General features: G+C 37.3%; 1 protein-coding gene across 1 annotated transcript; it reads left to right on the top strand.

Annotated features, from left to right (window-relative positions):
- The first annotated feature begins 45,151 nt into the window (after positions 1-45,151).
- Col5a2 (collagen type V alpha 2 chain) lies at positions 45,152-133,107 on the top strand. Its single transcript, XM_085832132.1, has 54 exons — positions 45,152-45,209; positions 62,585-62,806; positions 68,705-68,718; positions 70,099-70,131; positions 71,250-71,282; positions 72,662-72,715; positions 77,737-77,847; positions 80,148-80,225; positions 83,431-83,475; positions 84,660-84,713; positions 85,106-85,159; positions 85,828-85,881; positions 88,810-88,863; positions 89,772-89,825; positions 90,437-90,481; positions 92,606-92,659; positions 93,898-93,942; positions 96,811-96,864; positions 100,401-100,499; positions 100,853-100,897; positions 101,010-101,108; positions 101,526-101,579; positions 101,778-101,885; positions 102,833-102,886; positions 103,287-103,385; positions 103,870-103,923; positions 104,604-104,702; positions 104,810-104,863; positions 104,954-105,007; positions 105,993-106,046; positions 107,174-107,227; positions 111,414-111,458; positions 111,748-111,846; positions 112,807-112,914; positions 113,198-113,251; positions 114,785-114,838; positions 115,023-115,076; positions 115,537-115,590; positions 115,962-116,069; positions 116,179-116,232; positions 116,759-116,812; positions 117,696-117,857; positions 118,412-118,519; positions 119,545-119,652; positions 120,983-121,036; positions 122,794-122,901; positions 123,419-123,472; positions 124,185-124,292; positions 124,663-124,716; positions 125,660-125,767; positions 127,595-127,886; positions 129,402-129,589; positions 130,860-131,099; positions 131,520-133,107. The coding sequence occupies exons 1-54, from the start codon at positions 45,152-45,154 to the stop codon at positions 131,664-131,666; spliced, it is 4,458 nt and encodes a 1,485-aa protein (XP_085688258.1). The 3' UTR covers positions 131,667-133,107.
- Positions 133,108-144,179: the final 11,072 nt, after the last annotated feature.

Here is a 144,179-nt window from a genome sequence, read left to right as displayed (position 1 = left end):
TGTAAGTATTATATTTATAGGCTTCACTTCATTCAGTGAGTAGAAAATACTTAACAACAGTGACAGGAATGTAATGCAGTGAAGTAGTCAGAGGACGGCCATGTGAGATGGAACTGCCTGACCTGTAGGCCTTGACAATGGGGAGGAACTGTCAATCAGAGAATATATTTGAAGCTTCTAGAAGCTGGAAGATGCAAGAAAAAGAATGGTTTCCTCATTCTTTCTGAAGAAATGCCAACTTCTTGATTTGCAATTGATACCTATTTGGAATTTCTGATTCCACAAACTGACTTGCTTAACCTACTGTTTGTGGTAGAATATTATTGCAATCATCAGAGATAACTATAGACATATAGATAGCAAATAAAGAAAATATACATGTATATTATTTTAAAAGAACATTTTCACTTAACAAATATCATAAAGGATAAAAAACTGGGTGTCTGGAATCATGGTGTCTTATATAATCTACTGACAGACTGACATCATTTAAATTTTATAAAAATTAATTACAGTCTCAATTATAGCATAACTAGAGGGTCGTGTGCTAGTATAGAGAGTAGAACATTCACATCATGATAATAATGATAAAAATGGTCTTGGCCAGTGTTGTTTTGAATGAGGCACAATTTTACTTAGGGTGGCTCTATTTTAAAGGGCAGTATAAAGAAGGTATCAGGCATGAGAAAGGCTGAGTAGGCATTCAAGGTACAGGAGGAAAACGTGAAGTTAAAAAATAGATAAAAGAGATATATTACAAACCTGGAGAGATGACTCAGGTACTAAGAGCATTGTTTGCTCTTTGAAAGAACTGGAACTCAATTCCCAGCACCCGCATGGCATGTCACAACAGTCTATAACTCCAGTTTCAAGGGATCTGATACCCTCGTACCAATATACATACAATACAGTTAAAGAAATTATTTTTTTAAAGGAGAGACATATGACAAAGCACATCCTAAACTCCTCAGAATATTCTAGTAATATGGTTACTGTTTTGTTATAAGTAGTGGCAACTGTTCATTCTTTCATTAACTAAGCATTTACTGACAAGCGTGTTTTGTGTAATGAGATTTTTTTTCCTGGTAAATACATACACAAGGTTCATGAGACTCACAATAAGGTACAACTATTCTCTTCTAAAAATAATAGTTGTTTAGGATGTTTTCAGAGGCCACTGGTTAGATAGGGAGAGAGCTGAGATACAATTCTATATTCTTTTTGGTATAATGAGAGAAGGAAACTAGAAAAATTCTGCGATAGAGGCCTGCCACTTGGGGAGCTCCAAGATATCTCTCTAGTCACTTTATGGCCATGTTCAGCTCCAGCAACTGCACAGGGTATCAGTAGAAGTAGGTCAAGTGGGAGTCCTCAAAAGCCCTGGCAAATGAGTACTGTGCCATTAAACTATAAGTTCTGTTGCCTGAGACTTGGTGGAGACTTGGTCTTGAGAGTGTATTGTTCCTGCTATACTTTCATTCTTATTGCAATTTGCAGTTAATGACAATAACATTTATCTATTAATATTAGAGAGTACAAAGAATAGCATTTAGATGTAGTTTTCTTCCCTAAGGAAGATTGAAGGTCTCTCTGTCTCTGTCTCTGTCTCTGTCTCTGTCTCTGTCTCTGTCTCTGTCTCTGTCTCTCTCTGTCTGTCTCTCTCTCTCTCTCTGTGTGTGAACTGGTTTGTTCATCACTTGCCTTAGTTTTTCCTTTTAAGATATGACTTGGTTATACTTAAAACTCACTTATAAAATATTATTAATTTTATAGAAAGTGCCAGAGGGTGCAGTGAATAACAACTTTTCATAACCAGCGAATAGTGGAAAGTTGTTACTCAAAGGTCCTGTGGAATCTCAGAGGATCTATATGGGAACTATGTTTTAAGGCAAATGCATCTTACTGGTGAAAATGATGGAGGATGATTTCCAGATGTTCAATTGCTTGTTTTGGCAACTGATACAGAAAACTAAAACATGTTGCCAGAACAACTGAAAGTGATATGAGGTAGAGATCTAAGAGGAATTGGGCATACACAAAGGAAAGTGTGCAGAATCCAGAAGAAGGAGACACAGGGGATGCATCTGAGTGAAGAGAACAGCAATCAGACCTCCAGTAATTACATGGAGTAAAAGCAGGGAGACATATAGGTAAGCACGAAGCCAAGCTCACTACTGCTATGTACCCAGATTACTTCCCTATACAGTCTCATTATCTTTCCCATAACCATTGCTGTTACTATGGTACCCAGAGAAATAATACCTTGTCAGTTTTAAGTTATAAGGCAGTGAAATATACTTTATAGTAGAACCACAAAGTCTTTAAGCTCTTTATCCTTTATTTACTACCAAAGTATACTTGATTAAATGACTATCTCTTTATGCTTGTTTCTTCTTGGTGTTAGGTATGGTACCACTATTGAAGGGCTGTTAAAGGAGGAATGAGAAAAAGAGGGGTGTTTTCACAGATGAGTCTCATCCTTGATCTGGCTCTTTTCAATCAACATCTAGAGTAAATTATATTTTAATCAAGTAGTAAAAGGAGATACATTTTCTCGAGGTCCCTGGAAATGGAAGATAATGTTAGCTGAGTCAAATGCTTTATCTTTACTCAGATTGACTTTCCTGGAGATTTTAGAAGAGCCCCATTTCAACTAAGTACGCCATTGGGTGTATTTTTGTGATTATTTTCTAAAAGGTGAGAAGCTAAAATAAAAATCCATCTTTGATTAAATACTTACGTTGACTACAGTGCTTCTTTATCTCCAACATTTTGAGTGTGAGTGTGGATTTTCAAATGGAGACAAGAAATTGCTACCCCAAGGTAGTCAACCTGTGCCAACCTACTCTAGGGAAATGAGAACTTACCTAACTCTATGACTTTTGTGAACGTTTCTTCTTTATTTCTAAATTGTTTTGATTATCCCTTTCCTTTCTACAATGTTCTCCACTTTAATTCTTTCATAAAATAGAGACTTCTTGGCAATCTTTGTGGTAACTCTGGTCCTGGGCCAGAAAATGCCAGACTCCTCCAAAGAGTCAGCCTTTAAAGAGGTTGGAACATAAAATACCAATTCCTTTACTATTTTTACAAGAGTTGAGCAATAAGGCCAGGATAACAGGCAAGATCCCTATAGAGAGCTAGTTCAGGCTATGACTGGATAAGCGAGTATGTTCTACTGCGCATCTTCTTAGAAGCTTTTCTCAAGTGTTCATGCTGAGTACTTATTCATCGTGTATTGACTTTTCTGTAAGTTTAATTAACTACGTTGGGTGTCCATATTCTTTGATCTTTTAATTCCTCTGAAGATACATCAGAAGTACAAGACAGAAGATTTTGGGATCTTGATTTGTTGTCTAGAAATCATAGAATGTTGACCTTTCCTATCTCAAACTTCGAGTTAGAAACTCCAGCTTAAATTTTAACTCCGTCAAGCATCACATTATATATATATATATAATATATATATACACACATATATATATAATGTATATATATATACACATGATATATATATATATATATATACACATGGTATATATTCAATGATACACATAGATCTCAGGTTATAGGTCACAAAATGTAAATAGTAATAATATGGCCTTGGATTATGTTGTAGTTTGCCAGAAGTGGAATTATGTGTGTTGGAGGAATGTAAATCGTCACTCTTCTTAGTTATACACTAAGCATGAAAATTCTATTCAGGCTGTAACTATTTGATTCTTTTTACTGATTCAGGAATAAAAATTAGTTCTTTTTATTTTAAAGCTCTTAAGTAAGAAAAAAAGTGCTACAGTTCCCTCTGTGATGTCACTAACAGACTCTTAGAACCAGAAATGAAGTTTGACCTAAACTCTATGATTATGTAAAATTTGGGGGAAGGGGAAACAAAGAGGCTTTTAAGTACTATAAACCATGTGTAATTAGTGGAAGAATCTCCGTTAAAGTTAAATTTTAAATAACTATGAACACTAAAATTAGAGGCTGCCTTAGTGGTGTTTGTAGTTAAAATATAAAGAAAAGAGTTATGAAATAGCGCCCGTGGTTTTGTTTTTTGCTTCCCCTGGCAGTTTGAGGATGAGCACAGAGCCGTAGATATGCTGCTATGTAAGTGGTGCATCACGGAGGTACAGCTTCTGCCCTTCTTGCTTAGATGGTAATGCAAGCAGATTTTGGTTATTCCTTTTGGAAGGTGGCTAACTGATACAGGATCTGAGAAAGGGGCCAGTCTGCAGATGATCTTCATTTTCACTTCTCCTTAAGCACTCTGTGTTTCTAGTCATGAATACCAAAACAACAACAACAACAAAAAACCAACCAACCAACAAACAAACAAACAAAAAACTTCAACCAAAGCCCAACAGTTTCACTATTACCTTATTATTATTATTTTTTTTTTGGTGAAATCTGTAATATAGACCAGATTGTTTCTTCACAATAAAGAACAGTTCCCTTAGCATTAAAAGTACTAAGCCATTTGTAAACTACCTTAACACTCTTCACCAAAGAAAGATTATTTTAATTAAAAGAAGGTGTATTTTCAAAGTATATACAGGAAAGAATTTTTGGAAATCCACTGTAACAGAAAGGGTGAAGTTATTGTGTCCATATCACAGGAAATAAAAATAAAGTGGGAGGGGTTATTAGTCTATCTTAAAATGTTTGGAAGTATGGATGAATAAAATAAGGAATAAGTGGTGCTTTTCTCTAAAGCCCAGTAAATCACTAGCACCGTGGGGTTTAGAAAGAATGGGTAAGTCAGTGCCTTCCGTGATAATCTAGTGCATACCGTATAAACCACGTGATATGAAGCTCCATGTTTATACGCTTTAATGACCCATGTGGCATTCTCTAGGAAAGATATTTTTAGTACTTTAACCTGGCAACATAGAGAAGAATCCCTCTGGGATAAAATATTCATTTTTGAAAGTAACCCGCTGGTCAGTTTATCCCTATGGATGCTGTAGAAGGAATTTTTAAGAATTTAGATTAGGTAGCTTCCTGTTCTCCTCTGAAGTCTTGTGTATTTGAATTTAGTGGCCTAGTAACTGCTGATAAAATCCCTTATTTCATTCTAGGAGAGAGGCCTGAGTAAAATAGATCTTTCAGCAAGAAGAATAGGGGAACATTTATTATACACACACAAAAAAAATCAGTTTTCAAAGATCATTTTTAAAACAAGAGTAAAGAAATCAAAACCTGATTGAAATTGACTTGTATGTTAAAAACTAACCACTACCCCTGGGGTCCCTGTTATTTTAAGGTAACTTTTCAATCTTTGAAACTTTAAGAAGTCTGTAACATTTATATCTTTAAAATATTTTTTCCAGAAAGAATATTAATTTAAGAGTAAATTCAACAAAGGAAACATTTTCAAATTCACTACGTCACAAGGATTCATAGAAGTATGGTGTGCTTATGGTCTGATATGGGACAATTAGCAAGAGAACCATTTGCCTCCTGTACCCAGTCACTTGTTGCTACAGCATATTCTGATACAGTTTATTGCCTGTTAAACCATCTCCATAGTGCAGTTGTAATGCAGGGAGGAAAACAATCACTACTGTTTAGTGGACTGTTGGCAGCTTTCCTATGAACATGAGGACTGGGGGCTCCTTAGTTTGACTCCTGAAGATATACACATTGTTTAGAAATGTTTATCAGTTATGAGTGATGGCTAATTTTCCATGTTAACCTCATACATAATTACATACATTAACGCAAACCACAACAACTGAGGCTACACATAAAATTTTACAACCTTTGCATTGCACTAAGTTGGAAATTACATGCCATACAGCACATATATCATTTTTGCAAATACGTGTTTAAGCCCCTTCTAAGAAGAGTAAATAACAGTAAATGTTACTGTGGAGTTTTATTTTTGAAAAATCTGGTTAGTGAGATGGCTTATTGGGTAAAAGTGTTTGCTCACAAGCCTGACAACTGAACTGAGTTACATTCCTGGGACATTAGAGAGCATAACTAACTATGCAGTCCCACAGATGATTTTTCCCCCTGGTTCTTAAGAACTGTATTCTTTTTTTTTTTTTTTTGGATGTGGTTTTCTTTTTTTTTTTTCCATTTTTTTTTTAAAGATTTATTTATTGATTATATGTAAGTACACTGTAGCTGTCTTCAGACACACCAGAAGAAGGAGTCAGATCTCGTTACAGATGGTTGTGAGCCACCATGTGGTTGCTGGGATTTGATCTCTGGACCTTTGGAAGAGCAGTCGGGTGCTCTTACCCACTGAGCCATCTCACCAGCCCCTCCATTTTTTTTTGATTAGGTATTTTCTTCATTTCCAGTGCTACCCCAAAAGTCCCCCAACCCCTTCCCCCTACTCCCACTTCTTGGCCCTGGCATTCCCCTGTACTGAGGCATATAAAGTTTGCAAGACCAATGGGCCTCTCTTTCCACTGATGGCCGATTAGGTCATCTTCTGATACATATGCAGCTAGAGACACGAACTCCAGGGGGTACTGGTTAGTTCATATTGTTGTTCCACCTTTAGGGTTGCAGACACCTTTAGCTCCTTGGGTAGTTTCTCTAGCTCCTCCACTGGGGGCCCTGTGATCCATCCAATTGCTGACTGTGAGCATCCACTTCTGTGTTTGCTAGGCCCCGGCATAGCCTCGCAAGAGACTATATATCAGGGTCCTTTCAGCAAAATCTTGCTAGTGTGTGCAATGGTGTCAGTGTTTGGAGGATCGTCATCCTTTCATCTCAGCTCCAATATTTGTCTCTGTAACTCCTTCCATAGGTGTTTTGTTCCCAGTTCTAAGAAGGAGCAAACTGTCCACACTTTCGTCTTCGTTCTTCTTAAGTTTCACGTGCTTTGCAAATTGTATCTTGTATCTTGGGTATTCTAAGTTTCTGGGCTAATATCCACTTATCAGTGAGTACATTTCATGTGAGTTCTTTTGTGATTGGGTTAACTCACTCAGGATGATGCCCTTCAGGTCCATCCATTTGCCTAGGAATTTCATAAATTCATTCTTTTTAATAGCTGAGTAGAACTCCATTGTGTAAATGTACCACATTTTCTGTATCCATTCCTCTGTTGAGGGACAACTGGGTTCTTTCCAGCTTCTGGCTATTGCAAATAAGGCTGCTATGAACATAGTGGAGCATGTGTCCTTCTTACCGGTTAGAACATCCGGATATATGCCCAGGAGAGGTATTGCGGGATCCTCCGGTCCCATTTTCAGAGGAACTGCCAGACTGATTTCCAGAGTGGTTGTAGAAGCTTGCAATTCCACCAACAATGGAAAAAATGTCTTTGGGCTCACACAGAGAGAAAAGGCAGGTATCAGAAGAAATGAAAGTTGGAGAACTCACTTCTGACTACATTATTAAAGAGAGTCACAGTCCAATTGGAGCCAGAGTTGGAAGTTACAACAGCTAGTACTGGTGTGTTGGCCTCTGAAATTTCATGGCTGGCAGTTTGTTTTACCATGGGTGTTCTTTTTATATTCCCAGTGTTACTAAATAAAACAGAGATGTCCTGAAATAAAAAAAAGAAGATTGTTTGTGTGTGAATCAATGAATATATTATTGAAAACATTGTCCTATCTGTGCTTCTCACTGTCATATGATCAGGTGAGTTTTTGGAGTTTAGAAAAATAAATGCCATTCCTGAGACATACATGGAAAAAATATCCACAAGCTATCTTCTGACTTCTACATGTGTGCTCCTGTGAACACACACACACACACACACAAACACACACACACACTAAAAAAAAACAAAACAAAACAAAAAAAAAACTGAGTAAAAGTATGTTCATAGCAGCCTTATTTATAATAGCCAGAAGCTGGAAAAAACTCAGATGTCTTTCAACAGAGGAATGGATACAGAAAATGTGGTACATTTACACAATGGAATACTACTCAGCTATTAAAAACAATGATTTCATGAAATTCACAGGCAAATGGATGGAACTTGAAAATATCACCCTGAGTGAGGTAACAGTCGCAAAAGAACACACATGGTATATACTCATTAATAAGTGGATATTAGCCCCCCCCCAAAAAAAAACTCAGAATACCGATACAACTCATGGACCATATGAAAATCAAGAAAAAAGAAGATCACACCAAAGTATGGATGCTACAGTCCTACTCATTAGGGGGAAGAGAATAATCTCTGGGAAGTATAGGGAGAGAGGAATCTGGGAGGGAGAGAGGAGGGGGAAGGAAAAAGGGTGCCAGTTCAGATATAGGATAAGATGGAGGAGAAGTACAGAGGGCCAGGAATTTGAAAGTAGGTGTTTGGTTTTTGGTGAACTCATCTATTTCTTTCTTTTTTTTTTTTTTTTTTTTTTTTAGAGGTATACATATGCTTATTTATATATTTATTTAGAAAAGAAAGTTCTATTTATTTATTTATTTATTTATTTATTTTTAATATTTTTATTACATATTTTCCTCAATTACGTTTCCAATGCTATCCCAAAAGTCCCCCATAGCGCCCCCCCCACTTCCCTATCCACCCATTCCCATTCTTTTGGCCCTGGCATTCCCCTATATTGGGGCATATAAAGTTTGCAAGTCCAATGGGCCTCTCTTTCCATTGATGGCTGACTAGGCCATCTTTCGATACATATGCAGCTAGAGACAAGAGCTCCGGGGTTCTAGTTAGTACATCATGTTGTTCCAACAATAGGGTTGCAGATCCCTTTAGTTCCTTGGGTACTTACTCTAGCTTCTCCATTGGGAGCCCTGTGATACATCCAATAGCTGACTGTGAACATCCACTCCTGTGTTTGCTAGGCCCCAGCATCGTCTCACAAGAGACAGCTATATTTGGGTCCTTTCAGCAAAATCTTGCTAGTGTATGCAATGGTGTCAGCGTTTAGAAGTTGATTATGGGATGGATCCCTGGGTACGGCAGTCTCTAAATGGTCCATCCTTTCATCACAGCTACGAACTTTGTCTCTGTAACTCCTTCCCTGGGTGTTTTGTTCCCAATTCTGAGAAGGTGCACAGTGTCCACACTTTGGTCTTCATTCTTCTTGAGTTTCATGCGTTTAGCAAATTGTATCTTAAATCTTGGGTATCCTAAGTTTTGGGCTAATATCCACTTATCAGTGAATACATATTGTGTGAGTTCTTTTGTGATTGTGTTACTTCACTCAAGATGATGCCCTCCAGGTCCATCCATTTGGCTAGGAATTTCATAAATTCATTCTTTTTAATAGCTGAGTAGTACTCCATTGTGTAAATGTACCATAATTTCTGTATCCATTCCTCTGTTGAGGGACATCTGGGTTCTTTCCAGCTTCTGGCTATTATAAATAGGGCTGCTATGAACATAGTGGAGCATGTGTCCTTTTTACCGGTTGGGACATCTTCTGGATATATGCCCAGGAGAGGTATTGCTGGATCCTCCGGTAGTACTATGTCCAATTTTCTGAGGAACCGCCAGACTGATTTCCAGAGTGGTTGTACAAGCTTGCAATCCCACCAACAATGGAGGAGTGTTCCTCTTTCTCCACATCCTCGCCAGCAACTGCTGTCACCTGAATTTTTGATCTTAGCCATTCTGACTGGTGTGAGGTGGAATCTCAGGGTTGTTTTGATTTGCATTTCCCTGATGATTAAGGATGTTGAACACTTTTTCAGGTGTTTCTCTGCCATTCGGTATTCCTCAGGCGAGAATTCTTTGTTCAGTTCTGAGCCCCATTTTTTAATGGGATTATTTGACTTTCTGGAGTCCACCTTCTTGAGTTCTTTATATATATTGGATATTAGTCCCTTATCTGATTTAGGATAGATGAAGATCCTTTCCCAATCTGTTGGTGGTTTTTTTGTCTTATTGATGGTGTCTTTAGCCTTGCAGAAGCTTTGTAGTTTCATGAGGTCCCACTTGTCAATTCTCGATCTTACAGCACAAGCCATTACTGTTCTATTCAGGAATTTTTCCCCTGTGCCCATATCTTCAAGGCTTTTCCCCACTTTCTCCTCTATAAGTTTCAGTGTCTCTGGTTTTATGTGAAGTTCCTTGATCCACTTAGACTTGACCTTAGTACAAGGAGATAGGAATGGATCGATTCGCATTCTTCTACATGTTAACAACCAGTTGTGCCAGCACCATTTGTTGAAAATGCTGTCTTTCTTCCACTGGATGTTTTTAGCTCCCTTGTCGAAGATCAAGTGACCGTAGGTGTGTGGGTTCATTTCTGGGTCTTCAATTCTATTCCATTGGTCTATTTGTCTGTCACTATACCAGTACCATGCAGTTTTTATCACAATTGCTCTGTAGTAGAGCTTTAGGTCCGGCATGGTGATTCCACCAGAGGTTCTTTTATCCTTGAGAAGAGTTTTTGCTATCCTAGGTTTTTTGCATCTATTTCTTTATATCTTTATTTAAATGTAGAAACCTAACCTACACCTCTCCATTTGCCTATGCTCTTATTGTTACATATATGTATGCATAATATGTATATGTGTTTCTGCATGTGTAATCTTCACTATAACATTTGTATTAAAACTAGCATCTTCCTTGACTATCTTCAAGAATGACTATAAAATTCTGAGATAATTTCTCTGGGTCTTTGCAATCATAATGAGCTTGTTAAATATATGGGAATTTCTCCTACTTATAGAAGTATATTCTCTATGAGGGCAAATAAATTGTCTATAAGGAAGTTCATTAGTCCTTCTTCTCCCTATTAAGGATCATCTATGATATTCATCACTTCTAACTTTATTTTTATTCCCCAGAGGAGTTTTAGGACTGCATGGCCAAGTGTTGAATCCCTCATGACCAGTTCATCTAATAGATGTGTGGAGAGTATAGAGAAGGGAGAATTCTGCTTTTTGACCCTGTCTTCCTTCTCCTTTTTCTTCTTCTCTGTCCTTTTATTCTTAATCTTATCCACAAAATTTTACTGAGATATCCCAGAGAACTAAGAAAGGCATTTAGCTGTATTTCAATATAAAACTCCAAAATATCACTTTGATATTATCTGTGATTATCTGGGTAGTGTTGTGTCTAGAGCAGTAATAGCATTCAAAATCTTGTAAACCTCCATATTTGGGCTTCTCTACCTGAAGAAACACTTTTTTTGGAGATTTATTTGTGTCTTGACTTAAGCCAGCTTCCTATTAATGACAAGACATCTTCTAAATCCTGTAGTGAGTGAGTATTTAAGCAGCTTTGGTCTTATCCTTGTTGTATATACTCTTTGAAAATACAAATAAAACTCTTTGAATATACAAATAAACTATATCTATCAGGTCTTTTAAAATGTCTATTTAAGTTAATAATTCTAAGAGATTAATTACTCTTTTCCTTTCCAGGCCCCTGATTGCCTCTGAGGGGTTTGTTATATCAAGTAAATATGATGTTTGTATATCTTCTATGTAGAAGTTCCCATCTAATTGAATGAATGCACTTTAATTTTAGATTATCAGAACATCCAAATGATTCTTTTTACAAGTGGAATAATATTGACAATTCATGTATTTTTAATTTTGATTAATTTGTTTCTGAGAGGTTATATGTCCAGCTCATTGTTCAATATCTCACCCTTATGTTCACTAATAATTTTGTGTATAAACTATAGTTTCTCAAGTATTTGTCTGTATCAAGTTTTATAATGAATAAATGATGTGGCTTTGGTAGTTTATGTAGTATTTCTTAAATGTATACTAAAACTACATTTTAAGTACTTAAGTTATCAAATAAATAAATTAAGACTGAAAAAACAACTAATGATCCTTTGAATAATCTCCAAACTTATTTATTTGTTTATTTTTAATTAATTAATTAATTTATTTATAAACTCCAGATTTTATTCTCCTCCTGGTCCTCCCTCCGACTGTTCCACATCCCATACCTCCTCCCTGTTCCCCAAACCCCTGTGTCTCCATGAAGTTGTCCCCACCTCCCACCCCACCAGACCTCTAAACTCCGCGGGGCCTCCAGTCTCTTGAGGTTTAGGTGCACCTTCAGGATGCCTTTGGATCCTTTGGTTGGATCCCTTTCCTCTGACAGTTTTAAGGATCTTCTTGCTGACTTTGAAATGTGTTGTAACATAATTTCACAAATATTTTTCTGGTCTGTCTAATATCTCCTTGTTTCTGACGAGTCACACTCTGGACTTTCTTTCCCCTTCATTTGTAAGCTTCCTGTTTCATTCTTATTTCTCTTCATAGTCAGCTTTTCTTACAAACATTTTATCTGAAATTAGTTTTATTTATTTATTTTTGCATCTGTCTTGTAAAAAGGACTTTTTCTCATCTCAGTCACATCCACAGTCTCCTCTCATTTTCACATATTAGTTTTCTTTTATGGTCTAAGGATCTGTGCAAAGTGTATACTTTCCATTAAAATAGCAAATTTACATAGTAGAAATACTACTGAAGAAATTCTTCTACTCACTACTTACTACTGTTACTACTACTAATTGTTAAACTTTCTGTGCTACACAATAGATACAGATTTTTTATAAGAAATAAGTAAGAGATAAGGTTTTAAGATGCTTGAACTCATGAGGTCTCTGATTCAGTGTGTGATCAAAATAATATGTAGTAGTCAATTATTTGATTTGGAACTCCAATTATATAGTAGTAATAATGTGGATTTTTATTGTACACCTTCCATGGGCAGATAAAATAAACATTTTAAATATTTTTTCATAGTTGCTTCTATCCTGACACATAATCATGAATTATTTTAATTTGTTATTTCTAAGTTCTTGTTCTCAATTTACATGCGCTTGAATACTTTTATTGTGTGTGTGTGTGGAGTTAAACATAACATCCACATATTGGTTATTCAACTGTGGTGGATATTTAACAAATATTTAAGGGTTATGTGAATGAATATATAGTTTCACTACTACACTGAACTCTATTATACCTATATTTCTATATTTAACACTGCTTTGAAAACATGTAAAAACAGAGAAGAAAGGTATATAAGGGATAAATTATTATTAATTCTTAATCTAAGTAATTTCTTACTTATTTTACTTATCTCTTGAATTGATTTACATTGATAGTTGCCAGATGTTTGTACGAATGCAAATATTCTCACATCCTATCTCATTTCATTTATCCAGAGCCGAATTATTAAGTTTGTATATAAGCATGGACGCACTCATCACTTTCATCTTTCCATACATGTAGGGATTGAGAAAGTAGCTTGGGATCTTGGAAGATAATTCTGGTTGTAGAATAGGGAAATTCACGTTTCTATGAGGTTCCAAACTCAAAGAAGCACCAATTCAGCTTGGATTATTGTAATAATATAGAATTGTGTGCTAATGCACCACAGGAGCTGGTAAAATCCCTTATCTTATTAATTTGGCAGGACTGAGGTCCTCTTCTGTAGAATGCAATTTCCTCTCGAAAGGATGTGAGGCATCTGTTCCTACTCAGAACCAAATAGAGAACGCTTCATCTGCATTCGTTATGCCACTTAGTGCTCATACTCTGCTTGAAGCTCTGGATACTTTACTACATGGACTACTTAGTGAATCTTGAATCTCATGTTATAACTCCAAAGTATCATATAGCACATATATAGAACATAAATGCATCATACTATATGTGCACATAAATTTTTATTTGACTTTATTCTGAGTACAATATGACTACAAAGAACATATTGTAGCTACTATTTCTTTATGAAGGTAAATGATACCAAGGTTACGAAGTCTAGTTTTCTAATTCAAAATTTAGAACAAAAAGTCTTATTTGGCTTCCCTTTCCTTTAAAAATACATTTGCTTTCCTGACTAGGTAAAACTAATCAATTTACCACCCATTTGTTTAATAAACCAAGGTTCTTAGTAGAGGGAGTTTATTTTTTCCCTTTTATCTGTGTGTTTGACTTTTGAATTGCTAAGAAAACTCTCAAGAGCTTTCATACTCTCTTTTTAGAGGCCAGCGTTTGTGTCACAGCAGTGGGGATTCTGCATGGGGAGAATGCCTTTGAGTGCCCACGCCCTGTTCTACAACCATCTGCTTTGCAGATGATTTAGACAAGCATTGATTTTTTTCCTCCTTCAAGATTTGGAAAACAGATTAGAGTCAAAAATCTACCCCAGTTATGCTTAGCAAATTAATCATCACAATTGCATCAAGTTGTTTAGGAATTTCATCCTTTAGTGCTTTGTTTATTTCAAGAATAGACACATCACACCTATCAATATCGTCTGCAGAAAATTCTCTTGCTGCTGTAATGTCATTCTTTGCTGTAGCCTGGTTATCTCTCATTCCTTTTTCCAAATTAGGTTTAAATGCTGATCTTCTGTGAAGGGTCTTCTGGATCTTGTTCATTACCCAGATCACTGGATTTACACCACATCAACATTTACATTGGCCCAAATGCCTTGTCTTTGTGTTTGCTTCTCTAATTAGACTGTGATTTTGGCTTGATATCAGGATTCTTTTTATTTTGTTGTGCTGTCCCAATACAAGGTACACAATGGGCATTCAGAGCCTACCTGCTGAATTGATACTAAGTCAATGCCATTTAAGAAGCTTAATTATAATGGAGAACATGGGTGCCTTTAAGCTTTTAAAAAATCTGCAGTCAGAAATTTTGGAAGTAGTGTCATTTTCTCTTATTCTAGACAACTGGGCAGACAGGAACACCAAAAAGAAAAAAAAAGAAAAAAAATCTCACACAAACAATAAGCAAGCCAGAACTGCATCCACTAGTGGGTACAGCTTCTAGCTAGGCCTTAGTAGAAGATGGGAAAGAAACTCTGGAGCACTTGTCAGCTCTCAGTAGCCCTTGTGAACCTCTGTGAGTTTACAAATTTCCACATATCACATACCCTGTGCATGATGAAGTTAGAGGCCAGACATCTGAGGGTTTTATGTGTCACACTGGGAGAAAGATGTGAGTAGTTCTTCATGATGTGGATATATGTTTTTGAATTGACACAAGAAAATAATCTTAATGAAAATGGATAGTCTAGAGAGTAGAGGGTAATCAAGGCAGGAGAATAACAGATAGAGCCTATAAGGTATGAATATCCAGAGACAAGGAAATGACACAGATCTCAAGGTGAGAATGAATTAGTTATTAAGGTAGAATGTGTTTCAGAACAATTACTGAGGCTTGGAGAAGGCGAAATGATTGACATGCCATTTAAGAAGACAATTTTAATGGCTACATTTAAGATAGATTGCAGGATAGTTATAGTAAAATAATATCTGTATGTCAGTGGCATTAATCACTGAAAAAATGGAAGAGCAATTAAGGCAAAATACATGCAACATACTGTTGACTTATGTATGCTTGCAATCTGGGCAAGAGTGCTTAAGAAATTAAAGAAATGAAATAAGTAATGATAGCTATTACATTTCATGGATTTTTAAAAATAATACTTATCATTTTAAGATTACCATTTCTTAAGACACTAATGAGTAGACTGAGTTATTAAGCTTATATGCAGTGCATTCTTTTTTTTATTTATTAGGTATTTATTCATTTACATTTCCAATGCTATCCCAAAAGTTCCCCACCCAATCCCCCACCTACTCCCCCACCCACCCACATCCACTTCTTGGCCCTGGCGTTCCCCTAAACTGAGGCAGATAAAGTTTGCATGAACAATGGGCCTCTCTTTCCACTGATGGCCGACTAGGCCATCATTTGATACATATGCAGCTAGAGACAGGAGCTCTGGGGGGGCGGTGGAAGGGGTACTGGGTAGTTCATAATGTTGTTCCACCTATAGGGTTGCAGATCTCTTTAGCTCCTTGGTTACTTTCTCTAGCTCCTCCATTGAGGGCCCTGTGATCCATCCAATAGCTGACTGTGAGCATCCACTTCTGTGTTTGCTAGGCCCCGGCATAGTCTCACAAGAGACAGCTATATCTGGGTCCTTTCAGCAAAATCTTGCTAGTGTGTGCAATGGTGTCAGCGTTTGGAGGCTGATTATGGGATGGATCACTGGATATGGCAGTCTCTAGATGGTCCATCCTTTCGTCTCAGCTCCAAACTGTGTCTCTATAACTCCTTCCATGGGTGTTTTGTTCCCAATTCTAAGAAGGGGCAAAGTGTCCACACTTTGGTCTTCATTCTTCTTGAGTTTCATGTATTTAGCAAATTGCATCTTATATCTTGGGTATTCTAAGTTTCTGGGCTAATATCCACTTATCAGTGAGTACATATTGTATAAGTTCTTTTGTGACTGGGTTAACTCACTCAGGATGATGCCCTCCAGGTCCATCCATTTGCCTAGGAATTTCATAAATGTATTCTTTTTAATAGCTGAGAAGTACTCCATTGTGTAAATGTACCACATCTTCTGTATCCATTCCTCTGTTGAGGGGCATCTGGGTTCTTTCCAGCTCCTGGCTATTATAAATATGAACATAGTGGAGCATGTGGTCTTCTTACCAGTTGGAACATCTTCTGGATATATGCCCAGGAGAGGTACTGCAGGATCCTCCGGTAGTACTATGTCCAATTTTCTGAGGAACTGCCAGACTGATTTCCAGAGTGGTTGTACAAGCTTGCAATCCCACCAACAATGGAGGAGTGTTCCTCTTTCTCCACATCCTCGCCAGCATCTGCTGTCACCTGAATTTTTGATCTTAGCCATTCTGACTGGTGTGAGGTGGAATCTCAGGGTTGTTTTGAGTTGCATTTCCCAATGATTAAGGATGTTGAACATTTTTTCAGGTGCTTTTCTGCCATTCGGTATTCCTCAGGTCAGAATTCTTTGTTTAGCTCTGAGCCCCAGTTTTTAATGGGGTTATTTGATTTTCTGGAGTCCACCTTCTTGAGTTCTTTATATATATTGGATATTAGTCCCCTATCTGATTTAGGTTAGGTAAACATCCTTTCCCAATCTGTTGGTGGCATTTTTGTCTTATTGACGGTGTCTTTTGCCTTGCAGGAGATTTGCAATTTTATGAGGTCCCATTTGTCAATTCTCAATTTTACAGCATAAGCCATTGCTGTTCTATTCAGGAATTTTTCCCCTGTACCCATATCTTCGAGGATTTTCCCTACTTTCTCCTCTATAAGTTTCAGTGTCTCTGGTTTTATGTGGAGTTCCTTAATCCACTTAGATTTGACCTTAGTACAAGGAGATAGGAATGGATCAATTCGCATTCTTCTATGTGATAACCGCCAGTTGTGCCAGTACAATTTGTTGAAAATGCTGTCTTTTTTACACTGGATGGTTTTTGCTCCCTTGTCAAAGATCAAGTGTCCATAAGTGTGTGGGTTCATTTCTGGGTCTTCAATTCATAAAGCAAGGACTATTATGACATTAGCAATATTTTCTTAATATAGATTTTAAGTGTTATTTTAATACAATAATTTGATGAACTCAGTTTACAAACTACATTTTTATGGCACAAACTAACTTCAGAATTACCCACATTTTTAAATCTCATGGTGAGGAGGGGCTACTATAGTCAAACTCTAAGTTTAAAGAGCAAGTATTATTTTAGGTTTCTACGTTATGTTTGTACATATGATAGAAAAAACCCATATAAGTGATCAAATTTGAGATTATTTCAAATTATGAATTAAATGGAAGTCAAAGTATATCTTAATGAACCATGTATGGTGTATACACTTAGTCCTACCACTCTGGAGGCAGAGTCAGGCAGATTTCTGAATCTAGGCCAATTTAATCTACAGAAGGAGAGCCAGGACAGCCAGGGCTACACAGAGTAAATCTGTCATGAAAAATAAAATAAAAAAGCATATCTTCAGTAAAAAATTAAAAATACAAAAATAATGGCACTATGCACATGCATGCACACACACACACACATGGGTACATGTAAAATTGTAGTTACAGTAAAGTAGTGTGAAAAATGGGGGAACTAATTTTCACAGTGTGAGTTTGCATTTATCATAAAAATAAGATTACTAGAATTTCATAGGAGGATTATACATGTTTGGATTCATCTCATGTGAGGAGTACATTTTTAAACAGAAAGCACTTTGCTATTTTAATGAATTTTTTGTTCAAAATTGTTTTAAACAAAACTAGTAACATAATTTTATCTCTTCTTTGACTATGTAATCCTTTTGAGTACATATTTTAGTGAGTGAGAGATCCATAAACACTAATGAATCATTCCAATCAAGCTTTTCTTCCACTTCGTATCACTAGTAGTCTGGCTATAGTTTCAGATGAATGGGCTCTTTTGGGTCACATAAAAAATGCTTTGAGAAATGGACTATTCATTGAGTTGGTAAAAACTGTCACTTCAAGAGCTCTCATCTCCTTATCTGTAAAATAGAAAACTAATTTCTGTTTCAAGTGTGCATCAGATGAGTTATGGAAAGTGCACATATGCAATAAGACGCTATCATTATTAACACTGTTGTACACCATTACTTTTCTCCACATGTTGCTCAGGTATTTCCAACAGTGACTTCACACCAAGCTGTTTGGAATCATGGTTCATGTTACCCATCTCCCCACTGTGCCTGTTACACTCTTTACTTTCCCAAAAAGCTCAAAGTAAATGTGTCGTAAAATGAATGCATAGACCTAATTTAATAATTTACTTTAAATAAAGTAATACTGATTGTCACTAAAATACTTTAAAGTCCCAAACATCAAGGTGTACTTTTGGTGCACTTAAAGTAGATTGGTTTGTTTTTGATATGGGAACTAACTGTCTAACCTAGGCTGGTCAGCAATACAAAAATCTTCCTGTGTCTTCCTTCCAAGTTCAATGTATCACCCTCCAATAGAATATAAATATGGATCAACCAACAAGGAGTATTTGTGTAGTACTTAGTAGTTGAAAACCTTTTTCCATGCAGTTTCTTTCATTACCTTTAATGTAATGGATAAACCGACTATTTTTATTGGAAGAACTGGTCCTTAGACACATGACTTAGTTCAGGTCTCCCTAATGGTGCAATTTTAATTATAATGAAAATCATGAGCTGTGTCTTCTGATGCCTGAACAGTGTTCTCTTATACACCAAGACAGAAGGGGGAGAGGGAAGCCATCTAAAAACATAAACAAAGTAGTGAAACTTAACTTTCTCACTATAGTGTGACATACTTTGACTAATTTAAAAATCCTTTTCTCTTCTGCACTGTGAGTATACCTGAATATACATCTACATAAATTTTCAGGATCCTTGTGGTTAATTTAGTTCAATATGTTTAATCATTGTTGTGTTAAATGTAGCTTCAGCCTTTTGGTGTATTAGTATGTAAAGCTGATCTGAGATGGAATAAAGGACACAAGGGAATATACCCTCCAGGAGAGGGTGCTGGAGTGAGAATTATAGAAATTAGCTCACCTTTGGGGTCTTTGGCATGAGTGTTGTATCTTTTTTTTTTTTTTTTTAATTTTTAATATTTTTATTACATATTTTCCTCAATTACATTTCCAATGCTATCCCAAAAGTCCCCCATAACGCCCCCCACTTCCCTACCCACCCATTCCCATTCTTTTGGCCCTGGCATTCCCCTGTATTGGGGCATATAAAGTTTGCAAGTCCAATGGGCCTCTCTTTCCAGTGATGGCCAACTAGGCCATCTTTCGATACATATGCAGCTAGAGACAAGAGCTCCGGGGTACTGGTTAGTTCATCATGTTGCTCCAACTATAGGGTTGCAGATCCCTTTAGCTCCTTGGGTACTTTCTCTAGCTTCTCCATTGGGAGCCCTGTGATACATCCAATAGCTGACTGTGAACATCCACTCCTGTGTTTGCTAGGCCCCGGCATAGTCTCACAAGAGACAGCTATATTTGGGTCCTTTCAGCAAAATCTTGCTAGTGTATGCAATGGTGTCAGCGTTTAGAAGCTGATTATGGGACGGATCCCTGGATACAGCAGCCTCTAAATGGTCCATCCTTTCATCCCAGCTACGAACTTTGTCTCTGTAACTCCTTCCCTGGGTGTTTTGTTCCCAATTCTAAGAAGGTGCACAGTGTCCACACTTTGGTCTTCATTCTTCTTGAGTTTCATGCGTTTAGCAAATTGTATCTTATATATTGGGTATCCTAAGTTTTGGGCTAATATCCACTTATCAATGAATACATATTGTGTGAGTTCTTTTGTGATTGTGTTACTTCACTCAAGATGATGCCCTCCAGGTCCATCCATTTGGCTAGGAATTTCATAAATTCATTCTTTTTAATAGCTGAGTAGTACTCCATTGTGTAAATGTACCATAATTTCTGTATCCATTCCTCTGTTGAGGGACATCTGGGTTCTTTCCAGCTTCTGGCTATTATAAATAGGGCTGCTATGAACATAGTGGAGCATGTGTCCTTTTTACCGGTTGGGACATCTTCTGGATATATGCCCAGGAGAGGTATTGCTGGATCCTCTGGTAGTACTATGTCCAATTTTCTGAGGAACCGCCAGACTGATTTCCAGAGTGGTTGTACAAGCTTGCAATCCCACCAACAATGGAGGAGTGTTCCTCTATCTCCACATCCTCGCCAGCATCTGCTGTCACCTGAATTTTTGATCTTAGCCATTCTGACTGGTGTGAGGTGGAATCTCAGGGTTGTTTTGATTTGCATTTCCCTGATGATTAAGGATGTTGAACATTTTTTCAGGTGCTTCACTGCCATTCGGTATTCCTCAGGTGAGAATTCTTTGTTCAGTTCTGAGCCCCATTTTTTAATGGGGTTATTTGACTTTCTGGAGTCCACCTTCTTGAGTTCTTTATATATATTGGATATTAGTCCCTTATCTGATTTAGGATAGGTGAAGATCCTTTCCCAATCTGTTGGTGGTTTTTTTGTCTTATTGATGGTGTCTTTAGCCTTGCAGAAGCTTTGTAGTTTCATGAGGTCCCACTTGTCAATTCTCGATCTTACAGCACAAGCCATTACTGTTCTATTCAGGAATTTTTCCCCTGTGCCCATATCTTCAAGGCTTTTCCCCACTTTCTCCTCTATAAGTTTCAGTGTCTCTGGTTTTATGTGAAGTTCCTTGATCCACTTAGACTTGACCTTAGTACAAGGAGATAGGAATGGATCGATTCGCATTCTTCTACATGTTAACAACCAGTTGTGCCAGCAGCATTTGTTGAAAATGCTGTCTTTCTTCCACTGGATGTTTTTAGCTCCCTTGTCGAAGATCAAGTGACCATAGGTGTGTGGGTTCATTTCTGGGTCTTCAATTCTATTCCATTGGTCTATTTGTCTGTCACTATACCAGTACCATGCAGTTTTTATCACAATTGCTCTGTAATAGAGCTTTAGGTCCGGCATGGTGATTCCACCAGAGGTTCTTTTATCCTTGAGAAGAGTTTTTGCTATCCTAGGTTTTTTGTTATTCCAGATGAATTTGCAGATTGCACTTTCTAATTCGTTGAAGAATTGATTTGGAATTTTGATGGGGATTGCATTGAATCTGTAGATTGCTTTTGGCAAGATAGCCATTTTTACAATGTTGATCCTGCCAATCCATGAGCATGGGAGATCTTTCCATCTTCTGAGATCTTCTATAATTTCTTTCTTCAGAGACTTGAAGTTTTTATTATACAGATCTTTCACTTCCTTAGTTAGAGTCACGCCAAGATATTTTATATTATTTGTGGCTATTGAGAAGGGTGTTGTTTCCCTAATTTCTTTCTCAGCCTGTTTATTCTTTGTGTAGAGAAAGGCCATTGATTTGTTTGAGTTAATTTTATATCCAGCTACTTCACCGAAGCTGTTTATCAGGCTTAGGAGTTCTCTGGTGGAATTTTTAGGGTCACTTATATATACTATCATATCATCTGGAAAAAGTGATATTTTCACTTCATCTTTTCCAATTTGTATCCCTTTGATCTCCTTTTGTTGTCGAATTGCTCTGGCTAGGACTTCAAGTACAATGTTGAATAGGTATGGAGAAAGTGGACAGCCTTGTCTAGTCCCTGATTTTAGTGGGATTGCTTCAAGCTTCTCACCATTTACTTTGATGTTGGCTACTGGTTTGCTGTAGATTGCTTTTATCATGTTTAGGTATGGGCCTTGAATTCCTGATCCTTCCAAGACTTTTATCATGAATGGGTGTTGGATCTTGTCAAATGCTTTTTCCGCATCTAAGGAGATGACCATGTGGTTTTTGTCTTTGAGTTTGTTTATATACTGGATTACGTTGATGGATTTCCGTATATTGAACCATCCCTGCATCCCTGGGATGAAACCTACTTGGTCAGGATGGATGATTGTTTTGATGTGTTCTTGGATTCGGTTAGCAAGAACTTTATTGAGGATTTTTGCATCAATATTCATAAGGGATATTGGTCTGAAGTTTTCTATCTTTGTTGGGTCTTTTTGTGGTTTAGGTATCAGAGTAATTGTGGCTTCATAGAATGAGTTGGGTAGAGTACCTTCTGTTTCTATTTTGTGGAATAGTTTGTGAAGAACTGGGATTAGATCTTCTTTGAAGGTCTGATAGAACTCTGCACTAAACCCATCTGGTCCTGGGCTTTTTTTAGTTGGGAGACTATTAATGACTGCTTCTATTTCTTTGGGGGATATAGGGCTGTTTAGATCATTAACCTGATCTTGATTCAAATTTGGTACCTGGTATCTGTCTAGGAACTTCTCCATTTCATCCAGGTTCTCCAGTTTTGTTGAGTATAGCCTTTGGTAGAAGGATCTGATGGTGTTTTGGATGTCTTCAGGATCTGTTGTTATGTCTCCTTTTTCATTTCTGATTTTGTTAATTAGGATGCTTTCCCTGTGCCCTCTAGTGAGTCTGGCTAAGGGTTTATCTATCTTGTTGATTTTCTCAAAGAACCAGCTCCTTGATTGGTTGATTCTTTGAATAGTTTTTCTTGTTTCCACTTGGTTGATTTCACCCCTGAGTTTGATTATTTCCTGCCGTCTACTCCTCTTGGGTGAATTTGCTTCCTTTTGTTCTAGTGCTTTTAGGTGTGTTGTCAAGCTGCTAATGTGTGCTCTCTCTAGTTTCCTTTTGGAGGCACTCAGAGCTATGAGTTTTCCTCTTAGAAATGCTTTCATTGCGTCCCATAAGTTTGGGTATGTTGTGGCTTCATTTTCATTGAACTCTAAAAAGTCCTTAATTTCTTTCTTTATTCCTTCCTTGACCAAGGTATCATTGAGAAGAGTGTTGTTCAGTTTCCACGTGAAGGTTGGCTTTCTATTATTTATTTTGTTATTGAAGATCAGCCTTAGTCCATGGTGATCTGATAGGATGCATGGGACAATTTCAATATTTTTATATCTGTTGAGGCCTGCTTTGTGACCAATTATGTGGTCAATTTTGGAGAAGGTACCATGAGGTGCTGAGAAGAAGGTATATCCTTTTGTTTTAGGATAGAATGTTCTGTAGATATCTGCCAGATCCATTTGATTCATAATTTCTCTTAGTTTCACTGTGTCCCTGTTTAGTTTCTGTTTCCATGATCTGTCCATTGGTGAAAGTGGTGTGTTGAAGTCTCCCACTATTATTGTATGAGGTGCAATGTGTGCTTTGAGATTTACTAAAGTTTCTTTAATGAATGTGGCTGCCTTTGTATTTGGAGCATAGATATTCAGGATTGATAGTTCCTCTTGGAGGATTTTACCTTTGATGAGTATGAAGTGTCCCTCCCTGTCTTTTTTAATGACTTTGGGTTGGAAGTCAATCTTATCAGATATTAGAACGGCTACTCCAGCTTGTTTCTTCATGCCATTTGCTTGGAAAATTGTTTTCCAGCCTTTCATTCTGAGGTAGTGTCTATCCTTTTCTCTGAGATGAGTTTCCTGTAAACAGCAAAATGTTGGGTTTTGTTTTTGTAGCCAGTTTGTTAGTCTATGTCTTTTTATCGGGGAGTTGAGTCCATTGATATTAAGAGATATTAAGGAAAAGTAATTGTTGTTTCCTGTTATTATTGTTGTTAAAGTTGGCATTTTGTTCTTATGGCTATCTTCTTTTAGGTTTGTTGAGGGATTACCTTCTTGTTGTTTCTAGGGCGTGGTTCCTGTCCTTGTATTGGTTTTTTTCTGTTATTATCCTTTGAAGGGCTGGATTCGTGGAGAGATAATGTGTGAATTTGGTTTTCTCGTGGAATACTTTGGTTTCTCCATCTATGTTAATTGAGAGTTTGGCTGGGTATAGTAGCCTGGGCTGGAATTTGTGTTCTTTTAGTGTCTGTATAACATCCGTCCAGGATCTTCTGGCTTTCATAGTCTGTGGTGAAAAATCTGGTGTAATTCTGATAGGCTTGCCTTTATATGTTACTTGGCCTTTTTCTCTTACTGCTTTTAGTATTCTATCTTTATTTAGAGCATTTGTTGTTCTGATTATAATGTGTCGGGAGGTATTTCTTTTCTGGTCCAGTCTATTTGGAGTTCTGTAGGCTTCTTGTATGTTCATGGGCATCTCTTTCTTTAGATTTGGGAAGTTTTCTTCTATAATTTTGTTGAAGATGTTTGCTGGTCCTTTGAGTTGAAAATCTTCATTCTCATCCACTCCTATTATCCGTAGGTTTGGTCTTCTCATTGCGTCCTGTATTTCTTGGATGTTTTGAGTTAGGATCTTTTTGCATTTTACATTTTCCTTGATTGTTGTGCCGATGTTCTCTATGGAATCTTCTGCACCTGAGATTCTCTCTTCCATCTCTTGTATTCTGTTGCTGATGCTGGTATCTATGGTTCCAGATTTCTTTCCTAGGGTTTCTATCTCCAGTGTTGCCTCATTTTGCGTTTTCTTTATTGTGTCTACTTCCCTTTTTAGGTCTAGTATGGTTTTGTTCATTTCCATCATCTGTTTGGATGTGTTATCCTGTTTTTCTGTAAGGACTTCTACCTGTTTGATTATGTTATCCTGTTTTTCTTTAAGGATTTGTAACTCTTTAGCAGTGTTCTCCTGCAATTCTTTAAGGGATTTTTGTGCTTCCTCTTTATTGTCGTCTGCCTGTTTAGTAGTGTTCTCCTGCATTTCTTTAAGTGTGTTATTAAAGTCCTTCTTGAAGTCCTCTATCATCATCAGGAGATATGCTTTTAAATCCGTGTCTAGCTTTTCCGGTGTGTTGGGGTGCCCTGGACTGGGCGAAGTGGGGGTGCTGGGTTCTGATGATGGTGAGTGGTCTTGGTTTCTATTAGTAAGATTATTACGTTTACCTTTCGCCATCTGGTAATCTCTGGGGTTAGTTGTTATCGTTGTCACTGTTTAAAGATTGGAGCAGAAGCTGTGTTCCACTCACCAGCAGTCCCAAAATCCTGCGGCGGGGGTCGTGGGTAGCTGGCGGGTGTCAGGCAACCCTGCTCTCCCGCTACTCCTGTGCTGATCCGGCCGGATGAGGCCTGAGGTCCTACTCAGGCCGGTTTCCGCTTCCCTAACTAATGCAGTCTCAGGTCCCGCGCAATTGGATTGGAGCAGAAGCTGTGCTCCACTCACCAGGAGTCTTAAGATCCTGTGGCGGGTGTTGTGGGTAGCTGGCGAGTGTCAGCCGACCCTGCGCCCCAGCTGCTCTGGTGCTCCTCTGACCGGAAGAGGGTTGTGGCCCTATGTAGGCCGGATTTCTCTCTCCCCAACCAGAGCAGTCTCAGGACCCGCGTGATTGGACTGGAGCAGAAGCTGTGTTCCACTCACCAACAGTCCCAAAATCCTGCGGCGGGGGTCGTGGGTAGCTGGCGGGTGTCAGGCAACCCTGCGCTCCCGCTACCCCGGCGCTGATCCGGCCAGATGAGGCCTGTGGCCCTACTCAGGCCGGTTTCTGCTTCCCTAACTAATGCAGTCTCAGGTCCCGCGCAATTGGATTGGAGCAGAAGCTGTGCTCCTCTCACCAGAAGTCTTAAGATCCTGTGGCGGGTGTTGTGGGTAGCTGGCGAGTGTCAGCCGACCCTGCGCCCCAGCTGCTCCGGCGCTCCTCTGACCGGAAGAGGGTTGTGGCCCTATGTAGGCCGGATTTCTCTCTCCCCAACCAGAGCAGTCTCAGGTCCCGCGTGATTGGACTGGAGCAGAAGCTGTGTTCCACTCACCAGCAGTCCCAAAATCCTGCGGCGGGGGTCGTGGGTAGCTGGCGGGTGTCAGGCAACCCTGCTCTCCCACTACCCTGGCGCTGATCCGGCCGGATGAGGCCTGTGGCCCTATTCAGGCCTGTTTCCGCTTCCCTAACTAATGCAGTCTCAGGTCCCGCGCAATTGGATTGGAGCAGAAGCTGTGCTCCACTCACCAGAAGTCTTAAGATCCTGTGGCGGGTGTTGTGGGTAGCTGGCGAGTGTCAGTCGACCCTGCGCTCAGCTGCCCCGGTGCTTTTCTGACCGGAAGAGGGTTGTGGCCCTATGTAGGCCGGATTTCTCTCTCCCCAACCAGAGCAGTCTCAGGTCCCGAGTGATTGGACTGGAGCAGAAGCTGTGTTCCACTCACCAGCAGTCCCAAAATCCTGCGGCGGGGGTCGTGGGTAGCTGGCGGGTGTCAGGCAACCCTGCTCTCCTGCTACCCCGGCGCTGATCCGGCCGGATGAGGCCTGTGGCCCTACTCAGGCCGGTTTCTGCTTCCCTAACTAATGCAGTCTCAGGTCCCGCGCAATTGGATTGGAGCAGAAGCTGTGCTCCACTCACCAGGAGTCTTAAGATCCTGTGGCGGGTGTTGTGGGTAGCTGGCGAGTGTCAGCCGACCCTGCGCCCCAGCTGCTCTGGTGCTCCTCTGACAGGAAGAGGGTTGTGGCCCTATGTAGGCCGGATTTCTCTCTCCCCAACCAGAGCAGTCTCAGGACCCGCGTGATTGGACTGGAGCAGAAGCTGTGTTCCACTCACCAACAGTCCCAAAATCCTGCGGCGGGGGTCGTGGGTAGCTGGCGGGTGTCAGGCAACCCTGCGCTCCCGCTACCCCGGCGCTGATCCGGCCGGATGAGGCCTGTGGCCCTACTCAGGCCGGTTTCTGCTTCCCTAACTAATGCAGTCTCAGGTCCCGCGCAATTGGATTGGAGCAGAAGCTGTGCTCCTCTCACCAGAAGTCTTAAGATCCTGTGGCGGGTGTTGTGGGTAGCTGGCGAGTGTCAGCCGACCCTGCGCCCCAGCTGCTCCGGCGCTCCTCTGACCAGAAGAGCAGTCTATGTCTTTTTATCGGGGAGTTGAGTCCATTGATATTAAGAGATATTAAGGAAAAGTAATTGTTGTTTCCTGTTATTTTTGTTGTTAAAGTTGGCATTTTGTTCTTGTGGCTGTCTTCTTTTAGGTTTGTTGAGGGATTACCTTCTTGTTGTTTCTAGGGCGTGGTTCCTGTCCTTGTATTGGTTTTTTTCTGTTATTATCCTTTGAAGGGCTGGATTCATGGAGAGATAATGTGTGAATTTGGTTTTGTCGTGGAATACTTTGGTTTCTCCATCTATGTTAATTGAGAGTTTGGCTGGGTATAGTAGCCTGGGCTGGAATTTGTGTTCTTTTAGTGTCTGTATAACATCCGTCCAGGATCTTCTGGCTTTCATAGTCTCTGGTGAAAAATCTGGTGTAATTCTGATAGGCTTGCCTTTATATGTTACTTGGCCTTTTTCTCTTACTGCTTTTAGTATTCTATCTTTATTAAGAGCATTTGTTGCTCTGATTATTATGTGTCGGGAGGTATTTCTTTTCTGGTCCAGTCTATTTGGAGTTCTGTAGGCTTCTTGTATGTTCATAGGCATCTCTTTCTTTAGATTTGGGAAGTTTTCTTCTATAATTTTGTTGAAGATGTTTGCTGGTCCTTTGAGTTGAAAATCTTCATTCTCATCCACTCCTATTATCCGTAGGTTTGGTCTTCTCATTGCGTCCTGTATTTCTTGGAAGTTTTGAGTTAGGATCTTTTTGCATTTTACATTTTCCTTGATTGTTGTGCCGATGTTCTCTATGGAATCTTCTGCACCTGAGATTCTCTCTTCCATCTCTTGTATTCTGTTGCTGATGCTCGTATCTATGGTTCCAGATTTCTTTCCTAGGGTTTCTATCTCCAGTGTTGCCTCATTTTGGGTTTTCTTTATTGTGTCTACTTCCCTTTTTAGGTCTAGTATGGTTTTGTTCATTTCCATCATCTGTTTGGATGTGTTTTCCTGTTTTTCTGTAAGGACTTCTACCTGTTTGATTATGTTATCCTGTTTTTCTTTAAGGATTTGTAACTCTTTAGCAGTGTTCTCCTGCAATTCTTTAAGGGATTTTTGTGCTTTCTCTTTATTGTCTTCTGCCTGTTTAGCAGTGTTCTCCTGCATTTCTTTAAGTGTGTTATTAAAGTCCTTCTTGAAGTTCTCTATCATCATCAGGAGATATGCTTTTAAATCCGTGTCTAGCTTTTCCGGTGTGTTGGGGTGCCCTGGACTGGGCGAAGTGGGGGTGCTGGGTTCTGATGATGGTGAGTGGTCTTGGTTTCTGTTAGTAAGATTATTACGTTTACCTTTCGCCATCTGGTAATCTCTGGGGTTAGTTGTTATCGTTGTCACTGTTTAAAGATTGGAGCAGAAGCTGTGTTCCACTCACCAGCAGTCTCTAAATCCTGCGGCGGGGGTCGTGGGTAGCTGACGGTACCCCGGTGCTGGTCCAGCCGGAAGAGGCCTGTGGTCCTACACAGGCCGTTTTTCTGCTTCCCTAACTAATGCAGTCTCTGGTCCCGCGTGCAATTGGATTGGAGCAGAAGCTGTGTTCCACTCTCCAGAAGTCTTAAGATCCTGTGGTGGGTGTTGTGGGTAGCTGGTGAGTGTCAGCCGACCCTGCGCCGCAGCTGCCCTGGTGCTTTTCTGACTGGAAGAGGGTTGTGGCCCTATGTAGGCCGGATTTCTCTCTCCCCAACCAGAGCAGTCTCAGGTCCCGCGTGATTGGACTGGAACAGAAGCTGTGTTCCACTCACCAGCAGTCCCAAAATCCTGCGGCGGGGGTCGTGGGTAGCTGGCGGGTGTCAGGCAACCCTGCGCTCCTGCTACCCTGGCGCTGATCCGGCCGGATGAGGCCTGTGGCCCTACTCAGGCCGGTTTCTGCTTCCCTAACTAATGCAGTCTCAGGTCCCGCGCAATTGGATTGGAGCAGAAGCTGTGTTCCACTCACCAGCAGTCCCAAAATCCTGCGGCGGGGGTCGTGGGTAGCTGGCGGGTGTCAGGCAACCCTGCACTCCCGCTACCCTGGCGCTGATCCGGCCGGATGAGGCCTGTGGCCCTACTCAGGCCGGTTTCTGCTTCCCTAACTAATGCAGTCTCAGGTCCCGCGCAATTGGATTGGAGCTGAAGCTGTGTTCCACTCACCAGCAGTCCCAAAATCCTGCGGCGGGGGTCGTGGGTAGCTGGCGGGTGTCAGGCAACCCCGCGCTCCTGCTACCCCAGCGCTGATCCAGCCGGATGAGGCCTGTGGTCCTACTCAGGCCGGTTTCTGCTTCCCTAACTAATGCAGTCTCAGGTCCCGCGCAATTGGATTGGAGCAGAAGCTGTGCTCCACTCACCAGAAGTCTTAAGATCCTGTGGAGGGTGTTGTGGGTAGCTGGAGAGTGTCAGCAGACCCTGCGCCCCAGCTGCCCTGGTGCTTTTCTCGAGTGTTGTATCTTAAAGCACCAGAATATATATGGATTTTTGAGGTGTATTCATAAATGTTAAAGTAATATTATTTTAGTAATACTTTTGAAACTTTGAAATTTATCTTTTTTTCTGTGTTTTTAAATACTCGGACAATTTTGAATGTTAACCAATTAAACTTTAAATATACCACCCTAATAGCTGTTCATGAAAAAAATACATTTCTTGAAAATATACCCTAAATTAAATACCTTAACATGAAGTCTTTAGGCTGACATATTCTTGCACAAAGATTTGGTTTGGCTTACAGTAAAAGTTTCCAGGCCCAGTTTTTCCTCTTATAAACATTACATTGAGACATAAAGAACTGATGTTGATAGTCTATTGTAAATAAATAAGTTTTATTTACATTTTTTTGGCTTTTATCTCATGACATTTTCCTGTCTCAGTATCTCATGCAACACCACATTGCACTTGATGAATGCACTTCTCTAGGCCCCCTTTGGCTGGGACCATTTGCGAACCATTCTTTGTTTTCATGACTTTGAAAAACATAGAGGAGATTTAATGAGGCACTTTATAGAATTTTTCTCACTTGGGATGTGACTTTTTTTTCTTTTTCATTAATTGACTGGTGTTCAGTATTTGTGAGGAAGCTTGTCCTGGTCAAGTATAAGTGACTTGCAGTGAAATTGAGAGTAATGATAGTAAACTTGACCACCTAACTCATGTAGTGGTTATTGCTTATCTTTATTTCCATCTTCCACTTATCTCCATTCTTAGAAAGAACTCAGTGTGAATACTCGTACTTAAAAGAGCGGAGTTATTCTCTATCTCTTTGAAGTTGGAGTATCACACAAATTACCTGAAATTCTGTGTAGAGTTGTTTATTTATTTTTTCATTATAGATTCTTAGATACTTATTTATTTCTAGAAGTGTTGGCTTCTGTGTCCCACCCAGTCATAGCTACTCCCTTTTAAATTCTGTTGTAACCCCATCATATGAACCCCTCTCTCAAATTCTAATATAACTTCATCATACCTTTCAAATTTTCCCTTCTTTCTGAAGTTTCAATATGAACCATCGTATGTATGACTCAGCCTAGTTCTAAGATCTTGCACTTTTTCAAACTGGCTTTACATCTTGTTGTGGGATGATATTAAAAACATAATCTATGATCTAGGTGTGCTTGCTTTCACACCTGCTTAGCTGCCAGAGCTCAGAGCTATATATATGTGTGTGTGTGTGTTTATGAATATATTTTCAAATGCCTATACATAAATGTTCATAGACACATAACTATTTCAATGAACTATACAGTTCTCACAATGTTGGGAGTAGACACAGTAAGATGACTTAAACTTGTGCATTTCCTATGAAATCACCAGAGGAAGCAAGCCAGGACATGTTAACAGACAAGAAAACTAGGCAGAATGTTAGAAAGTATATTTTGAGCGGGAGGAGTGGATTGTGGGGATGGGGAGATGGGAGGAGGACTGGTGAGAGGAGGAACAGAAAAATGTGGTCAAGATGAGAGAATAAATAAAAAATATCTAATATGAAAGAATATGTTGAGAGTGTACCATAAGTCAGACGTTTCCACCTAGTCATGGGCTGAATGTGCCTGCCTATGTGTTTTGTTTGGCTCAAAGAAAACTTTGTAAACAATTTGAATTGCACCACTGAAGTCAAACGCAATACTCACCTTTAGATACTCTAGGAAGTGTCAGGTCTGGGAAACCTTGGACTTGTATTCACTATTTTCCCATTGTCTTGCATGGATCAGTAGTGCCAACTTTAGTGAGGACCACAAAAGCACTATTTTTCCAGTCTGACTACCCATACCCATACCCACACTCAACTCATGCACTCCTGTGCATTGGGAGCCAACTCAGGCCCCAGATGCACGTGTTCTGCTGCTTTTATTCCAATACAGAAGACAGAAAATTGTCTCTTGAGTCCATGACTAACAGATTTGGAAAATGAGAAAAGTAATTTCATTTGTCTAATGAATATTTTCTCTATTTAAGTAAAATCAAAGTGTGAACTCTATCAAAATATTACTTGAAATTCCAGTACAAAAAAAAATGTAGCTCAGTAAAATTTGACTTTTGTGCAAATCCTGATTGTCAATGACAATCATAAATCTGTCTTCCTAACCCTGTTTCAAAATAACCTAAGTAATATAAGCCAGTATAAAAGTTAGATTTGAAGAGATGAAGAGATGGCTTAGAGGTTGCTGTTCTTGCAAAGGATCTGATTTCAGTTTTCAGAATCTTGTTACGCAGCTCACAACCATATGTAACGTAAGGTCCAGAGGTAACACAACCCAATCCAACACTTCTGGTCTCAAAGAGCATCTGCAGTCATGTGCACATATCTATCTATAGATGGGCACGCAGACCTACATAGAATTAAAATTAAATCTTTAAAATTTTGATTTTGATGTGGTTAGATAAATATGTTATTATATGATGTATATTTTAAAATGCTAAAAGATATTTCTTATATAAAAATAGAATTTTATTTTCTTTGATAAGTTTTTTTTTAATATGTTGAACTATACTGCATTCTGTAAAAGGCTGGCAATAGATGTGAGTTTATAAATCACATACTTTCACTACATCTAAGGGCTCAGGTTTGAGGTTTTGTCTGTAGAGTCAGCTTGATTAGTCCTAAGGCTAAGGATAGAAATTGGCAGGGTGCTCATGGTGCATGTGTTGGGCCCTAGGGTCAGTACTCAACACTGCAAAACAAACAAACAAAGCCACCAACCCAAGGATGGGCTAGTTTCGCTTTATTGAAAAACAATACAAATTAAGGAAAAGGTACTAATTACAAAATAAATATTTTTGATATCCTAAAGATATGAGTTATTTTATTTAACATCTGACCTCTGCTTTATCAAATAGTATGAAACAATAAAAATCTGAGCCATCAATTGGAAAAATGCAAATAAAATCCAGATTGTGAGCAGCTGGGTGTGAAGCAAGCTGGCAGCTCTCTGAGTGTTGTTGGCTGAACTGAATTAAACTTATGTTACAAGACAATGAACTTGCAATATAATGAAAGAATAAAACAGAACTGTAATTATTGGAATTGGTTGAATTTTAAGAGTTATAATAAGTGTAGCATAAAGTAAAAAATGTAGTTAATGCAACATTAAAATATGCATGTCATGTCTGTACACTTGGCTTTCTTCTTTCCTATCTCCCCATTGGTGCAAAATTTGCTAGTATATTTCAGAATACTTGCATATATCTCGTTGTATATGTAAATGCACAAACATGAAAGTTCACCATGTTTGCTTATATATAGTTTTATGTACATATAATATTTATAAAAGAACAAAGTTTATAGCTGTCACTATATGGGTATTACTATAAAATACAATGTCTATACATATTATACACAGATATAAAATGATGTATTATATTCAAATGTACATATACCTTTTAGCTAGACCTCTTTAACATACACAGCTATAATGCTCTCATTAAACAATTTTGGTTAATTCTCTGAAAACTTCTCAACTGCATAAGTTTTGTCTACTCTGTTCTCCCCTTTACAATTCCATTTCCTATGTATGGACATAGTGTAGGTTAGTTTTTAAAATTCAATCATGAATACTGCTTGAGTTAACCAGGAATTTCCTGTACTTTCAGTGCGGAGGAACTGAAACTTAATCAGGATTCTACCTGGGTATGTTCCAGTCTAGTGACATTTCATCCTAATGTGTGCCTGACCAACACCCATCCATGGAATGAATGTCTATTCATGCATTTCTCTGTTAATTTTCAGTACTTGTGAAAAAGCTCTCAACAATAACATCTGATTTATATTTGGGGCCTGTCACATATTTGGTGAGGGAATTGCTTTCAGCTACTGTCAGCAATTCATTTGATGAACGGGTCTGTGTTTGAGGGTTAACTATATCTATAATGTGAAATACAACTATGTTCAGCACATTTTAAGTTCTAAAAATGTGATAGCTTCTAATTTTTGGTTTTACTCCTACAGTTATGATCACTGCCATTTTAAACAAAGACACTTAAATTTAATTATTTTTATTTTAATGTCATTTATAGAATTAAAGAAGAGACTAATATTGAGTGCTCAGTTATGAGTTATTTTCCATTAACCCGAAGATTTCCCAAGCTTTTGGATGTGGCCTTCGTATTTGCAAAGAACAATCAATAGGAAGACCAAGATTAACTGTTCATAAGCAATATTTAAGACATCAAGGAGCAAGGCTTACCAGAAGTCATTTGACTGCCTCTTTTGTGAATTGAAGTAGTATTTCTTTTACTGGAGAGGCAGTGGCTATTTCATAAAATATCCAAAGCCCTTGAGATACTATTACAAAAACCCAATTGCATGTATGGCAATTACCATAAACGAAAAATTAAAAATTAAAAATTGCTCAAATATCTAGGCTTGGGAAGTAGTTTCATAAGGAGTTGAGATAATAGTACTTGCCTATCTATGGTAGGTTTTATTTAGTTGTTTAGTCTGAATTTAAATTATTGGATTTTAAATTGGAATTTAAATCAATCCTCCTTTCTTATCTTACTTAAGTGTACCCACAATTGTAAGTTGAAAGGAAAAATGGAAATAGAAAAGACAGGGAAATTCTCTAACTTGAATTGAAGACTTATTTTATGCACTATATAATCATTATATTCTATCCCCTCTCTGCTAACCCAACCCTGGAGTCCTGGACTATAGATCCTGAAATACTGTTTTTAGTGGAATATGACTTTCTGAACTTTGCTACTAATGCTTCTTTGAATGCACGAATCTATAGCTTCACACAGGAGGTAGAGATAAAAAGGTAAGATTGGAACTAGAAGATACTTCCTTTGTAAATCTCCACACAGACTAGCCCTGATTCTCTCATCTCCATTCTTTTATCCAAAGAGATATACTTGGAAATATTTTTATGATAGAATTCACTTCATTTTCCTGGAACCTGCCTTTGGCTTGTATTCTGTAACTTTCAGATTTCAGAAAGGTGTTCTATGTATGATTTAAAATTCATTCAATGAATGTAAGTTTACTTATTGAAGAACAATTAAAATTATAGACTACAATAGCATCTAGGAAACTGTCAAAATGTTATGTTTACATTGTCAATTGCCATAGAGGAAATTTCAGAACCTTTAGTTATAAATTTCTATTGTTGCTATAAAACTGCCTGGTTAGAGACAGGAAGAGATGCTGAGTGTGGAATGGGCATTAATACATTTATAAATGGAATGAATAGAATGTTAAAAATGGCTACTTTATGATTCCAGACAAACTTGGTCAGTGTGCTGATTAAATTTTCTCAACTTCACATAAACTCAAGTCAGTTTGGAAGAAAGAACCTCATGTGAGGAATGGTCTTCATCCGACTGGCCCACTGGACATGTTTGTCTGTGGCTCATTTTCTTGATTACTGTTTGATGTGGGACCCATTGTGAGTTGTCCCACCCATGGGCTGGAGGTTCAGGGTTAAATAAGAAAGCAAGCCAGTAAGCAGCTATACCTATACTATAGTCTTCAGCTCAGTTCATGTTGCTAGGCTCCTGCCTTGAATAACTGCTTTGGCTTCCTTGGATGATGGACTGTCACTGAGAATCTTAAGATGAAATAAACCTTTTCATTGCCCACTTGCTTTTGGTTAGAATTTGGCACATCAACAGAAAACCTATGATTGTCAGTATGTAATTTCAACCTATTTTTCTTGATATTTTGGGAAGCTTGAGGAGAGTCTATTTGGCTGTATACTCAGTACACTGAGATGGAGGAGCTGCGTTCCTGTACATCTCTCTGGTACTTTGTTCAGAAAGCCCAGCCCCCTCCCCATTCTTCCACCTTCATGACATTAAAAAAAAAAGAGTAACAACTCATGCATTCATTAGGGCAGACCAAGGCAGGGTGTGTTCTTATATGAAATACAATTTCTGAACTTCTGTATCTGACACAGACATTAGGAGGTAGGTGAAGTGTCTTTCCATCTGCTATCCCTTTTCCTCTCTTTTTTTCATAGCTTATACGAGGCTACCTTGAAGATTTGCTGTGTGGATTCTTAACCACCTTTCTGTTAAAGTTTATCTTTTTCCTATAATATATGGGGATTCAGTTTTGCTACTTGACACTTTCCTGCTTCACAAAGTAAAGACATTCATGCAATCACATCACACATCACACATCACCAATCGCGAGAGTACAACCTACAGTAATAGCTAATGTTCTCTGTGTCAGTGTTTGGAGGAAGTCAGTGCTCTCTGACATTGTGTCTACTTTCTACCAAAGTGGTCTCTATCCTAATATCCAAACACAATCCATCCTGGACTTCTTTGTCTTTCATTAATTACTTGGGTATTTCCAGAGTTGTTATCTCTAAAGCTCTTTGACACAATCCACATTGCTTTATTGTTTTGGCAATTAATTAACTGGAGAGTTAGTTTCATATAAAATACATTTTTATTCCTATTATCGTTGGTTATTTTACTTTCAGTCTTTGTTTTTCAATTCTATTATTATTTTTAAAGAATGTTAATTATATGCAGTTAAAATTAAATGCAGTTATACTGTTAGAAAACTAAGATAGCTTTTACTTAATATTGAAAGGCGAATATAAAATCTGTTTTTCATCTCCTTTAAGGGTACAAAACTCATTTTCTCTAATTAATACAATTTTTAAAGTGTATGATTACAGTCAAATCCTTCCCAGAATAGTTTCATAGTTTCATTCTTTCTTGGATATTATGAAGTTGTCTGTACCAAAATGACACTGTTTTTCTGGAATGTTGATGTGGTAGGAAACTTCTACTTATGTCTCTAGAAACTAGGCCATGATTACATATCATTAAAATAGATGTGAAATGTGGCTACTCTGGCTTCTTGGGGACCATGAGGTTGCTTGGTCATGTGTTTGTACTCCTAGCAGTTTTTCTTTCTTTCTTTTTTCTTTTTTTTTTTAAACCTTAAAGGATGATGTTTTATTTTTATTTTTCTTTTAGATAATTTCTTTATATACATTTCAAATGCTATCCCGAATGTTCCCTATACCCTACCTCCGCCCTGCTCCCCTACCCACCTACTCCCACTTCTTCGCCCTGGCATTCCCCTGTATTGGGGCATATAAAGTTTGCAATACCAAGGGGCCTCTCTTCCCAGTGATGGCCGACTAGGCCATCTTCTGCTACATATGCAGCTAGAGACACCAGCTCTGGGGATACTGGTTAGTTCATATTGTTGTTCCACCTATAGGGTTGCAGACCCCTTCAGCTCCTTGGATGCTTTCTCTAGCTTCTCCATTGGGGGCCCTGTGTTCCATCTTATAGATGACTATGAGCAAATAGACATGTTAATATATGATAGCCAAGAATGAATTTCAGTGGGTGGTATAACACCAACATTATATAATAAACATTTGTCATTTCCTGAATTAACTCAAGGTTAAATAATTATTAATTACATTAAAATACTTTGTGTTATTTAAGTACATTTACTGATTTATACACAGAATCTCACTCTTTTCCCTCCCATTTGTTTTCCCAAGTCTAAGAGGCGAATCTGGTTAGGAGGACCTTGGAAATCTCTTGGAAGGAACTTACTCCTACCAGACAACACTAGAGTATTGATATCTGTCAACTCCTCCTTAATACACATTTCTTTAGATGTACTAGATTTTCATCTTTTAAGACAAAGTAGGCATAATCTGTGTGTTTTTTCTGAAGCCCAATTTCATGCCCCAAAATTGTGTTTTCCCTCTGCAGTTTTCTTTTCCCATTGCATGTAGGAAGCACTCACTCTGCTCTCAGTCATTCCTATACATCAATGCTTTATTTAAAGATAATATTTCTACTGATAATATAATGGTTCTTTGACAAATAAATGTTCTAAGTTCTTTCATCAAATATTTTAATCCTTTTAAAAAATTTTTTTTGACTAAGAGGGTTTTATTAGTTTAGGTTGGCCTCAAAATTATTTTGTATCAGATGATGATCTTGACTTCTAATCCTCAAGTTTCTACCTTCCAAGTACTGGTATTATAGGCAAGTACCTCTATGACCACTTTATGGGGTAATCATAAAACTCAGGGTCCAAGCTTGCTAGGCAAACACTACCAACTGAGCCATACACTCATCCCCTTCTATAGATATTAGAATAGATATTAAAAATGCACAGTTAATATATCTTCTTTAATTTCAAATTTTGAAAATAATTTCCTAAGTTTGAAAGTCCAGCACCCCTAATGGAATAAGAATCTGAAAACACAGACTGGGCCTACCTGACAGTCTTTTAGTGCTGGCAACTCCAGCAATGTGTTTTCTATTAGGCAGTTGCTTTTCCTTATTAAATTCTCTATGTGAAATGCTTTTCTTGAGATTTCTCTTTTTGACCTGTGAATTCTGTCCTGTGATAAAACTTACTAGGGGACCAGAAAAGTACATGAGCTTCCTGGGAGGACCTTTGCAACCTGCATTCGCACCAGAAGTTCACTGATCTGGTAAAAACCAGATCCTTTGCAGGTATAATTTTGACTGATGTCCTGAGTGGTCCTAGTGATTAAAGGGCACTTTTTAATTTAAAAGGGCTTTTTTTCCCAGTTTAGATTAGTATTAGAATATTCAGTATGTGGTAGCTATTTGCCACAGACTTTGCTATGGAAAATACCATTTAGAGTTTATCTCTATGTCACAACAAGCCGCCAGGAAAAGCACTCTGTGAGGATGGTCACATCTAGGTATGGCAATCTTCTTGCTCCTCCTTTTATGGAGCTAGAGAAAGTACCCAAGGAGCTAAAGGGGTCTGCAACCCCATAGGTGGAACAACAATATGAACTAACCAGTACCCCCAGAGCTCGTGTCTCTAGCTGCATATGTATCAGAAGATGTCCTAGTCATCCATCACTGGGAAGAGAGGCCCCTTGGTCTTGCAAACTTTATATGCCTCAGTACAGGGGAACGCCAGGGCCAAGAAGTGGGAGTAGGTGGGTAGGGGAGTGGGGTGGGGAGGGTATGGGGGACTTTTGGGATAGCATTGGAAATGTAAATGAAGAAAATACCTAATAAAAAAATTTTAAAAAAGAAAAAGAAAAAGACATCACTGTGAGGACAACAGTCACTATTCCCACATTTGTATCCAAAGTTTGAGAGAAGTGTCTAATAAACAGAACTTTCCAGACTCAAAGCAAAAATAGAACCAGTAAGAGCAAAGGGTAGGAATTAGTATTAAAATGATGCTGTATGCTTCTTATTGAGACTTGGGTTTGGGAAGCACCCAGTTAAAATCAAGGCTAAATTTAAAATGAAATTAAAAACCTTCAATTTGAGAGATACACAGTATTTAAAATCACAAAACACATATAATTTTTATGGGAATGATTTTCAATGAAATGTTTGAATTAAGGAAGTAAAAGATTATAAATATATGGTCTTAAAAATAACCTGAAACTTTACATGACTCTGAAGGGTAACAAACAGAGGGATTTGCCTCCCCATCACACACGCGCAAGCACCTACTTTTAAAAATTATAACTGGCAAAATATGGGTTATGTTGGCAGAAATCACAGAAGACTCTTCATAGCTTAAAAGCCTCTTGTTAAGATGCCCTGTAATTAGCTTCAGAAGTTTCCATCTGTGATGATGTTAAACACAGGTGTATTGCTCTGGGCAAGTTGCTCAGGTATTGTAACATTAACAGCCCTAGTTCGTCCTACAGCAGCTTGTTCACCATCATATATTAAGCCAGAAACAAACACTCTTCTTGCACTGGAAAAACATAGTCCTCTTATACCACACTCTTATTGCTTATGCACTTGAAATAGGAATGCTTCAGGTTTGTAATATTGTTTAGCCCTGAGTTGATCCCTGAGTGTTTTGTAGAAGAAGCAAGATTCACTCAGGACACTGTTATCACAGCCCTGTGTGAATTGGTTTCCATCCACACACTGTCATGTGACCTTGTCTCCTTTGTCCTAGTACACATTCTGATAAGCCCCTCTTAAAACAACAGTGACACAAGTCTACTTACACAAGAATGGTTGAGTGAGAGGAGGATCTGGGAGACTTTGTGTGAAATAATAATTGCTTGTATTCGTTGAACATGAGTGGATTTTTCCAGATCATTTTTATTTTATAACAGTTCAAGATGTAGTACAATTTTAAGGGATAGTGTACTGAGCCTAAGTTTAAGATGAAGAATAAGCTGAGGACCAACATATTTATTTATTTATTTTGCCAGGTTGCACAATATGTACTTTTTCAGAGCTAGAGTGAAAAGTAATGGAACATGAAAAATTTAGGTTTCCCTAATTATTCAGTCAAAATGATGCTGAAATTGATCAGTTTTTTGTTGTTGCTGTTGTTGTTTTGGTTTTTTGAGACAGGGTTTCTCTGTATAGCCCTGGCTGTCTGGAACTTACTTTGTACAGCAAGCTGGCCTTGAACTCAGAAATCTGCCTGCCTCTGCCTCCCAAGTGCTGGGATTAAAGGTGTACTGCCCTCTCTCCTTTCTTCATTCTCTTGTTCTGTCTTGGCAGTGTCCTACTATCTTTGAAGAGGCATCCAGATAAATCACATCAGAAATCACTGTCTTCAACATCCCATATGAATTCCTCCCAGTGATACTCCTTTCTGCCCACCCCCATCCTCTTCATAGGATCTCTCTGGCTCAAGACATATTCCTTGTTGTCCTAGAAATCACCTTTAGACCAGGCAGGCCTTGATCTCACAGAGATCCTCCTACCTCAGCCACTTGAGTGTCAGGATTGAAGGTGTGCAGCATTCTACTCAGTCTCCATCTCTCTTCCACAATCTGACTTCTAACCTAGTAAATTAGGTAAGGTTTCTTGATAAACACTCTTTCTTTTCAATTCTCAGCTGGTGCAGCAAGTCTGCCAAAAATATAAATATGATCCTCTCACAAGGTGCCATAAATGAGCCGAAGTATGAGACAAGCCTGTTAATTGTACCAGGACTCATGTCATTATGTACAACAATTGTTTACTTGGACAACTTCTTCATGACACTGTATTTGTTTCAAATTATACTGATACATGTTCCAGACTCTAGAATCTAGAGCATAATCGAAAAATGTAATAGTTAGTCGTCAACATTTGCTGAATAATAAAAGCCATGTATTCTCTATGCACAAACTGCTTCAGCATTCTTGTAGTGTTCCTATAGATAATTCTTGAGAATCCTAATCTTCCTCAGTCAAGGCCTTTCCAATAGCATAGACAACAACTATGCCATGATGGAAATACTGTTAAATGTACAGTTTCATATATGAAGAATATTTCCAACACTTCCCTCTCCCTTGCTCCTCAATTATGGAAGTTTTATTGGTACCATTATCTTCTAGGTTTGGAAAATAGTTTATTTGAATGTTACCTCTTCAAGAGTTAGTAGATTTGATATTCACAATTTCACTTAGATGCTTTATTACATACATGTGTATGTAGATGATATATTTATGTGTATATGATGTTTGTGTGTGTGTAAAACAAGAGTAAATAGTATGTTCCTCTCAAGTTTTAGGAGCCAATGTACTGATTTCCTTTGTTGATTTTTTTGTACATGATTCTATGCTGTCCTTCAAGGGCTAGTTCATTTCCTGGAACTATAATCTTGTTTTGCAATGTGGGAAGTGACGAAACTTTGCATCTTTTATTTTAAAATGATGAATACTTTTATGTGTGTGTGTGTGCTGAATGCTATTTATGTATTTACTTGTGTATTGTGTGTGTGTGTGGGGGTCCCTATGCATTTGTACACATAATATGAAAGTCAGAAGTTGACTGGTTACATCTTTCATTGCTCTCTACCTTATTAGGTGAGTCAGGGTCTTTCTTTTCCTTTTCCTTTTTTAGTGAAAATAGATTCTTCTCTCCTTTCATATAGTACATCCTGGAAACAGTTTCCCTTACTCCACTCCTCCAGCTCCATTTAGATCTCTTTACCTCCCTTTTCCACCAGATTCATTTCCCCTCTTTCTCTTCAGAAAAGAGCAGGCCTCCAAGAAATAACAACCAAATGGAACAAAACAAAATATAATATCACAAGGCATATTGAGGCTAGACAAGTCAACCCAGTAGGAAACAAGACCCAAGAGCATACAAAAGAGTCAGAAACATGCCTGTTTCCACTATTAGAAGTCCCACAAAACAGCAAGCTAACACTCCTAACATGAATGCCTCATATAGACCATGCAGGCCACATGCTTGCCAGTCCAGCCTCTGTATAGACATATGAACCCTGATTAGTTGATTCAGTGAGTCGTTCAGTGGATTCCCCTGCTGTCCTATATCCCTTGACTCCTAAAATATTTCTTCCATCTGTTCCACAGGGTTCCCCATAGCTCCAAAGGGAGGGACCCAATGGAGACCTCCAATTTAGCCTCTCTCTCAACTCATATGAGATGGGTCCTTTCACTGAACCTGGAGTTCATGAGCCCAGTTAGACTGAATGGTTAGTGAGCCCCAAGGGTCTACTCCTTACCCCTCAGCACTAGAAAAATAGATTAGTGTTGCTCTGTTTTATGAATGCAGGGAATCTGAACTCAGGTTCATGCTTCTGTAACTACATTTTGCCCTCTGAGTCATCTTTGAGGTACTAGATGAAGGAGTTTTAATAAAGTAAGTTACTAACAATATTTTAATAGGAATTTGATTTAATTTGAAATTAAAACTTTCCATTACACACAGTATTACTATTGTGTAAATCTACATTTTCTCACACCTAAATAACATTTCCTTGGCTTTTTTAACATCACCTTGTACGTTTTAATCATCACCTTCTACTTTTTTAAAGTAACATTTCTAATGAACTCTTAAGTCCAATGATGTTAAATTAAATTAATTTCCAATAAATTTAATATCAAATAAATCCAATACATTTAGTTTTTTTATAAAAGAATCAGTCTTTAATTTTCTGACTTTTAGGAAATTGTGCATACTAGAGTTCATATATAGTTCATTGCATAAGGTAATGGCTTGAAGAGTACATTTCTGCATACTGTATATTCCTCTATATTCTGATGGAACCCTTTACTTGATATACTGTTCAATGATCACAAAACCCAGAACTCGTGGGTATAAAAAGCTTGTTTTGCTGTATGATATGAAGTAGAACAATGTTAGAGCAGTGCATAGTTGCTCATACTCTGCAGTAGAATAATATTGAACAGACCCTGGTATACTTGCAGTTTGATATGGATACAGAGCATGATTTTGTCTATTTCTCAGAGTTCCTAACTGCCAGAAAAATCTAGGTACATGCAGATGAGTTTAATACTGCCTTTGAATCAACTGTTCTGTTCATCAATCCAGATGCTACTGATACATTCCCCTTCTGAAATTCACCTTTATGGCATCAGAGACATATGCTGTTAGAGATAGGCCTTCTCTTTTTCTTTACATGTGGCACATCTGTATCTCATTTGATAGTAAAGTCTGGTCATACCAAGTATGTTCATGATTATGAAAAATCTCACAATTGAGAATGACCTCTTAGCCATTGTTATTTTATCTACCAGAACTTCCAGAATTCACCCAGTCATTTTCTGTTATTCAAATATTCAAATAATCATGTTTAGACTTTATAGAGGACAGGTTGTCATACTATAAAAGAACATCCATATTCATATTTTTCCTATATTGTACTTTCTTTCCAATCCTGAAAACCAGTGAACCTATTGCACCTAACTTAACAAGCACAAGGAAGAAGACAATTGTACTTAGCCTGTGTTATTGGAGTACGCGTGTTTTCAAATTCCTTTGCAAAGCCATTAGAATACACTAAAACATAGCTGGAAAAAATTAAGACTAGTTCAAGCTTTATAAAAAGGAAAAGGAAATAAAGACCCAAATATTACATAATTTAAAATTTAGATAGTTGATGGCTTATTTTAAGTTGTATTTTTTCAATATTGAATATTTCCCTTAATTTGAATCAACAAAACAAAAACATTATCTGGATAGTTTAAAGAAAACAGAGTGCAACATTATTGTTTGTTATGAACAAGTCATTTTTGCATAGTAAAAGCTGAATATTCTGGGGGAAATTAATTTCCTTTTCCCGATAAACTAATCTAAAACAGAAAATAGTTGGAATGCAGGCACTTGCTAACCATATTCATGCAAATCTAAAGACTTATTTAAGACACAGACTTGACTTTTTCATCAATATCCTACAGGATCTCAGGAAAGCTGAGGGAAATTTCACCGGATATTAGGATGGGAACATTGGATGGTTGCATAGACCATGTGTCTGGAGGTGGAACCCTGGCCACTAAGGGTTTAGAAGTGAGGAGAAAGCATAGTCACTTCTTTCCCTGCAATACCAATCTTAGTTTCAAATACCAATCGTTACAACCTCTCCTTTCAAAATTTCTAAAGTTAACCTACTTTGTGTTGATTTCTTTCAAGTTAATGCATGCTCTTGGGCTTCTTTCCTTCATACAAGTCTATTGTCCATTTTACTGCTTTCAGTAATGCCACATAAAATTTTAGACTTCAAATTTCTCTTCATGCAAATTGTCTTCATTCTAAAACAGAATTCTGGTTTCTAATAAAGTGCAAGAATGCCAAGGATATAGACTTCCAAACATCAACTCTATAACTCACTAGGTTTTCATGGGGCTTGAGAAAATTATTATTTTTACCAAAATTTCCCAACACCTCTTTTATGTGACTGAAATAACCTCTTCTGGTCCTACCCACATATTTTTCCTCCTTTCAATGCTTCTTTCATGGACTTCTGTTCCCCTTCCAGGCAGTCTTATTCATGGCACCACGTGGAATTGCTTGAATCCATTTTCCTTACTTTTAAAAATTAACTAAATTTGCTCTTAGATAATTTTGAACATGTATGCCATGAATATTGACCATTCTCATTCCCCACCACACTTATCCATGCTTTCCCCTCTACCTAAATATTATAGTTAGATATATTTACTTTGTTTTGTGATCCAGTAAGACAAACTAAGGCTGTCTGTGATCATGATTTTGGATTTATCCATTGAATTCTGGTGGTCTCAGCAATAGGTACAGAACTAAAGACATTGATTCCTCCTTTCTCAGACTCTATCAAGGGTCATTAGTTCAGCAGTAAAGAGGAGGAGCCTAGTGAGCTGCTTCACCCCACCCCTGCTTCCTTGATTGATGGTAGTGTTGTTTAGTATGTGTCCGGTGCAGATAGCTACAGTTGGGTATTAACAGATGGTTATATGGAATCCAAAAATTGGCTTTTTTGCAGCCCTTCACCCTATCGTCTATCTGTTATGCATTTTCTGCCCCTCTTTCCACATATTCTAACATTCAGATCTTAGAGGATGTGACAGATTGTTATTTTATGTATATATATAAAAAGACTACCTGAAATCATTTAAGGAGCAACTGGACAGAACATATTTAATTTAAAAAGTTCTTAGCAAAATGTTCTTTGAAAATATGATTTAATAAGCTTTCACTTTTTTTCTTACCTAAAATCTCTAGAGTAGTATGTATAACTCTTGTATCTTCTTGCATGGATACAGTCGAGCAGATGGCTAAAAAAAACCCCAAGTAATCTATAAAAATGGGTATAAATTGATTTTCTACGGATAACTAAAAGTGAGAGCCTAGTACAAATGTTTGGTACCTCTCTAAATGTTCAGCGTTTACTAAATCCTAAATTAGAATGTGTGTAGGAAATTTACCTCTTTTTTGAAATGGAAAATGTCATAGGGAGATAATCCAGAATTCAGAATCTAAATTTGAAAAATGGCTATGGAATTGGATTTGGAGAAACACATTTATGGAGTATCCTACTGTGGCCAAAGTAGTCATTGGCAACAGAATTTCCCTCCCTGTTTTACTGTGCACCTCTGCCCTGGTTTCTGGGGAGTTCTGCAGAGTGGTGAACTACAGTCTTCTCTCCAGGCACCTCTTGTGGATCCAGAATGATTCAGAAACAAGTGTGCCATTGTTTCACCCTTAGAAAAGGAAAAAGAGGAAAGATGGTAAAGAAATCAAAGGCTTTGGGGAACTACCATGTTTCTTCAGATGTATCCCAGGCAGTTGGCAAACAAAATGAGTCTGTAGCCAATTGCTAGCATGAGCCAGGAGTAACACTACTTATTACACAGCTTGGAAATGGGTTTTTGGAAGGAACCACTTTGGATCATGAAGTGTTTTGATGTCTCTGCCATTCAGCCTAGGTTCTTCCTAAGCATTCTAACATCCAAGTTTGCCCTGGTTTTATGTTTAAAGAATGTAGGTTCCTAGTATGGTCTGTATAGACAGGAAGGAATACATTGCTTATCTTATATTTCTAGCATTTGGCATAATAATAGATGATATAGATTTTTGAGTGAATAGCATTATCAACAGACATCCATTATATTATTTTGTTGTTCGTTACATGGGTAAATTGTCTGATTTATAATTTGAAAACATTTCTATTGTCAAAGGTAGTAAACAAGTAAAACACTTAAGAAAAGATTGAGCCCACTCAAAGAATCTTGACTTACTCACTTTGCGTGCTACACCCAAGGGCTCCCACTTTGATATGCAGTATTGGATTTCCACACTCCTCTTGCTATGTGTACTGATGCTCTAAGTCAAAGGCTTGAATTATGTTCCATTACCAAGTAAGACCGTGAGGATGGCTGGTTATGTCATTTCCTTTTAAGATAACTAACACAATTTAAAGTTTTATATTCCTTCTACTTCTAGCTTACTTGATGTCTGTTCTATAAAGGCATCCTCAACTCCTTTAAAAATGATTGAAGGTTGCTATTGTTTTACATTCTAGGAAAGTCTCATATTGATGTTGTCAAGATTTAATTGTAGTAAAGAAAAATGTACATAAGTAAACTCTTGCCAAAGCAGTGGGTGATCCTGGATACTATTTTTTTTTATGCTTAGTCATTTTTTATTGGATATTTTATTTACTTACATTTCAAATGTTATTCCCTTTCCCAATCTCCCCTCCACCACCACCACCAGAAACTCCCTATCCCATCCCCCTCCTCCTGCTTCTTTTGAGGTGTGCCCCTACCCACTGGATACTATTTTTAACATTTAAAATATTTAATATTTTGAATAAGAATAGCACCCAGAAGCTCTTTTATGTGAATGACTGGTCCCTGATTGGTAATGCTATTTAGGAAAGATTTGTAGGAGTAGGTGTGTCTATCACTGGGGTCAGGGATCTGTGAGATTTCAAAGGCCCACACTATTAAGTTAGTCTTTTCTCTCTCCTTGTGCTTATGGACCAGATGTAAGCTGTCAGCTACTGCCTGCCTGCTGCTATGTTCCTCACCACAAGGACAATAGACTTTAACCCTCTAGACCCATGAGCCTTTAACTTACAGGCTTTCTTTTGTATGTTGCCTTGGTCATAGTGTTTTGTCACAAAAATATAAGAGTAACTAAAACAATCTATATAGATGCAAAATTAATAATATATATAAATAAGGGAGATGTGTGAATATGCACAAATATGTTTCTTCAAGGATAATTTAATACCTTTCTGTAGCTTTTGCATACTTTGATTATTTGTAGGTAGGTAGCTGTACCCTAATTTTCTCTTTCACTGGACTCAAGTTTGCACTTATAGTATGTAATATTCAGTAAAGTTTTATGGGTGAGTGAATAGTGAGTAAATTATTTGTTACTTCTGTTTCAGATTGATGAATTTTCTGGGATCAATTTAGATTTCAAGGGAAATTCATTTACAATACCCTTGAAATATTTCTTCTCCAAGGTCAATGTTCATGGTTTATCTCTTTTATACATTAATAATTAATAAATACAGAAATTTAAGCATACTTTTACTTTATTGATTTAGAGATAAGTAATTAATTAGTAAACAACCTAATTAATCCAGTACCAGCTTTATTTTATATTCCAAATTTAAACCAATATTTATATATTCTTCTACAACTATTTATTGAGACAATTTTAAAATTTGAGATCTCGTGCATATTTGAAGAAAATCCTGGGATGTGCCTTTTGTGTACATATTATTTAAAGTCATACTATTTAAAGAAACTTGTCATAATGATTAAAATAACAATTAAAATAACTAAAAGGAATAACAATCATTTGTACTCTAGAACTTTAAAATTGTATTAAAGCTTATGCATATCAACATTGCATCTGCAAAAGATTTAATTTGGTTTGCATTTATTTACTTGTAAAGAAAATATCAAATGTTCCACAAAATGAGGTCTGTTTACAAATACAACTTTGGGATTTAATTATTTGTAGTTTCCCTATCTAACCACTGTTTAGGAGGATGCCTTGGACTCACTTTTGATGTGTACTAAAGGAACATGGAAAGCCCCCTCAACTAGTAGAAGTACAGGAGAGATGCTGGCTTTGCTTGTTAGACTTCTGGTCTCCTTCCCTGACTTCATCCCTCCTCTTTGTCTACTCTCCATCCTCCTCCTTCTTCTTGTCCTATCCTTTTTTGTTCTGAAGCAGAAAAATGTCCAGTGAATAGCTTTTATGTGTATCTAGAAAGATATTTATATGAGTCTCTAGCTATCACTTTGCTGTTCAGCTGCTTCTGAGATTGAAAATACTGTACATCTTGACCTTAAACATATAATAAGTTGACTTTTATATAATTGTTAATACATAGTATAAAGGATAAACTGGGAGTAAAGACTAAGAAATGGATTTAGACTGCTGAGTTATGATTTCAGTCTTACTTAGAATTCAATGCCTGTTCTGGCAGTGATATAGAAGGAAGATTTATAGTAAAACTGATTGTTGCATCTTTCCTTCAATGAGATTGCCTGATTTTTATTAGTTACAAAATAACAAAACTGAAGCTTATGCAGAGAAGAACATAATTTAGTATTTGTTTAATTTGCTATATAGTCCAAGTTTGGAAAAACTAGAAATTTCCCCATTGAATGAGAGTACTCCTTGCCTCTTGCCCTGTTCTCCTGAACCCAGTTCAAAGGGAAGAGGGGACAAAAGGGATGCTTGAAGTTCTCTTTAGAAAGTATCTTCAAAGTGTTGTAAACTTTTTTGTAATGAAATAAATGGGATCTTAAGGACTTTAGACTGTTCTGTTGATTGTAAAAAAAATGTTCAAAATGGGTAGCAAAATAAATTAGAACAAAGAAGTTTACTACAATATCTGGATATTCTCCCTTCCTCCCCCCCTAGATCTCTCTCCCAGCTCAAATTGGCTTTGAACTCAGTATATAAATGAGGATAACCTTGAACTTCTCTCTATCTCCTGCCTCTAACTCCTCATTACTTGGATTATAGGTGTATACCACATATTTGGATTATGTGGTGCTGAGGACGGAACCCAGGACTTTGTGAATACTAGGCAAGCACTCTATTGACTAGGCTAATCCATAGCCTTCAATGAATAGGCTGTGTCTATAGACACTAATTATTCATTCTCTGTAGTATTTTTGCAGCTATTCATGATTTTGAGCTGTGTATTGTATCCCTGTGTGTAAGCAAATGTGTTGTAGTTTGAATATGCTTGGCCTATCACCCCCTGACCCATTGGTCAACTATAAGGAGGCCTTTTTGGAATAGGTTTGACCTTATTGGAGGAAGTATGTCAGTGCATAGATTGGCTTTGAGGTCTACTCATGCCCTGTCCAGTGTGGAAGAGAGTCTCCACCTAGTTGCCTTTGGATCAAGATGTAGAACTCTGGACTCCTCCAGCACCAGGGCTCCCTGACAATGCCATGCTTCCCACCAGGATGGTAAAGGATTAAACCTCTGAAACTGCAAGCCAGTCTGAATTAAATGTTGTCCTTTAGAAGACTTGCTGTGGTCATGGTGTCTCTGCACAGCAATGGAAACCCTAATAAAGACAAACAGTTACAACAGATCCACAACAGCCTGAAAGTCATCCTTGTACACAGAATTATGGATGAGCATTGCACATAAGTATGTGTAATTTTAGTTCCATAACTTGGTCACAATTATTTATATTTCCAAAAGACACATGGAAAGAAACTTAAGTAATACCTTAAAAGAAACTGTTTGCTTTTCATTTTTCCATTTTAAGTATAGTAAAAACAGCAGTTTTCCTAGTTAACTGAAAGCCTTTATTTACCATTAAAACCCTTTAATGGCAGTATTAAAAAATTACTTATGCCATCATTTATCAAGGCCTTGCTATGAGTTGTGGGCTACGAGTTGTGTGTATGAGTTTTCCTCTTTGTATTTTCTCAGATTTCTATAACATCTTTAAAATTTGTCATTGTTGTTTAAGAATATAAAATTAAATTTTTTCTTAGACTAAAAATTTAGCTCAGCTCAAATACTTTGGATGTTGTAGATAAATCTTTTGCACTTGGGACAAAAATTACTTTGTTGTTTTTGTTAAAATTTCTGAAATTTCTGTCAGTGCTCATTGGATGTTCCTGGTTCTGGGCTTGCAAGGTGTGAGACAGTTTCAGGGTAGATATATTGTAGAGATAAGTGGCTTTCCTCTGGCAAATAGGAGGGAGAGAGAGAGAAACTCACAGGAAGTGTCCAGTGGCAAGATATATAATTCAATGACAACTCTTAGCCACTTTATCCAGTCTAGCCCCATGTACTAATAATTCATTCAGCTGTGAACTCAATGCTTTAATCCATTGATAGAGATAGTACCTTCATGGTTGAAACATTTCTGAATAGAAAAAGTTGAGGACCAAAATTTCAGCACTACATAACTAAACACAACAAAAGCCTATTCTTATTCACTTAGTTCATTGACAGACAGAACAGAAAATGGAAATTTAGACACACACACACACACACACACACACAGCCTTATTAAATTAAAACAAAGTAGATTTTTAAAAAGATGATTAAAAGTACCCACAACCAATTTGATACTCACATATGTACCCACCTACTTGAGCAAGACTTTGAGGCTGAGTGGAAAATACAGCCAAATCCCCTTCCTCTCTCTCTGGTGGCTTCAGATGTTTCCAACTTGTAAAGCTCAAGAAACAATGGCCATAACACTATTGGGTTTAACAAAGCAGAGCTTAAAGAGAGAAATGGATGTTCTTCCTTATCTATGCCTCTAGCTGATAGGAGCTTTGAAAGGGGCTTTGCTTACAAGAATCTTGAGAAGCCATAGATCTTATGCTAGCCATGCCTTGCTAAAGACACTGTTTGGCCCAGTGCAGAGGGTGCTTGATGCGGCTTGCTGTTGCTCCCTTTGTGTCACAAGAGGAAAATGAAGTGAGCATAGTCTTACAAAGACGTTGACAATAAGAGAAGCTTTAAATAATGGTATCTCAGATCTTCACAATCCCAGCACAGAATGATGTGAGCTGGATCAGGAAGGCAATTGTTCTAAAAATCAAACTATTAAGAACATGTTTTTCCTTTGTATTTGGCCTCATAGATGTCACACGTTCTTATAACACTTTTTCAGAAACCACCACATTACCCACTTCCTTTCATTCAAAATAAGGGTCTGAAGTGCATTTTCTCTGGGAATTTAAGTGGAGGAAAGAAATGAAAGTGACATTTTTTTAATACATATGAAGACAGGCTAGGTATCTTCCTTTGACTTATGCCCTCATCCACACTATATAAGGCATAAGGAAAACATTCCTGAGATGGATACTATTTTGAGTCTCAAGGAATTTACTGCTCAGTAGAAGATCAGAACTAACAGTTTACTGAACGAGAGAGGAGAAATTATTATAGCATAAGGATATTGCATAATTTCTACAGAGAAGAGCATCAGTGAACCATAGTTAAGGGCTCTTAGATTATTTGCAATTTTTAGTTGTAAGGCATAATAGTAGCATGAACATGGATTTAAAATTATTGTCTTTAGGTTCAGTGAAGAACTTTAGTTATATGATTAGGATTGTATTTATGTGTCACAAAGGTTTCAATATGGCTCTGTCTTTCACTTCTAAAGATTTATTTTATTCTCTCTCTCTGTCGCCCTGCCTTTCTCTATCTCTCTGCCTCTCTGTCTCTGTGTCTTTCTCTATCTGTGTGTGTGTGTGTGTGTGTGTGTGTGTGTACCATGTGTGTGGAGATATCTTTGGAGGCCAGAAGATATTATACTCCCTGGAGCTGTAGTCACAGGGCATGGTGAGCTTTGTGGGCTGGCAACTCAGCTGAAGTCCACTGCAAGAGTAGAAAGGGCTTTAATTCCTGATAATATCTCTCCATCCTGTTCCCTCTTCCTGTACTTTTTTTTTTCTTTTTGAGATAAAGTATCATGACATAGCACTAGCTGGTTTTAAACTTGAGATTGCTTATGTAGTCATTTGTTTTGGATATATACTATGTCTGAAGAAATGGAAATGTAGGGTGTGGCCCATCCTTGGCAAGCAGCACTTTAAAAAACTTAGTTTCTGATTATTTATTATTAGAAGGTGGGTTTGCTCTGCCATCTAGTGATTAAGAACTGTATTTAGACAATTAAGTTTGAAAGCACATAGATTTATATGACAACATCTCTGAATTTTTTTTAAAGCAACTGTGCTGATTTCAAGTAAATTTGTTCAAATACATCTCTCCATCTAGAAACCCATGCCAGGACTATGGTGGTAATTCATAATAGAGTCAGTCTCCTGGGACATTTAGTAGAAGAAAAATAATCCTGTTGCTTGGAAGATAAAATGTGGGAAATTATATCACAGAAATCAGAAAAGAATAAAAATACTGCCAGATCACAACCTCTTCTAGATTTTAGGGGCCTCAATAAATTATAAGTAGCAACAAGTGCAAGTAGTACAAAATGACAGATTTGAAGGCTGTTGAGTGTGTGTGTCTGTGTTTCTGTGTGTTTTATAGGACTTAAATTTGGATTCTAGATGCTGAATTGATTAGCAGAGTCTTGAGGGCACTACTGGATTTCTCAAGACGTCATTTGAAAATCCATACTTTTTTGCATTGACACAATAATAAGGTGATGACATTATTTTTGTAACTCTACTCAACAAACTGATCACCATTTTGTTTCCTCTTCTGCTTTTCATTTAAGTAAATGCCATGTACAAACAGAAGGGACAATAGCCACACGATGTACAGCTGCCATATCAGAACACAGAAGAAAGAATGCAAGGTGCTGTTTTGTAGCCTTCCTCGCTTGGCATACATCTTTCATTCAAACATGAACAGTGAGCCTTCACTGAGCCTTCTGTGATGGCAACAAATTCTTGTATGGGCGAGGAGAAGGTATGTTCAGTCGTGAATGTGGATTTTTCACCTCCTGGCCATTTAAAAGCATTCCAAGTACATGTCCATATTATCTAAATTTAATTATAAATTCTCAGGAGAAAAATACCAGTAATGAATCTGGGTGTAAAATCTAAAACCAGCTTTTAGTGTTGACATTTAAAGAAAAAGCAGTGTAGTGACCTACTTCTCTGCTCCTTGAGTTTAGTTAGTTCACATAGTCTTAAATTGCTCTTATTTGTGTTAACATGGGACTGAAAGGGTGAGTCTTTTTTTCCAACACTCCCACTCCTTTTTTCTTAAGGCCCAAGAACAAGTTTATTTGGCGTCCAGAAAAAACACTACAGATTAATTGAAAATTCCAGCAATCATTAGGAGATGATGTAGAACAAGAGATGACTTTTAAGTTAAGAATAGAATAGAAATACTTTATTAACGAAGTCAAAACTATTCCAAACAACACAAATGGAATAGTGAGCTGATTTGGAAGGCCTTTTGGGAACCTCTGTTGAAGTAGCTTCTGAAATAGGATTAAGCCATTTGTTGAAAATTTACACATCATCTTGTATATATTCTTGACTTCCAAATTATTTTATTTTATTTAATTTATATTGCATACATTATACACATCTAATAATATACTGTATCAAATATTACCTCATTATAATGTATAAGTTTAAATTGGTAGTTGATAGCATGTAAGTTTTAAAAAAATATAAATTATATAACATAATGTACTCTATATTAATATATTTAATAACATATATTTATATATTTTTATTGTTTCAGTAAATATAACTTCAAATATTGTATATAGCATTATATATTACAATCCATAGATATAAACATATGATGTTACATAGTGATATATTTTTTAAAAACCGAACACTTATGTGTTCATTATTTGATCAATCAGCACATATTTGCTAACACCCATCCCCACTAATATGTTTGAACATTATTTACTCCTGACCTAGATCACTCAAATTGTGAGAGAAATAGTTATTTGGCTTTACAGAGAATTTCATTTTTAAGCAATGAGTTTAAAACCAGTAAATTGATAAATACTGTTTCTTTAACCATAAAATTTAATGAACAAAATATTTTATTTTAAAATTACATTTATTCATTAACTACTTGTGCCTGTCCATGTTTATATGGAGGAGATTGGCAGAAGTATGGGAGTCAGAAGACAACTTTGGGGTCTGCTCTCTTTCTTCTCTGTGGATTCCCTGGGGTTAAACGCAGATCATCTGGCTTGGCTAAGGGTGACTTTACCTACTGAGAGACCTTGATGGCCCAGCAGTTATTTTTAATTTATGTAGTTAATGTAATTCTTCAATTGATTATGAATATAAGTCCATGTTTATAGAGATCGTATTTTAGAGATGTTTATTTGGAAGTGGAATGCTTAAAATGATTTTTAATGCAAATACAACATATTTTGTTGTTTGAGAATTTCAGACAGGTACATAATGCAATTTCTCTGTTACCCCCTTGTTACTTAGTCTTCCTGATATTATGTGCTCTTCTTCTTTAAACCCAGAGTTCATGTAGTGCTACACTCAATGCATATGGGTGTAGGAACATATACTGGAGTTGGGGTAGCCATTCAAGGGACATCCATGAAAATAACCATACTCTCTCTCAGAAGCCTTCAGTTGCCAAAAAATCCTCAACTATGGGTAGGACCTCATAAACCTTGCCCCAATTCATACTGAGATTTTGATTAGTTTGATCTTGTTCAATCGGTTCCAGCTGATGTGAGCTCTTGTGTCTAACTCTGATAAGTCTGGGACATACTGTTTGCTGTAGACAACCACTGTTTCTGTATCTTACAATTTTTCCTTCCTTTTCCTCCATTTTTCCTTACTACTTGCCTCTTTCCTTCTTTCCTTCTTTCCTTCTTTCCTTCTTTCCTTCTTTCCTTCTTTCCTTCCTTCCTTCCTTCCTTCCTTCCTTCCTTCCTTCCTTCCTTCCTTCCTTCCTTCCTTCCTTCCTTCCTCCCTTCCTCCCTTCCTCCTTTCCTCCTTTCCTTCCTTCCTTCCTTCCTTCCTTCCTTCCTTCCTTCCTTCCTTCCTTCCTTCCTTCCTTCCTTCCTTCCTTCCCTCCTTCCTTCCTTCCTCTTTTGAAATAGTGATACATGGTCTTACTGTGTCATTCTAACTGGCCTGGACAGGCTCTCACAATCTTACTGTCTCCTCCTCTGCAATGATAACTGGGCCTGGATGGTGGGACTGTGATGCAGGTGTCCTTGCATTGTTCTCAGCACTCGACAGATGACCTGTCTATTGATGAGAGCTGGGTACTGTCCTATTATTTCTGTTTCTCTCCCGGGGCTTTAGCATCTAGAGAACTTTGTTGGTTGAGAACTCCACCCTCTCTTCTCTGTTCAATTGACTTTCTTCTTTGTGTGGAGGTATTTTAAATGTTCAGGTGAGGACAAAGTTTTAATAGGGTTGAAATGCCCATTTTTCTCTGTGGTATTGTTATGGGAAGTTACAGAGGGTCTAAGCAAGGGATCTTACTGTCTCCTTGTTGACAAAGGCCATGTAGTGTTGGGTTGGCACTAAGGAGCTGAGAAGATCCTTGGTATTTAGCCCTGTGCAACAATCCACTTTGAGTTTTAATATACATATGTTGGCTTCTTATGAAAATTGAAGATAAACATAATACATGTATTTTTCATGTTAATTATATCTTTTTATTACTTCATATGTACACATGCATACATATTTAAAATATTAAAATGACTTTCTCAATATATAAAGGTAATCAGTGAAGTTACACAATACTATATTGTTTTGCTATAATCACCCTTAATTCATTTCAATGCAAAGAAGAAAATGGTTATTTCATTATCACTTAATGTTTAAAACAATTCTCTGACACCCATATTGTATTCTTTGGAAACTTCTCCCAGTATATGAGTCTGCTTGAATTCTTTGCATGGGATTTCCTTGTATAAATTCTCTAGTAAGTTTAGTCATGTAGGGTTTACATGCACTGAGTTTACATATTCCATTTGGAAATGCTTAGTTGCTCTTTATCAGATCTTATTATGTCCAATCACTCATAATTTCAGGAAAAAAACTTTGTGAGAAGAATTCTTTCACTAAAAAGCATACTTTTTTCTTTTCTTTTTTTTAATTTTTAATATTTTTATTACATATTTTCCTCAATTACATTTCCAATGTTATCCCAAAAGTCCCCCATAGCGCCCCCCACTTCCCTACCCACCCATTCCCATTCTTTTGGCCCTGGCATTCCCCTATATTGGGGCATATAAAGTTTGCAAGTCCAATGGGCCTCTCTTTCCATTGATGGCCGACTAGACCATCTTTCGATACATATGCAGCTAGAGACAAGAGCTCCGGGGTTCTGGTTAGTACATCATGTTGTTCCAACAATAGGGTTGCAGATCCCTTTAGCTCCTTGGGTACTTTCTCTAGCTTCTCCATTGGGAGCCCTGTGATACATCCAATAGCTGACTGTGAACATCCACTCCTGTGTTTGTTAGGCCCCGGCATCGTCTCACAAGAGACAGCTATATTTGGGTCCTTTCAGCAAAATCTTGCTAGTGTATGCAATGGTGTCAGCGTTTAGAAGCTGCTTATGGGATGGATCCCTGGATACGGCAGTCTCTAAATGGTCCATCCTTTCATCACAGCTACGAACTTTGTCTCTGTAACTCCTTCCCTGGGTGTTTTGTTCCCAATTCTAAGAAGGGGCACAGTGTCCACACTTTGGTCTTCATTCTTCTTGAGTTTCATGCGTTTAGCAAATTGTATCTCATATCTTGGGTATCCTAAGTTTTGGGCTAATATCCACTTATCAGTGAATACATATTGTGTGAGTTCTTTTGTGATTGTGTTACTTCACTCAAGATGATGCCCTCCAGGTCCATCCATTTGGCTAGGAATTTCATAAATTCATTCTTTTTAATAGCTGAGTAGTACTCCATTGTGTAAATGTACCATAATTTCTGTATCCATTCCTCTGTTGAGGGACATCTGGGTTCTTTCCAGCTTCTGGCTATTATATATAGGGCTGCTATGAACATAGTGGAGCATGTGTCCTTTTTACCGGTTGGGACATCTTCTGGATATATGCCCAGGAGAGGTATTGCTGGATGCTCCGGTAGTACTATGTCCAATTTTCTGAGGAACCGCCAAACTGATTTCCAGAGTGGTTGTACAAGCTTGCAATCCCACCAACAATGGAGGAGTGTTCCTCTTTCTCCACATCCTCGCCAGCATCTGCTGTCACCTGAATTTTTGATCTTAACCATTCTGACTGGTGTGAGGTGGAATCTCAGGGTTGTTTTGATTTGCATTTCCCTGATGATTAAGGATGTTGAACATTTTTTCAGGTGCTTCTCTGCCATTCGGTATTCCTCAGGTGAGAATTCTTTGTTCAGTTCTGAGCCCCATTTTTTAATGGGGTTATTTGACTTTCTGGAGTCCACCTTCTTGAGTTCTTTATATATATTGGATATTAGTCCCTTATCTGATTTAGGATAGGTGAAGATCCTTTCCCAATCTGTTGGTGGTTTTTTTGTCTTATTGATGGTGTCTTTAGCCTTGCAGAAGCTTTGCAGTTTCATGAGGTCCCACTTGTCAATACTCGATCTTACAGCACAAGGCATTACTGTTCTATTCAGGAATTTTTCCCCTGTGCCCATATCTTCAAGGCTTTTCCCCACTTTCTCCTCTATAAGTTTCAGTGTCTCTGGTTTTATGTGAAGTTCCTTGATCCACTTAGACTTGACCTTAGTACAAGGAGATAGGAATGGATCGATTCGCATTCTTCTACATGTTAACAACCAGTTGTGCCAGCACCATTTGTTGAAAATGCTGTCTTTCTTCCACTGGATGTTTTTAGCTCCCTTGTCGAAGATCAAGTGACCATAGGTGTGTGGGTTCATTTCTGGGTCTTCAATTCTATTCCATTGGTCTATTTGTCTGTCACTATACCAGTACCATGCAGTTTTTATCACAATTGCTCTGTAGTAAAGCTTTAGGTCCGGCATGGTGATTCCACCAGAGGTTCTTTTATCCTTGAGAAGAGTTTTTGCTATCCTAGGTTTTTTGTTATTCCAGATGAATTTGCAGATTGCACTTTCTAATTCGTTGAAGAATTGAGTTGGAATTTTGATGGGGATTGCATTGAATCTGTAGATTGCTTTTGGCAAGATAGCCATTTTTACAATGTTGATCCTGCCAATCCATGAGCATGGGAGATCTTTCCATCTTCTGAGATCTTCTATAATTTCTTTCTTCAGAGACTTGAAGTTTTTATTATACAGATCTTTCACTTCCTTAGTTAGAGTCACGCCAAGATATTTTATATTATTTGTGACTATTGAGAAGGGTGTTGTTTCCCTAATTTCTTTCTCAGCCTGTTTATTCTTTGTGTAGAGAAAGGCCATTGATTTGTTTGAGTTAATTTTATATCCAGCTACTTCACCGAAGCTGTTTATCAGGCTTAGGAGTTCTCTGGTGGAATTTTTAGTGTCACTTAGATATACTATCATATCATCTACAAAGAGTGATATTTTGACTTCATCTTTTCCAATTTGTATCCCTTTGATCTCCTTTTGTTGTCGAATTGCTCTGGCTAGGACTTCAAGTACAATGTTGAATAGGTATGGAGAAAGTGGACAGCCTTGTCTAGTCCCTGATTTTAGAGGGATTGCTTCAAGCTTCTGACCATTTACTTTGATGTTGGCTACTGGTTTGCTGTAGATTGCTTTTATCATGTTTAGGTATGGGCCTTGAATTCCTGATCTTTCCAAGACTTTTATCATGAATGGGTGTTGGATCTTGTCAAATGCTTTTTCCGCATCTAACGAGATGACCATGTGGTTTTTGTCTTTGAGTTTGTTTATATACTGGATTACGTTGATGGATTTCCGTATATTGAACCATCCCTGCATCCCTGGGATGAAACCTACTTGGTCAGGATGGATGATTGTTTTGATGTGTTCTTGGATTCGGTTAGCAAGAACTTTATTGAGGATTTTTGCATCAATATTCATAAGGGATATTGGTCTGAAATTTTTTATCTTTGTTGGGTCTTTTTGTGGTTTAGGTATCAGAGTAATTGTGGCTTCATAGAATGAGTTGGGTAGAGTACCTTCTGTTTCTATTTTGTGGAATAGTTTGTGAAGAACTGGGATTAGATCTTCTTTGAAGGTCTGATAGAACTCTGCACTAAACCCATCTGGTCCTGGGCTTTTTTTAGTTGGGAGACTATTAATGACTGCTTCTATTTCTTTGGGGGATATAGGGCTGTTTAGATCATTAACCTGATCTTGATTCAACTTTGGTACCTGGTATCTGTCTAGGAACTTCTCCATTTCATCCAGGTTCTCCAGTTTTGTTGAGTATAGCCTTTGGTAGAAGGATCTGATGGTGTTTTGGATGTCTTCAGGATCTGTTGTTATGTCTCCTTTTTCATTTCTGATTTTGTTAATTAGAATGCTTTCCCTGTGCCCTCTAGTGAGTCTGGCTAAGGGTTTATCTATCTTGTTGATTTTCTCAAAGAACCAGCTCCTTGATTGGTTGATTCTTTGAATAGTTTTTCTTGTTTTCACTTGGTTGATTTCACCCCTGAGTTTGATTATTTCCTGCCGTCTACTCCTCTTGGGTGAATTTGCTTCCTTTTGTTCTAGTGCTTTTAGGTATGTTGTCAAGCTGCTAATGTGTGCTCTCTCTAGTTTCCTTTTGGAGGCACTCAGAGCTATGAGTTTTCCTCTTAGAAATGCTTTCATTGCGTCCCATAAGTTTGGGTATGTTGTGGCTTCATTTTCATTGAACTCTAAAAAGTCCTTGATTTCTTTCTTTATTCCTTCCTTGACCAAGGTATCATTGAGAAGAGTGTTGTTCAGTTTCCACGTGAAGGTTGGCTTTCTATTATTTATTTTGTTATTGAAGATCAGCCTTAGTCCATGGTGATCTGATAGGATGCATGGGACAATTTCAATGTTTTTGTATCTGTTGAGTCCTGTTTTGTGCCCAATTACGTGGTCAATTTTGGAGAAGGTACCATGAGGTGCTGAGAAGAAGTGTATCCTTTTGTTTTAGGGTAAAATGTTCTGTAGATATCTGCCAGATCCATTTGATCCATAACTTCTGTTAGTTTCACTGTGTCCCTGTTTAGTTTCTGTTTCCATGATCTGTCCATTGGTGAAAGTGGTGTGTTGAAGTCTCCCACTATTATTGTATGAGGTGCAATGTGTGCTTTGAGATTTACTAAAATTTCTTTAATCAATGTGGCTGCCTTTGTATTTGGAGCATAGATATTCAGGATTGATAATTCCTCTTGGAGGATTTTACCTTTGATGAGTATGAAGTGCCCCTCCCTGTCTTTTTTGATGACTTTGGGTTGGAAGTCAATCTTATCAGATATTAGAATGGCTACTCCAGCTTGTTTCTTCATACCATTTGCTTGGAAAATTGTTTTCCAGCCTTTCATTCTGAGGTAGTGTCTATCTTTTTCTCTGAGATGAGTTTCCTGTAAGCAGCAAAATGTTGGGTCTTGTTTGTGTAGCCAGTTTGTTAGTCTATGTCTTTTTATCGGGGAGTTGAGTCCATTGATATTAAGAGATATTAAGGAAAAGTAATTGTTGTTTCCTGTTATTTTTGTTGTTAAAGTTGGCATTCTGTTCTTGTGGCTGTCTTCTTTTAGGTTTGTTGAGGGATTACCTTCTTGTTGTTTCTAGGGCGTGGTTCCTGTCCTTGTATTGGTTTTTTCCTGTTATTATCCTTTGAAGGGCTGGATTCGTGGAGAGATAATGTGTGAATTTGGTTTTGTCGTGGAATACTTTGGTTTCTCCATCTATTGTAATTGAGAGTTTGGCTGGGTATAGTAGCCTGGGCTGGAATTTGTGTTCTTTTAGTGTCTGTATAACATCTGTCCAGGATCTTCTGGCTTTCATAGTCTCTGGTGAAAAATCTGGTGTAATTCTGATAGGCTTGCCTTTATATGTTACTTGGCCTTTTTCTCCTACTGCTTTTAGTATTCTATCTTTATTTAGTGCATTTGTTGTTCTGATTATTATGTGTCGGGAGGTATTTCTAATCTGGTCCAGTCTATTTGGAGTTCTGTAGGCTTCTTGTATGTTCATGGGCATCTCTTTCTTTAGGTTTGGGAAGTTTTCTTCTATAATTTTGTTGAAGATGTTTGCTGGTTCTTTGAGTTGAAAATCTTCATTCTCATCCACTCCTATTATCCGTAGGTTTGGTCTTCTCATTGTGTCCTGTATTTCTTGGATGTTTTGAGTTAGTATCTTTTTGCATTTTACATTTTCCTTGATTGTTGTGCCGATGTTCTCTATGGAATCTTCTGCACCTGAGATTCTCTCTTCCATCTCTTGTATTCTGTTGCTGATGCTGGTATGTATGGTTCCAGATTTCTTTCCTAGGGTTTCTATCTCCAGTGTTGCCTCATTTTGGGTTTTCTTTATTGTGTCTACTTCCCTTTTTAGGTCTAGTATGGTTTTGTTCATTTCCATCATCTGTTTGGATGTGTTTTCCTGTTTTTCATTAAGGACTTCTACCTGTTTGATTAGGTTATCCTGTTTTTCTTTAAGGATTTGTAACTCTTTAGCAGTGTTCTCCTGCAATTCTTTAAGGGATTTTTGTGCTTCCTCTTTATTGTCTTCTACCTGTTTACCAGTGTTCCTTTGTATTTCTTTAAGTGTGTTATTAAAGTCCTTCTTGAAGTCCTCTACCATCACCAGGAGATATGCTTTTAGATCCGTGTCTAGCTTTTCTGGTGTGTTGGGGTGCCCTGGACTGGGCGAAGTGGGAGTGTTGGGTTCTGATGATGGTGAGTGGTCTTGGTTTCTGTTAGTAAGATTATTATGTTTACCTTTCGCCATCTGGTAATCTCTGGGGTTAGTTGTTGTCGTTGTTGTCACTGTTTAAAGATTGGAGCAGAAGCTGTGTTCCACTCACCAGCAGTATCAAAATCCTGTGGCGGGGGTCATGGGTAGCTGGCGGGTGTCAGCCGACCCTGCGCTCTAGCTACACCGGTGCTGTTCTGGCCGGATGAGGCCTGTGGCCCTACTCAGGCTGGTTTCTGCTTCCCTAACTAATGCAGTCTCAGGTCCCGCGAGCAATTGGATTGGAGCAGAAGCTGTGTTCCACTCACCAGAAGTCTTAAGATCCTGTGGCTGGTGTTGTGGGTAGCTGGCGAGTGTCAGCCGACCCTGCGCCCTAGCTACCCTGGTGCTTTTCTGACCGGAAGAGGCTTGTGGCCCTACGTAGGCCGGATTTCTGCCTCCCCAACCAGAGCAGTCTCAGGTCTCACGTGACTGGACTGGAGCAGAAGCTGTGTTCCACTCACCAGCAGTCTCAAAATCCTGTGGCGGGGGTCGTGGGTAGCTGGCAGGTGTCAGCCGACCCTGCGCTCTAGCTACCCCGGCGCTGTTCCGGCGGGATGAGGCCTGTGGCCCTACTCAGGCCGGTTTCTGCTTCCCTAACTCCTTTTTTCTTTTCTTTTTGCTTCTTCCTATAATAGGGCAATGTGCATTTTATTCATTAATTCATGAGGAACTATCACTATTTTATGTACATACTAAATGTAGTAAGTTCATCTGTTTTTCATCTCTCTTAAGGAGATTAGTCATTTCTCTTCTCCTCTCCTCCCCTTTTATTCCTTCTCTTCCTCCCTGACTCCTTCTGTGTGTGTTTCTTAAAGACATAGGCTGATGTTGGGTATTTACCACAGTTGCTTTCTGCCTGTATTCTGGGATACGATCTCTCACTAAACTGTCCACCTGACTGGTCTTGGCTACAAGTATATGTGATTACACTTGCTTAGCCATTTACAAGGGTGCCAAGGCTCCATTCTCAGCTTGCCATACTTGTACAATAGGACCTTTGCCAGCTGAGCCAGATCCCAGCCCTAGGAGTTACTTCTAAGAACTCTTTTAAACCAAAAAGGTACTTTATCTTAAACATTTCCCAAATTATACAATTTCAGATTATCAACCTCTTTTTGTTTTTATTTCAGATGAATATGATGAAGAAATAGCCTGTACTCAACATGGACAGATGTATTTAAATAGAGACATTTGGAAACCTTCTCCATGTCAGATCTGTGTCTGTGACAATGGTGCCATTCTTTGTGACAAAATAGAGTGCCCAGACGTGTTCAACTGTGCCAATCCTATAAAACCCACTGGGGAGTGCTGTCCAGTGTGCCCACAAACTGGAGGTGGAGATACGAGTTTTGGTAAGGATTCTCAAAGCTGTTTCAGAGGAAAACTAACAACTCACCTTTATTTTCCGGTGATTATTGCTTTTCGAGTTTAACACCTCAAGTGAATAATCATAGCAACTAACTCAGTGACGTCAGAGAGTAATGATTTTGAAATCACTGTGAAAAGTGTATATATTCATAATTTTAAAGTGTGCCGAGCTTCCTGAAGTAAGTAAGGAACCTTTTTTTCTCTACTTAGGCCATTAACACAGAAATAGACAGTAATTTTTTGTCTTAATGGTCAGAAGATCTTACTTTAAACGGTCATATCTAATTAGAGAACGATTTGTGCCTTATGGATGGCTGATGTTATTGGGTTATGAAAGGGGCCTCCATGATATTTAGTTGACTTTCTATTATATTTCTTAATGTTAAGGGAACACAGAAAATATATTTATTGTCTCTTTTACAAGGTTCACTCTAGAGAATGCAGTAATTATTCTTAATATAATTTACTGCTCTAGCAACTTCTCTTACATTGTCTCAACAATCTAGGGTATGTGTAATGTGCAGCACCCAATAGAAGGAAATGGAATCGATTTCTTGGAGAAAAGAATTGCACAAGTTACTGGGCTTAAAAATATTTTTGCAAGAAAAATCTCTGTGTTTAATTGATATTATATTTTAGACTATGCAACAAAGATACAGGCATATATTATCATTTATATATTTAATGAGTTAGGTAAGATCAACATTAAGCATTTAGGTTGTTTGCTTCAGTACTCGTACTAATAATTGTCAAGACATTATCAAAGCTTTGTTTTTTTCAAATTCCATTGAAAATAGCAATACATATATTAAAAATGTTCAACAGTATACACACAGAAATATTAGACACCAACTTGTATCTTTTCATTTTGGTATTATTTAGCAGAAGCTGCATCTAAAATAATTACTCAAATTTGTAATGTGTGATAAAGTTAGGTCATAATATGATAAAAATAACACACAAAGGCTATGGAAGCAATAATTTCATAGAATTCCAGGAATAAGTAAAATTAATCTTGTGGGGATAAACAAATAGTAAGTGAGAATAGTCAGCAAGTGTTAGAAAGAAAATTATCCAACTTCCTGCCAGTTGTCAGTGTATGGAATCGCAACTCATTCAAGGGGAGTAGTGACAATGGGCAGAAATAGATTTATAAAAGAAATCAACAGAGAAGGGTGCTTGAGTTGCATTAAGTTTATGAGACAAAGTACACACTAGCACATGTGTGGCCACAGATTAGGTAAAATTGCTGAGGCTGAATAGAATGGCACATGTATTTAATCCCAAGACAAGTGAGGTAAGAGGATAACAAATTCAAAGTCAGCCTGAACTACATACTGAGCTGAAGGCTAACAGGAGCTAAATACCAGATATCAAAACTAAATAAAACTCATGACAAACTGAACTAGTAGAATATTTAACCAGTGTCTAAGAAAAAAGGCTTTTCAGCAGGAACGACATGCAATGAATAGGAGGAAAAGCAAGTCTGTGTAAGATGAACTAGGAAGTCGAACAATGAGGCGATAGTACAGAAGAGATGTAGATGGCATCCATGGGAAGAGAAAAATAATAAATTAAAATCAAGAAGAAATAAACACATTAAAAAACACAGTACATGCAGAAGATATATGCATCCTTGAAAAGTTCCCAAAGAAGATACTAATGTAATGGAGCAGAACAAACTATTCAAGAAAGAAACCATCTTAGCACTGACAATACTTGGGCAAATAATTTTGTTAGTAGGGCAAGTTGAGCAGATATTTGGAAATTATAATTTAGGTTCCTGTGCATTTTTTATGACTGGTAATAGATAGTAGGTAGCCACTCTAGATAAGTATTTGTTTAAGGCAATAAACATTGTAAGTTCCAAAACCAAATAAACAAGTAAACCAACAGCAGCAGCAGCAGCCACAGCAGCAAAAAACCCCCACTACCAACCACCACCAACAAAAACAACATAAAACAAACAAACAAACACCCCAACTAACCAAAAAGAAAAAAAATAAAGGCTAAAATTCTCTGTTTACAAAAATCAAAACCGTGTATTTATAAACCTAAGGAAATTAAGTGAAGCATTGCTACAAAGCAGTGTAGTATAAAATTACCTTGCAGAATTGTGTAGGTTTGCTGTGTAAAAAAATTTGCCCACCTGTGGGATGCTTTTCCTCCTGCTGGGTTGCCTCATCCAGCCTGAATATGAGAGGACGTGCCTAGTTTTATTGCAACTTGATATGTCATGTTTGGTTGATATCCCTGGAAGACATGTCTTTTTCTGAAGGGAAACTGAGGAGGAGTGGGTCTAGGGGAGAAGGGAGGTGGGAAGAGACTGGGAGGAGAGAAAGGAGGGGAAACGGCGGTCTGGGTGTAATATATGTGGGAAGAATAAATTTTTAAAAAATAAAAATAAAAATATAATATAAATAATGAGAATAAGATATACAAGAAATATGCGATAAAATTATAATAGAGAAGCAAACGTTTAAAAATGTCAATGCCCTATTATATTCTTGTGATAAATATTAAACATTGTAAAATCCTTTAGAATAGATGAGTCTTAGAAACATCTTAGATTGACAACAGTCATACATCCTACAACAAAAAACAAAAGCAAAAACAAAGAGTTAATATGAGATAAAAGGGAATTCTATTCTTGTCAAAGATAACAGAACTCTTTTTTGTCCTGAAAAAGACAGACCCACTCCTCCTCAGTTTCCCTTCAGAAAAAGACATGCCTTCCAGGGATATCAACCAAACATGACATATCAAGTTGCAATAAAACTAGGCACGTCCTCTCATATTCAGGCTGGATGAGGCAACCCAGCAGGAGGAAAAGCATCCCTCAGGTTGTGGTCCAGTCAGTGATCCAGTATTTACCTACCATGAGTGAGGCCTTAGGTTCATTTTAAGTGTGCAAACAAAGAAAGAAAACAAAAACAAAAACAGAGCCATGCAAAAAATAAAGCAAATTTGCAGCTTAATTTAATTTTAATTGTTAGCATTCTATCTGAACTCCACCTCCACCCCCACGGTTACCTGGCAACAGCCAGGTATGTTCCTCCCCACAGTTACCTGGCAAAAGTCAAGTAGGCCTGACCCACTATAAAAGGGGCTGTTTGCCCCTCCTCCCTCTCTTGTTCTTTCTTGTTCTCTTGGGCTCTTGCTTCCTTGCTATTTCCTTCCCACCTCTCTCTCCTGGTACTCATGGCTGGCTTCTACTTCTCTCCTCCCCTCTCCTCCCCTCCCCTCTCCTCTCCTCTCCTCCCCTCCCCTCCCCTCCCTTCCCCTTCCCTCCCCTCCCCTCCCCTCCCCTCCCCCCCTCCCCTCCCCTCCCCTCCCCTCCCCTCCCCTCCCCTCCTCCCCTCCCCTCTCTCTCTCTCTCTCTCTTTCTCTCTCTCTCTCTCTCTCTCTCCCTTTCTCTACTTCTACTACCCTCTTTGCCTCCCCTTGCCCTGAATAAATTCTATTTTATACTCTACCTTCCTATGGCTGATCCCTCAGGGGGAAAGGATGCCTTGGCATGGTCCCACCTAAGCACCCCGTTCCCCCACATCTCATCACCCCTCCATAGAACATATCCCTTCTCTCTTTATCTTTTTATAAACACATCAATAATAGCAATAACAAACGTTGGAGAGGATATACTGTAAGTTTTAAAGGAAATTCAGTCAGATATCGGTTAAATTCCTTCAAAATCAAATTAAAACTTACACTTAAAGTCACACTGTTTTGCCTTGCATATTGAGCAATACTGTATAGCTTGCAAGCACATCCTGTCACTGGCTATTGTATTGGGAGGCTTGTTCACTGACTGCAGTGGTATAATGTGTTGCAGCCTCAGGAAAGTATCTCTAATATGTTAAATTTTTATTTTGTCTCTATCAATTGGTACAATGAATTTTAGAAGATTTATCTTACAAATATGCTTACAGATGGTCAAATGTGTGTGTGTATAAAATCATTCATTATACCGTTATTTATAATAAGACGATTTCTAACTAATCCATCAAAACTCCAAATTATACTAACTTCTATAGAGCTCCCACTTTCCTTCTTCAAAATATCCTAGTAGGATGCCAAGGAACAGCCTCAACATGAAGAGGGGTTCTGTGAGAAGGGGTGTCTGGGAGTAGTGAAAGAAAACCTCAAAGTCAAATCTTGGCTCCAAGCTGCTGCCTAATATCTGATGAGTTGCCCCACCCCCCACCTCCGCCTTGTGTGTTTAGGTTCTGCTGTGCTCTATACAGCTTTTTCTTGTTATTCTAAAACCCCCCACCCCGGTTGAGGCAGCTTTCTCTGCAGGTAGAAATTCTAAATGCTATCTGCATAGCCCATGGCTTTCTGCCAAAGTCAGAAAAGCTGCTGATCTTCCAACCAAATCAGAAATCCCACTAAGAAAAAAAAATTCTAGGAGAGTTAGTTTGCTCTTCAGAGATCTTCAGACAGCTCAGCTCTCACTAGAGAAAACTCTAAAGAACTGAATGGCTTTCTGCTATCTCATCTCACGCAGATCAAAGTCCAGTTTCTATTTACATATCAACTTAGTTATTTATTCCAAGTTCCCTTTTGATTATCTTATGAATCAGTACCCCTAGCCCCCAGCCCTTTCATTCTTAAGAGACAGCAAGCATACATTTTTTAACATTGCAAAAGAATTTAGAGATCTGTATGCTTTTGTTAAGCACAGAGGATAAAACAGTGGGCTCAGCATCCCCTGGAGGCTCTCACCTGGGCCCTGTCCCAGGAGCAGGAAAGCAGGAACTATGTTACTCTGTCCACACCAGGGCCAAGCTGGGCTCCGCAGCAGGGCAATAAGCTGTCTTTAGTAGTAGTAGTAGAAGTAGTAGTAGTAGCAGTAGTAGTAGTAACAATGATAAGCAAGAAAAGATAATGGAAAAATTATAAGGTACCTGTCATTATTTGCTTATTTATGAAAAAGATTATAATAATATACATGAAACCGATAATAGTGGCAGGGATCAGGAACAGGGAACAGAGGACAGGATATGAGGAAGATGTCTACTGTAGCATTGAGAACAAAACATTTGTCATTTGAGGTAAATTACTCAGCACATTAAAAATATTACAAAAAACATGGCGCATTCGTTGACTATAATTCCTGATAAAACGCCTAGTGCTATATTTTTGCCAGTACTAGAATCTCTATGAATGTTGTGAAGAAAATTATGATTGTGTGAGAGTATTCCACTATATGAAAGATTTCTTTTGTTGGAATTGATTCCAGACAGGTTTTGAGCTTTGCCATACTAGGGAGGTGTTGCAGGTAATAGTAAAAAAGTCAACCTGCCATCTCTCCTGCCCCGCCCGTCTGTATTCCTGCTCTAGTACCGGTACTGGCGGGCCACAACACTATGTCCCAGCAGGCCCTCTCAGTGCTGAGCTACTCTCTCCCACCTAGCGAGTTCATCTCGCTTCCATGCAGTGCCCCACACACCTCACGATCAGTGATCTCAAAACCTATTACAGGGTAGAATTAAGACTCTTGAGCTTATAGTTAACCAATCAGATTTATCTATTAATAATATCACAATTTACAAGATGCCAATACAATAATTTCAGAGCCAACTGATGATGATAAAACTTTAACCCAATTATTCTAACCTTTAGATAACATCATGTCAGCCTCCATTCTGGTTCTTCTCCCTCCTTCCCTTCTGGGACCTCTCTGTCTCCCCAGCTCCTAGCTCCTCCTCCCTTTTCCTGTCCAATCACAGGCCGGCCACTGCCCTAATGTGATTGGACAGAGAAAATCCTGCAACAGGGAAGTAACATGTTTGTGAGGAAATATACTATTGAAAGCGTATATGCAGGATGTTTTTCATAGTTGTTTCTCAATATTAATGACATTTTCTTTCTTTTTGTAGGTAGAGGAAGAAAGGTGAGTTTTACTTAGCACGATTCCTTTTTCATAGGCAAAATTCTTTCTGAGAATATCTGCATGGAACTGTGCTCTGAACTGTATGGAAACATAGCTTAAATATCAATCATAGATGCCACCCACTCATTGGTATTTAAGGATGTCACTGTAGTTTTTTTTTTTTTTTTCTTTTTCTTAAATGTGACAGGTTAGGAATACAACAGTGTGGTTTTGATTAGAAAAACAAGAGTGCATAAAAATGATGGGACCTGTCAGGAAGTTAACTCTGGCTATATCCAGAGTGTTGAGTGAGATAAGGTCTTCTGAGTATTTCCTTTGCTTCCAAAATTCTCTGTTGCTCACAGATTTGGCTTCATAGTTAGGTGAAATAATAATATATGTGAGAAAAGAAATTAAGAAAATTCAAATGCATTCCTCCCCGCAGTCCTTGCTCTTAGAATATATGTGTTGAAGTCATACTTCATTTCCCCAGTTGCTTAATGGAATATAACATTTTATAATGTGTTAATTGATATTAATGCATTAATAATGATGGGTTCAAGAAGATAATCAAGGAATCAAAATAGTCAGACACAATGATGGCATTAAGGAGATCAAAAATCACAGAAAGACAAATACTGAGACAGGTAACACTAAATAGTATGTGGGGAAATACACTTGAGACCACACAATCAAAAAACCAGTATATATACTTCAACAGTCCATAGTTCTACTATTCAAACGGAAAGCCACTGCCATCTGCTTTGCTTGCTGTGCCTGCACTGAGGGATGTAGACTGGCCTGGCAGTCTCTTACCATGCAGTTCACATTTTCAAACTCTCCCCTCAGAGGTTGAGGAAGTACACAAGTAGAACAACTGCACCTTTTGTTCAGATGAGGCAAGCATGTTTACCTTCATTTACCTCTTGGCATTTGCTATGAATTCCATGAAAGGGAAACAGGTGGCAAGAGTGGTATATGATGTTCCTGAAAACCCTGTTACCTAGGATGTGTGTGAAACTCAAGTACTCTCCTCTAGGTTTCTTTTTGTGATTTGAATCTTTAGGGAGATGTTTCAGCTATGTTCTGTCTTTATATCTTTTCCCCTGACCTTTTTGAATTGTAGTCAATTCGTTGCTATTGATGTAGTGAAAATTGAAGCAAAACAAATCTTTGCTCATTTAATATGCTAGATTTGTTTTTATGTCCTTTAGATGAGTAGAAATTTTATCCACAAATAATGTCTGGCAGAATGCCTTGATGATTAAAGATTAACTTTTTGTTCTCAAGGTTAACATTTCTTAGAAATGTCCAGTGATTTCCATAGGCTAATGTGACGTTATTTCTCTAAATACTTTATATTTTCTAATTGGCATCTTTTCTTTTAAACAATCTTCCTAGGGACAAAAAGGAGAACCAGGATTAGTGCCTGTTGTAAGTATTGTATATTTGTATGTTACATTATATATATATATATATATATATATATATATATATATATATATATGTATATATATATATATATATATGTGTGTGTGTGTGTGTGTGTGTGTGTGTGTGTATGTGTGTGTATTTATATTACAAACATGACTGTAAGAGTTGTATATTATTGCTTTCTCTCAAAAAGAAAGTAATTTTATAATGAAAAAAACAGTATAACATGAATAAGATAAAATGCAATATTATTTGATACAATATTCTACATTAAATTTTATAGTCATATGACTGACAATACAAAATCATGATTTTAAAATATTTAATGTATCATATGTATAGATATACTGTCAGTTCATATTCTTGTTCTTGGTTTAATGTTCCACAATTTTAGAAGTGTGCTATACCCGATCCTCGTTGAAATTTCCCACTAATACAAAATCCTTAGGGTGTATTTATCCTAGTACTTAAGCAGAAGATTCACCATGGTATTATGGAATTGCTATCATTTCAACTCACAGATTTTATGGCAGTTTTCATCAAAAGTACAGGAAAAGAGTACACAGTTAATTGTCTGGTATTAGACACATTTTTACTTTACCTTTAAATTCCATTTTTTTTCTCAATTTTCTTGAAAAGTAAATACTTCCTGTAGTTTCCCCCTTTCATGTTTGCTATATCTTAGATTCCAAATATTTGACATTTATTAAGCCATATAATTCTATGAGATTATTTCATACACACCATTTGCATTTGAGTCTTCATACAAATTGTCACTTGAAGAAGATTAGTACACAGAGAATATGCAATCGGTTCAAAGTCACACAGTTGTCCTGAAGGTGAAATGTTAGGCTTAGTGCCCTTGTCTTCAGTGTGGGTGTATCACTCTCCATTGCAAATACTACATTCCTATTTTAGAGCTCAAACTAGGTGACACTTTAACTCCTAAGGCAGGGGGAGTACCACTGGTTAAGAACATCTACATTCTTAAAGATTCAGCTGTGCTTTTTTTTTTTTTTTTTTTTTTTTTTTTTTTTTTTTTAATTCATCAGACTACTGAGTTTTCCAAGTCTTGGTGTAAAACTTTGCATTTACAAATGTCCTTCTTCCGTGTTTAGGTAACGGGTATACGTGGTCGTCCAGGACCTGCAGTAAGTATTTTTCTCCAGTATTTCTTGTGAATACTGAGCATCTTTGTTGACAAGGTATACATGTGGAAACAGCAGGCCACAGAAAAGTGCTTGGTCTCCCAAGATATTTTACTTCAACCCATTTCAGATTTAGATTTTGTATTTTGAAGCAATGCATGGCACACAAGGGCCAGCTTCATTCTGAAGTTGATAAGCTTTATTTTTCCTTATGCATTAATTTTTCTGCTGGTGAAAAGGAAAAGCAAGCTTTGTTTACATTGCTAATATTTTATTGACTGTGTTCTTTAAATAACATATTTAAAGAGTGCATTTGTATGCTGACTGATTAAGAGAGATTTATTTACTTAAGTAATACTTTGCAATAGAATTTGAGAAGTTATATACTAGCACAAGAGATTTCTGGCTTTGCTTGAAGACTAATTATCTTGAACTTGGAATATCAACAGTGTTTTAAGGTAACTAATGAATAATGTGTGCTCACATACATAACATTTAAATCTCAAAACCCACCAGATCTTTTGAAATTGAATACTAACATAGCTCTAACAGACTTATTTCAGGCCATTGTAAGTTTCTGCTTTTACACAATGTTATTGAGCAGGACATGGAATCAAGACACATAGTTCCTACTTTTCAGGAGGCTGAGGCAAGAGGATTCTTAGAGCCAAGGAGTTTCAGGGCTGCTCTGTAAAACAACTTAATTCAAAATCAAATAAAACAAAAGCAACAGTACTGTTTGTTGAAACAAATAATAATTTTGAAATAAAATATTTGTAAGTAGAACAGTAATTGTGGCAAGTATAATTTGAGACATTATAAGCAAATTATATTTGTGTGTATGTATGCAGTAAAAATAATATATTAAGTCATCTAGTGAATACATGAAGTGAAAGAAAACTGGCAGCAGCAGGCAGACCAGTGATGACTGACCTGGAATGTTGTGAACCTGTTTGAATGCACATATTTTACCAGATAATTGATAATTTAGGATCCACACTTTTATGCAAGTCTCTACACCTGAACTCTTTTTTTTTTTTTTTTTTTTTTTTTTTGTGCTTAGATCTTAATGGACAATGATTTACACTAGGAGAAGTCTGTAAAAATGGTGCTTAAAGATACACAATTACTAGTTACCCTAATATGCTTAGCTACACAGCATCTTTCTTTATGTGTCATCTAATTCTTTACAGATCTTCAAACTTCGCTCTGCCCTTTTGTGGATAAAATAATCACACACACAGACTTTGCTGTCCAGTCTTCCAGTGCTCTAAATTGAAATGTCATGTTTCTGTGTCAATGTTCTTATATCAATTGAATCCTTAAAATATCATTCATAAATGTTTATGTTCATAATCCTCATTTATGCTCTTATGCTCTAGGGCCCCCCAGGATCACAAGGACCAAGAGGGGACCGAGGCCCTAAAGGAAGACCTGTAAGTATACATCCAATGAGCTGATTTGCACTTTCTACCTTGAGGCACTGTTACAATAAATTCCACAAAATTTATGTTCATGAAATGATCTTTTAGCTGTCCAAATTCAGAGCAAATTACTGCATGAAAAGTATTGACCTGTGTTTCCTAGAGAGATACTATAACTGAAATCACTTATTCTTTATAAAGTCAAATTAAAATCAATTTAACTTAAGAAACAGGGTTAGTGAATTGTGGTGAGATCGCAAGTTATCATTCATTGGTAAATAATGAGAAGAATGTGTAGTCAAGGTAAAACACCCGAACTCTATGACTTTTAGTTAGCTGTGAAATACACAACTGGATAGAGGAAGAAGACATTAATTAATGAGTAAAATTTACTTTCATTTACAAAGAAAATTTATTTCCTAGGAAGAATTATTTTCTTTCCAAGGTACAGCTGCTACAGAGGGCTAAAGCATGACATCATCCAGCCACTGTATAGACTCATTATCTACTTGGATACAAGCTATATTATTTTGTTTTCATAATTATATTTTTCTTACATTCCACTCTAAAATCTATAGTATTTCATATTTTGAATGGCTGGATTAAATTTTTGTTGCTATTATTGTCCCATATTTAGGTTAGAAAAAAAAATTCATGTCATTTAATTTTTATCTCCAATTGTAGCTACTAAAATTTAATTCTCAATGGAAATTTAGCTGTTCAAATATGTTGTCAGTATGTAAGTGGAAGAAATAGATAAGCAAAGGGATAATCCATGTCTTACATGAATAGAATATATTTTAAGTCACACTGTTATGAACACTTGCTTCTAGTGTCCTTAAAAAGCATCTACACATTTCTCCAAGAACGGAACACTTTTACAATGGAGCTGTCCTTAGGGATGGAATTCATAGCCCTGTAGGTGAATGACAGTTCCCCCAAGCAAGTTGGGACCATTTGTGGGGGAAGAAATTGCATTCTCTCATTCTGCTGCGCTCTCTCCATTGCTGTCCCACTGAGCTACTTTGCAGTATTAATAGTTTAAAAGCTTTTAGCTCTTCAGGTGTCACTAGAGTATGAAAATGGCAGGCAGAAGGTGAATTCTATTGGGTGGAATCCAGGTGGTTACACAGAAAACATATTTTACCAATGTACTTGTACTACACACACACACGCGCACACACACACACACACACACACACACCCCTCTATCATCTATCTATCTATCTATCTATCTATCTATCTATCTATCTATCTATCTATCTATCTACTTATCTATCTAGATATAGATATAGATATTTGATGACACTGCCCAATGATACATGGAAGTTGCTGTGAAAATAATGATTGCAGATTCAGAATTTCTGGTTAGAAAACTATGAATTTAATCCCTATCCCCTCTCCCGTTTTTTCTTTCATATCGAGGTAGTTGTTTCCTATCTTAGTCCCATGGTAGAGAATGTTGATCAGATATAATTCTGTGTTTGGGTATAAAAATAAAAGCAGCTATTTAAAAGAGTATAGAGCAATTACTACTACAGGTGACCTTCTTCTTCTTCTTCTTCTTCTTCTTCTTCTTCTTCTTCTTCTTCTTCTTCTTCTTCTTCTTCTCCTCCTCCTCCTCCTCCTCCTCCTCCTCCTCTTCTCCTCCTCCTCCTCTTTCCAACTCTCTCCAAATACACTCCTTTGTTTCCTTGAGAAAAGAGCAAGCCTCCCAGTGATATCAACTGAACACAGAGTAACAAATGCAATAAGACTAGGCATAACCCCTCAGACCATGGCTGGATAATACAACCTGATAGAAGGAAAAATGTCCCACAATCAGACAAAAGAGTCGATGCTTTCACTCTCACTGTTAGGAGTCCAATAACAACAGAAAAACCCCAGTTAACAGCCACAGCATGTATGCAGATGCCCCATTAAGGCCTTGTGATTGCTGCTTTTAGATTTTTTTGAGCCTGGGCTGGAGATGGCTCAGCAGGTAAGGGCACTGACTGCTCTTCCTGAAGTCCTGAGTTCAAATCCCAGCAAGTACATGTTGGCTCACAACTATCTGTAATGGGATCTGATTCCTCCTTCTGGTGTGTCTGAAGATAACTACAGTGTACTCATCATATTTATAAGACAAATAAAATCTTTAGATTCTTGGAACCCTTGTGAGCCCTGTTTAGTTGATTCTGTCGACTCTGTTCTACTGGTGTCCTTGATCGCTCTGGCTCCCACAATCATTCCTACCCCCTTTCTTGTATGAGTACATTCCTCTGATAGTCTCAGCAGTGGTAATATATGTGATGGCAGGTCAATCATTAGCATTTCTTAATCAATTTCTTCTGATTTGTAGCTTTTGCTGATTATCTTGGTATAAATATCATCACTAATCTCTAGCTACAAGCATATCACAGAATACCGATAGGTAGAAGATTTTGATTCATGACACAATCCTCCTTGGAGATATTTGCTGGATTGAGGCCTTTACTGTCACAATAAGGAGTGCTATGAAAATCATTCCAGTTTCTAGCACTATCAAACAATACAAATCATTTACATCATGTAGTGTGGTTTCTTAACTTTAACACTATAAAAGTCTTGAACCAGAAAACTCCTTATATGTTGTGGGATTGTTGTCAGTTCTACCTACCAGATGTCAGTAGCAACCCTCATTTCTCTTCTAATTGTTGCAAATAAAAATGACTTGATGCTGCCAAATCTAGGCAAAATTGTACTGGATAGAGTAGTACTAATTAGATAGAAACTCATGAAGCCAGTGACCACCATGATTCTGTCATCAAAAGTCCCTGGTTTAGAGTGTATTATTCAAATTGCTTCACACTCAAAGGTTTTTGGTTTAGAGTACATTATTATCCAGGTTACTTCATGTTGACAAACTCGTCACTTATCTGGAGATGAACATTCAATCATATGTTAAGTACAAATTGCATGTGACACCAAAGGAATCATCTGTGCAGTGAAACATGCACCAATTATTGCAGCTGTAACATTCCATAATGTACCCATGTGCATGGTTACGTGTGCAGGACTTTGTGCAATCAAACTGCTAACCCGCAGGAGGTACAAAGTTCTTGTGGAGTATGCAGCTTTTCTTCATGTGAACGTTTAAAGTTTGCCACCTAGTGGCCATCCACAAGTACTTTTATGCAGAGTGCTGCCTGAGAGTATTCTGGGGGGATGGAAGAAAAATGATGATACACAGAACATTTCCTTCCCTAACACAAAATTTATATGACTAACTTTAATTGGAAATATAAAATGTATTTTAATGTATTCCCAATTCTAGTTTATTTTTATTTTTGTCAGTAAAATGTCCACATAATGTTTTTCTTATTCTCATTAAATTGTTTACTTTCATTTTGTTTTAGAAAAATTTCATAAATGTTTATTAATTTAAATTTCAAATTGTGTTAGACCAAAACACAATGGATATTTAAAGGCGATTCCAGGAGACTATGGAAGAGTCCAAATCAGACCCAGCTTGGCATCTGATCCATCTTAACCAACGAATATGTTAGCAGTTTAGAGAGTTAATCTAACCAGATCTTTTTGTTCACATAAAAAATAAATATTTTTTCTGTTTATTTTGGAACTGTTTCTGGAGTTAACATTTTACTTTTGTTACCTTTTTGTATATAATAACAGTTATCATTTAGTAGTTTAATTGGGGGGCAGTGAGAACTGTGAATAAGCTCAAGTACTACTCCAGTGTTCTGGTGTAGAGGTAAAAGGTGTCTTCACACTGTGTGATCCAGGAGCCTGACTCAAAAGCTGGAATCAGCTTGCTCATGCCTACAGAAAGAGTTTAGCGAATTGCCAGTGGTTTAGGGCCAAGAAGGAGGTTGATTTTTAAAATGTAAGAATGTTTTTCAAGAAGTTAAGTTTTGAATTTTCTAGAGTGACTTTTCTACCTTATTACAAAGCCATAAATGGTTTTGTTTTTTGTTTTTGTTTTTATTTTTGGCCCAATACTGAAAGACATGGATTCTTGAATATAGCAAAATATGATTAACCAGCTACTTCAGCTTGTTAATATTGCTGCATTATTGGTCCTAACTGTGGGCCAAGAAGAGCTACCCTCTTGACTAAGAATTAGAAGCTTCCATTATTTTTAAACAGCAGCATACCACTTTACTTAAACTCCATGTTTAGTGATAAAAGTGAAATTATCTGGTGACTAATGTGTTCTTCTCTTTCTTATCGGAGCTTATTAAGACTTTTAAGATTAACACACAGACACACACACACACACACGCGCGCGCGCGCGCACACACACACTCACATTCACATGTCTGATAGGAATGATGAAGCTGGGAGATGTAGCTTTTTCAGACTTGAGGACTTGGCTATTTCCCAAGCTGTCCTCAGAATGTGGGTTAGGAGGAGGGTGGGGCTTGGCAGCATGGTTTAGTGATCAATCCTCTGAGAACTAGACTCTGCTGGATCACAGTGCCTTGCCTCTGAATTCTCATTGGTCTGGTTGACCACTTGGGTGAGAAGGAAAGTAAAATGTGCCAGACTTAAAGTATAGAAGAGTGAAATGGGCAAATGTTATCCACAATATTGGGAGACAACCATGCACCAGATATTCTGCAAGTCTTTTGTACTTTGGAAGATGAAATATACCAAAAAACTCTACTGAGGTCCTTTATAATTTTGGGTAAGATAGGGTGGACTCAGATTAAGCAGGCTCTTTCTAGTTAACTGTAACATGCTGTAACAAGACAGGCGAGTGAATTTAGAACCTGTTTTTAAAATTCACATAAGCATCAAAATCTCACCAAACAAAGCTCATTCTAAATGCTGCTAAAGTGAAGTGATTTTCTGATTATTCTAAGATTTCATACATCAAGTAAAATTCTTACTAAGACTACATGTCCATAGCAGAAGTGCTGGACTGTGTTGAAACTGACAGTGTTTAGATTGTCTGTTTATAATTATCATGACTGCTATGTAAAACTGCATTTAGCTTTCTACAGACACATTTTAAAATGGTTCTAATGACAGCTGGTTTTCTTTTCTAGGGTCCTCGTGGTCCTCAGGGAATTGATGGAGAGCCAGGTGTGCCTGGTCAGCCAGGTGCTCCAGGACCTCCTGGGCACCCCTCTCACCCAGGACCTGATGGCATGAGCAGGGTGAGTTGTGTGTAATAACTAGGTTATTGTAATAACTAGGTAACATGAAAATAATTAATTCATTCTTATGTTGTTAGACTGTATCAGTTCAGAGGTTGATGGCTTACTCCAAAACCTGTATAGTATATGTGAACCTCCTATGAACAACAGTGAAACTGATAAATCCATGATAGATTGTTGGAAAAACACAAAGTGTTATTTTCTGAAGGCTTGTATCAAATTATTTGCTTTTATTCCAAACCTTTGGGTTTTGTTTTTTTTTTTTTTCTGGTTGACCAAGGCACTGTCCACACAATGAACTAAAGAACATACATTTCTGTCCTGCTGTTTCCCAGACTACAAAAACTGGCAAAAACAAGCCAGTATCCTCTGGGAGAGGATGCATGTCTATGATGATGGGAAGAGCAGGAAGTTGTACAGACTCTTGGGGCAGACCTTTTGGTCATCATGGCAAATGCTGACAAGAAACAGTTTATACAATAAAGGATTTGTTTTAGTTCACAGTGTGAGAAGTTCCCATCCATGGTTGCTTGCTCCATTGTTTCTAAGTCTCTGCTGGGGCAGAGCATTATGGCCTAATGTGGGGAGATTAAATACTCCCCTTCTCCCTGGCCAGGAGAGAAGACAAATAAAGGAAAGGGTTTGGGAAAAGACATAGGTCCCAAGAACATGCCCCCAGTGACTAATTTTATTCAGCTAGACCTCATTTGTGAGTGTTTCTTCATCTCTCATCAGTGGATGGAGTCATTGATCAGGTAATTCCATAGAGAAGTTACTTCCCATCAATCTACTTGTAAACATTACACTGGGGACTAAGATTTTATTTTTTTATATTTGTTTATTTTTGAGATGCCCCCTACCCCTATGAGTTTCAGATTTCCATTCATTTTTCTGGTCATTTGGCCTTCTTTCCTGTCCTTCCCCACACCTGATCCTGAAACCACCCCTATTCCCCTTCCCATCCTCTCCCCCACCCAGTCCCCTTCCTCCATCTGCCTCCTATGGTTATTTTATTACCCCTTCTAAGTGAGAGTCAAGCTTCCTCACTTGTGAATTCTTTCCTGTTTAGCTTCTTTGGGTCTGTGGAGTGGAGTGTAGGTAACCTGTATTTTATGGCTAATATCCACTCATAAGTCAGTACATACGATACATGTCCATCTGGGTCTGGGATATCTCACTCAGAATGATATTCTCAAGTTCCACCAATTTGCCTACACAATTCATGATGTCTTTGTTTTTAATAGCTGAGTAGTATTCCATTGTGTAGATGCACCACATTTTCTTTATCCATTCTCTAGTTGAGGGAAAATTAAGTTGTTTTTCCAGTTTCTGGTTATTTTGAATAAAGCTGCTATGAACATAGTTGAGAAAGTGGGGGCCCAAAATTTTAACACAGACCTTTTTTGGGGGTGTGTTGGTGGAGCCACAGTCAAACCACAACAGGATTACAAATATTCCTTAAATGTTAATATCCTACTTTAATCAAATAAAATGCTTTGTTCTGTCTACTCAATTGAACTCTTGGTGGAGGCATATGCTACTTAGTATACCACATAGTACAGGTGAACTTATGGAGTCTGAAGATTACTAGTGTTTTACAACTGTTCATACATTTGCTTCTAATTTAAGAATGAATTGTCTGCTTATTTTTTTGAACAATACAGATATTTCCCCACTATAATCTGGAAATTAATAAAACTGCTGAAATATAGTTAAACAATTTTGGCCAGTTTAATTGCCAGAGTATCTTAAAGGTCATAGAGAATGTGTAAAGCTGTTTCCAATTTTTGGAACAAGCAGAAATTGACTGAAATGATTATGAAAATTTTGTCAACTTACTTTAAGTCATTTTTTAGGTTATTTTCCATGAGTGAATAAAGAACACCATTTACTTAAAATGGAATCTGGCAACTTTAGGATAAATATTTAAAATGCATTCTTTAAGCTTTGTTCTGTTATTAGCATGTCCCAGGGATGGGAAGAAGCCAAATGAAGATCCCAGAATCCATAGCTGTCGACTGTGTTCTTGTCAGATGGCCCTTGCTTTTGTCTGGTCTCAGGCATATACCCCATTGCAGCATTTCTTTTCTGAACCAGTATACTTACAAAATGCTCTGGGAGAGAATGGTCCATCAAAACCGCACAACTAATTTTTTTTTAATGTGCTAAATTCAAATGTTTAAAATAGTTGTTAGAAGAGTCTTGTTTGAACATGGTAGAGTGTGCACTTTTCTCACTATTAAAAGTATGTTGATGCACATCTTTTACAGTGGAAACATTGTCAACACTTTATTTTATAGCCTTTTTCAGCTCAGATGGCTGGGCTGGATGAAAAATCTGGACTTGGAAGTCAAGTAGGACTCATGCCTGGCTCTGTGGTAAGCATGAAAGTTATGGATAAAGTATTTGTTGAAAGAAGCTTAAGTTAGCTAGTTAAAGGCCAATGAGGTGGCTCAGTGACTGCTGCCAAGACTGCTAATTTAAGATCAACCCCCAAGAAACATATGAAAGAAGAGTATAAACACTTCTGACTTCTACATGTGCAACATGGCACACACACACACATACACACACATACACACACACACATACTCACAAGCACATGTACACATACCCACACGTGCAATTGTATACATGCAGACAGACACATATATGCACTTATGAATACAAACACAAGCACACACAAACACACACTCACACATATGCACACACTAACACACAGAAAGGAACATACACACTCACATATGCATATATACAAGCTCACACACATATACACATACACACATATACACAAGCATACAAGCAGACACACACACAAACATTATAAATACTAAGAAAATTAAAATATTTTAAAACACACTTATTAATACCTTTAATTTACTTAGCAAGTCCTGCTGTGTGCAATTTAAAAGGCTAGTTGCGATCCATTCATACCCATGGTAAACATTTGTGAACATCAGTAAACTCTGTCTACATATTTCATTTAGTACTTGAGGAAGTACAGGACATAACTACCACCATCACACAAAGACTGTTCCTTTATAATGTAAAAGTGTATTTATTATCTTTTATTGTGCTGATTAGAAACACTGACTTGGAAGAGCATTCAAATAGATTTCCATTTGTATGAGTTCCTAATGGCCTAACAGGCTTTGGCTACTTCACTCCAACAACTCTGCTTCCTGGCTAGTCCTCTTTCGTCTCTGGTCTCTTGAATTTTCCATCTCCTCAGGTTACTTTAAAGTTGGCTATTTGAAGAATTCTAGAGTGTGAGAAAAAATTAACACTCTTCAAGTCAACTCTCCCATGCCTTTTGATCATAATAATTCAAAATTGCTCCATGTTAATGAAATGTCAGACAATAAGAAGTGAAGGTATACCTCATAGATTCTCACTCCTTTTTCATCCTTAGGGCCAGTTTAGGACACCTCAAACATGATTTGTGTATTTTCTAAATTACCAGTGGCACTATTGACTGGTTGGTTTGTGATAATTTTCTGAGATACCAGATTTATATATTTAAAGTTGAAACTACACATATATTTATACCTGCATCTTATCAAAATGTTATTTATTTTTAAGGGTTTTTTTTTACTTAAAATTAATATTTTATTAGCATATTTTAATTGTACATAGAAATGGCATTGAATTTTAAAAATTTTTTATTAGATATTTTCTTTATTTACATTTCAAATGTTGTCACCTTTCCTCGTTTCCCCTCTAAAAACCCCCTATCACATACCCCCTCCCCCAGCTCACCAACCCACCCACTCCTGCTTCCCTGTCCTGGCATTCCATTACACTGGATCATTGAGCCTTCACAGGACCATGAGCCTCTCCTCCTATTGATGTCCAACAAGGCCATCCTCTGCTACATATGCAGCTGGAGCCATGGGTCAGTCCCTCCATATGCACTCTTTAGTTGGTGGTTTAGTCCCTGGGAGCTTTGGTGGGTACTGGTTGGTTCTTACTGTTGTTCCTCCTATGGGACTGAAAACACCTACAATGGCATTTTTTTTTTCATGTACAGAATTTAATAATGTTCATTCTTGAGTTTTCCTTGTTTGCCCTTTTCTATTAACCTTTCTCTTTCCAAGCAGCCATTCTACCTCCACACTTTATTTTTTTTTTATTTTTATTACATATTTTCCTCAATTACATTTCCAATGCTATCCCAAAAGTCCCCCATAGCGCCCCCCACTTCCCTACCCACCCATTCCCATTCTTTTGGCCCTGGCATTCCCCTATATTGGGGCATATAAAGTTTGCAAGTCCAATGGGCCTCTCTTTCCATTGATGGCCGACTAGGCCATCTTTCGATACATATGCAGCTAGAGACAAGAGCTCCGGGGTTCTGGTTAGTACATCATGTTGTTCCAACAATAGGGTTGCAGATCCCTTTAGCTCCTTGGGTACTTTCTCTAGCTTCTCCATTGGGAGCCCTGTGATACATCCAATAGCTGACTGTGAACATCCACTCCTGTGTTTGCTAGGCCCCGGCATCGTCTCACAAGAGACAGCTATATTTGGGTCCTTTCAGCAAAATCTTGCTAGTGTATGCAATGGTGTCAGCGTTTAGAAGCTGATTATGGGACGGATCCCTGGCTCCACACTTTAAAGGTCCTTTTTTTTTCCTCAGTAGCTAGCATGCATAATGAACTAAAAATAGCTTAGAGGCTTTTACTCGATTGAACTTGATTCTAGTTAAACTGATTTTGCCTTATAAACTTTGGCATTATGTTTTCTTGTTCTCATACAGAATTAAAATTTCCTGAAGTCTGCATTTCTCTTCTCCTGGTTTCTTGTGGTTTGGGGAATCATTTAATGTGTAGATAAGGAAGATTGCTTATACTTTTAACATATGTTGTGAAAGAAAAAAAATGTTTCAGAGAACTCAGTACCCAGATAATTTTAAACTGACATTGGAAATTACCCAACAAGGACTGTTGGTTTCATAAACTGTTAACTTAGATTGTTATTTAAGTTAGGCCACTGTGGAGCTGAAGCATCAAACTGGCTGTCTTTGATAACTATGTGCCTGCCAAGATGTTCCCTTTTTCAGATGGTTTACTTTGTTAGAACCACCCATTTGCACATGTGCAGGCCCTTGTCCTAAAGAAACTGGGTGTGCATAGGCATGGTCATCTCTCCTTATGACGCAGAGAATTCACAATGAAATTATCACAACTGTCACTCAAACTTAACCTCCCAGAAGAGCAAGTTTGGGCGTGTCATTATGGCCCTCTAGTCAGTCATCACAGTCCAAGTTTTAAACACATTCACCGTTTTAAAAATGTAAGTTGAAGAGATGAGGAAATGGCTCAGCTGGTAAGAGTACCTGATGTCTCAGAAATCCCAGGTTTGATTCTCAATACCGTTGTGGTGGCTTACAAACTATCCATAAGTCCAGTTCCAAAGGGCACAATATTCTCATATGGCATCCAAGACCAATAGACACACACGTGGTGCACAGGCAAACATAAAAGCAAAACACTTATACACCTAAAATAAAATAAATAAATCTAAAAAGAATAAGTATAATGTGACATAATATGATATAACTTTTTCCCACTTGTTTTTAAGGGTCCTGTTGGCCCAAGAGGACCTCAGGGTTTACAAGGACAGCAAGTAAGTGTTTTTATAATTAATTTATATGGCATAACATAAATAAAGGTCACAAATAAGCCTCATGTTTCATGACTACTTTAGACAGAACATTAAACTTTAGAATTCTCACCCGGATGGAAAGGCATCTAACAATTAATCCTTACCAATAAAGAAGGACATGCAGCTTTCTTTTTTCATAGTTTATTTTTTAAAGTAATGTGTGTGTGTTTCTCTCTCTCTCTCTCTCTCTCTCTCTCTCTCTGTTCATGTGTGTGTGTGTGTAGACCACAGACTGAAGTCATATATGTTATTTGTTCTTTGCTTGATTTATTGAGGCAGTCAGATGACTGGTTTGCCCCAGAGATGCCCTGTTCCCATTTCTGTTTAGCAAACACTGAGAGGACAGGATTGCCACTATATCTGCTCAGATTTTACATGGGTGGTAGAGGCCCACAGTCTAATTCTGCCCATGTCTACATAGCAAATGCTTAATCCACTGAGATGTCCCCTAGCTCTTACAGTTTCTTACTTGTCCTACATATTCATCATCTAACTTCTTTATATTATATTACACTAGGAGTTATGTTATGTGTCTTTGGTTCTAAAATAACACAGCATTATTTCATGTCCTATAAAGTCCCCATAATTGATTTTTTCCAAGCCTCTGGCTTTACAATAAGATAATAAGAGGTCACTTGCAATTAGTATTATTGTAAATTAAAGTCAAGATGGTTATTCTGTGGAATCTTGCTTGAAGAATATTCTAATACTATGTAGTTCCTTCCCACATCTACCAAATGTCAGTAAAACTATGATGTAGAACTATTTTACTCTTTGTAATGATTTAATGGGTATTAGCTAATAATACTTCAAAAGAAAAAAATCTTTACCTCAATCAAGGTAATCACATTGTCATGACTGTCTGTATGGACTTTTCTGATGGTAAGTACTGTTGTCTGAGCACACATTCTGTGGTAGCACTAGTCTATTTTAACACAAATTTATCTAAACAGACCAATGAACTAAGTCTTAATCTTATTCTAATTTTTCATAATGAAATTACATTATATTCAGTGTCAATAATTTATTAAAATTATGTATCTGGGAAGTGTCAGAGACAAATATCAATATTGTACCTTGTCAAAAGTACAGAAATTGGTATGCTGCTTTCCTTTGCTTCATTTATCATTTGTTCTCGATTTTAGGGTGGTGTGGGACCTGCAGGACCTCCTGGTGAGCCTGGCGAGCCTGGACCAATGGTAAATATGGAATAAGCATGTCAGCCCATGGCACATGGCTCTACTTTGATGATGTGTTGTGAGATTATTTGTTCTCCTAGGCTTTAGTAACTTAACAAGAAATGATAATCCTGGAAGCCCTGTGCTGTGGATGGCACTTACGTTCTGTGGATTTTAACTCAGAGCATGAATGTTGTAGATTGTATTGATACTAGATTTGAACAATTCAGTGGTTCTGTTCTTGTGCACCAGATCTGAGACACAGAGATAAAATTCAGAACATTAGTAATGGTACTTGATATTTTTTCATTGTCTTAATAGCATTTGAATGGTATTGGAAGGAGGAAGTAAATATTCTTCTCAGCATTTTCTTTCTTTCTTCCTTCTTTTCTTTTTTTTTTCTAATTTCTTAGGGTCCAATTGGTTCCCGTGGACCAGAGGGCCCACCTGGGAAGCCTGGAGAAGATGTAAGTTTCTATAGCACATTGCTTTGCAGTCTTAAAGAGGCTAACAAGGAGCTACAAGGGTCAGGAGAGTATTCTGGTCTGATTCCTATTTCATTTCCTCATTCCTTCAGCTCCTATTAAATCCATTCTAAAATGTAGAGCACAGGTTAAGGTTTTCCAAAATTAGAAAGAACTCATTATTATGAAAGTGCTAAATTATTAAATACTATCTCTATGATATCCTCCAAGATTTTTATTGATATTTATCTTTGAAAACAAACAAAAAGCCACAACATTTTGTCTTTTAGAAGGCTGGAAAGATGACTTACTTTAAACATGGAACACATGTTTATTTTATTTTACTTTTTTACTGTGCTGGAATCAAACTTGGGGGATTTTTTCATGATAGACAGGGTCTCTATCTTGAGCTGTGCCCCAGCCCTTTGCATGTAAATTCTGATGTTCTGAAAGTGTTAGATCAGAACAGGTTATTTTGCACCCATCTCTTATCATTGATAACTTAAAACAGTAGGATTAAATGTTACCAGAGAGAGAGCCCGGGTTCTGTCTTTACAGTTTGCAGCATAACACAAAAACTTGCTATAGATATATCATCTGTAATTTGACATGTAATCTCAGAGAATAGTATTTAATCTCTCTGTACCTCTCACCCCCTCTTTCACATTAAGGGTGAACCTGGAAGAAATGGGAATACAGGTGAAGTGGGGTTCTCAGGATCACCAGTAAGTAATGGTTATCAGTATGTTGCCATAAAGGTTAAAGAAAGTGAAACTTCCAGCTCATTGTACACACATGCATTAGTCATTGGGTAAATGCAGGCACACAAGTGATATCCTGTTATGTCAAAATGCAAACTGTGGAGGGACATTTTGCCAGCATTACAATGAATTCCAGTTCTCAGAATTGCATTGGTCCCAGATGAAAACCTTAGTGCCAAAACAATTGTATCATGATTATAATACACATGAATACTCCCAAAACTCAAAATTACCACATTTATGAAGTATTTATTGAAGCCATCAATGTGACCTATTTACATCAATGTGACCTGAGTCACATTGAGTTTTGTTGAGCTCTAAATATGTTTATTGTATAGCAACTCATCTGTTTGAAATAATAACTTGAGTTTGTTGCCTTGTGTGTGTTTTTAATCAACTGGGGACTAAACTGTGGACAGGATGCTCCTTTGGCTGCTCCCCAAGTTCTAATGTGTCCTGAAATCCTTTATTAATATCCTGGGCCCTAAAATCTTAGGAAGAGAGGTACTTATTGCCAGGATGTCTAACAGCTGTTTTATTCCCCCTCAATTCACCCAAGAAACACATATCTGTGAACTGATTCCACCAGAATTCAAGATCTAGAACCTTGAATATTCCTCAAACCTGCCTGTCGGACTCTCATATTGCTTTGTTTGGTTTGTTTTAGTGTGTGCTAGGTTAGAATGGAGAAAATAAGAGACAAAGGAAACAAAAATAATCCTCTAATTTGCCAACATGTGTAGTTTCTCTTACCCAACAGGCCCCAGCTTAATCCAGCCCCTCTTCATTTTAGTTCCTATAATTTCCTAATGTTTCTATGCTTATTATAACCACCCAGTACTCCATGACCCTCTGTTTACTTTCTGGAAAGTGATGCGGTTCATTGCTGGGATTTTGTTTTAAACAGATGAATGTTGATCTCTTACTGGGATTTATAGGGCTCTAAGGATTAGTTTCAATTATGAAGACAAACCCTCATCTTCCTGCTTTGCTCCCCTATATAAATAAATATATTTATATTTATTTATATTTATATATTTATAAATAAATATATCCCCTATATAAATAAAGCCTGGGTATAAATGTAGACAAAGGCATGAGGTTTAGCTACTAGGACAGAGATGTCCTTTTCGACCAATTCAGGCTGGAAACTTCGGTGACCTTCTGCACTCTTCATGGACTCAGAGCGTGTATGTCCATGGGGAGGAAAGCACTCTGCCAGCACAGCACAGATGCACGCTCAGAGAAACAGCATGCATTTGTGCTGTGATGACAGGCCTGAGTCAGCAGAATGAGAATGAGTCTTTATGAGTGTTAGTACATCTAGTTCATTTCCTCCTTATACTAAAGTATGTAATCACATGGGAATTCCCCCCACACCATAAAAGCTGAAGTTAACTATTATCTTGAAATAATCATCTCAGTTATTCTCACATAGACTTGGATGAGTGTGCACTGAGTTGCTTGCTCAGGGTGAAGGGAAATATACATCAGCAAGAGGGAGGGTACGAGTTAAAAAAAAAAAAACCAAAACAAAAAAACAAATAAAAAAAATAAAAAAGTCTTTAAGGGACTTCTTGATGTGAAAGATTTTCTAAGGAAGCTTGTGTCAACTGAAGAATTAGTGGCATCTCATCTCTTCTGAGAGACAATTAGTATACCCTTACATGCTCTAGTTTCAAAACACTAAAGAAATATTTACCCTGCAAGAAGTCACAGAAAATATTGCTGTGATAATATCATCTGATTTTTTTATTGTGTTGCTTATTCATTCATTTGGTAAATAGTGAATAAAGACTATAGTGTGTGGAATGGAATGACTCTGCCATATGTGGAAATGCTGGGACAAGAGAAGTTTTTCTGAAAAGATGGGTGGAAGTGATGAGTTTCTGAGGCATTAAAACTTTCCTTCAGTCATTTGCCAAGCTAATGATTATTTATAGCATAAGGCTCTGTGCTATGGGTCTTACTGATGATTTAAAATTATAGTTGAAATTTAACAGTGGTTTGTTAGTAGCAATGTGTACTATCTGGGTATAGACCCTTCCAGTGGCAGTAGTAATGAGAATTCAATGCAAAACTAAATTCATGCAGGCAGAGAATATGTGTGTGTTTTAGTTTCTGGGGTCTTAGCATTAAAGAAAAATATATGAAAAACCTTAAATATTGTTTAAAAGTAGCTATATAACTAGGTTTCATTTATGGCTGTATCTCTATTCTTTGTTTTAATGGGCTTGACTAGAAGAAACAGAGTTAGCAGAAATAGAAATGAATGAGTTAAACACAAAGCCACCCTCACATTTCCTGACTATTTTGCTGAATATTTTAGCTCCTCATTTACCTTTAAGCAGTCATCGCTTCTATAAAGCTTGTCTTGAACACTTACTATTTAAAAGTTAGGATTATATTATACTACTCATCCTATTGCCAATGTTCAGACAACAATAAAAATAATCAAAGTCCTTGGCTTACTACATACAAGGACCTCTTCTCTCTCTCTCTTTTTTTTTTTTTTTCCAGACAGGGTTTCTCTGTATAGCTCTGGCTGTCCTGGAACTCACTCTGCAGACCAGGCGGGCCTCGAACTCAGAAATCCGCCTGTCTCTGCCTCCGGAGTGCTGGGATTAAAGGCGTGCGCCACCACGCCCGGCGAACCTCTTCTCTTGTACCACAGATGAAACTCAATGGAAAGGAGACCTCTCCATACACTTATCTTTGTGTGTCACGTGCCCACTTCCAACAGTGTGTTTGTCTTTCTAGTTTTCATCACCCCAGTAACACTTTTATAGACAAAATCCAGTTCTTTCCTTTATTATGTTGTATATGATGTGTCCATTTTCTAAGTCATTTTGTTTTATTTGACCACAATGTGCCTATGTACCTTTCTCTCAGGGTGCTCGAGGCTTCCCTGGTGCTCCTGGTCTCCCTGGCTTGAAAGGTCACAGAGTAAGTTGTCCTATTTTCTGTTTTTTACTGAGTGGGGCATGGGGATAATTCAGTCAAACCCTTTGTAATTCCGAGTGCCAATTGTCCTTCAGTGCTTGCCATTGCAATGCTCTTCTGCATTACTAAAATCATAATGCTACCCTAAGTTTCCTTTGAATTTCATATGGTTCTATAAAGCTATACTGTGTTACAAGAAATGATATGGTGAGTGAAAAGATTCTCTGGCTTACAACCTCAGGTAATAAATGGATGCACTTAGTAAAAGAGACAAACATTGTATAGTGCAATGAGTGACATAATAAAAATGGTGATACTAGGTTAAAAAGTCTAACAAAGAAGTTTTCTAAACTTAAGATAATGAATAGTAACTATTAAATGTACTGTTCATAAATATAATCTATCATCAGCCATCTGCTATATATGTGTCTGTATTGGATATAGGTATTATCTCTTTATCTTCTCTCAAATTAAATGTCTAAAACCAAGGCAAAGCAATTATAAAAAATGGGGTAGTCACTCTTTGAGTAGTTGAAATTCCAAGAAGAATGTGTATTGCTGTATTATCTATCAAGTAAAAAAATTTTTTATGTCTTTTGAGGATTTGTTCCAAGACAACCCCTACCCAAGCATGCGTTTAAAAACTTTATATAAATCTGTAATCTGTCTAAGGTCACTATAGTTTTTTATAATATAGATTAAATTTCTAGGAAATCATTACATTTTTGATGACTGATGCTTTAAGCTGGTATTATTTGTAAAATTTTAGAAATATAGTAAGCAAGATTTTACTTGTGAGACTTGTTTACATGAGGCACTTTATGTAAATGTGCTTTTTGTTCTTTCTTCCTTTATGCTTTTTAAAATGATGAAAGATAAAAATATTTATGAATTTATATTGTCCTTTTCAGGGACACAAAGGTCTTGAAGGCCCCAAAGGTGAAATTGGAGCACCTGGTGCTAAGGTTTGTCTAACACTTGACTTACAGTACCAATTCAGTTGCTGTGAGCACCTTTTAAATAAGGAATAATATGGAGAGGAGAGGGACTTAAATAAATGAACATCCAAGTAAATAAAAAGTTTCCTGGTTGCTTTATTCTATGCAAAGACCTCTAGCCCTTCTTTCTTCCCCCAAATGATTTGTTTATATAGGTAGAGAAGATAGCACAGATGTATCAGGAATTCTTAAGAGGAGAACATAATTATGAGATATACACATGGAAAAATGTTTTTAATTTTATTTGTCAAATTCCTAAGAAAATAATTTAGTTACTTTTAACATTACAAAATTTTATTTGGGATATGTTAGACATGTAAGTTCCCACTGACTAGTGATTACAATTTCAATCCTTTTAAAATCCCTAGTTTAGATTTTATTTCTTTCTTTGGCAATTAAAGTTTCATTTAATTCTTAAGAAAGGATAGTAAAACAAACTCTGAAGTCTTCCCTTGAAAGCACATTTTTCAAATGTCCTTTTTGAAACTGTGCCTTCAAAATCATGCATGTTTAGGCCAGCAGTTTGGTAATGATATTTAAATTTCTCACCCTGTGATGTATTCTTACCTCTGCTTTAGGGTGAAGCTGGCCCCACTGGTCCAATGGGTGCTATGGGCCCTCTGGTAAGCATCACATTATTTGTTTCTTTATTTTTCGGGTTTCAATAAGAAAATTATCAAATAAAAAGACATATGTTAACTAGTAAATCACTCTGAAAAGTACCTGAGAGAAAAGCAACCAAAGCGAGTTAGATGTTTGATGTGAATTTTTGCCCTTCCTGAAGTCACTGGTCTTCTTGGCTGTTGGATGCTCTTACTTTCCATGCAGCAATCCAGAGTGACTCTTATATGTGTGTTATTTTGTGATTGGGTTACCTCACTTAGGATGATATCCTCCAGATCCATCCATTTCTCTAAGAATTTCATAAATACATTGTTTTTGATAGCTACATAGTACTCCATTGTGTAAATGTACAACATTTTCTTTTTTATGAGATATTTTCTTCATTTACATTTCAAATGCTATCCTGAAAGTTCCCTATGCCCCACCCTCCTGCCCTTCTCCCCAACCCACCCACTCCTGCTTCCTGGCCTTGGTATTCCCCTGTACTGGGGCATATGATCTTCGCAAGACCAAGGGACTCTCCTTCCACTGATGGCCGACTAGGCCATCCTCTGCTATATATGCAACTAGAGACACAGTTCTGGGGGATAGTGGTTAGTTCATATTGTTGCCAGGCACTGGCATAGCCTCACAAGAAAAAGCTATATCAGGGTCCTTTCATCAATATCTTGCTGGCATATGCAATAGTGTCTATGTTTGGTGGCTGAGTATGGGATTGATCCCTGGGTGGGGCAGTCTCTGGATGGTCCATCCTTTCGTCTCAGCTACAAACTTTTTCTCTGTTACTCCTTCCATGGGTATTTTGTTCACTATTCTAAGAAGGAATGATGTATCCACGCTTTGGTCTTCCTTCTTCTTGATTTTCTCGTGTTTTGCAAATTGTAACTTGGGTAGTCTAAGTTTCTGGGCTAATATCCACTTATCAATGAGTGCATATCATGTGTGTTCTTTTGTGATTGGATTACCTCACTCAGGATGATATCCTCCAGATCCATCCATTTGCCTAGGAATTTCATAAATTCGTTGTTTTTAATAGCTGAGTAGTACTCCATTGGTAAATGTACCACATTTTCTGTATCCATTCCTGTGTTGAGGGACATCTGGGTTCTTTCCAGCTTCTGGCTATTATAAATAAGGCTGCTATAAACATAACAAAAGAATACACATGATATGCACTCACTGATAAGTGGATATTAGCCTAGAAGCTCAGAATCCTTCTTAAAAGGGGGACCAAAATACCCATGGAAGGAGTTACAGAGACAAAGTTTAGAGCAGAGACTGAAGGAACGATCATCCAGAGACTGCCCCACTTGGGGATCCATCCCATAAACAACTACCAAACCCAGACACTATGGCAGATGCAACAAGAGCCTGCTGACAGGAGCCTGATTAGTTGTTTCCTGAGGGGCTTTGTCAGTGCCTGGCAAATACAAAAGTGGCTGCTCAAATCATCCATTGAATGAACACAAGGTCCCCAATGAAGGAGCCAGAGAAAGGACCCAAGGAACTGAAGGGGTTTGAAGCCTTATAGGAGGAACATCAATATGAACTAGCCAGTACCCCCAGAGCTCCTTGGAACAAAACCACCAGTCAAAGAAAACACATGGTGAAACTTGTGGCTCTAGCTGTATATGTAGCAGAGGATGGCCTAGTCGGTCATCAATGGGAGGAGAGGCCCTGGGTCCTGTGAAGGTTCTATGCCCCAGTATAGGGGAATGCCAGGACCTGGAATGAGAATGGGTGGGTTGGGGAGAGGGGAAGGGATAAGGGATTTTCAGAGGGGGAACTAGGAAAGGGGATAACATTTGAATTGTAAATTAGGAAAATATCTAATAAAGAAAAAAAACAAAACAAATTTTTAAAAAATGACTCATCTATTTAGCTTCTTAAATTCAGGTTATGTGAAATCTATTTGTATCAGGGTTTGGATGTCCTTAGATAAGCAGATGTTCATATCCAAATTCACTCCTTTCAACATTGCCTTTTATGTTAATTATATTTCTCATAGGTCTCTTATATTTTATTTATAGTATGTCTATATTAGATAAGACAGTGAACTAAAACCAGCCTAGAACTCATATAGATGCCTCAGGAGATTTTTTTTCCTCCCATCTTATGTATAGGGACCAAGAGGAATGCCAGGAGAGAGGGGAAGACTTGGGCCACAGGGTGCTCCTGTAAGTATAGATCATGTATTTATTGAGAACTATGTTTAACTTTTTTCAGTTATGTTTTACTGGATATGCTTTGTAAATGAGGGCAAAGCAAGGCATATATCTTATGTTGGGGATATTTTTATTTTGAATGAACATCAAGTTCAAAATACTAGCCAGCATGCCATGACATTCTGAAAGCTATGAAGAGAAGAGAATTCATAGAACATACTTTCCCTCAGGTTCAGCCACCATTATCCTTTTGGTCTGTTCAGCACTGAGCCTTTCCAAATACCTGAGACAGCCATTGTATGCTTAGCCTCTTCCTTTACTCTCCATGCTGCCTCAGCTCATTATTGAAGACAACCACAGCAAGCAAGGATTACCCCTCCTCCATTTAATGCCAACAGGCCACTGAGGAATCCAGAATAAATTGGAGAGTTCAGAGTCTGCTCTTCTTGTAACACATTTGACACCAGTGGACTTTGGGTCTTAGGTCAGTTTTCTTAGACAACAGCTTGCATGCTGTGAATTGTGTATGAGAAATTGAACCGGGGTGCAATCATAATTTATACCAATGAAAAAAATGAATAAAGGAAGCAGACTGTGGAAGGAAAAGCTGGATGGTATTCCAATTGTCACAGAGACCTCTGCAAACACCCAGTGAGTTATCTGCCTCTGTAAACATGACCAAGGCCAGGGCAGAAGAGGGGAAGGACTGATACAATTTTGAAGGAGAGCATCAATTGCAGCCATCAGCAGGTGTTATCCCACCGACTCAATGAACCCTGATGGGGATCTAGGGGAACCCCTCAGAATCAATTTGAACTTAATTCTTGTTTGTGCCCCATGTGTTATTTCATTTGTTTTGCAAAAGCTCTTGTCCTCAGAGTTATTCTGGTCAGTAAAAGGCCAAGATGCTCAAACTCTCATTGTATATGGGTTTACCTGACACAGCATGATACAGCTAAGTAAAGAGAATATTTTGATCTACTTTCTTTCTTAAATCTTGATTATTAATTGCTTTTTGTTTGTTTGGCTTTTACTGATACAAGTATAAATATGTTTATTGCTACTTGATCTGCTTTTTAGAAACTCATGCCTTTTTTGCCATTAGTTCAGTGGCTTTTGTTATCTGTCAGCCTTAATATTTTTCTTCAATATTTTCACTGGAAATTGGGAAACAAATGAATCATGAAAAAACCAAGTGAAAGACACAGTTCTCTATCTCTTTTTAAATTCTCCCCTTTTCTGGAAATTAGGGACAACGAGGTGCCCATGGTATGCCTGGAAAACCTGGACCAATGGTGAGTTCTGTTATTTTTCATAATAATTAATTACTTAATCTATTTTTCATTTGTATATTTTTATTACTCATTTATTTATTCATCCATTATTTTATTTGTTTTGTGTAGACATTTACAGAACACCTTCTGTGTTCTACACACTTGGCTTAAAATCATGATAAACACAGTTCTTATTTTTGAAAACTGGATATATTAATTAATATAAACATGTAATACTACTATTAATGCTGTTGTGTAGAGTGAATTTGAAATATAGGGACATAGAGGAGGATGTGCTTAAACCTATAATAGATGAAGGATATAAATAAAAGAATTAAATATGAATATCAGTAAAACCTTGAGTCATTAATATCTAAAAAGGCATGAGTGTAATTCCATCTATAGAATGAGTAAGTGAAAAAATATGAGGTAATACTAAGAGTAAAATTGAATCATCAGGCAGGTACTAGGTCACACAATTTCATCTACTATGTTAAGGAATGCTTAATGTCTTTCCTATCTCACATATTGAGAAACAATTCTGTAGCGTTAAGCACAGATATGCATGACCAGACAGCATCAGTTGTTGAAATTGTAGATGGATGAAGATAGTCAAGACAGAGTGTGAATACCATTAATTTAATTCCAGAAAGGAGCTGTAAAATTGTAAACTAAATCTATTATATTGGCAGTGAAGCCCCCTTATATATTAGTGAGCTAAGAAAGGCCAATTACTCATTGTTTTTCTGGTTTAAGGAGTTTGGTACATGATGATATTTAACTAAAATTAGTGTAAGTCTGTGTTCTGATTGCAACCATTTTATAGAGAACTTTTGAATCTATATTCATCAAGATACAGGTAGTTCTCTAATTTCATGAACTTATGATGTCATTCACTTTTTCCTTATATGTAGTCCTATCATATGTCTATCTTTCATCCTTCTTATTCCATAGGTATCTTAAGATCCTTTATGTCTTTGCATATCTGGGAAGTTAATGAGAAAAGGAGGATTTTCAGTGGATACAAATCTCTATTTATTGTGCCAAGGACTCTTAAATTATAACTCTATAAGCTAAACAAAACCAAATCTTTCTAGTAGCTGAGTGATATAGTTTTTTCTGATCTGTGAAGCAATTGGTTCATATATGGTTTTCTAAATTTGCATAATTTTTACTGGTACTTTAGTTCTCTAGTAGTGCTACCTTGGTTTTCAAAAATGTGTCATGTTCCATTTACAGTTAACATGGTTATTCATAAAATATACCGAATAGAATAGATTTGTGATTAAAAGGCCTGTGGATTTTTTTTTTTTGGAAAGAATAAAAGTTAATTCAAGCAGCTGCACAAGATAAATTGTGCAAATATTACAAAACCTCATTAAAGTGAAGTAGAAAGTACAGAGGGGGATTTAGATCACATGGGCTAATTTTAAAGTTTGGGATTTTTTTCTATATTCCCAAAGACAAATAGAAATACATTATTCAAACTTTTTGGCCCCAAGTATTTTTCTTCCTCCTATTTCCCATAAAAATGATATGAAATTTAGGAAAAAATGAGTATACTCTAAAAGAATTATATTCATCACAACTCATAGAATCCAAGTATGTTCCATGATTAGCTCTGGACCCCTAAAGTCATACCTTTTAAACTGTTTTACACTGATCCCAGAAGTTGTCTATGCTTTTCCAAACATTGAAAGTCATAAATAACACATGCTAGTGCCTTATCCAGATGGCTGTGAGCTGTCATGTGTATACTAGGAACTAAACTCAGATCTTCTACAAAAGCAGCAAGTGATTTTTTTTCCTGAAGCATCATCTCTTCAGACTTGGTAACTCAATTCTTATGGTTGATATCATTTGAGAACTACTTTGGGACAGTGTTGCATGATGTTTGGAATATAATCACATTGTTCTTTTTTATGTACAGATTGTTTTAATCTGTGGAAATACATTTTTTTCCTTCAAAGAATAGAAAAATAACATAATTGTATATTGATTAAAAAGATGTGATTACTTCAGAATCCTGAAGAATTAGGCTCTAATGCCAGTGAGGGAATGGATTTGACAGACAGATCAAAAACAAGCAGGATAGGAGTGAAAACTTTCTTCTTCCATGTCCCTTAAATAGGCTGCCAGCAGAAGATGTGATCGCATTTAAAGATGTATCTTGGCCACCTCAAAAGATCACAAATGATTTAATTAAAAAAAAATCTCTCACAGGTGTACCTAGCTGCTTGAGTTTTAGTTGATTCCAGATGTAATTCAGTTGACAACCAAGAATAGCCAACTCCTATCTGTACAACAGTATACCACTGAGCATCAGAATGAGTATAAACATATGGGACATGGGTAAGTTTTGAGTAGGAGAAGTCAAATGCACAGACAGAGTGCATGTCACATAATTCTCTATATACTTCCACTCTGGGAAATGCAATCTCTTTTTATTTTCATAAGAAGCTGGAGGCTGGTTTCCTGGAAAGGCAGAGTAGGAAAGATTACAAGGAGCACTGGGATGGTGATATAGTCCTCATTTTGTGTTGTGTCTTTGGAAGCATATGCCCGTGTCAAACATCTCAGACTATACACTTTAAGTTTGGGTAGTTTGATTAAGAAGCAAGAGACTAGAGTGTGTAACAGCAAAGGGGAACCATGTTTCTTGGGTGAAGAGAAAGTGCTACAATTTCTCATGCCTTTAAAATGTTATAGTCATTTAACAACTGAAGTTTTCTTTCTAACTGTGTTTTGTAAGTGAGAAATTTTGATTCTGGCAATTTCTGCAGTTACTAAAAGAAAAATCACTTATGTGTCATGATGTAAATACCTTGAATAAAGTAAATTTTCTTGAAAAAAAAGATGTGATTATTTTACAATTTTCCCCACACTTAGGGTCCTCTTGGGATACCTGGCTCTTCTGGTTTTCCAGGAAATCCTGGAATGAAGGTAAGTTTGTGACAGTACTTGATGAGTGAAGGACATTTCAGTAATTGAAGAGTGTGGGAGTTATTCTTAACAAGGAAAGAGCCCAGAGTAGTACGTCCTTAAGCAAGGGGGAAAAAAAAAAGAAGACATGGGGAAAAATGAAAGCTGTTGTATGATGTGCCATTAAAGGAAATTTACTTAAAGCTGTGTAATTGGACTCAAGACAGACTTTTGAAATGGCTGCAAGAAGACCATCTTTGAACTGAGCGAATACTCTGTTCTTGGATACAATGTGGAAAGTAATCAAAAGCAGACTGTTTTAAGCAATGGGAAGTTAAATTAGATCTTGCCAAAAAGGGTTGCTTTGTCATAATATGCTGGCCATTATTCTGCCCCTCCCTGCCCGAGCTTTTAAAGATGTGAGCAGGGAGGACACTTGGATTTCCATGTGGGAATGGATTAAAGTATTCAGTGGGAATTGTATTCTGTCACAATTTGTTCTTTCATGTTCTTTAGGAGAGAGTCAAAGGTACTATAGTAATGGGACATTAAGATTATACTAGCTAAATCACAAATTCAAAACACCAATTCTAAGTTGAGAGCCACTGGATTTAATTTCCCCTTACTGCAGTAGCAGTAAATTTCTTCATCTTGAAAAAAAATTTCTTTACAAGATTCAGCTTGAGAATTTCACTGCTTACATGGCCCACCAGGAACTTCTCTGTGCCTTAAGACAGAGGTGCTTACTGACAGGAGCCTGATATAGCTGTCTCTTGAGAGGCTCTGCCAGATCCTGACAAATACAGAGGTGGATGCTCACAGCCAACCATTGGACTGAACACTGGGTCCCCAATGGGGTCCCCAAGGGAGGTGTTAGAGAAAGGACTGAAGGAGCTGAAGGGGTTTGCAACCCCATAGGAAGAACAATAATATCAACCAACCAGATTCCCCAGAGCTCTCAGGGAATAAACCACCAACCAAGGAGTACACATGGGGTGACCCATGACTCCAGCCACAAATGTAGCAGAGGATGGCTTTGTTGAGCAATCAATGGGAGGAGAGGCTTTTGCCCCTATGAAGGCTTGATGCCCCAGTGTAGGGGAATGCCAGGGCAGAAAGGCAGAGAGTAAGTGGGTGGGGGAACACCCTCATAGAAGCAGGGAAATGAGAAGGAATAGGAGGTTTTGGGGAGGGGGAAACAGGAAAGGGGACAACATTTGAAATGCAAATAAAGAAAATATCCAATAAAAATTGAAAAGAAGCAAACAAAAAAGATTAAATGTGATTATTTGTATAAATCCTTAGTATAAAGGGGGCAGAATTCCAATCAATATACTGTAGGTTCATGCTTCTTGTTAGTAGCTGCACTCAGATTGAATTTGAATTTAGAAATTGAAAGAATCTGCCATTTTAACTATTCTTTGAATTGTGAGGATCATTTTGTCTAACTCTCCAGGTTGGAAGCTGTAAACTGAAGTCTTAAGTTATTTCAGCAACTGGTTCCTTCTTTCATCGAGAACCAATTTCCTTTAGGTCTCTGATCCCTCTGAAACCTATATTCCTCTTCTTCCTCCTTCTCCACCTCCTTTTCTCCCTCTTCTTCCTTCTCCTCTGTCTATTCATCTTTTTTCTATTCTTGTTTCTCTTACATAACACTTGTTATTCTTCTAACTCCACCTTCTCCCTTCCTCTTTTTTTTTTTCCTGATACTGTGGTTCAAACCTATGACCACCCACATTTAAGCAGGTATTGACTGTTATGTTACACCCAGCAATGAAGTTCAAATTTTATTAGATACATGTAGATACATAACCTTGGTAACCTCTCTCTCCATGCCCTAATTAAAATATGCAACATTCTTTAACACTTTTATTGAGACTTCACATGCTCAGACTGAGTGCTGGCTAGGAAAAGAAGAAAAAGATACTGAGCCTTGGTCTATGAATTATCAGAACGGGATTTGTCTTCCTTCTGCCTGTAGTTGGACATTAGTTCAACGTCTATAGTGACTTACACAACTAATTATTTGTGATACTGCCTTGTACCCTTGTGCATTTGGCTGTTGCATCCTTCTCAATAAAACTTATGTTGTAAGTTGTGTATATCTCAGAATTTACTTCACTGTCTTTACATTCTCAGTCTCTCACCATAAAATCCCTGGGTATTTGGTTATAGCAGTTTCTCTAAGATCACACCGTAGTATCTGGCTATCTATGTATCAACTTTCATATCCGGTTATTTGCATTTCAGTGAAGAATGGAAAGATGGAAGGAATTTAACATGTTTGTTACTATAGAGTAGCCTCTAAAAGCTTGCAATTTAAGTTTTCTTAGTTTTTCTGAGATTGGACACATATAGATTCATATTATGCAGGATGAAATAGAGGAGCTAAACTTGAATTCCAGAAAAATTTAGGAAATGCTTGTGGAACAAATTTGTCTCAAAAATTGCAAGAAGAGACTAATACTAAGTTTGCTTATATGGATGAAAGTTAAGTGAATATGGTACACTTGGCTTTGCTGTCTGGAGGAGCATCTTGGAGTGAGGTGAAGTTTACCACGGCCTTCCACTCCATTATTATTGCTGTCATTTTAACATCCTTTAGTTTCTAGAAGTGAAAGTGTTGTTTATTTGTTAAGACATTCACTTTTCACTTTTATATTGCCAGAAGTCACCAAGTTTATTAGCCACTTCAAAACCATGTGTTTTCTTTTTTTAGATATTTTCTTTACTTACATTTTAAATGTTATCCTCTTTCCTAGTTTCCCCTCAGAAAATCCCCTCTCCCCTCCCACTGCTCCCCAACTCACTCACTCCCATTCCCTGCCAGTGCCTGGTAAATACAGAAGTAGAGGCTCCCAGTCATCCATTGGACGGAGCACAAGGTCCCCATTGAAGGAGCTAGAGAAAGTACCCAGGGAGCTGAAGAGGTCTCAAGCCCCATAGGAGGAACATCAATATGAACTAACCAGTACCCCCAGAGCACCTTGTAACTATACCATCAATCATAGAAAACACATGGTGGAACTTGTGGCTCTAGCTGTTTATGTAGCAGAGGATGGCCTACTCAGTCATCAGTGGGAGGAGAGGCCCTTGGTCCTGTGAAGGCTTTATGCACCATGAGTTTTCTATTTTATTGAATAAACAAATAAAAATTTGAAGGTCAATAAGTGAGCTTTTAATAAGTCAAAATATTCTGCACTCTGAAAAATAATTATATATATATATATATGAAAAAAATGTTTTGTCTCTAAATGATAGTGTGAAATTTCACATGTATTTTTATGGTGAGTTTAATCCATTCGAGGAATTAGTGTGTCTGTAACAAATTTTAGCTATAAAATAGTATTGGAAATCTTCTGTTGCCTTCTGTGTTTCAATCCAGCTTTAATTGTGCAGTTTCTGATTGGACTTCAAATGTCCAGGTTTACCCTGAAAAGAAACAAGCGCTTAGTAGCTTCAGGCACTTAGACTGATAACGGCAAACTCCAAGATCACCTTTACACCACAATACCAGTGTTTTACCTAAGTTAACAATTTCTTTTCCATTCCTTTAGGGAGAAGCAGGTCCTACTGGAGCCCGAGGCCCTGAAGGTCCTCAGGGGCAGAGAGGTGAAACTGGGCCACCTGGTCCAGCTGGCTCTCATGGTCTTCCTGTAAGTGCCTGACATATCTAAGAGCTAGCCCAGAAAGATGCTTATTTATTACAGTATGAGAAAAATGTAGCTTATTTAATATAACCAATTCTGAGTTATTAACACTCAGGAAAAGAATACTTTACATGTCAATACAGCCTGCTTTTTCTATCTTATGGAAAGGTTACTCACAAAAGTACTGTTATAGTTATGTAGTCATATAAAAATTATATATATATATATATATATATATATATATATATATATATATATATGTTATCTTTGCAATTTTCCTGCCTATTTTTAGGTGATCTGAATACTATATGTGTCAGATGTAGCTTAATATTTCAAAATATGTTTCATGTGTGTTTTAGGGTGCAGTGGGGACTGATGGTACACCTGGCGCCAAAGGCCCCACAGTAAGTACCAGAACTTATGTCAGGTGATTTTCAAAGGGATGTAGTCCTTGGCTTTAGATTGCTAGTGAGGTCTATGCTCATCAGCTCATTTTGTCATCCTTGTCATTGGTAGGGCTCTGCAGGAACCTCTGGCCCTCCTGGCTTGACAGGGCCCCCTGGGTCTCCTGGCCCTCAAGGCAGTACTGGACCTCAGGGAATCCGAGGACAATCGGTAATATCTGTTAAATTATGGCTTAAATATTCTCAGATTTTAGTGTAATTACATCACTTTTACTACTTCCCCTTCCCCTTTCCTTCCTCCAAGTCCTCCTGTATACCCTTCTTGTTCTCCTTCAAATTTATGGTCTCCTTTTCTGTTAATATTGTTACATAAATATATATGTATGTGCATGCTGGGCTTGAGGACCATGCTTCTAATCCTAGGGGTTGGGAGGTGGGGACAGGCACACAGGTGCCCATTCACTTCCACACAAGTCCTCTTACTCCACATCCACATGCACAAAATTTATTGCATTTTATTTTAGTACTAAATCAGTCTAGACTCAGCAGCCTACTCACTGTACTTAATTAGAACAGGAGGAACTGGCTAAATTCCTCACTTCTTTTAACTCATGGTATTTTCTTTTAGGGTGATCCAGGAGTTCCAGGTTTCAAAGGAGAAGCTGGTCCAAAGGGAGAACCAGTAAGCCTTAATTATTTTAATGATAAAAATATAAATATTGTCTAGAGGAATATTGCTTAAAATTTTCATGTATTTAAAAATAACTCTGGGATAAAATAATTAACACTCTTTAAATTATTTCCTGACATCATTAGATGAGTTCCCTGACTTTCCCTTACTGAATGACTCTTTCTGAGACCTGCCCTTCTGTTTTAATAGGGGCCACATGGTATTCAGGGTCCCATTGGTCCACCTGGTGAAGAAGGCAAAAGAGGTCCTCGGGGTGATCCAGGCACAGTTGGTCCTCCAGGACCAATGGGAGAAAGGGTAAACGTGAACAATACGAATCCTGTTTGTCTCCTCTCCTGTACATATGTTTTGGGAAGTAGTATGACTGAAATTGCAAGTAGAAAGGAAAGGTGAAGAAAGAAAGAGATGACAGAGATGCCTTGCAGGGTGTAGTGTGTTTATCTCAATGTAAAAAGAGCCAAGGGTCTACTTAAGGTTCACTCACTGATTCAGCAAATATTGACTGCCTGATTACTGTAAGCCAGCTTGAGCTTTAACTGCTTGGGGTACATCAGGGGACAAGGAACTTGTGGTCCCGATCTTCATGTGGGTTGTGAACAGTAAACAGTGAAACACAGTTAGTGCCCTGTACAGTATTAACTAATTGGTGACAGTGGAGAGTGGGGATGGGTGGAGACCAGTGATAAATTCTAGATTAGTAGGAGACACGGGAGTATGAGAAGATAGCAGGTAGGTTCAGTCTGCAGGAGAAGAAGCCTGCTGGGAAACATGGCAGATAGAACAGTTTTCATCAGAGAGGGCAAGAGAGAATTTGACAGTTTTAAAGAGTAGGAAAGGGTGGGATAGGTGGGGTATAAGAAAATGGACATGAAGGGACAATGCTGATTTCATGTTTTTATATAGTCTTAGTGAAAGCCACAGTCTTCTACAAGATGGAAGAAGACATTGCTGGCACTTTGATCACAGTACACTGTGACTGTGCTTCTTGTCTCTCTATATTAGACGTTTATGTATTTATTTTAAAATTAAATTTAGAGGAATTCTTTTAAAAGATTTGGTTCACTACTCATGTTTGTCAAACTTTTAAGTAATTTTTCTAGTAAGATTATTTTCTTTGTTTACCTTTTGCTGTGTTAACTTGATCAGAGCTCTGAAAACCTGATAATACCAGAAATAAAACTTTTTACTAGGTATATGCCCCAGTGATAAACAACATCTCAAAACTGCATTTTGGTCCATTGTAGGGTGCTCCTGGCAATCGTGGTTTTCCAGGGTCTGATGGTTTACCTGGACCAAAGGTAAGATCACACCAAAGCTGACATTTCCAGATTGGGGATTTGTCCCTAGCCCATATATTTTTCTCCTTTCTTAGCACTAGGAAGTCCTGGAAGATAAATGATAATTTGAATAATATGAAATATCGCTTCCAGACTTTTCCATTTCACTCCTGAGAACAAAAAGTTGTCATGCTTTAGTTTAGATAAAATTTAAAATCTAAAATTTGTTCCTTATTGGAGTGAGGCTGAAATTTCAAATGTTTTCTTTCCTTAATGGTGAATATTCGTACAGAATACAGGTTAGAACAAAATATTTAGTGACATTGTTTTCAAATACATCTTTGGTATGTATTTGGAAAATAAGAACTTAACCTCTTTTTGCTTTGTTTCAATTTTGCCCTATCTGTCTTTTTTGGAGCAGGGTGCTCAGGGAGAGCGCGGTCCTGTAGGTTCTTCGGGGCCTAAAGGAGGTCAGGGAGATCCAGGACGTCCAGGAGAACCTGGGCTTCCAGGTGCTCGGGTAAGAAGCCTATAGTTATATGCTATGGTGACACCCAAGTACATCCACAGTTATAAATGTTTCATTTCCTATTTTTATATTTAGTTTGTTTTACAACATGAAACTTTGATTTAATAGTTATGAATGGATGCATTATTTTTAAAATGCCACTATGCTATTTTTGACATTTAAGTAAAATGTAGTAATTTGTAAAAGACATTTGTCAAAGGAGTATATACAAATAACTTTGCCACTTGTTATCGGAACTTAATCTATTTGTAAATTTTTATACTTTTAAATTTCATACTGAAAATAACATATTTGATCTTTGGTAAAGAAAATTCTTATTTAATTTAACAAAATGTTGTTTAAATTTTTATTCGAACTTTGAAATTGCCCGTCTGTTTAGTTGTTTCCAATAGACTATTGTTTTTTTTTTTTCTGTTTAATGTCTTTACTTCAATTGCTGTTCATCAACAGATTAACAGTTGATTTTCATTGTCAGGGTCTGACAGGAAATCCTGGTGTTCAAGGTCCTGAAGGAAAACTTGGGCCTTTGGTAAGAAATTTAAATAATTTTATCACTTTGAACATTTTCCCAAAGATGTGTAAGTCATATTTAGTTATCCTATGGATGGTGGTCATGATTACATGTTTTAAGTACCCACTAGTAAGAATTTCTTAGTATCATTGGATTTTCAAAATGAACAAAATGTAAGTTAAACTCTCTTGGTTGAATGTTTGAAATTGAGATTACTTCAGTGAAATGTTGAAGTAATGCATTTACATACTGTTAAAATATGTTTAATAATATTCTGTTTCCCTGATTGTGATCCACTTTTACATGTTTAGAAATAAATATGTTGTCAGCTTATGTATTTGAATCTTTTTTAAAAATATAGTTGTGAAATGGCAATTTTTAATGCTTAAGATTACAAAACAGAGTAAATAAAAGAAGGAAAGGCCTGCCCTTTAATATGAGAGGGCTAGTAGATGGTGACAATGAGACTTATGAATGGACCAAATTAGAACTTCTTTTCTAAATGCTCAAAGTACTTCAGGGCTTTGTAGGAAAATAACAGTTAGCTTTTCTCATTCACTAAGAGATAAACATAAGGAGATTAATATTTATTTAAGTGACTTCTATTGTTTGGAAAGACTGGCCTGGCCACAATGTGGGTAGAGTGGTGCTTAGAAATAGGTCACACTCAACTTTCTTGCCTGCTGTCAAACCTGCAGGGTGCTCCTGGGGAAGATGGTCGGCCAGGTCCTCCAGGCTCCATTGGGATCAGAGGACAGCCTGGAAGCATGGGCCTTCCAGGCCCGAAAGGTAGCAGTGTGAGTACAATGAACAATGTTTAACAGCCCGATGTAATCAGCTGTTGGAAACCAAAGTATATTTCTTGGATTAAATGAATTTAGAATACTGTTTATTTATTCTTTAGGGTGACCTTGGAAAACCAGGAGAAGCAGGAAATGCTGGTGTGCCTGGGCAAAGGGTAGGCATTCATTTTCTGGTATTGAATAAAAAGTTTATAAAACCATTCAAAAATCTGATGGCCTCACCTAAAATGTCCATGTGATCCTAGGGAGCTCCTGGCAAAGATGGAGAAGTTGGTCCTTCAGGCCCTGTAGGACCTCCGGTATGTGACTTTCTTTGATGATATTGTTCATTTGTATTTCTCATTGTTTCTCCAAAATTACTAGTTAAGTAATTACTGATTAATTACTAAGTTTTAGGGAAGTGGAATGAGGATAAAAGAGACTGAAGGTCAATATCAGTTTTATTTTATTTTATTTTATTTTACTTTATTTTTCTAAAGTACTGCACTCTCCTTTCTGTATAAAAAGACTGATCGAATTTTAAACTGTAAAGTGGTATGTAGTGACAAAGGCTGCCCTAACTTCTTTGTATACCATAGTTGAAGAACAATAGAACAATTAAGAAAAAGAGTGTTTGAAATATTTATAATGTATTTTTTAAATGTATAAATGCAGCTTATACTTACATTTTGATAATTTATCTTATAAAAATTATTTAAGTTGCCTGGTTTTGAAAAGGTAAAAAGAAATGATGTTCATCTTTTGATGTTACATTTTTATTCTCAGATTTTTAAAAACTGTTTATCAAAGCTATTTTCACATATTTAGCTTTTGTGGGATCAATTTAAGTAGCCTATCAAATGTTAACATTGCTTTCTTGAATCATTCTATTTTGAAATTATGAATGAATTATGATGAATAGAAATAAACATCAATATAAATACAACCTTTTAAATTGGATATAGGAAATAATACGCTTCCAATATTTCATCTACGGTTGGCTCTAGGCCTTTTATGTTTGAACTAAAACCACTGTCACCACCACCACCAACAAAAACATCATCAACAACAACATCAACAAGAAACCATGCTGTAATTTCTTCACTGGCTTTTTAAATGAAATTTTCTCATTTCAAGAAGTTCACTTAATGGCATTTGGTGATTTTTAATACTATTTTATTATCTGGCTAATATGTAAAGTGGGTGGTTGTAAAAAATGCAAAATGATGAGTATACCCATTTCATGGAAACAGGAAGCAGACATAAATGTCTGGTGGGATTCATGCTTTTCTTTCTTTTACTTAGGGCTTAGCTGGGGAAAGAGGAGAACAGGGACCTCCAGGCCCCACTGGTTTTCAGGTATGTGCTAATTTAAGTTTTCACTTATTTTATGAATTGCTTTTAAAAGTACCTTTTTTGTTGTTGTTTTTAATAATACAGGGAGTAGCCAGTTGACAATGCTCACACCTACACTTCTACCAGTTGGGAGACTGAGTTGAGGGTGGGAGGTTACTGTGAATATACAGCTAGTCCTGCTACCTATTAAATTCCAGGCAGGGCAAAATGTAGAGTCAGACCCTGTATCTATGAGGAGGTATGTATACATGCACATGATAGAATGTTAGAATGAGGCAAGGTTCTTTAATTTTCAAAACAAAAATTAGATAGTATAGATGGTTGTATTTAAACAAACATTATTGTTCAAAGATAAGGAATTGTCCTGTCTCTAAAAACCAAACCAAACCAAACCAAAACAAAACAAAACAAACCAAACCAAAACAAAACCACACAAAACAAAACACCAGTTCAAACACAAAGCTGGTAAGAAATTCACAATATGGGCTGGAGAGATGGCTCAGCTGTTAAGAGCACTGACTGCTCTTCCAGAGGTCCTGAGTTCAATTCCCAAGAACCATGTGGTAGCTCACAACCATCTGTAATGGGATCTGATGCCCCTTTCTGGTGTGTCTGAAGACAGCTATAGTGTAAGCATATACATTAATTAATTAGGCTCAATAAGGCTTATTAAACTTAAGTTTATCTGGTTTTACTGGTATATTCACTAAAACTTCTTGTTGAATAAATAAATGATCACAGAATACTTCCATATAGTATATATTATTTAAAGGCATAAAATTTAGTTTATGGAAACCTCAGGCCTTTTTTAATAATAATCTAGCATGTTCAAACATGTGCTAGAGCCATAACAGACTCTATGAACATGAAGAACCTATTATATTCTTATCTTAATTTTAAGTAATATAGATGAATAAGAATCTTGCTTTATAAATTGACAGTCTCCTGTGATTTATAATAGATTGCTTTCTTAAAATACTTGGACAATATTTTCCATAATTTTGATTAAAATGTCTATGCACTTTCTTCTTCATGGAAAAATAATGAAGTATAAGTATAAAGTATTTGGTATTGGTAGCTGATTTAAACTTCCAGTAAATCACTAGTTTTACTTGTCTCTATTGTTTTAGGGACTTCCTGGGCCTCCAGGGCCACCTGGAGAAGGTGGAAAGGCTGGTGATCAAGTAAGTTTTTAAATAATAATATCAGAAGTATAAATTGATGGACTACAACATCATCTTTTAAGAGTGAAGCTATATGCTTTTCTGTTAAGCAATTAAAGAACTCAGATATTAAGCAACTTTCTCAAAGTCACTCAGCTCATACCACCTGAACCTGACGCACATGCTTCCTATGTTCGCAACTCTTATTTCCTATATTCACCACTCACTTGCATGCTTCATGTGTTCACAACTCACACGGTTTCTGTGTTCATAACTCACGTGCTTCATATGTTAATACATCCCATGCTTCCTATGTTATGTATCTTATGCTATACAGTTTTACTCAATGATTCACAGTCTGGAATTGATATAAAAATTTTGCTGGCAGAGCTTTGCTCTTTTATCTTTGATGGATTAATATGTTTATTACCATTCCTTAAACATTTGCTCAACATTTTATGTGCTTGGCTCTGTTATGCAATGGATCTCCTCTGCCAAGCAAACGGTTGTGGATTATGTGGTTCTGTATTTACAAAAATAGGAGAGAGGGGAGGCAGGCTCAGAGATAGACAGAGAGACAGAAAGGATAGAGGAAAATAGTATAATACTTGCATGATCCAAATGCTACAGCAGGAAAGGTACTATATGCGTAGAAATCATGGTAAAGAAAAACTTTCTAAAAGTAATAATGTATATAAGGTCTAAAAAGATATAGATTACAAAGTTGAAAAAAATGCTTCAGAAAATGGCAATGGCAAGTGCAAATGCTTGCTGAGCATTTTTTAAGTCACTGTGAAAATACAGTGTTGAAAGTGTGGAACACGGTCTAAAGTAGTAGAGATGAGGCTGGAGGTGTGAATTAGGAACCAGATTGGAGGGAATCCTAAATTGGGCTTCGTTTGTTGATTCTTAGAGCAGAGAAAAACTGGCAGAATTCATTTAACCAGAGATTTCTGCCTCCAGATTTGGGTTTAAGATCTATCATGTTATAATAAGAATGATTTACATCTGAAGAAAAGTCTGGAAGAAGACTTGATAAATTTATCATTTAAAAATTCTTTTCTCACAATCCAGTCCTCCATTTCCATTTTAGACAAGAGCAGGTCTCCCAGTGATCTCAACAGATCATGGTATACTAAGCTACAAAACTAGGCACAAACCCTCCTATCAAGGCTGGACAAGGCAACCTGGTAGGAGGAAAGGGTCCCAAGAAAGGGAAAAGAGTCAGAGACACTGCCACTCCCACAGTGAGGAGTCCCACATTAACACCGAGCTTACAGCCACAGCATGTGTGCAGAGGCAGACCTGTGCAGGCTTCTTGTTTTCCACTTCAATCTCTTTGAACTCCTATGAGCCCTGCTTAGTTGATTCTGTGAGCCATGGTTCTGATGTCCTTGATCCCTCTGATTCCTACAATCCTTGATCCCTTTCTTCCAACGAGGTTCTTCAAGTTTATTTATTCTTTAAATTTTATTTTATGTATTTTATTAGATATTTTCTTTATTTAGATTTCAAATATTATCCCCTTTCCTGGTTTCCCCTCCACAAAACCCCTACCTCATCCCCCTTCCCCTGTTCACCAACCCATCCATTCCCACTTCCCCTTCACTGGGGAATCAAGCCTTCTCAGGACCAAGGGTCTCTCCTCCCATTGATGTTCAACAAGGTCATCCTCTGCTACTTATGCAGCTAGAGCCATGGGTCCCTCCATGTGTTCTCTTTGGTTGGTGATTTAGTCCCTGGGAGCTCTGGGGTTACTGGTTGATTCATATTGTTACTTCTATGGGGCTGCAAGCTCCTTCATCTCCTTCAATCCTTTCTCTACCTCCTCCATTGGGGACCTTGTGCTCAGTCTAATGGTTGGCTGAGAGCATTTACATCTGTATTTATCAGGTACTGTCTGAGCCTCTCAGGAGATAGCTATATCGGGCTTCTGTCAGCAAGGACTTGTTGGCATCCACAATAGTGTCTGGGTTTGGTAACTGTATATAGGATGGATTCCCAGGTGGGGCAGTCTCTGGATGGTCTTTCCTTCAGTATCTGCTCCACACTTTGTCATTGTATCTTATTCCATGAGTATTTTGTTCCCCCTTCTAAGAAGGACTAGAGTATCCATACTTTTGTCTTTCTTCTTCTTGAGCCTCATTTGGTCTGTGAATTGTATCTTGGATATTCTGAATTTCTGGGCTAATATCCACTTATCAGTGAGTGCATACCATGTGTGTTCTTTTGTGATTGGGTTACCTCACTCAGGATGATATTTTCTAGTCCCATCTATTTGCCTAAGAATTTCATGAATTCATTGTTTTTAATAGCTGAAAAGTACTTTTGTAAATGTACAACATTTTCTGCATCCATTCCTCTGTTGAGGGTTCTTTACAGCTGTCAATGCATTCCTTATCAACATTCCAACTCAATTCTTCATAGAGTTAGAAAGACCAATTCTCACATTCATCTGGAATAACAAAACAAAAACAAAAACAAAGACCAAAAAACAACAACAACAAAAACTTCAGGATAGTGAAAACTATTCTAAACAGTCAGCGTCCTGGACCTCAAGCTGTACTACAGAGCAATAGTGATAAAAACTGCATGGTATTGGTAGAGTGACAGGCAGGTAGATCGATGGAATAGAATTGAAGACCCAGAAATGAATTCACACACCTATGGTCACTTGATTTTTGACAAAGGAGTTAAAACCATCTAGTGGAAAGCATTCTCAACAAATGGTGCTGACTCAACTGGCATGTTGCATGCAGAAGAATGCAAATTGATGCATTCTTATCTCCTTGTTCAAAGATCAAGTCCAACTGGATCAAGGACCTCCACATAAAACCAGATACTCTGAAACTAATAGAAAAAAAAGTGGAGAAGAGCACATGGGCACAGGGGAAAATTTCCTGAACAGAGCACCAATAACTTTTGCTCTAAGATCAAGAATTGACAAATGGGACCTTATAAAATTCCAATGCTTCTGTAAGGTAAAGGACACTGTCAATAGGACAAAATGGCAATCAACATGTTGAGAAAAGATTTTTACCAACCCTACATCCGATAGAGGGCTAGTATCCAATATATGCAAAGAACTCAAGAAGTTAGACTCCAGAGAACCATATAACCCTATTAAAAACTGGGGTACAGAGCTTAACAGAGAATTCTCAACTGAGGAAAATGAAATGGCTGATAAGCACCTAAAGAAATGTTCAACATCCTTTGTCATCATGTAAATGCAAATCAAAACAACCTTGAGATTCCACCTCATACCAGTCAGAATGGCTAAGATCAAAAACTCAGGTGACAGCAGATGCTGGCAAGGATGTGGAGTAAGAGAAACATTCATCCACTCCTGGTGCTATTGCAAGCTGGTACAACCAATCTGGAAATCAGTTTGGCAGTTCCTCAGAAAATTGGACATAGTCCTACCTGAGGACTAAGTTATACCACTTCTGGGCATATACTCGGAAGATGCTCCAACATGAAATAAGGACACATGCTCCACTATGTTCATAGCAGCCTTATTTATAATAGCCAGAAGCTGGAAAGAACCCAGATGTTTCTCCAAGGTTATTAAGAGAAGTTTTGAAATGGCAATACCGTTATTTTGATCCTGCAATTCCTAGTGGAATATTTCATATATATCCTAGTTGGAGATATATGTATATGTATGTATATGTATATATGTATATATATATACCAAATAATATATATATATTTATATATACATATATATATAATTTGGAATATATGAATAAATTGTATTCATTCAGAATATATATTCCAGACATGATTTGTTTACTAGATTTAATATAACTGAAATTGATAACTTGAAATGGCTGGTTCTTATTTCTTTTGTATGTTATTCTCTTACTATTTAAATACTTTCTGATAAATTGTTTTTAAAAAGATACTATAACTGTTGTATTGTCCTCAAAATATAATATTCTATTTTTGCATGAGAATATTCTGCACATTCTCATTGCTCCCCAAAATTAAACATTTAGGTACTATAAAACATTTAGGCATAATATAAATTATTGCAGAAAATATGATATTTCTATACTGATATCTCTCAATTATACTAATATATGTATTTTTAATCCTTTAATGTTTATTTTAATGGTACACTGTAATGTTTGATTTGGAAATATTTCCAATAATACAAGATCTAGATCAATGTTTATATTCTCTTTTTTTGAAACCTGTTTAGGGTGTTCCTGGAGAGCCTGGAGCAGTTGGCCCATTAGGACCTCGGGTAGGTATTTTCTTTTATGTGATTCATTTTGTTTTCCACTCGGTACAGAATAAAATCAAACCTTTTCTCTTAAGGCATGCTAGATTTTAAGTATTAAGTTATTCTACTATTTGAAAAAATACCTTATCTTGTGAATATAGAGTATCTTTAATGCCAGTTAATTTTGTATCACTAAATTAGAAAGCCTGCTCTATTAGTAAGATTCCACCAGTAGAAAACATTTTGTAGAAACATTTTAACTTATCTTAGATTAATATTGAGATGATTTCACATCCTGGTGACATTGTAGGGAGAAAGAGGGAATCCTGGAGAAAGAGGAGAGCCAGGGATAACTGGATTGCCTGGGGAGAAAGGCATGGCTGGAGGACATGGCCCTGATGGTCCAAAGGTGAGTGCAGTCCTGATTTGGGCTTTTGAAAACTCTAGAACTTACTAGATGCTTCTGGAGTCATCCTCTCTTGACTTTTCAGTATAACCTGATTAAATTATTTCTTAAAAAAAAAAATCAGTGGGTGCATGTTGGACTTTTTCTGGCAACTAGTGAGTGATCTTCCTGTTGTGGGAAACAACATCTGTCTGGGCACATGACTATTGTTCCCTTACACTCATCTCTCTCACATACACACACTCTGATACTTGTACATTTCTTTGGTAACCAGCTTAATCTCACAATTTTTCCAAGGAAATAATGAAATGCTTCTTTTTTCTAAATACAGTACTAATATGTCTGTCATGTCCAACAAAGTGAAAAGCAAGGGCAATACAAGCCATTGTACTTTAAAAGATATTTATATTTCTGTTTATTTGAATTAGTATTTAATTTTCTATAAAGAGAGGATGGGTATGCATCATAAAACTCACATGAGAAACATACGAGGATGGAAGGGATGTTGACTTCGGGGGGGGGAGGGCACATGTGACATAAAAGTCGAAAAGAAACCATTGGAGTTGGTATAGTGTGAGAAGTGCCAAAGGGGTTTGAGGGCATGAGGAGGACCATCAAAAACAAAATTATGTTCAAATTTCCACAGTGAATCCTAATAAGTTATATGCTAATTGCAAATAAAATTGAAAGTATTAAGGACCAATTAAGTTAGAAAAAAGAACAATATAATAGAGAGGTTCACATGAACAAAAAAGGTAAGTTGGAAGTATAAAACAAAAACAAAAAAAAATGTAAATCTAGGTTGTTTTCAAGAGATCCCACTCAGACAGTTTCCCTAATACACAATCTGAGCACTAATCTAACCTCCATCTAATTGCTAACATTCAATTTTAGGGTGACTCAAATAGCAACTTTACAGGCTTCAATATTAACATTCTAATATTGTCTCATTATTTATTTTAGGGCAACCCAGGTCCAACTGGGACCATTGGAGACACAGGGCCACCAGGTCTTCAGGGCATGCCAGGAGAAAGAGGAATTGCAGGAACACCTGGCCCTAAGGGTGACCGAGTAAGTCCTGTCTTTTATTAATTAAGTTCCAGTGCATGTCTTTAGACTATGATAAGGATTTCCTTAACAGCTTCTTATTTCTTGCAGTCTGAATTATAAGTAATTGTTTTCTTATAATCTACTTTATTGGTTGAGAAAATGCATAGCCAGCAGCTGTTGTAGTCTGTAGTGGGTAAAGCTATGAAGGGAACAAGTAATACCTTGTCCACGTGAAGCTGCATCTGGAGTATTGAAAGCACAAGTAAATGAACAACTGGTGCTTTGTTATTTTGTATTTTCCCAGGGTGGCATAGGAGAGAAAGGTGCTGAAGGAACAGCTGGAAATGACGGGGCAAGGGTAAGAGAAAGGGGAAAGGGTATTTTCTACCATGGGCTACAATCCTACATTTCTGCTCATTACCCTACAAACTTGCTGTAAGTTTTAACAACAAAGTTATTCATGCTGTCTTATGTCAAGGCTACAATAATGATGCAGTTTGAGACTGGATGTAGATTGACAGTGGCTACTTATTTTACTTATCTTCCATTAGATCCGTAGAAAAATGTAAAGTCCTTCCTGAAGGAATGAAAGGAAACACACAGTGCTCTCCCTGTATCTATGGCACTTAGGGAAATATGTATAATAGATCAGGGCAAATACAATGGTTGTTCTATTTGTAGTAAGTGCAATACATTGTCATTTTCTATAAGGAAAAAAGTAATAACATGCCTTCTTTGTTTTAAGAACACCACACCTGTACTAATAGGGAACTTATATTTTCTTTTTTTTTTTAATTAGGTATTTTCCTCAATTACATTTCCAACGCTATCCAAAAAGTCCCCAATACACTCCCCCCCAGTCCCCCACCCACCCACCCCCACCCCTTGGCCCTGGCATTCCCCTGTACTGGGGCATATAAAGTTGGCAAGTCCAATGGGCCTCTCTTTCCAGTGATGGCCAACTAGGCCATCTTTTGATACAAATGCAGCTAGAGTCAAGAGCTCTGGGGTACTAGTTAGTTCATAATAATGTTCCACAATAGGGAACTTATATTTTCTATCCATATAGACAAGAAAGTGATTTTACACAGTTCTAGAAAAATTATGAGAAAAATATATTTCCCGTTATATATTTGGAGAAAAAACTTTTTTTCTTAAGAACATACAATTAATAAGTCAATTTTATTCTTTATGTTCTTTCTTTCAAATGTATACATATATACATATACATTTATAACTTTAATGACAAAATAATATTGAGATACCTATGAAGAAGAAACATAAAACTGACAGAGAACTTGTTCATAAAGAACTGCCAACAATTCATTTGAATGTTGCGATTATGTGGTGTGAAGCTCCAGGCCCTGCCCCAGGTGTTGGCTCACGTATGAACAGCACCAACAGCAATGAACCTTGACTGTGAATGGCTATTTCATGAACACTGAAGACATGTTTAGTGTAATTGAATTTTAAATAAAAGAATTACACTTTGTAATAATATTAAAATTTGAAAATATTGCAAAAGTAAATCCAATTTTTAATCTATACCCAGCATTCAAACTAGAGACTAACAAAATTAAACGGGATATAGAAGCAAGGATATATTAACAAAATGCTGCTAATTGAGACTTAATTTGAAGATAGTTTCATATACTGAGCAGAGTTAGGTGAAAGAGGTCAAAATATTTTGAAGAGAAAAATCTCATTGCTAGAATATGCATGACATGGCAAAAGTCCTGAAAGTGTAGAGGGGATGTCATCTATGATAGATAATGACTTGCAAAAGCAATCGTGCTATAAAAAAATAGCTGTTTTGTTTGCTTATTTAATTAAACATGAACATTTCTGTACATACTTTTCCTCATCATATGTATGTTCTCTTAATTAACAGGGTCTTCCAGGTCCCTTGGGACCTCCAGGTCCTGCAGGCCCTACTGGAGAAAAGGTAAGTTAGAAGCTATCTGTGTGCACACCAAAATAACAAGGCCTAAATTGTTGCTGTTTCTCAAGACTGTGTTTGAGGTAGACCATCTCAGAGTTTGCCTCACACTGTCTACATTCAGATGTACCTAGTAGTCTCCAATTGTATTTTGGATTAGGTACTTAGCTATGTAAAATCTACTTTGTAGGGTGAACCTGGTCCTAGAGGCTTAGTTGGCCCTCCTGGCTCCCGTGGCAATCCTGTAAGTGAAAACCTTTCTTTGTTTTTTACTGTGAGGTAGATCACTAAAAAGATTTATCTCTATTGATCTATCTATCATCTATTTATTATCTATCTATCTATCTATCTATCTATCTATCTATCTATCTATCTATCTATCACCTACCACTTATTGATATGTCTATGCTTATCCATCTTCTATTACCTAACAATCATTAATCACTGTCTGTCTAATCTCTAATGTAATTTTTACAAATTGATTTTCAAATTTATTAAACTTAAAGAATTGTCAGCCTCGAAATCTATCAAATCAAGACAATTAACTTGTTTTCCAAGTAATTAGGAAGTTTCTTTGACCTCCAACTTATTACTTCACTTAAGATTCTTCCTCAAGCAATGTAGTTGATTTCTCTATCCACAATTATCTACATAAAATGTATATTATGTGCGTGAAAGCTTCAATAATATTTGTCTCCTTTTAGGGTTCTCGTGGTGAAAATGGTCCAACTGGAGCTGTTGGTTTTGCTGGACCCCAGGTAAAATTTCCAAGAGTTTCTAACTTACAAATTAATACCCTTCATAGTAGAGTAATAAGCTTAAGTATTATTCAAATATGTTTTGTTATATATTAACATTTTCAAAGTTTAAAATAATTTGTGTATTATTCAACATATTTTAAGAGGTAGAACAAAAGTTGATACTTTTAATATTTAATTTATGTAGTTATTTTTTTGATGAAAATTGCTTACATAGTTTGAGAATGTTTCAGAGAAGTTATTGCATTTTTTCATAACATGCATACACTAATTCCACAGCAATATTCTACATGACTAAATATTATGTTATTAGTAATTACTATGAAATAATTTGTTATAAATCTTAAATATGTTTTCTCACTTGCTTTTAGGGTCCTGATGGACAGCCTGGTGTCAAGGGTGAGCCTGGAGAGCCAGGGCAGAAGGGAGATGCTGGGTCTCCTGGACCCCAAGGGCTAGCAGGTTCACCTGGCCCTCATGTGAGTTATCAAAAATTAAAAAAGACGTGTTGATACCGGAGCACAGTATTTATGATGCACAGCTCATGCATTTGGCTTACGCTAGTGGTCTTTTTTTCCTTCCATTTAGGGTCCACATGGTGTTCCTGGACTGAAAGGCGGTCGAGGAACCCAGGGTCCACCTGTGAGTCTTTCTTTTATTCTGGGAATTGTGCACAGCCAGTTGCAAATATCTAGTGTGCTCCAGATATGTAAATGTTAACTGTCATCCAATGATGTAATAAAATGCTATTTTATACATATCAACTGTATTATAGAGCAAAGTGTGCTTGGCTTAAGCCAGAGATCTCGGGGGGAAAAGATCTTAGGGAAAAATCAATTTGTTAATCTTGAAAACTCAAGTGCTTTCTTTATATGGAGCACAAATATACTTACTATATATTGAAGTATAAACACTTTATGTAGTTGATTATACAAAACACCTTTGTGATCTTAGCTCTACTTTTGTATGTTTAAAATAAATAAAGCTGTAACAGAAAAGCAATGTACCTCTACCAGCTAATCCAGATTCTCTAGAACATTTAAGGCACGAGAAGAATAAAAACCTTCATGGTCTAAATAAGGGATGGAATCCACAGACCCACAGCCTCCCATGTGAAATGTAGGCTTGAGCAAAGTAGAGAACTAACCAATGTATCTGTTGTTCCCAGGGTGCTACAGGATTTCCTGGTTCTGCTGGCAGAGTTGGGCCTCCAGGCCCTGCTGTAAGTCTAATTAGATCTACACCATTGTACATACTTGCATGTTCACCCACACACATGTGATACGTTAATTATTGTTTTGATTTAGTCTTTCATGACTTTTTCTCTTTGTTAACTCTTCTGGCAATCATAGTGTAGTTTAATCAACACAAATTCAAAATTACAAACTAATTAACTTGTAGGAGATTATTCGCAGGTTCTTTCTAATCCAATGTCTGACTGTTCTTCCATTTGAGTACTAAATACTGTTTTGGTATGTGTGCTGATAATACATCTCAGAAAGCATCTCTAGATGCTTTGAAACTTTCTTTATGAAAGCAGTGATCATAAATATATGTGTATATCTGACTGTGCCTGCATGTGTTTATGTACCATGCGTGCAGCAGCTTGTGGAGGCCAGAAACAGTGTTTAATTCTCAGGGAGTAGAGTTACCAGCAGTTGTGGCTATCACATAGGTATTAGGTATCAAATCCATGTCATCTGCAAGAGTCATAAGGGCTTCTAACAGCTTCACCATCATCCCCTGAAAGTTTCTATAGTAAATCCTATCATAAGACCAGTTCAAACCTGTTAAAATGAAGTAACATTCTAATCTATAGTTAGAACAGAGCCTTTAGTAGGTTTGAAAATTAATTTCAGAACTTTTAATAATGAATGATCAAAATGGTCATCTGAAAAATGGAATTTAGGGCTTTCTCAGGGTAGTAATGTTCAGCTATGCTTTGTTTCTTTTGCGTTACTTAAGTATCCTCATGAGCAATTATCTAAGAAGATAAGAAACACTCCTGTGAGGAGGCTCTCTGTGCCTGAGGGCAAGCCTTCTGAGTCTGTACTTATTTGGTTTCTACTTTGCCCTCCTCATTGCTTTTTTCTGTATGATACCAGGGAGCTCCAGGACCTGCAGGCCCCGCAGGAGAACCTGGGAAGGAAGGACCTCCTGGTCTTCGTGGTGACCCTGGCTCTCATGGGCGAGTAGGAGATAGAGGACCAGCTGGCCCACCTGGTAGCCCAGGAGACAAAGGGGACCCAGGAGAAGATGGACAACCTGTAAGTGGGCATCTGTTTCACTCCAACTGAAATATTTATAAGAAGAAACTTGTAATAATACCTGCTATAAAACTTATCAAAATATTATTCTAGAAATATTCCTAAGTGATTTCATCTCACTAAGTTTCAATTTTTAATTCTCTGGTATAAAAGTGTATGTGCAAAAGTACAAAATGGTAAAGGACATGGTTTTCTAAAACTAAACCTTTGTTGAATGTTTTCTATGTGAAGACTAAATATTAACATTGTTTAGAAGTGCAATCCTTTCAATTTTCTTTTTGTTCTTTTAAAAGGAAAATACTGAGTTTTTGGACTAGCTCTCTCTTTTTATTTTTATTAGCTAGCAAGTTCTTCTCCAAGTGTTGAATAATGTCACAGGCTATGTTAAAACTGAAAATGTTCACATTCATGCTTGGATGAAACGAGAGGTTTTGTGCGGCTGTTTTTGTTTTTTTTCTCATGCCTCCCCAGATTCTATAAGGCCTGAGTAACTATACAGCTTCCGTAGGTATGGATTCATCCTTTACAGTAGGAACTATCATCTCTACCACTAGGGTCCAGATGGTCCTCCTGGTCCCGCTGGTACCACTGGACAAAGAGGAATTGTTGGAATGCCCGGACAACGTGGGGAACGAGGAATGCCTGGCCTTCCTGGCCCAGCGGTAAGTAGCTGTTTTGGTCAATGTTCATCTGATATGTTATATATTTTTTTTGCAGGAAATATTGATTTGTTTTGCTTAATAAGTAGGTTCAGACATTCTTAAGCTGACATTAATTCTTAGCTTTTAAAAACCTTTCAGTCTTAAATGTTAAGTGTTTAACAAACTTTACAATCATATCTGCTTAACTATGGGTCAAGAGACTTAGATAATAAATGTTTGGATTTTTGGTGACTCAGTATTCCTTCAAAGATAAAACTGATGCTTGCTGCTAGAGAGATGAGATTAGCTCCTGGTGGTTTGGTAGCATCTTTTAAAATAAATATCCTTAAAAAAAAACAGCCATACTTCACAGTAAACAACCAAAGAAAAGACATGTTTGAGTTAAAGTCACATCAGAAGTGATTGTGGGTGAAGTACAATCCCCTGTTCTTTTTGAGTGCTTGGGGGTCTCATATTATTTGGAGTATGGAGGAAAGTTTCACTCTATAAAAACTCTAAAGCAACTAAATTTTACCAGTGTTTGAGGGGGAAATAGTGTTTTTATGTGGAACGTGGACTCCCAGTATGTGAATCTAGTAGACCATTGTGTAGAAATATGAACAAATTAGGAGTTCAAGTTTGTCTTAGTGATATCAGAATTGAGCCAAGAATTGGAAAGTAAAAGTTTTCAATGATGAGTCTAAAGTACTGATCACATTAAAAAAAATGAGCAGAAAAAGCAGGAGTAATTAAGATATGTATATCTTTGAAGTGATACAGGTAACAGAAGCATAGCCACAATTGACTACATATGTTTCAGACACAAAATGCATACCTAAACAGGCAATGTAGGATGATTTTGGTCTCTTTGATATGTCATGAGCAATGTGATAAGAAGTATGAATGTCTTTAAGCAATCATGGATGTTGTAGGATACTGGACAGTTATATATATTGGAGGAAAAATTGAAGAACTACTGAATGAATGGGTCTTAAGGAAACTGGTATTCTTTTTCAGTGTTTTACCTACTTGTGTTTTAATTTCAGGGTACACCAGGAAAAGTAGGACCAACTGGTGCGACAGGAGATAAAGGTCCCCCTGGACCTGTAGGACCTCCAGGTTCCAATGGTCCTGTAGGGGAACCTGGGCCAGAAGTGAGTGCTACAGTCCTTAACAAAAATACCTTCATTTTAGATGTGTATGAAGGTTATAGTTCTTTCATTATCAAATTGATGTAGATATTTAGAAATGTATTGTACACATGAGCTTAGGAAATATGTCTGTCATTCTGTTTGATGTGCGTGCTTCCCTAGAGATTTGACTAAGTGATAGAGAAACAAATTTAGTGCCTTTCTACTGGCTTTTAGAATAGCTGAAGTGAGCATTTTGGTTGATTTAGCTTTTGGCAAATTGTTTTGAAGGTGAGAGGACACAGCCATTCATCTTTTTCCTTGCTATTATTTCATTCTGTAATGGGATATTTATGAAAATTGCCAAGTTTTATGGAGATAGGATTAATGACACTATTGCAGCTTATGAAGAAGGCAAAGGAAGTAGAGGGTGCTCTTTTTTTTTTTAATCACTGTAAAGTAACATTATGGTTGTCATATCCCTTTAGTCTCTTTTTAGAGGAAATAAAGCTCTAACAGGCAATTTGAGAAGCCAAAGAATAGAATACCCTCTGCTCAACAGCCAATGATTTTAAAGCTGTATGAAAACATGAAAGTAAATAATATTTTTAAGGTTTTGAAACTATATGACTATATTCATGTTATTTGGATAAACAAAGTGAGAATTCAGGCAAAATGCATGATAATGGCACTGTAATTGTGATCTATTTCCATGCATCTCTGGATTTTTTTCTTTAATGAGAACTAGAATTAAACAATAGGAGTAAATAAGAATACAGTAAATACAGAAGTGGATGCTCACAGTCATCTATTGGGTGGAACACAATGAAGGAGGTAGAGAAAGTACCTGAGGAGCTGAAGGGGTCTGCAGCACTAGGGGAGAAACAACAATATGAACTAACCAGTACCCCCAGAACTCGTGTCTCTACCTGCATATGTAACAGAGGATGGCCTAATTGGCCATCTGTGGGAGGAGAATCCGTTGGTCTTGTGAAGATTCTATGCCCCAGTATAGGGAAATGCCAGGGCCAGGAAGTGGGAGTAGGTGGGTTGGGGAGCACAGGGAGGGGGGAGGGTATAGGGGATTTTCAGAGAGAAAACTAGGAAAGTAAATAGCATTTGAAATGTAAATGAAGAAAACATCGAATAAAAAAAGGAAAAAAAGAATATGGTAATTTTACAATCAGTTGACAATAAAAAAAGAGATTGGAGCCATTTCTCTCCTGCTAAGGTTCCTAGTAAGTGTTGACGGCTATTTTATAAAGAGGAGAAAACACGTTGGTCAGTTTCTGGTCAACTGGCTGAGAGTGTAAAAGCCTCCTCAAGAAACTGTGTCTAACACTATTCTTTTTAGGGTCCGGCTGGTAATGATGGTACCCCAGGACGGGATGGTGCTGTTGGAGAACGGGTAAGTTGATTAAAATATTAGAACCACATAAGCATGAAATCATTGTGAATCTAGCATAATAGCAATTTTAATAAAAATACTCTATCTTTATAACCCCAGTGCAACTCTGATTTTTCTGATGGCAAACAGTTTAGTAAGGTCCTAACCTTGGATAACCTTGTAAATGAAATAATGACGGAATGCATGACAAAGTATGATACATGTTTTTCAAAAGCAAGAAACCAAATTGCTTTTATATTTGGTGTAACATAGAAGCCTTGGATGAAGATGTGAATGGATGTTCTAAATTTCTGTATCCGTTACACAACTGAGTGATATCTACATTTTTCTACTCATTCTCTAAAGAAAGTAACTTACAAGGATATAAGCAATGATGCACTCTAAACTGTAGGTGTGGTATATATTTTTAAATTAGCCCTGTGTTGAGCTGATAATTTTCCAAGGTATAATAGCAGCTGAGTCTCTTTTGGTGATTACACAGCTGTTAATTAGGAAACAGATCTGGCCACTAAAGGCAAACCAGCCTCGTGATGTTAAATCTTCTGAATCTGTTTCCAAATACTTAAATGCAAGTATTTATAGACTTAAAATTTTTTTCAGGGTAAGCACACAAAAATGCTATTATGTTATTAATAGGGAGATGGAAAAGTTTGGAGAAATCCTGGGCTAAGACTCTCCTTATCTAACACAGCCGTAGAAATGTTCTGACATCTGGAACATTTGCCTTTGCTGGTGTACTCACGTAATGCAGCAAATATTCAAAGGTCTTGATGCTCACTACCAGAAATATTACTGCTGTACCAGTGAACTCCTATGTGGACTTTAAATTGCTGTTTCAGTTTAATCACAAACTTTAATATATATGACACAGGAAATTCCCTATAAATTACAATTGCATGTGTGCTTTAAACAAGTTACTTTTCAAAATCTTTCCTTCAGTTTATTGTCTGTGTGTTCTTTAACTTAGAATCCAGTGTTCTCTCTATCTGCCAAATTAACAAGCCAAGTTAGCAGTAATTTCCTTCGGAAAATAACATTTGGCTCTGTTTTTTTGAGTCACTAATTGTTTCCATGCATACTCCTGCCAATCTGATCTTACCTGTGCTTCCATATCAAGATGCTATTTGCAGCCCCGTCACATGGGGTTGTCTGAGTGTAATGAGGGGAGGCCTATTCTCCCCTAATTATTCGAAGTGAGATATGCAATCTGAAGACAACTTTGTTTGCCACCAGTTCATTGCCTTTTGAGGGTATTGTACCATATGAGCATTGTAGCTAGCATGGTAGCTGCCCTTCTTCTGTAAGGTAGGGGAAGAATGCTTTTAAAAAGGGTAGTAAGTTAACAACACTCAGAACAAGTTTTCTGAGAGACTCTATATGGATTTGAAAAATGGATGAAGTGGTTTCCACTGTGAAACTGCATTGTGTGTTACAAATATGAATATTACTCTGAAGACTGCCAGTCTAGGAAATTAGACTATCAATTTTTCATTTCTGGACATAAACACTCCTGTCCTCTAACACTCTGGACATAGGGACCAGCAGAAATCGAGGGTGAAAAAGTTCTAAAGCCAAGGTGGAACAGTCCTATGCCTGTGAATTTAATTTATTCACTAGTGAATAAAAGTAAATACTTAAGTAAAATAAAAAATAAATATGTTTAAAATATATATTTTCATATGTAAATAATATGAGCAATATTGAATATTGTTAATTTTATAGAATAAATTTTTAAAGAATAATATATTTTTTGTCAGGGTGACCGTGGAGACCCCGGGCCTGCTGGTCTACCAGGCTCTCAGGGTGCCCCTGGAACTCCTGGCCCTGTTGGTGCCCCTGGAGATGCAGGACAAAGAGGAGAGCCAGTAAGAATGTCAACTTCACATTGACAATTACATGACACTGATATACTATCCTGTAACTATGTGTATATGCATTCAGTCCTGATTATATTATTAGCTGAGGACTCTAAATAGTGATAGACAATTATGCATTAAAATATATACTTAGTTTTAAAACTAATTTGCTTTTGAATATGGATGTGATACTGATACATTTTCTTTAATTATTTAAACAGGTTGTGATTTATAGGAACACACCAATATGTGTTTTATCAATTCTATAGGAATTTATAGAATACATCTGAATCAGTGTCATTTACTAGAACACTAAGGTGAACTTAATTTGGTCAAGTTAATATTTGAAGTTCACTGTAATGTATTACTAGAGTTAGTGTGTTATTACCTTATGTACAAACATTTGGCAGATGTCAATATGTATATGATATTTATATCTATGTTTATATTGAGATGTTACTCTTAGATTTATATTCCTGTGTATATTTATGCTTTAAGATACCAAGTTTTATGAAAAATTTTCTAGGGTTCTCGAGGCCCTGTAGGACCACCTGGTCGAGCTGGAAAGCGTGGTTTACCTGTAAGTTCTATGTTTTCTGAACAAATAAATTTTTCTTATGCAAAATACATCCAAAAGGGAAAGTACACTTAAGATTCATAAATATCGGAGGGGGGGGGGGACCTGGGGCAGCTGTTAGAAAATTACTGATCTCTAGGAGGCAGAGACTCTGTGAGATGGTAGTAGCAATATAGTGTGATAGTGCAGTAGCTAGCAGTGAGGAATATTCAAGAAAGTTGAAAGACAGATTTTGAAAGATTTTATTACAAAGCACTAATATGTGAAACAGTACAGTTTAAATCTGTATTTAAAATCCCAAGAGAATTAAGTTTGAAACTGATATGGGGAATACCGAGGGTCTTTGAGAGCAACAGCAGCTTTCTTGCTTCAGATAAGCAGAAGCTAGGGGTTCCAAGAGAGGATGTGATCCTGGGAAATCAAAGGTCTCCAATCCTTTCCCAGCCAGTGGCTTCCAACTTGCTGGATATTGGTTATCCTGAGATACAAACGCACCTGTTTAGCCCTGCTTTGCTTCTCAATGCAGTCTCAGTAGTCCTAGCCCATCAGTTTATTTGCATATGTAAATTTAGCATTCCTACAGGAAGCATGGAAAGTAAATCTTATTTTAAGTTTTAATTTTAGAGAAATTATTTAAAAATTATAATAAGTACAATCATAAGGAATAAAATTGCAGCAAATTGTAGTCTTAATGTTCATGATTGTCTATTCCTAGGGACCACAAGGACCTCGAGGTGACAAGGGTGACAATGGAGACAGAGGTGACCGAGGTCAGAAAGGCCACAGAGGGTTCACTGGCCTGCAGGGTCTTCCTGGACCTCCTGTAAGTTATTTCTTAAATACTGTACTTTCTTGCATATGAGAATACATTGATATATTGACAGAAACATCTATGGATTAGAGAGGTGTTTTTGTATATCATTTTAACTTTAAAATTATCTTGATGGATAATTATATAATTAGCTAACTATAACTACCCATATATAAGCTAAAACATTGTGGAAAAGAAATTATGCAAAAAGCTACATGCCTCTTTACCTACACAGCTGTCTTTGGTCTTAGTCAGATGTTAAAGAAATCAATGGTTTTGTTTATAGTGCTAATATTAGTGACATCATGCTTTTAAGGATAAAAGTACAGCACAATACAGATTTAGATTTTTTAGCAACACTTTCATTAATCTTCCTCTGTAGGGTCCAAATGGTGAACAAGGAAGTGCTGGCATTCCTGGTCCTTTCGGTCCAAGAGTAAGTAACAGAAACTATTAAGTTTCAGATGTGCATGACATACTGTTTCTTGAGTACAATATTTCTGGTATTTCATATTTATTAGTTCATGTTCTCTCAGTTTGGCAGAAAATTTATGGGTCAAACTTAGCAAGTAATATGAAATAGAAATATCCTGATGTATGGCATATTTTGCTTCTCCAAAGTCTATTACCTAGGTTTTATATGTGCTTCTATTCAATTTCATATTTGTGGTTTAATTTTCCCTAAACATAAATTCTTTGAGATGATTGGAACTGCTTATGAAGTAGAATAGATTTTGAAGATAGACATTTATTTCTTTAATTGTGATAAAGCCATGGAAGCTTATTCAAAGATAATTTGGAAACAAATCATAGTAGAGAACCATTACTTGAAGCTTTTAGAAATTGTAAATTCATATAAATGCTGCTTCTTATAAATCATTGGTGTCCTAAGACTATTCAGACAAATATTTAGGGAAATAAAAAGTGAGAAAGATTAGTTACAAATCTGCTATATTTAAGTACAATGTAAACATACATAAAGTGAGAATAATATTAAGGAAAGTGCTATGATTTGATGAGGTTAAGTGGTATATAAGTACTGGTTTCCACCATAACAAACACTCAACTTACATCATTTCCTTCTGAATCAATTGAATTTTCAACCAGGTTAACTATTTGATGAAACAGTTGCTACTAATGAAAGTTGGTGACCAGCCTGTTAGCCTTTTAAAGTTATTTTGGTCCTTCACCCAGAATTAGTGATGCACAGTTCACACCCAGTGAAATTGTAAATATAACAAAATGCCGAAAGATGACTTATTAGTTATTAAGACCAGAATCTTAGCAATCAGGGCAATTACTCCATCTCTATAGTGGTTCTTTTATTAGAAAGTAATTGTGCAGTCTTTCTTCTAAAATACATTTTTGTGTTCTGACAGGGTCCTCCAGGACCAGTCGGTCCTTCAGGAAAGGAAGGAAACCCTGGGCCACTTGGACCAATTGGACCTCCTGGTGTGCGGGGCAGTGTAGGAGAAGCAGGACCAGAGGTAAGGTCAAAAGAGTTTGCATGGAAGATGCTGTTGCCAAAATGGAGTCAATCCAATGGCAACTGTGGAACCTTGCCAACAAGAGTTTCAAGAGACTCTTAAGCCTAGAAGCCACAACAAGGTTATCTACTTAAGTAATTATTTCAAGTCTTTTAATACATGGTATTCAGAGCATATAAAAATAAGAGTTCAAGATACCAAGCCCTTGAACCTATATTTAACCGAGGTTAAATATCAAACTATAATTCCATTCTTATCAAAGTTTGACAAACATTGCATTGTGTGAAATTACAATAATCTTAGTTTGCTTTCCTGTTAAAAACTCTGACAAAATCAAGTTAAGAAAGGGTTTATTTGCATCATAGTTCATGACACAGTCCCACATGGCAGGGATGTCAAGGCAGCAGGAGCTTGAAACAAAATGAAGCATTTGAGTTTGAAATTTTTCTTCCCCAAAAATGACATTTAAGATTTCAATTTTCAGTGTTCAATTAAAAATCTAATTGTATTTAGTATAATATCAAACACTAAACCATGTTAGTTAGTCTCTGTCCTCAGACATTAGGCATCTAACTACACACAGACCCACTCTGCACATTTAAAGATTGTCTGATGCTTCTTTGATCTTATTTATCTGACCTTACTGTCTTAGTCTTTGTTCTTACAGTGACAGTGCCATTGAATAGTTGAATGTTTATTATTTATTGTGTGGCTATAGAGGCTCATTGTTCTTATAGTCAAGAAAGTTTCACAGTTTTAGAACTTCTATTTGACTTGGGTGGTATTTGATTTACTTTCTTATGGCTCAGTGCTCTTCCTCTTAGATTACTGTAGGATGTGTGAAATTCTGATGATCTCCTGGAAAAATCAATTTTCTATCTATCCATCTATCTATCATCTGTCTTTGTCCCTGAAATCAGTCTTTTGCGAATAAGAAAGCACTGGCACAGAGGTTGAAACACCTTCCCTGAAGCCTCAGTTGAGTTGCAGAGGTAATATTATTAATATATCAGCCTCTGACACCAAGGGTTTTGCATTTTACCTGAACTGTCTTTCTTTAGTTGTTACTTGGCTTCTTTGAGACTCTTGAGAGCTTCCTCTGGAAATGCAGAGGAATTAATGGAGAGCACTCAGCTTGTAATCTTTGCCACTCTTTTTGGGTTTAATTTGAGTGGTCACATTTCATCAGTTCTCCCCTGAAAACAGAAGAACAGGATACACTTTTAAGGCTATGAAAAGGATAATGAAAAACTTTCTTTGAATTTGTTCAGTACTGAGAATTTTTACATTTGTCAAAATTCACATACATACAAAAAACTTCCTATTTTTTTCTTGATTTGGACAAACCAACGAGTTCACTAATGGGAGTCTTGTGTTTATTGCCCTAATATTTCCTGCAGACATACAGAAACAGCTCTCACACACTAGCATCCTTTTTCTGCCTTCTGCCCATAGCTCTGGTAAAGAATTCCAGTTGTATCTTGCTCAAAATTGTTTTGAAAAGAATGTAACTCTGAAAGTTCTTCACATGAAATACATCATATCTTCAAAGAAGACATCAAAGCAAAGAGTTTGGCTTTAAGCTTTGTTTATCTCAGAGCCTGTCTGGTAGATACTTTCCCTGAAAAGCGGTTCAACATCACTCCTCATTTTGCAATGTTATCACTTGACAGGCTAGCCCTGCCTGTTTAAGAAGCATGAATCACACTTCTTCAGTATCAACTTATTGTTGTGCCAAGTTGTAACTGTCCCCACACAGCATAGTAAGCAATTTTGTAAAACAAAACAAAATGCTATTAAATGTCTTTCCAATTTCTCCTTAATTAGGGTCCTCCTGGTGAACCTGGGCCTCCTGGCCCTCCAGGTCCCCCTGGCCATCTTACTGCTGCTCTTGGTGATATCATGGGACACTATGATGAGAACATGCCAGATCCACTTCCAGAGTTTACGGAAGACCAGGCAGCTCCAGATGACACAAACAAAACAGACCCTGGGATCCATGTTACCCTGAAGTCTCTCAGTAGTCAGATTGAAACCATGCGTAGCCCTGATGGTTCCAAGAAACACCCAGCCCGCACTTGTGATGATTTAAAGCTTTGCCATCCGACAAAGCAGAGCGGTGAGTAGACAGGGGCCTGTTTGAGTAAAACATGTTGTCTGTGTTGAGTTATTCTCAACTGCTTCCCAAAATGTATTTTTAACTTTATAGTTAATGATAGACACAAAGATAAATTGTTGAGCATGCTCTAGAGCTTATAGTTTTGTGGTTGTGACAATTAATTAAAAAGATGATAGATAGGATATATAATAAAGGCCACATCATATCAAAAAAGCAATTTTGAGGAAATAGTTCACACACACACACACACACACACACACACATATATATATATATATATATATATATATATATATATACACATACACACAATACTTGCTCATGCATAATTAAAAATACTTTCTTACCTACATCATCATTTAGAATTTTAATTAGGTAAATCATTGAGAGGCCAGTAAAGGTCATGTTTCCCTAATTGATTTGCATATGGAATCAATTTATTGCACTTTAATGACCTACCAATCAATCTTTTACTATACTGCCTGGCAGGATTAAGTATAGTAATCTTTTATGGCAGTTTGGAGTGAAATAGTGTCTCTACCTAAGTTGTATGACAGTGTTCTTAGTTTGCCTTCTTCAATAATATTAAATGATTTAATTAGACCCAGAAAAGGGGGGATCTAAAGATCATTTGAATGAGTTTGGAAATACCAGGGTTTCAGTTAACTTTAAACTTTAACATCAACAGAGACAGCTAAGAATGTTCTATCTAAAGAATATGCACCTTTTGTACTATTTATGTCTCACGACTTCCCTCCCTTTTTATATAAAATTTTATTTTTGCAATTTATGTATAATAATACATGTATGTGTATAGACCTATAGAAATAAATGTAAATAAATATACTTGATGTATATTTATACAATTATAGATCAAACATAAAAGGCACTATCTTGCTTTAAAAATCACTTGGATGTTTTGAGTCTTAAGTTCATGATTTGGAAAAAGTGCTTTTGAAAAGAAGTTAGCATGAAGAAGACCCCTAGTGCTTAATAGTAACATTTCATATATATAGATGAATATTTTATATATATATATACATATATATGTGTGTGTCTATGTGTCTACTTGCATGTATATTATGTGTCATATGTGTGTGGCTGCATGTGAACAGCAAGTTGACATGAGATGTCTTCTTTAATTACTGTACATCTTATATGGTAAGATGGGGTTTTTAGCTGAGTCCACACTTCACCTTTTTAGCTAGTCTAGCTAGTTGGCTCACTGTAGGGATCTCCTGTTTCCATCGTTCCACATGCTGGGATTGCAGGTGGGCCACAATACCCACCTAGACTTTGTATAGGATATATACTATATATCTACAAATATATATATTTGAGTATCCAAACTCAAGTCCTCATGCTCATGTGGAAACATTTCACTTGCTGAGCCTTCTTCCCAGTCTCTTACTATTATTTTGAATAAAGGATGAAATATCTACTGATTATTTTAGAGACTCACAATCATATTTGAGATAATCTTCATTTAGCACATATTTCTATCTCGGAAAATAGGTGAATATTGGATTGATCCTAACCAGGGATCAGCTGAAGATGCAATCAAAGTTTACTGCAATATGGAAACAGGAGAGACATGTATTTCAGCAAACCCAGCCAGTGTTCCACGTAAAACCTGGTGGGCCAGCAAATCCCCTGACAATAAGCCTGTGTGGTACGGTCTTGACATGAATAGAGGATCTCAGGTGAATTAACATATTTACCTAGAAATATATTTTTAATTGTTATTATTTATTATGTTTTCATATTTATTAAATGATGCTATTATTGTTTGACTGGATTTAATATATTATGTTTACTTTTAAGTGATATCTTCCCTTATTACATGTCACTGACTGTGGAGGACAGTGGGAAGGGTCTTGTCTCAACTCCAGGAAACCTAGGTCACAATTAGAACTCCTAAAATTACTAAGCCTTGCCAGGCATGGTGGCACACACCTTTAATTCCAGCATTTGGGAGGCAGAGGCAGGCAGATTTCTGAGTTCGAGACCAGCCTGTTCTACAAAGTGAGTGCCAGGACAGCCAGGGCTACACAAAGAAACCCTGTTAGTGCTTAGTGTAGTGTCTGAAAAGATAATACCTTTTAGATACATTTTTAAAATAATGTAATCCTTTGAAGCCTGTGAAGTGTTTAAGTCATTATTTTAATTAGGTGAAATATATGATAATTTTTTTCCGAATTCCTGTCTACTTAATATTTCTATTATGGTCCAGTTGGTTCAGAGTTTCATCAGATCTTGGTTGTCCTATTACAATGTCCTTATTTCATCCCAGCTTACCCCTCTGCCTCCAACCTTGCCCTAGTCAACATATTATGGAAGTGTTATAATTCTGTATATGATAAGTTACAATCTACTATCATTATAGATGTTAAATTTAATTTAACATCTATAAAAAGCTGAATTTAAATATAAATGGCTGAAGCGTAGTTTAACCAAAATAATATGTCAGAAATCAAAACTAGACCATTGAAAACAGTACTCAAAGCTGAAGATGAATAGGGAAGAGTTAGTTGGAAATGAGTTTTGATACTTGTGTTGTAGAAAATAGTATTTTTGACATGTATGTAATTATTCAGTAAAATAGATTTATGCCTACACTTAATTTATATTTTATTCTAATTAGTGATAATTTGAGTTGTATTTATTAAGTATTATATATATATATATATATATATATTAAAATTATTTAACCTTTCTCTGGGAAATTAAAATCATTTGGCTTTTCACCTCTTCTTTGAAGTCATAAGGACACAGGTACTTGTGACTGTATTTGAAAATATTTTCCTTTGTATAGATAAAATAGCTTATTATATGGGCACCAAGAAAAATCTTTAAAAGTGATTTACCTATAGTCTGCTAGTCATCTATCAATCTACCTGGCATTGACTCTTTGGGTGGCATTATGAACCTCTTTAGTATGTCATGTTACATAAATTTCTTTTATTTCTCTAGTTCACATATGGAGATTACCAGTCTCCTAACACAGCTATCACTCAGATGACCTTTTTGCGGCTTTTATCAAAAGAAGCCTCGCAGAACCTTACTTACATCTGTAGGAACACTGTTGGATATATGGATGATCAAGCTAAAAACCTCAAGAAAGCTGTGGTCCTTAAAGGATCAAATGACTTAGAAATAAAAGGAGAAGGAAACATCAGATTCAGATACACAGTTCTTCAAGACACCTGCTCAGTAAGTGCCTTTTGGACTATGCTTTTCTGTAGCTTCCTTTCTTTCTTCAGAAAGGTAAGTTTCTGACTCGCTTTCAATCATAAGCTTTAAGAGTCTACAATAGAGACTCACTGATTGGCATTTTTCCTTTCTGCCACACACACTGGTTCATACTTACCAGAGCTGTACATTCACTGCTTTTGAATTTTAAAAGGTTAGGTGGGGGAACACCCTCACAGAAGTCGGAAAAGGAGGGATGGGATAGGTGGTTTCTGGAGGGGAAACTGGGGAAGGGTATAACATTTGAAATGTATATAAATAAAATAGCCCATGAAAAAATGTTACTTGCGCACATGCGTGGGGGCGGGGGTGTTCCTGTGTAAACTTCTTGGATATATATATATATATATACTATTTATCCATTGTCCTCTTGAATTCCAGAAGCGAAATGGAAATGTAGGCAAAACTATCTTTGAATACAGAACACAGAATGTGGCCCGCTTGCCCATCATAGATGTTGGTCCTGTGGATATTGGCAATGCAGACCAGGAATTTGGCCTTGAAATTGGGCCAGTGTGTTTCATGTAACAGAAGCCCAGACATATCGACTACCATCAATGACCACCACAAGAACTGTGACTGCTTAAAGTTCATCCTGAGACTCTTGAAGCAATGGCTGGTCCCGCATCAGCTTTGTACATAAGATCTGAAGTGCCTGACCACCTTATCCTTCAGAATATTTATTTTACTTACAATCCTCAAGTTTAATTGACTTAATGTTTTCAATATGGCCATTTAGATTAAAGCAACCAACGACAATGACCATCTTTACAAAAAGTAAACTGATCAAAAAATAAATATGTTTTCATCAATTCATTTCACTGTAATGAATACGTTGCTTAGTATTTATGAGAAAATTCTTCTTCCTAGCAGATAGCTTACATGATGGGGTATGTAACGCCTCAGCACATGTTGATTTTGCTTGGCTGCAGTCTGAAAAATAGAGAGCCATGCCCCCTGTGTCCTCTTATTGTCAGAACATCAGTGACAAATGAAGACCCCCCATGCATGTCTTAATATTATACTAACATTATAGAAAACAAATTAAGGTGAATATAACACTTTTCCACTGTCTTAAATGATATCCTTAAATAACATGTAGCCATTGACTTTTAGGAGGAAAAAAATCCATAAAATTGCTTCAACTTTACAATTTATTTTGCAAAGTTAGAGTTTTTTCCTCATTCAAATTTAAGAGTAACAGTTTCCTTTTTGTTGTAATCTTTCAATACAGATAGAAGTTATATTTGTGGTTTCTTATGTAAGAAGATATTGGACGAAAAAAAATTACCCACACAATTTTCTAACACACATGCCCAGTAATGAATGTTAAAACTCTCCCACAGGCACAGTTTCCTTTTCCTGAAGCATATCATAAGAAATGAACAAGAAGTCCAGCATTATAATGATCACTCAAATAAAATGTGGGGATTGGAATTAGAACATTCATAAGAAAATATGACCCAACATTTCTTAGCATGAGCTACCTCATCTCTGCAAGCTGGGATAGATTTCCTGCGCTTGTTTATTTTATTAGGTGTTGAAAGGTGCTATGCTTCTATTGTTATTCCAAGACTGGAGATAGGCAGGGTTAAAAATATTATTACTTTTCTTTTAATGATGGTGCTAAAATTATTTCTATAAGTTCTTTAAAGATAAAGATTGTTTCATCAATGCTACTTGTGAACACAGAACTGTTAAACATCCCATTTGAGAGATAGATCATTATTCCTGGGTCTTTTAACTGTTCCTTTCATGATGTATTTAGAATGTTGTGTAATACTTGCATGTGTCTTAACCTCGGACACATAGGTCCCCTTGTGTCTCAAGAATTTTTCCTTAATTGCAGTTGTTTGCTCCATTGTTGTTTCTTACTTAAATAATCCGGGCCATCCCAAAGGACAAGACACACATAGAACTTTGATCATGTATCTCTGCAAAGCATCGAATTAAATGCATGCTTCTGTCATGTCAGTCATCTTCAGTTTGTTGAATCCTTTGAACATATTAGATCCTTTTAGTTTCCAGTAGTGAAAACTAAGATCTCCTGGTAGTTTTTGTTCACAATTTAGTAGACGATGCAACAAGTACCTACCATTTTGTCTGCACTGGCTTAAAAATAAATCTATCTGTAACATTGCCTGCAAAGGCATGTTGACATCAATGAAGACAGTCTATGCGTTAGAAAACTCAGGCTAGTGATTGGTAAAGAGTAAAGGAAATGAAAAATCCATTATTGAATAAACTAATAATAAAACATGCCTCAATGTGTATCAAGTATGAAATTAGCTTGAACAGTATCAGAGTTTCATTTTCAATGTCTATTTCATAGCTTCATTTTTTCTAATTTGAGCTCCATATCTTGAATTTGACTCTATAACTAAGGATACTTGTACATTTTTCTTGTATTTTCTTTATGTCCAACTTGTATAGGTTGTACAGGTTCATATAGGTAGTCCAGAAACATATGTTTATTTCCATCAAATGAAAATACTAATAGTTTCTAGTCATAGAAATACCAGCTCTGAAGCATCAGGGATGCTTCTAGGATTCCTGACATTAGACCAAAGCCTCAAATCTTACCCTGTGTTCCAGACAACTCTCTCCATAGCGGTGGGTTTCTTTACCTATATGACCTAGAGGTAGCTCAGATGCTAGATAATCAAAGGCAAATCAATAGACATCTGGGAGGACAGTGGTATCATTTTATTAAAAATAGAAATAAATACTCTTGCAAATTACTTTAAATGCAGTTTAAAAAAGCAAAGATGGCAAAGAAAGCAAGAGCGATGCTGAAACATCATTATGTAATCTGATAAATGCTGGCTGTGTTTATTGCTATTTGTTCTAATTTTAAAAAGATTTAATTTCATAAACTACAAACATCATCTTCTCTCCCAAAATGATATTATAGGCCTGTTTCAGTTGGGGTTTTGATTAGTGTGATACAACACTATGACCAAAATCAGCTTGGGGAGGAAGGGGTTTTATTTGCTTACACTTCTTCATTCCATTCCATTATCAAAGGAAATTAGGGCCAGAACTGAAGCAGGGCAGAAACCTGGAGACAGGAGCTGATACAGTGGCAATGGAGAAGTGCTGGCTTGTTCCTCATGGATTGCTGTCTCTGTCCAGTGATAGCCCAGTTACCAAAGGCTGGGGACTCCCACATCAATCATTAACCAAGAAAATGTCTTAGAGATTTGTCTACAGGCCTATCTTATGGAGGCATTGTCTCAATTAAGATTCTTTCCAAGTGACTCTAGCTTGAATTTAGTTGACTACTAAATTCTAAGTACTAAACACTACTTAGACCAGGTTTAGTAAGAAAACACAAAACTCGAACAAACAAGAAACAGAAACAAAAACCAGAAGCCATGTTTGGACCTATCACACATATGAAACACCATCCTACTATATCTCAAAAGACCTTATTTTCTGTTTGAAATTACAAATGCTTCAAGAGGCATTAAGAAAAAAAAAACATTAAAAGTTGATTCTGGAGATAGAGAATAACAGTAGCATCACAGGCCCCAACCAAAATCTCTAGAACATGGGGGCAAGCCAGTCATGCGGTTTTCTTTTAAAAATCAAAATGGCTACTCCAAACAAAAGGAACTTTTTATCCTCCAGTGAGTCATTTCCCCAGCTGCTTAAGAGTGTCTATGTGCCAGGGGACAATATTTTCTTAACTTAATGATAGTACTCATACCTGATTTTGTACATGCCCATGCCTTTAGTTATCATCTGGATAGCAGCAGCTTTAAATACAGTTCTAAGTGGGCTCTTTGGAGCTTGAGAAATGTCCAGTTGACATCCCTCATGTTTCAGAGGGCTTTCCAATCCCTCTTCCTAACAAACTTCCTCCCCTCACCATACCTCAGATTATATACTTTTCCATCCTGTGAATTTCCTTAACACTCTAATTTTTCTTTATGAAAAACTATGATGTTTTGCATTATTTTACAAATATGATTATTTGGGCTTTTTTCTATAGATTTGTAACAAAGGCAGGGAAACATGTACAAAAAAACCATAATTTTCTTGATATTTTTTTGCCAAATCACCACATAGTCATTAAATAAATGATAAAAATATGATACTATGTAAGTACAAAGTAAACACAGGGCATATTTATACTTAATTCTTGTATTTTATAATTGGATATTTTATTTATGTACATTTCAAACGTTATCCCCTTTCCCAGTTTCCTCTCCACAACCCCCCTATTCCATCCCCCCTGCCCCTGCTTCTATGAGGGTGCTCCCCTACCCTTCTACCCACTCCCACCTCACTGCCCTGGCATTCCCCTACACTAGGACATCAAACTTTCACAGGACCAAGGGCCTCTCCTCCCATTGATGCCAGATAAGGCTGTCCCCTGCTACTTATGCAGCTGAAGCCATGCCTATGCTTTGGTGGGTGGTTTAGCTCTTGGGAGCTCTGGGAAGTCTGGTTGGTTGATATTGTTGTTCTTCCTACGGGGTTGCAAATCCCTTTTGCTCCTTCAGTCCTTTCTCTAACTGCTTCATTGGGGTCCCCATGCTCAATCCGGTGGTTGGCTTTGAGCATCCATATCAGTATTTCTCAGGCTCTGGCAGCAAGCCCTTCTTGATATTTGGATATGGTGTTTGTATATAGGACAATTTGTATCCTCCTGATCTTCTTTTGTTGTCTTATTGCTCTAGCTAGAACTTTGAGTACTCTATTCAATAGATACAGAGAGAGTGGGCAGCCTTGTCTTGACCCTGATTTTAGTGGGGTTGCTTCAAGTATCTCTCCATTTAATTTGATATTGGCTGATGGTTTGCTCTATACTGTGTTTACTCTGCTTATATAAAGGTCTTGGATTCCTGATCTCTCTGATACTTTTAAAAGGAAGGGTTGTTTTCTTTTGTCAAATGCTTTTTCAGCATCTAATGAAATGATTATGTGATTTTTTTTTTTTTAGTTTTTTTTTTATATAGTGGATTACATTAATGGATTTTTGTATATTGAACAATCCTTACATCCTTGGAATGAAGCCTACTGGATTGTGTTAAATGATGGGTTTGATGTGTTCTTGGATTCAGTATGCCAGAATTTTATTGAATATTTTTTCATTGATATTCATTGGTGAAATTGGTCTGAAGTTTTCTTTGTTTGTTGGGTCTCTGTGTGGTTACGTATCAGAGTAACTGTGGCTTCATAGAATGAATTAGGTAGTGTTCTTCCTGCTTCTATTGTATGGGATAATTTGAGGAGTATTAGTGTTAGGTCTTCTTTGAAGGTCTCATAGAATTTAACTGGTTGAGAGGTTTTTAATGACTCCTTTGGTCATGTTAGGGTATATGGGACTGTTTAGATAGTTTAGCTGCTCTTGATTTAACTTTGGTATATGACGTCTGTCTAAAAAGTCATCCATTTCATCTAGTTTTTCCAATTTTGTTGAGTAAAGACTTTTGTAGTAAGATCTGATGATTTTTTGAATTTTCTCCTGGTTTTGTTGATTCTTTGTATAGTTCTCTTTGTTTCTACTTGTTTGATTTTAGCTCTGAGTTTGATTATTTCATGCTTTCTACTCCTCTTGGGTGTGTTTGTTTCTTTTTGTTCTAGGGCATTCAGGTGTGCTATTAAGTTGCTAGTCTAGGATCTCTCCAATTTTTTTATGTATGCTTTAGTGCTATGAATTTGCTCTCAGCACTGCTTTCATTGTGTCCCATAAGTTTGAGCATGCTGTGTCTTCATTTTCACTGAATTCTAGAAAGTCTTTAGTTTCTTTCTTTATTTCCTCACTGAAAAAGTTATCATTGAGTAGAGACTTGTTCAGCTTCCATGTGTATGTGTGCTTTCCATTGTTTTTGTTGGTATTGAAGACCAGCTGTAGTCCCTAGTGATCTGACAAGACTCATGAGATTATTTCAACCTCCTTTATCTGTTGTAGCTTGTTTTGTGAACAATTATATGGTCAGTTTTGAGAAGGTACTGTGGGGTGCTGAGAAGAAGGAATATTCTTTAGTTTCAGCGTGAAATGTTCCGTATATATCTGCTAAATCCATTTGGTTCATAATTTCTATTAGCTGCACTGTGTCTCTGTTATTTTCTGTTTCAATGACCTGTCCATTGTTGAGCTTGGGGTTTTGAAATCTGCCATTATTATTGTGTGAGGTTCCATGTGTATTTTGAGCTTTAGTAAAGTTTATTTTATGAATGTGACTGCCCTTGCATTTGGGACATAGATGTTCTGAATTGAGTTTTCAACTTGGTGGATGTTTCCTTTGATGAATATGAAGTGCCCTTCCCATTTTGTTTGATAAGTTTTAGTTAAAAGTCTATTTTACTGGATATTAAAGAAGAACTCCTGCTTGTTTATTGGAACCATTTGCTTGGAAATCTTACTTCCAGCCTTTTATTCTGATGTAGTGTCTGTTTTTGTCATTGAGGTGTGTTTCTTGAATGCAGCAAAATGCTGGATCCTGCTTGTGTATCCAGTCTGTTAGCAGTCTTTTTATTGGGACATTGACTTCATTGATTTTGAGAGATATTAAAGACATATGATGGTTAGTTCTAGCTTGTTTGTTGTTGGAGGTGAAATTATGTGTGTGATTCCTTTTGGGTTTGTTGTAAGATGATTTATTTCTTGTTTTTTCTTTGTTGTAGATACTATCCATGTGTTAGACTTTTCCTTTGAGAATCCTCTGTAGGGCTGGATTTCTGGAAACATATTGTGTAAATATAGTTTTGTCATGGAACATCTTGATTTCTGCATCTATGATTATTGAGAGTTTTCTGTGTACAGTAGCCTGGATAGGCATTTTTGTTCCCTTAGGGACTGCATGACATCTATCGAGGATCTTCTGACTTTTAGAGTCTCTGTTGAGAAGTCTGTTATGATTCTGATAGGTCTTCCTGTATATGTTACTTGGCCTTTTTCCCTTACAGATTTTGATACTCTTTCTTTGTTCTGTTATTTAGTGTTTTGATTATTATTTTACAGGAGGATTTTCTTTTCTGGTCCAATCCATTTTTTTGTTCTGTAGTCTGTCTTCTTGTACATTTATGTCTATCTCTTTCTTTAGGTTGGAGAAGTTTTCTTCTATGATTCTGTTGTTTGCTGACCCTTTGACCTGGGAATCTTCACTCTCTTCTATTCCTATTATCCTTAGGTTTTGTCTTTTCATTATGTCCTGGCTTTCATGGGTATTTTCGGTTAGGAGATTTCTATGCTTTGTATATTCTTGTCAGTATCTTTTATTGTATCTTCTATGCCTAACATTCTCTATTCCATCTCTTGTATTCTCTTGGTGTTGCTTTCATCTGTAACTCCTGACCTCTTTCCATTTCCAGGGTTGCCTCTATTTGTGATTCTTTATTGTTTCTACTTCCTTAGGTCATGGACCAGTTCAATTCCTTCACCTGTTTATGTTTTCCTGTGTTTCTTTTAGGGATTTATTTATTTCCTCTTTAATGTCTTCTACCACTTTAACTGTATCTTACTGTATTTCTTTAAGTGAGTTATTTAAAGGTCTCTATTATCTTCAGGAGATGTGATTTTAGGTCACCATCCTGCTTTTCAGGTCTATTGGCATATTCCTGGCTTGCTGTGGTGGGAGAGCTGTGTTCTATTAATGTCAAAGTATATTGGTTTTTGTTTATTACGATCTTGTGTTTGCCTCTTGCCCTCTGGTTATCTCTGGTGTTAGCTGGTCAGGGCTTCTTGGTATGAAGCCTGCCTCCTGGGTCCCTGGGTTGCTGCAGATTTCCTGTGGAATCTATGGCCCTAGTTGCAGCTTTATCTCCTGGTAGTCTTGCAGAATGTTACCCTGGCTACAGTAGATCCCCTAAGAGCCATGCAGACTGTGTAGTGCTAACAGAGAGGGGGAGACAGGATGATCTGCCCCCAAGCAAGTACAGACTGGAAGGGAGATGACTTTTTTGGTCTTCTTGAATAGGGGATGAGTCTCATGTCTGCTGGGCACCTGGAGGTTCCCAAATGCTGTGGTTATTTGGGCAGCCATCCTACCTGCTGCCCTGGTTGCAAGAGATTTCCTGGGAGCCTTCCAGATTGTGTGATGTTGAGAGAAAGGGGGAGATGGGTTGATCTGCTTCCAAGCAAGTGCATATCAGAAGGGGAATAAAGAGGACCTTTAAAGAAGAATGGTTGGCTACACCTCTGAGTCTGTGATGATGTATTTTTTTTGGTCCACTCATTTCCAGACTTGTTTAAATTCATGAAAAACAGTTTAAGTAAATATGGTAGAAGCTGAAAATTCTAATTGAAGATTAACTAGGTAAAGCATTTTGAAGCTCTTATGTAGCCATAGAGCTAAAATTGTTCTTTTTTTATTATTTATTTAGGTTCCAAATGTTACTCCCTTTCTGGTCCCCCACCCACAAGTTCTTCACCCTGTACCACTCCCCTTTACTTTTGAGAGAATGCTCCCCCACCCACGCACTGACTCCCATCCACCCACCCAATCCTACCTCACCCCACTAGCATCCCTCTTCCATAGGGTATCAACTTCTACAGGATTAAGCTTATCCTTTTCTATTGAGACCAGACAAGGTAGTCTTCTGCTATCTCTGAAGAAGAGGCCACAGACTGGCCCTTTGGTTGGTGGCTTAGTCTCTGGTAGTTCTGAGGCGTTTGGGTTAATTTTAAACTGTTGTTCTTCCTATGTGGTTGCAATCTCCTTCAGTTCTTCCCCTAATTCTTCCTTAGGGGTCCAACCTCAGTCCAATGCTTGGCTGTAAGTATCAGTATCTGTCTCAGTTAACTGCTGGTAGAGCCACTCAGAGGACAGACATGCTAGGTTCCTATTTGCATGCACAACATGGCATCAAAAACAGTGTAGGGCCGGGCATAGTGGCGCACACCTTCAATCCCAGCATTCGGGAGGCAGAGGCAGGCGGATTTCTGAGTTCGAGTCCAGCCTGGTCTACAAAGTGAGTTCCAGGACAGCCAGGGCTATACAGAGAAACCCTGTCTTGAAAAACCAAAAATAAAAATAAAATGAAATAAAATAAAATAAAGTAAAATACACACACACACACACACACAAACAGTGTAGGGATTTAGTGCCTGTGCATGGGATGAATCCCAAGGTGGCTTTCTTTCAGTCTCTGTTCCATTTTTGTCCTTGCATTTCCATTAGAAAAGAACAATTCTGGGTCAGAATTTTGCAGATGGGTGGGTGTCCCCATGCCTCAATCTATTGGAAGTGATCTTTTAGGTCCCATCTCCCTACTGTTGGGCATTTTGGCTAAGGTCATCCCTACTGGGTCCTGGGAGCCTCTCATTTCTAGTATCTGGAACTTTTTAAAGGTTCTCCCTACCCACCCCTACCACACACTGCTGCATATTTCTATTTATTCTCTTGGCCCTCAAGGCTTCTCTCCTGTCTCTCCTGTACCTGATCCTCTCCCCTTTCCCCTCCACCTCCTCTCTTCCTCCCAGGTCCCTCTTTCCCTCTACCTTCCATAATTATTTTGTTCTCACTTCTTTGTTTTAATTTTTATTTTATTAGGTATTTTCTTCATTTACATTTCCAATGCTATCCCAAAAGTCCCCCATATCCTCCCCCCAACTCCCCTACCCACCCACTCCCACTTCTTGGATGCAGAGAAAGCATTTGACAGAATCCAACACCCATTCATGATAAAAGTCTTGGAAAGATCAGGAATTCGAGGCCCATACCTAAACATGATAAAAAACTATCTACAGCAAACCAGTAGCCAACATCAAAGTAAATGGTGAGAAGCTAGAAGCAATCCCACTAAAATCAGGGACTAGACAAGGCTTCCCACTTTCTCCCTATCTATTGTTCTCACTTCTAAGTAGGACTGAAACATCGACACTTGGGTCTTCCTTCTTGTTAAGATTCATATGATCTGTGAGTTGTATCATGGGTATTCTGAACCTTTTGGCTAATATTCACTTATCAATGAGTACATACCATACATGTCCTTTTGTGTTTGGGTTACCTCACTCAGGATGATGTTTTTTAATTCAATACATTTGTCTACAAAATTCAGGATGTCAGTTGAGCAAAATTATATATTATGTTTGCTTATAATTTTCTTCCATAAATAAATAACCTTAAGTGATTTAATTTACATTTTTAAAAGTGAAGAATGTATCTAATTTTATCTAAAGATATGATTTGCCAAAAAGTAAGGGACGTCATACTGGGCACATACAAATGGAAAAATGTTGGGTCAAAAGCTATCTATTTTGTAAATAATTGGACAGCAGATAAGTGAAATATAAATGTAGATTCAAGACCTTCCAGTTTGAAACTGTACCTGGAACAGACCTGAGGTGCTGGCTCTGTTCCCACCTACACACCCAAAGGAAGCTTACCTCCCAGGTGATCTGATTCTCTGAGGATCAGAGATGAGGCCACAACATCTGCCCCAATACCTGGTGTAACTGGAACACCCAGGATCCAGGGACTCAGGAACCCATGCCCAGCCAGAGGCACGGGTTCCTTTTGGTTTGAACATGTACCAGGAGTAGACATGGGGTGCTCCTACAACACCCAGAGGAAGCTCTACTTCCAAGTGCTCTGTCCCACCCAGGGTCACAGGATAACAGAAGAAGTTCTACTCCCAGGAGATCTGAAATACCCAGGGTCTCTGGAACTCTGACAAACCCAAGACCACAGCTGAGGCCACAACAGCTGCTCCAACACCTGGCATAACTAGGACCTCAACAGGAATGAGGAAAGCATGAACCCCTACCCAGCCAGAGGCATGGGTTCCTTTCAGCTTGCACCTGTGCCCAGAGCAGATCCAGGGCTCTGGATCCCCACCCACTTCTCCAATACCCAAAGAAAACTTGACTCTCAGGAGCTCTGACACAGCAGGATCTCAGGATCACAAGATTCCAGAATCACAGGAACACAGAGAAAGCTGGAGTCTGAGGAGTTCTGACAAAACTAGGATCACAGGAGGGACAAGCTCCAGTCAGGGGCAGCAATGACAGTTATCACTAGAGATAACCAGCTGGCGAGAGGCAAGCATAGGAACATAAGCAACAAAAAACAATGTTACTTGACAACATCAGAACCCACTTTTCTTACTACACCAAATCCTAGATACCTTAACACATCTCAAAAGCAAGATTCAAATCTAAAATCCCACCTCATGAATATGATACAGGAGATTTAAAAGGACATACATAATTCACTTAAAGAAATACAGAATATAGGTAAATAAATAGAAGACCTTAAAGAGGAAACAAATAAATCTCTTAAAGAAATACAGGAAAATACAATCAAACAGGTGAAAGAATTGAACAAAATTGTCCAGGATCTAAAATTGGAAATAGAAACATTAAAGACAACATGAAGGGAGACAGCCCTGGAGATGAAAAACCTAGGTAAAAGATTAGGAGTCACAAATGCAAGTGTCCCCAACAGAATACAAGAGATAGAAGAGAGACTCTCAGGCATAGAACAAACCCTAGAAGACATTAACACAATAGTCAAAGAGAATACAGAAAGCATAAAGCTCCTAACTCAAAACATTCAAGAAATCCAGGACACAATGAAAAGACAGAATCTATGAATAATAGGCATAGAAGGGAGTGAAGATTTCCAATTCAAAGGGCCAGCAAACATCTTCAACAAAATTAGAGAAGAAAAATTCCCTAACCTAAAGAAAGTGATATCCATAAACATATAAGAAGCCTACAAACACCAAACAGATGGAACCAAAAAAGAAATTTCTCCCATCACATAATAATTAAAACCCCAAACACACAGAATAAAGAAAAAGTATTGAAAGCAGTAAGGGAAAAGGTCAAGTAACACATAAAGGGAGACCCATCAGAATTATACCAGACTTCTAAAAAGAGACTCTAAAAGCCAGACAATCTGGGGCAGATGTCATGCAAACTCTAAGAGAACAAAAATGGCAGCCCTGGCTACTATATACAGCAAAAATCTCAATTATCATAGAGGGAGAAACCAACATATTCTATGAAAAAACCAAATTTAAATAATATCTTTTCACCAATCCCAGCCCTACTGAGGATAATAGATGGAAAACTTCCACACAAGGAGGAAAACTACACCCAAGAAAAAGCAAGAAACTAATCTTTTCACAACAGACCCAAAAGAAGAGAAGCACACAAGCATAATTCCATCTCTAACAACAAAACGTAACATGAAGCAACAATCACTATTCATTAATATCTCTTAACATCAATGGACTCAATTCCCCAATAAAAAGACATGACTAACAGACTGGATACATAAAAAGGACAAAGCAGTTTTGCACCCAGCATTTTGCTGCGTACAGGAAACACACCTCAGTTACAAGACAGACACTTCCTCAGAATAAAAGGCTGAAAAAAGTTTTCAAGAAAAATGGTGTAGCAGGATTTTTCTTGTCCAATTCATTTAATTATTAATACAACAGAAATCCTGTGATTGGACAGGGAAAAGGGAGGCAGAACAAAGAGTTGCAGAAAGGGAGACTGAGGAGACAGGAAGGAGAGGGAAGAAAGATGGAGCAAGAGGAAGATGATCCAGATTGCACATGGCTTTAAATAGCCACAGGTAGCTATAAGTATCATAAGGGATACAATAATTGGGATAACTTGCCTAAATCTATGTGGGCAGCTTGTATCATTATCAATTGGCTCTGAAATTATTGGGTAGGCATCTTGTGAACTGAGAATTTATTGTTATATAAATCTGACTGGTTAATTATAAGGTTCTAGAGTTTTGATTTTACTGGGTTACTGGGAATTGTGACAGCTAACCACTAGGTGTACAGTCATTGCATGGGGTTGGAGTGGCAGCAGCTTGCCAAGGGAACTTAGCTAGTTGGGTGGAGAAGTCTCAGAAGCTCCAGACCAGAGAGTCTGCCGAGATGAGAACACCCCGCTAGAGCCCTGTGATCCACTGGTGCCTGTCATAGCACAGTAACTTACTGTTCTTTTTAATATTCCCACAACAAAATGGTCCCAAGAAAGAAGCAGGGTGGCAATTTTCATATTGAATAAAATAGACTTTCAACCAAAAGTTATTAAGAAAGCTGGGGAAGAATACT

The sequence above is a fragment of the Mus caroli genome, unplaced genomic scaffold (genome assembly GCF_978045245.1).
Source record: "Mus caroli unplaced genomic scaffold, Mus_caroli_1 scaffold_1, whole genome shotgun sequence".
Classification (NCBI taxonomy): Eukaryota; Metazoa; Chordata; class Mammalia; order Rodentia; family Muridae; genus Mus; species Mus caroli.
The sequence above is the reverse complement of the archived record's forward strand: the minus strand, read 5'-3'. Positions and strand labels throughout refer to the sequence as shown.

Bases quoted from the DNA above. Each gene is read 5' to 3' on its own strand.
- Col5a2 (XM_085832132.1), top strand. From the start codon at position 45,152: ATGGCTATGGAATTGGATTTGGAGAAACACATTTATGGAGTATCCTAC. The intron at 77,848-80,147 runs GTGAGTTGTGTG...TTTATTTTATAG, and splicing joins GACCTGATGGCATGAGCAGG to CCTTTTTCAGCTCAGATGGC. The intron at 116,070-116,178 runs GTGAGTTATCAA...CCTTCCATTTAG, and splicing joins CAGGTTCACCTGGCCCTCAT to GGTCCACATGGTGTTCCTGG.